Here is a 122,905-nt window from a genome sequence, read left to right as displayed (position 1 = left end):
ATTCTTTAGATGCCCATTGAGATTATAAAAATGTGCACACTCTTCAACCTAATATTCATATCGTTATATCTTTTAGCAAAATAAAACATCCTATTTAACAACTAACATTAAAAAGTAATAAAATTCATTAAAATATAAGACATACCACAGTTCTCACAGATGAAGTTCGCATGTCATCCCTTTCTATTGATGGTAATGAATCCAATATATGAATATTATGTTGATGAAGATTTATAACACACAAATACCAATGATCCGGACATGTATCGTGCATCGGGATGTATATCTAAACAAAACACACATTTTAGCATTGATAATTATTTACAACTATGATATGAATCCAACTTCAAATATGTACCTTAATGCAATCATTCATTTCATCCATGTGTTTGATAATATGTGTGAACATCTTGGTAGTAGTTGCCAATTTTCTACCACCATGTAAGATTATTTGCTATGCAAAAAAAAAAAAAAAACATATATATATATATATATATATATATATATATATATATATATATATATATATATATCACAATATTTATTAGGTTTATTTTTTTTCTTTAATAAGAAATATAATGGATGAACATACCGCAAATGTGGTGGGTAAGTAGCATCTGGTAGGCCGTATTCCTTTGAATTTGTTCTCAAAACTATTAAGTTTGCATGCAAATACATTTATGATCTAAAAATGAAACACAAAAAAGTTAACAATGTTAATTATGTAATAGAATTAATAAGAATTGGGTTTATCCTTGTATTACTCACCACATCGAGTAATTCTTGTCTAGGCCCTAAAGTCAAGAAGTCTGCTCGACTTGCATGCTCATATTGAAAATTAACAAGAAGTTCACTGCAAAATATAAGATATTTAATAAGTATAACTTTTAAAACATGACATACATAAAGTATAGTCAAAATAATTGGTTTACACACCTTTTGTCCAATGAAACATCAAACACATAAGCAACAACTAGAGACTCAAGTGTACTCAAGGAATGTGAATCCTCCACGTTCGGCAAAATGGACATGGGGATTATCTATATTGAAAACATCTCTAACAAACATTAGTTATCGTTCACTATATTATTAAGTATTTAAAAAATACTACATCAATGAAGTAACATATTACCTTTAATACCTTTTGTGATCCAACAACTATGCTTGGGAATCTCTTAGGCTTTGGCATCTTATTGGATTGATGAATGTAGGGTGACACCTTGAATTTACTATGCTTGCGTTCCATTGTTGATCGTGTTTTCTTCAATTGACGTGGGAGCACCACCAATGAACTTAGTTGTTCTTCTTGTTTTTCAACATATGGAACATCAACATTAACCTATCATGTATTTGAACATTAGTATATATATATATATATATATATATATATATATATATATATATATATATATATATATATGTATATATAGAACTTTGTAAAAAACTAGGTCTTCATAATATGCAAATACCTTTTCATCGTGACATTGATTGTTGGCAATGGGAGAAACATGTAACTCCATGTCACCACATGAGTCGTTCTCACTCAATCTCTCTTCTACGACAACATTGCTCATAGGAAAAAACAAACGTTTCAATTCCATATATTTTTCTTCAAATTCTTTAAAAGTTGATTCTTTACAACTTTCATCCATATTAGAAACATTTGTTTGTAGCACAAATTTTTTCAACTTCTCAAAAGCTTCCTCCATACCCATCAAACTTTTTTCTTCAACCTAGTAACAAATAAAAATTTCCAATATCATTCCATTAAAAAAAAGTTTGAGATGAATAAACTAATGTATATAAATATAGTATGAAAAAGTACCTTATGCCCTTCTTCTTGTTGTTCATGAACTTTTGCATCTTGTTTATCACCATCTTCTACATTTCTCATATCATTATCTTTATGATTACTTGTTCTCTCATCTTTCTCAACTACCTTCATTTTTTCATCATTTTCATTTTCCGCACCATTATTTTGCTCTATATCCACACTTTGCCCAATTTTTATAATCCATATCGTGACCTATAATTTATCCATAAACTTTATTATAATTGCAACATCACATAAACAATTAAGCTTTTCAGTTAGTAAATGTATCCTACCTTTGGATCATCATAACCTCCAAGTGTTTTGATTTTACGTTTCATCCTAGAAACCTCATCATCTCCCCATTCATTTATACGAGGGCTATATGCATTAAAACGTAAGTTCATACCCTTCTTTGTGGAAATGTGGTCTAGGTAGAAAATCTGCAAGAAATAAATTCCAAAATAATTATAGAGTTGAATATATCACAAATCTATTATTGTTAAAAATATCAAAATATATCAACTTTGTTAAAAGTGTATTACCATTAGAAAAAATAAACATCCAGAAATCCCACTGCTTCGTTTCTTGGATTTAAAGTCGTTTATGCCTCGTACAAGGAAGAAGAAAACTATTTGAGCCCAATTTATCTTCTTTATTGATGCGGTGTCTTGAAGGAGATGGAGGAAGGAAGGCTTGACACTAACTTTCATCGTTGGACATAACAAGGCACCCAAAACAAATAATACAAAATGAATTTTAAATTCATCCCCACATTTCTTTTCTTGCCGTATTTGGTTTTCTAACATCAACAATGACAATTTTCCCTTCCCATCACAATACATGTTGTATAAATCATTCCGTTTACTTGTGCATCTCTCTATATCTACCTCCACTCCCTTAGCCTTCAAGCCCAAAATTAACTCAACATCCATTGGGGATAATTTAATGGAAGTGTTATGCACACTTAATGTGAATGAAAGAGTGTCAAAATTCTCTATCAACCAATGACATAAACTATGATCAAGTTTAGTACATCGCAATCCTAAAATACCTCCAAACCCTATTTCTTGTATGACGGCCTTTTGATTAGGTTGCAAGTGTTGAAGTAGTTTATACACCCGATCAGGCGAACAACGCGTGTGAAGATACGACTGGAAGTCATAATATACATAAGCATATATATTTTAAATTGAAAGAAAATATTATCATAATTTAAAAACATAAATTTCGAATTTCTTCCCTTTGATGCATTTTTTGAGTTTCGACCCTTTTGTTTTATATATTCATGAGGGCATTTTTTAGACTTCTTTAAGAACTCTTTTTTTTCTCCATTTGAAAGGGATTGCCACTTTTTCCCAATCTCTCTTCGCAACTGTAATATTAAATTAGTTAGTTATCATATAGAGTATAAAAGTTGACTAAAAAACATATTATGCAAATATTCATTTCTTTTCTTACATCATGATTTATTATCAATTCCTTGTTATCTTTTTTTCTTACGAGTACTTGTTCTTGACTGCAAAAAACATCACATAAAAATGATTATATTTTCACCATATGAATAAATATCCAAAATGAATTAACTATATATGTATATATATTCTTACAAATAATAAAGCCATGAACCCATAGGAAGTTTTGGGTTTGAAGGGGGATCATTCTCCTCAAATGATTGTTTGCTCCTGTTTAAAACACAACATTATGAATGTAATTTACAACTAATTAAAACTATGTACTATATTCAAATAATTAAGTGACAAATATAAAATCTTACATATTTGGCTTTCTAAGTCAAGATGCAATAAGACTATTCAAAATAAGATAAACTCCTCTTATATTAAGCAACTGTGTAGCCTGCAACATAGTGAGCATACCGATAAGAATTAAGTTTTGAATTTGACAACAATGAGTTTGAAAATATTTGTAACAAAATGGAGTTTTTTTCTAAAAATATTAATCATTATTTAATCATTAGATCGATGAGTTAAACTAATTAAAATAAATTTAAATTATCAAATAAAAATAATTTATTTACTTTAAATCTTTTTTTTTTTTATCTTATCTTTTTTACATAGCATAGCAAAAAGGCATTTTTTAAAATTATATCAATTAATTTATAATTTTTTTAAATATAATAATGTCCAAATGTTTTAAGCTCTTTTATTATTCTTTTCATCTCCTTAGAATCTTGTTTCATTGTATGGTTTAGTCGCATTTTGTAATTTCCAAATTTCATTACAAGTCCTCTAAGCTTCGTAGCTGAAAGTCCACCATACTTTTCTTTTAACACTTCCCACATTTCATGAGAAGTTTGATATACCTCATACTCAATCATAAGATCATTTTGCATACAACTTAACAACGTTATGTGAGCTAAAGAATTTTTTTGTGAGAGATGCCACATCAACAAGATAAATATACATGTCATGTCTGACATATCAAATTATTTACATGTTATGTACAAAACATAAAAAAAAAAATGTAATAAATAGAAGGAAAACTAATCTTCTCCCTTGAAACTAAAAGAAACAATGTTAGGATTATACACAGTGTCTTCTATAACTCTAGAAGTTGTTTTCAATAACCATAACCCTCTAAGATTTTTATGCCTACTAGAATTTGAAAATCTTGCATTTCGCAAGTTAGGAGAAATAGAAAGCACTGTTGTTCGTCTGATGGCATTCTTCACGAAGCATGTTTCCCAGTGTTCCTTGAAAATAGCTACTAGGTCATCAAAAGACCTATTTGTGAAACCATGAGGCCCTTCTTGAATGAATTCCCATATATTTTCAAGAACTTTTTTTCTCAGGTTCTGTTAATGACATTTGTAGAATATGCATTTTACGGTTTGACTCTAAGATATATTCCTCTTCGAAACGTTTGAACATATTAACCACATGATCCACATGTTCATTTGTAGAATGGTTAGAGTCCCTCTTTTAGTTCAAGATTGTATCCAAACGTGGCCAAGGTCCACTACCCCTTAGTACTTTCCTAGTTCTCCTCAATCGTACCATTTTGCACCTGACCAAAAGAATTTAATTTAATTTTAATGAGTAACATATACTCATACTTTAATTAAATATTTGAACAAATGAAATTTTAATTAGAAACACACAATTATAAAAACAAAATGTCTTTTATTGTCCCTCAAATTTTTATTATTATTTTATGCACAAGTCAACATTCATAATTTCAAATAAACAATATAACACTAATAAATGGTATTTTATATCATATCAAGGTACTTTATTTGAGATTTAGGTTCGAATCCATGTTGCATTATTATTTCTAACACTAAAAGGTTCAAAAGTCTAAAATTTTATTACATTTTAAATGAAAATTAAAATTAATTTATATAAAATATTTTATTTGAGATTTAGGTTCAAATCCATGTTGCATTATTATTTCTAACACTAAAAGATTCAAAAGTTTAGAATTTTATTATATTTTAAATGAAAAATAAAATTAATTTATATAAAATATTTTATTTGAGATTTATGTTCAAATCCATGTTGCATTATTATTTCTAACACTCAAAAATCTAGAATTTTATTATATTTTAAATGAAAAATAAAATTAATTTATATAAAATATTTTATTTGATATTTAATTTCTAAAATTTTATTAAAAATATGTGATAACATTTTTTTTATTAACATTAATGTATTTAAATAATTAAAATTATTAATAATTTATCTTATTAAATTAATTTTAATTCATAAAATATCGGTAATAAAATTCGAAAGTTCAATTTATATAAAATATTTTATTTGAGATTTAGGTTTAAATCCATGTTGTATTATTATTTCTAACACTCAAAAGTTTAAAATTTTATTATATTTTAAATGAAAAATAAAATTAATTTATATAAAATATTTTATTTGATATTTAATTTCTAAAACTTTATTAAAAATGTGTGATAACAAAATTTTCTATTAACATTAATGTATTTAAATAATTAAAATTATTAATAATTTATCTTATCAAATTAATTTTAATTCATAAAATATCAGTAATAAAATTCGAAAGTTCAATGGTAAAGATTTAATCAAAATGTAAATGGATAATTACTAATGGTAATGATTTAAACAAAATATAAATGGATAATTACTAATGGTAATGATTTAATCAAAATATAAATGGATAATTATTAATTATTTATATACAAAGATAAATTCCTAAAATGCCCTATTTTAACTGTCTCTCGCACTCGGGGCTGGGCGTCAAGAAGGCCTCTTCTCTCTCCAGACCGAGAATCCCTAAAAAGCCTCCAGACCAAGAATGCCTAAAAAGGCTCCAGCTCCAGCCACTCTCAATCCTCGCAGGTACTAATCTAATCATGTTATCATTTTTTGTTTTCAATACCCATTTGATTCTCAACAAAATCCATCCCCCATTTTTGGATCTGTTTGAGGGGTTTTTTTGCTTTTGTGCCATTCGATTTAAATTTCATGAACCCTAAATCCACGATTTTTTAGCCAGGTTGAAAAACACAACCTTTGCCTGCAAATCATGACCAGATTACCAAATAGTATCTTTTGTTTTTTTAAAAAAAATTGGACAGATTTTGTATTCTTGTGAGTGGCCTGGACCGGTAGGAAATATAGGGAAATTTCCCAAAAAAAATTGGTAAAAATACCAAAATTTTACTGATATTTTTTAATCGATCAAAATATCATGTTTGTGCGTGGCTTGGACTGGTAGGAAATATAGGGAAATTTTCCAAAAACTCGGTAAAAATATAGTCTTTCTCAGAAATATTGCCGGAAATTTTTGACATTTCAATCACTACCATATAACATAAGATGAGTGAAGTACCTGTTCTGGGAGAGTAGGTAGAGTTGCCTGCAGGGGGGTTCTTTTCTTGCTGATTTCTCCTCTCTCTGATTTCTCCTTCAAAATCCCCACTCAGCTCACTCTCTCTGTAAATATTCATTTCACCCGAAAATTTCATCTCCACACCCTCAAATTCCTGAAGCTTAACTCTCTAAAATCTGAGAAAGCTGTAATGCCCATCAAACTAATAGCTCATCTCTCCGAAAATAGACGTCAAGTGTAATACCCATCAGATAAATTTTTGTCTTTAGACAAGATTAAGCAAGATAGAAGCGGGAAAGCAGGTGACCAGCAACTTGCTTTTATTTTTTTATATATTTTTAAATTTTTTTAAAATACATAAACCAATTGGACGGTCCAAATTGAACCATTTTCATCCAATGGTCAAGATTGTTTTTTGGGTAGGTACCGAAGTGGTACTATAGAATTTTCCTATATATATAAGTGAAAATGAATGTTTCTTCTTCTTGAGGTTGAAAAGGTGCACGTATTGCACACTTGTTTCTATAGTACACATAGACTGAATCTCGGGTGTAGAGAGAGAATTATTGAATTCTGATTTTCATATCATCACGGATTGAGTTTAGTACGAAAATGACTTTTTATGACATTAATTAAGATAAACATTTCATTTATTACTATTTAATATATGCTTTAATGTCTACATGTGATCTAATATCGTTTAAAATTTCATCAATTGGTATCAGATCTCTGTGTGAGGTTTGTTTGGTCTCATAAGGGTGTTTGTTTTGCCTTATAATCCCGTGGTACACAACGAGGACGTTGTGTGGGAGTGTTTATAACATCTCACATTATAATATGGGGGAAAGTTTTTGGCGTTATATAAGTATGGACTCCTCATAACCTCGTAAACGCATTTTAGAGTCGTAAGAACCTCTTTGGGTTCAAAATGGACAATATCTACATGATTAGGAGCGGGTTATTATAAATGTTATATTAATTGATGAAATTGTAAACGATATAAGATCACGTAAACATTAAAGCATGCATTAAATGACAATAAATAAATATTTACATTGATTAATATCATGAAAAGTCATTTTCGTGCTTTACTGGTATCTAAGAATATGCTTAGTCCGTGATGGTATGAAAATGCGGGTTCAATGAGTTCTTTCCTTTCTACACTCAATTTTCAGCTCAAGAAGATATTATGCATTATTTGGATCACTTGACTTAATGGGTCAATCAAGTAAATTAGAGTGAGTCCATAAAAAATCAAGTAACAATATGTGTCTAGCTCTATTATGGACCGTAATGCAAAAATAAAAAAATATTGATTTATGACATTATCACATTAATTATGTAAGTCTACACATAAAAAAATTCAACAATTCTCCTACTTGGATTACATAATCAAACATCACAACATATGCATAATCATAAATCAATGTCCCATAGAATTTCATCAAAACAAATAATCAAAAGTAATCATACATGTTCAATTGTTTGATTCACATGGAAATATACAATAATAACAATCCTTCAAACAATAACATAATATTACAATACCAAAAATGGCTCCCACTAACTTAATACAACCTAAGCTCCCAACAAACCCATTTGAGATACATGTTCATGAAACACAACTATGGGTAAGCCTTTTGTTAGCGGATTTGTCAACATTTTTTGTTGACATGTGCTCAATATCAATAAGAGACTTTGTCACTTTCTCCTTAACAAAATAGAACTTTTACATCAATATGTTTGAAGCGAGAAGTACTCTTAGTGTTCTTAGAGAAAGCAACAGTTGCAGAATTATCACAAAATAATTTCAGCAGTCTAGAAATGGAGTCAACAACTTCCAAAGCTGAAATAAAATTTCTCATCCATATAGCATGACAACAAGCCTCATAACATGCCACATACTCTGTCTCCATGGTTGAGGATGTTGTAAGTGTTTGTTTGACACTTTTTCAATATACAACTCGTCATCACAAAAATATAGTCTGTAATGGATTTCTTATCATCTATGCAATCAGCAAAATCAGCATCACAAAACCTAACTACATTAAGTATGTTGATACGCTGATATGTCAACATTAAGTCCTTAGTTCCTTACAAATACCTAAGAACCTTCTTAGCAGCTTTCCAATGTTGACTCCCAGGATTGCTCAAGTACCTTCCAAACATGCCCACAACAAAAGCAATATCAGGGCGTATACATACTTGAACATACATAAGGTTGTCCACCAAAGATGAATAAGGAATGGTTCTCATTTCCTCTCTCTTATCATCATTTTGAAGACAATGAACCTTCGAAAACTTATCACCCTTCACAATTGGCGCTCTAGTAAAACTACAGTTGTGCATATTGAACCTCTTTAATATCTTTTCATTCTTTGAGACAATTTAAGCACCTCATTAGCCTGTTACGGAGAATCTTTATGCCTAAAACATAAAAAGTCTCACCAAGATCTTTCATGTCAAAATGGGTTGACAACATGTGCTTTGTCTCAATCAACAAGTCATAATCATTTGAAGCAAGTAGTATATCATCAACGTATAAAACAAGAAATATGTAACTACTCCCACTGACCCTCAAATATATGCATATGTCAACTGTATTTTCTTTAAAACCATTTTGGGTGATAATCTTATCAAACTTCAAATACCACTTCCTCGAAGTTATTTCCAGTAAGAGGCTTGATGGTAGATAATTGCAGAATAATTTCAGGATTGTTAGTAGCTGGAAAATAACAAAATTAAACAATTTGCATATTACTACAATATCATGTTATTTGCTAGTTTCCAAAATTTCTCAATTTAACAATAACTTGGAATCTTGAAATTTCACAGTGATAAAAACAACTAATTAAATATCACAACCAAGATGCACTAATTTTATTACTGAAATGGAAAAAGAAAATTAGTACGATTCATAATATATAATTAATTTTCTTCACAAATCTAAACATCCTACCGAGTATTATAATCATCGATAGGACAATTACAATACCCGTATGGACCTTAGTAGTCACAATAATAAAGCAACCAAAAGTGAGAGATAAAATATCTCAACGAAGACAATTTGACACATATAGGATTACGATAGGCAACTACATATATGTTTATTATTGTCATGGTAAACTCAAATGTTCTTTATTGTAATAATAAATTTAAATATTTAACAAAAAGGGCCTAGGACAACATTATTGGTATAAGATTAAAAAAATTATATCATAAAGAACAATAATAATTATTATTATTATTGTGCCAATAAAACCAAATTTAACAAATACATAATTTTTTTTTATGACGTTATGATGATGTCATCATGCACTATTCATCTTCTCCACCGGTGACAACCAAAATTTTTTTTTCTCCAAAAGAACCAGGTTGTGTTCAACCTGGTGGAGAAGATGAACCGTGCATGATGACGTCATCATAACGTCATAAAAAAACTTTTTTTTTTGTTGTCTTGGTATTTTTGGAATTATTATGTATTTGTTAAATTTGTTAAAAAAAGGAAGAAATAAAAAGGAAGCGGGATCGAGCGGCTCCTCTACTACCAAGATAGAGGGTCCTTAAACAAATCTCTTTTATTATTTCCTTAGAAATATATTTTCCTTTATTTCCAAAAAAAAAAACCTTATTTTTCCTTACTAATTCAAGTTTTTAATTTATTTCCATCACTTTAAGTTTCTAATTTTTTAAGCTTTGATATTTAAAATTTGTGATTTTAAATTCCTAATATTAAAATTTATATTTCTAATTTGATGAGTTTAAAAAAAAAAAGAAAAAAAAAGCTTAAAAAAAATAAAGATGTGTGAATTTTAAATTTTATTAAATTTATTTTTTATAATTATTTTTAATCTTAATAACATATAAATTATATATTTATGATATGGTTAGACAAAAGTGTATTTTTTTTTTAAGTCAATGGTCTTAACTTTCTTGAATTAAATTGGAAATAAAAACAGGAAAAATTTTGAGGAATGCTGCAAAGGAAAGGATAAAAAATAAACAAAAAGCATAAAAGACAAAAAAATTGAACAAAATAAATAAATTTTAAGTTAATAAATTATTTTTATATGATATTTTAAATATATTTTTATTTTGTATGATATAAAATTTTAATAATTTAAATATATATAAATTTTAGATTGTTTTAAATATATTTGATTAAAAAAAAATTAGCAGTAACTCATTTACCATCACAACAAGATTTTTGGACTTCTTTGCAAAAGAAAATAAAATTCCAATGTCAAGCGAAGCTGGTTCAATCAATCTGATTTAACATCTAAATGAATTCTAACCTGAACTGAATCAATTCAAATTGACCAATTTGATTCACTTGCTTTTTTAAAATTAAAAAGCCCCAACCCTTGCTAAATGATTGGAAGTCAAATACTGGGAAAAGAAATTTAATTGTTAACCGCCAAAAAAAATGGTGTCTCATGCCCACATTTGTAAGTTTTGGTACGTCATTAATGTCATACTTAAATAATATTAACATTAATAATTATAATTATAATTAATAATAATAGTAACGGGCTTCAGGCCACCTGGTATTAAATTTCTGTGGAGGATAAAATTCAAAGAGAACATGAAAACATTTCAATTCTTCTATAAATATTGGAAAATGTTGTCAGAAGTAATAAGGAATAAGGTAGCAATCAAATGGCCACACCAAAGCTTTATATGAACTAACCAGGGTTACATTATTTTTAGTTTATTTGTTATTTGGGGCATGAGGGGTATGAGGATTTTAGACTGGAAGAAGGAAAGGAGAGGAGCATTTTCCTGAGAAAAATTCTGGGTCAACTTATGATTGTGATTCGGTAACACCGTCCTAACAAAAACTTCATAAGAAGAAGAAATGTCCACCTGCAACTCCAGTGTTGTTATTTCTTAACTGCGAGGTATATACCGGAAATTATTGCCACCCCAGCGATTGCAGCACCCAGAGAGGTGAGGATCTTCACAGCAGAAACAGCCGGGCTATGTGATGGAGGTTCCAGAAGAGACGTAATCTGCAAGAGGGTTACAGACAAAAGTATGAACATTTGAAATATATGCACATTAAGATAAAGGGGCATTCAATCGGGAAAAGTGGAAGAACTGATATTGAATTCAGATGCAGTCAATGTGTTCCTGGAAAGTCAGAAAGTACTTAAAAAAGGAAACAAATACTAAAAAAAATTATTTTTTCATGTTTAATAATATTATAAAAAATATGAAAGAAAATAGAATATAATTAAAATCAGTTAAAAACTTATGCATTTTCAAACTTATGAGTTTGAAGGAGTATATAAAAATAAATTATTGAGTTCAAATTTGTTTTTTATTTTCCTTCAAATTTTCCAGAAACCAAACATAGAATGATGTAAAGAGCAAGAGTTCACCAGAGATCATGTAGCAGTCCTCAGCAAAGGAAATGTTCACTTACCTGAATAGGCTGCTGCCAGTTCTTCTTAATCCCTTGCAGGTGACCCTTTCCAACAACTGCAACTACTGAACTATGCTTAGCAGCAACTCTTAGTAATGTGGACGACATGAACCTGAACATACAAGCATTTTTAAGAAATACTGATAAAATTAATGTGATATAAGCACTCATGAACCAACAAGCAAAGCATGAGAGGAATGAGGACTATGACAAAAAGGCACCCACATGGATTCAATAATTCTTATAGGGTAGTTCTTATAGTTGGCACCTCATTTCACAGCTTTCATCCTTTCAGTTCTCTTGCTGGGTTGGTGGGTAGGTGGGTGGGTGTTGGGAGGTATGTAAGATGGTAGTAACAGTCATTTTGTGGTTTTGCACTGCCAACACCAGACAAGAGGATTGCAAAATGTCTCACCGCCATCATAAATTTTAATTTGGGTTTTTTGTATTCAAGCAGGAGAACAAACAAATGTCATGGTCCTTTCTCACAGGAATTGGTTCATTACCTTCCTTTTCCTTCTCTATATCTTGATTATCAACACTAAGAGATAAAGAAAGACATCGGAAGAAGTAGGTTGTATCAAGGAAGAAAAGATAATTCTAAAGACAAGATTATGGCTTTAGAAGCAAGACAATGATGACATCAAATATAATATACCGAAGAAGAATACTAACTGGTCTCGCTCATGTACAAGGGTCTCCATTAGAGTGGGGAACTCCTTGCTCATCTCCTGAATCACAAGAGTCAACATGTCGACATTGTCCATTTCCTTCATCTGAAGTTATACAAGCCCACATTATAGTCAACTGATATTCAGCAACATGAGATGAACTCTTCTTGTAGAGTTCAAAATGAGGTATCTTTTGGGCAAAAAATCACTCCTGCAAATAAAAAGAGCTTACCATTTTGTTTAGATCCTCTTGACTTGGTAGAAAGAATGCTTGAAAAGTTATAGTGTATAATAGTTTTGCCTTGTGCCAAAGGGGCATTTTTCCCCATGTCCTCCGCAATGTAATCTGCTTCGGTTGAAGGCATACTTTAGTTTGCCCATAATGAAATTTTCAAGCACCGACAACCATGTAAAGAATTTTTTTTTTTTTTGATAAGAACTACATAAAGAAAGTTAAGAAGACATGGCATAGTACTAAGCACTCAAAAACAGCAGGGGAACAATAGAGATAATGCCAATTCAAGACTAAAAAGTTCAGATTGCCATCAAATTTATCACATAATTTCCTATAGCAAATAAGTAATCTGAGGGACAAACATTCAAGAACAATTGTTATAACATTAAAGAACACGTCCAGTGGATAATCCAATGGTGCAAGTCCGGACTCCAACAGGCCACAGGACTGCTATTATGCAGGATGATAAAAGGCCATGCCTTGAAAGTTATTGGCATACAAGAAGATAGTTCTGGTTAAATGTTATTCAAACTGAGGAACAGGGAGTCAACTAGTAATGCATTGTGATGGCAAATCACAAGTATCACCTGGGAGTGAATCCCATGCCCAACCTTTAAGGAGGTCCCCATTGAAAATGCAATGTAATCTATATCCATAAGTCTAGAGCAAAGTGTATCTTACATTTATTGGGCGGTCCCCAAGCATCACCTTGCCACCATACTTCATTGCCTCTTCATATGCCACACGAAACTCAGCACCAGGGAAAACCTCAAGCCTATTAGCAACCTAACATTAAAAAAATGACAAGAAAAAATCACAATTCAAAACTACTTACGACACACACATAAAAACTATTATTCTAGTTTAATAGAAGGAAAAAAGAATAACTGGAGAAAAATAATGTCAAGAACTCATGAGGACCACACCTTGGCAAGAAACCAGCTATAAAGTATTCCCAAGAGATTATGCTGTTTCTTCCACATGTCTATCATTTCACTCATAGTTGGTACCTGATGAACTAAGAATGAGTACACATGCAAGTGAAAACTTGGATATTAATGATTCAAGTAATATAGATGTCCGGTCACACAAGTGCTGTCCAGGAAAAAGGAATCTACATCAACGCTAGTATTTAACATCTTAGGTTATAGATGTAAGTTGGGTTAAAGCAGAAATATGAACAACCAGACAATGAATATCCAGTTAACATTCGGGCTATTCCACTAGAGCTGAAAGATGATCCAGAATGTAATATAGTTCAATCAGATTTTAATATATTTGCTTTATTTACCTATCAAAAAATGTGATATAGTTCAATCAATTACACCAGCAAAATGGAAACATGATCAAGACAATGATAGAAACACAAACCTTTAAACTCTGAGGAGTAAGGACTGCCACTCGACTTGAGCATAGCTCCAAGAAAACAGCCTGTGATCAGTTTATGCACATGAAATGGCAAACTATCAGATGAATCGAACACACGCACACAAAAATAAAATTAAAAATAAAAATAAAATAAACTAAATAAATAAAAGCAGCGAGCTAACTTGCTGACTGATCTACCAATCAATCAAGCTTCAGTGAGTTTCAAAAAGGGAAGCACCTCTGGTTTCAAGTAACTGATTACAGCTTGAACTTCTCTGCATGATTCCTGCAAAGGACCAAGATAAGTACAGCCAGCAGTTTTCTTTGAATTGTGTTGAAGGATAAAACCGGGTTTGGCCAATGATGTGTGATCTCAAAATACAGCCCCAATGGGTCTCCTGAGTTTTATAAAGTCTCATGGAAGAATTTAACAAATAAATAAGGAAGAAAACAAACACATTAATCATTCCAAAGAAGCTACAATAATATTTCATAAAAGGCCAACCAAGAGGGCTTAGTAGTTTTCAAATTGTAAGGAAATATCTCACTCAAAGGAGGGAGGGTTTATTGACAGCTTTCTAGCAAGGGGAAGAGATGGAGAGGGGGTGGAGGTATCCCACATGTTATTTGTGGACGCTACTATCATTTTTTGTGATGCTAGTAAGGAGAACCCTGAATACCTAAGTTGGGTTTTTATGTGGGTTAAGCCTTTGTCAGGGTTAAAGATCAGTGAGTAGTTTTAGGCTGCAAGGTACCTCCCAACCACCTATTTAGGACTTCCATTGGGAGCCCCTTAAAAGTCCTCTAGAGTTTGGGAAGGGATGGAAGGCTTACTCTGGTGAAGAGTACTTTGTCTAGTTTGCTTATTTACTCCATGTCTGTTTTTGTCATCCCAAAGAAGGTAGCTATTAGATTAGAAAAAATTCAATTGTTTGCTCGAAGAAACAAAAAAGGGGGTTAGGGTATCATAAATTTATCCATCTCTAATTTGGGGGTGGGGGGGTGGTTGCAACAAAAGCCGCATTTGGTGAAATGGGTTATCGTTTGCTCGGAGAAACAAAAATGGGGTTAGGGTATCAGAAATTTATCCATCTCTAATGAAACTCTTTTGGGTAAATAGTCTTGGAGATTTATAAGTGAAAGGAATCCTCTCCAAAAAGGGGTAATTTTATGTAAGTATGGGCAAGTTGGGAGAGTTTCAAGAATAGAATAGGTTTTAAGGTTGGGCCTAGGAACACGGTGAAGTTCTAGAAGGACACATGGTGTGGGAACACATTCTTAAGAGATTCGTTTCCAGAGCTCTATTCTATAGCTACCTCAAAAGGTGCTTGGGTGAGTGACCTTTGGGATGATGGTGGTTGGAGTCCTAAGTTTACAAGGCAGTTGCATGATGGGAAACTAGAAGGGATACAGGTCTTTTTTGGGATGTTGTTTGCACACCCCATTTCTTTAGAGACTGACGATGTTATGATATGGTTACCTACAAAGAATGGTACTTTTTCAATTAAGTCCTTCTATTCCTCTTTGGCAAATAGGAGAGCAAAACCATTTCCTTATGGCACAGTATGGAATTCCTAAAGGCCATCGAGAATAAACCTTTTTGCTTAGGAAGCAACTTGGATCAAGATTTTAACTCTAGATCAGCTTAAAAAGAGGGGATGGAGGATTCCTAATGGATGCTGCTTGTGTAAGGAAGGAGAAGAAACAAGCAATCATATTCTCATTCATTGTTCCAAAGCTCGCTTATTATGGCAATTGATTTTTGCGTTTTCTGGTGGGCCAAGTGATGCATTCTTTAGTTAGAGAGGTATTTCTGAGCTAGCACGGGTCTTTTGTTGATAAAAAGAAAAAAAGGCTTGAAAGATTATTCTGTTATGTTTGTTTTGGACCTAATAGAGGGAGAGGAATAGAAGCCCTTTTGAGAATTGTGAAAACATGAACCAAACAATTAAAAATTCTTTTTATATCTTTTTTTATGACTGGGTTAGATTGTACATTGGGGATGGTTCTTTGTCGCTATTAGACTTTGTGGATTGGTTAGGCTCTTTGTAGAGCTCAACTACTGGTTTTTGTATTTTCACGCATCTTTTTAGGTCTTTTGTTTTTCTTTATATACTTCGCGTATACCTCGTTTCTTTTTAATACAATCCTTATTTACCTATCAAAAAAAAAATCTCAAGATAATGTTGCTAGTCCCAACCCTCTAAGGTTAGCTTTCAAATGTTGTACAAATCTTGGACAACTATAGAATGATAAAATATAACAAAGGGACCAACTCAAGACCCAATGCTAGAGGCACATGTATAATGAGCAGCCATAAGCAAACAATTGACCATTTCAGAATGGAACAGAAATTTTGAAGGAAATGCAACTCAGGTTCTCATAATACCATAACAAACATCAAAACCAGAACAAACTAAAGGAAAATAGTAATATATGAAAATATAAGATTCTACCTCATTGCAACTCATAGCAGAAGAACTCCAATGGGTTAAATTGTCGAAATGTTACAATAATGCAAAGTTAAGCCCCTAAAATATTCATTATCTAAGACTCAACCCAGTCACCAGTATAAAAAACTAAGTTCGAACATGACTCACTCCTTTGCCATTCGACCTACAGAATACTAATTCAGATACATACAATTGTTCAGCTTACATAAAGTGAAAATTTTCATTCTTCTGCATCAAAACCAGCATTATCTGCTTTTATTTATTTCAAATTTCTTGCTAAGAAAACAGAGAAAATTGATAATGATGTTATTTTTTTTAATCTAGATGCCAATTTTTCATTTCCCAAAACCAAAAAAATGCAGAATATGTATCCAAGATTTTCTTTCTACTCTTATTTTCCCCATCTCAAGGATCAAACCGAGAATAGTCAACTAATTTCGCTACAATAATTTCCCTAACTCCATCATATTCTTCATTTTTTTTCCAAAACAGAAACAACAGACGTCATATATGTTTTTTTTTTCCCCTTTTATTTTCTTTATTGCCTATGAAAGAAAAATAAAAATTTCCTTTCCATTTTTCTGAATCTCATCTGAAAAGAAAAAATAAAAAATAAAAAGTAAAAAATCCTGTAAGCCGGATACAATTTTCAATTTTTCCCTAACCAAATCACTATGCCACATAGCATTCAAACTTGATTTCCTTGAAATTTTTTTTTTCTTGATTTTCTGACACAGAAAAATAGAGGATGAGAAAAAAAAATTCACTTAACGAAGCCTAACACGATCGTCACCAATTTCTCGGGAAACATAACAGTAGAAAACACAACACTCGAACCTCTCATTTTCTCTCTTCCTCAATTTTCTTCACATCCAAAAAACAAAAAGACGCCGACTCGCCTCCCGTTTTCTCTCCTTCTCAATGTTCGAATTAAACAACAAAAGGGCACAAACTAACCTCCCAATTTCTCTCCTTCTCGTTTTCTACGCATCCAAACAACCGAAAAACAGAGTTACCTGCGAGACATGAGCGGTTCCGACCAAGTAGACATCGCAGGTACCGCCTTCCGCTGAGGACTCGCAAGAAAGCATCACCACACTCCTCGAAAGCTCCTCCGGCAGAACCCTATTCCGATCCGAACCTTCAGCTTCCGCATTCAAAGATGCGACGTCATGTTGACGGTCATCAACCGAAACAAAATCTTCAGGAGAGGTTTCAATATTAGGGTTAGGAATAGGATCGAGATCAGGGTTATCCACGTGAACAAAGTCCTCCGAGGCGATGTTAAGTCCCGGAGACGGGCAGTCGGGTTCCATCGACGCCATTAGTGACTCAGTTCTCCTACAACTCCCAGATAGGCCAGCAACAGTACTTTTGGGGTTTAGCGATTGCGAAAAACAGAAGCGCGGAGTGAGGCCAGGGATATTTCGGGAATGAGAGATGGAGTACGCGCCGGCGACAGGTCTGGCTGGTGGCGTCCGGCTGAGGACAGCGGCCAAGCAACGAAGTGACTCGGGCGAATCGAACTGTCTCACTAGGCAAATCGAGCGAGTCGATCGTATCATGAACGTCTCTCTCTAGTCTCCAAACTCTCCATTACACCACACTAGAAACCATAACTTATAGCTATATGTGTCCACTTGCCACGTGGCAAATAGATCTCACCGTGCCAAATAATATAATTCTAGTTTGAATCAATAATTGTGAAAAACCCAATGTTTTCATAACCGACCTCTCATTGAACCTAAAAAGTTACATGTTCACGATTCATTAGTCGGACCAACAATCAGCGGTTGAACCGGTGACGTCATAAATAATTAAATATATAATTTATAAATTATTAAAATTTAAAATAATTATAAAAATAAAACTAATAATTTATATATTATTTATAAATTAAAATTTTATTTGAAAATCAGAAAACTAGTTTCAAATTATAAATAAATCAAAATTATAACAAAAAAATAACACATTAAATATAAAACATATAATTAAAAAAAAAATTCTCCTTCTAGCTATTGCCACTAGAATGGGGCTTACACCGGGATGGGGGTGGGCAGGGGACCTTACACAAGGAGTGGTCGCAACGGGAGGGGGGGGATTTATAGTTGTCAGTCGCGGGGGAGCTTTCAGTTGGTGCCGCCGAGGAGAGCTGGTGTCGCGGCAGGGGAGGCTCACAGTCGGTGTCAGGGCGCGGTGGGGGCCTTACACGGGGTGGTTGTGGCGAGAGGAGGGGGATTTACAACTGTCGGCCGCGAGGGAGTTTCTAATCAATGCTGCCGAGGGAAGCTAGTGTCGCGGCAGGGAAGGCTCATAGTTTATGTCGGGGCACGGGGGAGCTCAACAACAGCTTCACACTGCAAGGGGTGGGTTGAAGGTTGAAAATAGAAGAAGCATCAAAACGACATCATTTTGACACTTAAAAAAAATAAAAAATGAACTGTCTAATTCGGAAGGAACCGATCGGTTCACCCAGTCAAACCGTCAATTCAACCGATCCCATTCCGGTTCAAGCCCTCTCTAAGCCAATTGACCAGACTGGAACCTTGACCGGTTGGTGGTTGGAACGGTTGGTTCGGTCCAATTTTTAAAACCTAAGAAAAAAAATCTAAATTTGATAAAATAAATTAATATTATTCTTTAAATTTTCTATTTTTCATATTATATTTTTTTTAAATAAAAGATAGATTTTCTTCATAAATTTGTATATATATATATATATATATATATATATATATATATATTAGGTAATTTTGTCTAATTTTTGTGATTTATCCTAAAATATCATGTCTCATTTAATAGAAAATGCATATTTTAAAATATTATTTTCAATTGATACTTTATGTTATATTTATATTAATTTATAAAATAAATAAATAAATAAAAGTTTGCTATTAAAGAATATGGATATTTTTTAATTTATTTTTATACCATAAATTTAATTTTTAATCAAAATTTTTTATTTTGTAAAACAAAATTTTAATAAATTAATAAAAATATGAATTTATTAATTTAATATTAACATATTCCAAATAGGAATAATATTAAAAAAATAATAATAAATAATATATTCTATAACTTATCTTATCTCATAAGTCATAATTGATTGAATATAAATAAAATTTGTTATCATCTTTTTTATTTTATCTCATATATATTTGACTAACCAAACATGATCAAAGGTTTAATTGAAAGAGCTCGAGAAAATAATAAATAAAAGGAAAAAAAAACAAAGGTGGATGATAAAAAATAAAATATAAATAAAAAACTTTAAAATCAACGTTAGGCTCATCTTAGAGTCCGTCTTTTAAAAAGAGTTTTTAATATTTTTTATACTTAAAATTTTTTATAATTCAAGTGTTAGAAATACCAAAAACACTTTCTAGAATCACTTCCCAACGCACTTTTTAGAACTCGTTTGATAGTGATTTTAGGAATCACTTCAAACTTTTTTAACATTTGAAATTTTTTATCATTCAAGTGTTAAAAATATTAGAAACGTTTTCTAAAATCACTACCAAACACACTCTTAATTTTTCAAAAAGATACTAGCTTTTAACTTATTAAAACTAATGTTTCACAAACTCAAATCGAACAAAGTGATGGGAATATAAAAATTTGGGAAAGTTGTGTTTGCAAGCTGCTATATGGAAGATATATGGCTTTGGAAACCCACGTATCTGAAATATGAGATGTGGCTATTAATGGGAAAAATATTATATTTCTCATGCACTATATATTGTTTAGGTTTGCATTTCCAAAATTGCCCTTTAATGTTTCCCTGTCAGCAGCCACTGGTCTCCATGTCAACAAGCAAAAAATTTGAAACTTGAAGTTATCAAATCTGAAACCCACAAAACACCCAACCCGAGAAACATTTGAAAGTTGGGAAACTCTCTCTGTCACTTCCTCTCGTTTTGCCCTAACCCGAGCTCAAAATTTTTTTATTTTCAGAGCTCGTTTGATATACGAAGGTATGCATCCGATCTGTTTATTGACGTCCTAAGCAGGTGATGGATACCCATCTTCCGAAAGCCATCTTCGTCTGATTTTGGCCTAACCCTAAGCATCTTTCGAAAACCTTCATCTTTCGAAAACCCATCTTCGAGGCATATCTTCATATTTCTTCATCAAATGTTGAATTTTTTTAAGGTTTCTAGAAACCGAAGTTGAGCTTCCTCTTGTTGTGAATTAATCAATCACAGATGAGTTTTCCATTTAAGGCTTCGTTTGGTTGTTGAGAAAATATTGGGGTCGAATGTGTTATATTTTGGGGTTTGTTGTATTTTGATTAATGTTCGCATGAATGAAGATGAGGGAAAATTTTGTTTTGGTTAAAGAAATTTTTAGATGGACCCACCTCTTTTTGAATCAGTTTCTTTCTGAATTTAAAGCCACCCAGTTTTCCCATTTGTTTTTTTGGATTTATTTTTTCAATTTATTTTGTTTTTTTTTTTTTTTTTGTTTCTGTTTCGGGGAATATGTTGATATGGATTCTCTTTCTGTTTCTGTTCATATCCATATGAGTTTAGTGTGAAATCAAATCGTGAAGTAGGATTTTGATGTACAGAGAAGGGTCAAGGTAACAAGGTTTGATTTGGGTAATATAGGCATGCAATTATTTGTCATGACTTTATTTTCTATTTGCTTATTTTGTTTGTTTGCATGATTCGAATCGATCCAAAATATGTTAGGTTTTAAATTTTGTCTTTGTTTTTTATTTGTTGCTTTTAAATTTTGATAATGATTCAAATTTAATTCCTATTTCATTATACACTTGTCCTTTTGAGCCTTCTATTTGTTGGATAAGAGGTGGAGATGGGGATTGTATATGATTCCTGTGAGAAAGTGAATACTAATTGATGAAGAAATGAATGATTTTGAAGATAAATAATATTTATTTGTTTCTTATTTTAGCTTATGATGTTCTTTCCAGTTGTGAATTTGATGGGAATTGTGATTTCCATTTTTGTGGCACCGTTTTCCAATTACCATTATGATTGTTAACAAGGAACATCTTCTATTTTCTTGATTCATTAGCTATGTGGAAATGCAATTAAAAAAATTACTAAGATGCACAAATTTCCAATTTGATTGTGCTTAGGATTATCATTGTATTTTTTTGTTTGTTTATAACAATCAGATTTGCGTAAATGACAATATATTAAAGGAAAACAGGTTGATATGAGAACCTGTTAGGTACTTGCTGTTTGAATTTGACAAAATTAATTGATTTGGAAGGTTAATGAAAGTGTTACATGCCTATAACTTAGATTTACTTGTAGTTTTTTGCATGCATATTCTTTTTGTGCTCTGTCTCTTTATTTTTCAGCCCATGTCAGGTGGCTCTTTATATACTTCTTCTCCAGTAGGGTTCAGTCCTTAGGCTCAGGCTCTTCAATTTTAAAAAGAAGGGGGGCGGGAAAGGCCCTGCTTTGACAAGGGCTGCTTGAGTAGGGGATGAAATCATGGTTCTTCTTATTTTTTTTATTTTTTGTTTAATGTTGGATATATTTTTTTCCTTGTATTGTAGTGCAGTGAAGATGGTAGAATGACTAATGTTATTTCAAAACATTTTGTTCTTTGTTTTTCCTTAGAATCTTTTAAATTTGGTTGTGTAAATATGAAATGTTATCATAAAATGTTGTTTCAATGTCTCTTTTGCATTATCATAGTAGTTGTTGTGAGCATAGGCATTCCAAATTCAGCTTCGATTGAAGCCTAATGATGGTAAGTCATTCCTAAAGACACAGAAGACTACATACATTGAAACAAAAACAATCAATCTCACTTTTGCATGCCCTCTAAGAGGGGTTGTTGGTTTATCATATGTATTCATAAGGAAATCAGACAAAAGTAAGAAAAAATTGTAAAGACCCTAATCTATGATTGAAGGTCACAAATATATGTAGAAAAAATTGTAAAGACCCCAATCTATGATTAAAGGTCACAAATATATGTACATTATATATAGAGAGAGAGAATGCATTTTGGTTCTATCATTTGTTTTTAGTTGTATTCCTTATATACTTTGATCATACTTTTGTATCACTATACAATGATTTAGATTTTATTAGATGTTGTCAATGATTCCATACAAAGCTCAATCCATTCCTGATTCCTATTAGGTAGAGAGGGATTTGTACGACAAACTTTGTCCTTCTTTGCTCCCATTTCAGTGGAGGGTAACATGGGTTTAAAATTGTCCATTTGAACTATTTTTTTTTTTATATATATATTGAAATAAGTTTTGTAGTATTTCATAAAAATAGGGGTATTTGGTAAGTTATTTTTTATTTATTTTTTAATTTAAAGATAAAAAAAACTCATTTGAATGCATTGTTTTTTAAAATTATTATTTTTATTTTTATTTTTTTAAAACATTGTAAATAAATTTTATATAATATTAATTAAATTTTAATAAAAAAAATTCAATATATAATATTAATTAAATTTAATAAAATTCTTATTGAAAATAAAATTAGTTTTGTAATTAAACAATAAATAGCCTTTAGTAAAATAGGAATGGTAATATTATATTACAATCACAAAATTATATATATATATATATATATATATATATATATATATATATATATATATATATATTTTATAAAAGTTTTACCATTTTACCCTTTATTATGGAAATATGGATATTGACATCTTCGTAAAAGCATAATTGTTTTTTTTTTAATTAAAAATTAATAACAATGTTTTAAAAATAATCATTATTAATAATATTATTTAAAATGAATTTATTATACTATTTTGCTCTTTATTATAGAAATATGGATATTGACATCTTTGTAAAATAATAATTGATTTTTTTTATTAAAAATTAATAATAATATTATAAAAATAAGAATGATTAATAGTATTATTTAAAATAAATAAATTCAACACAAATATTGTTTGATTTGAAGTTTATTTTTCTAGTGAAAGAAATTATTAAAATATAACTATGTTCATAAATAAATAATAGAATAAATCAATTTTTATCCAAAAATGTATGGTATTAATTGGTTTACAATTTGATTTTTAAATTATTTTTTAAAATTACTTAGACTTGTTAATAAATCAAACGCATTAAATTTTATTTAATTTGAAGCTTTTTTTTTAGTAAAGAAAATTATATATATATATATATATATATATATATATATATATATAGAAAATAAACAATAAAGTTATTAATTTTTGTTCATAGATTTCTTATATTAATTTGATTACTATTTGAGTTTAACTTATTTTTAAAAATTACTGGATCCGTTAAAGAATCCAATGCACAAGCCTTGCTTGATTTAAAGTTTATTTGCCAAATAAATTTTTTTACAGAAATATAATTATATATAAAGAAGAAACTAGTGAAGTCATTCAAAATGAATTTTAATTTATGATTTTTTAAATATTTTTAATTTGTTGAATTCCATGATTTTCTATGTCATTCAAATAAAAAAGTACATTAAATTGATTTTTGAGTTTCAAATTATTTTTAAAAATTAATAATTTGATTTAAATTTTATTTACTTAATAATATGTTTTAGAGAAATTAAGGGAAATTCTAAAAAAAAAAAAAAACATGTGCAATTTTAAATAATATCATATTTTAAAATACAAAGTACTAGTAATGATAAACTACAATTTTTAAAATATAACAAGTAATGTCCAAGATTGAAGGTCCGAGGCTTGGGACAGGTAGAACCCAACTTTAATTAAGGTAGTACCTAAGGTAGATTAAGGTGGTACCTAAGGACTAATAAGGTAGTACCTAAGGTATAATCCTCAAAAAACCAAATGTGAACCACTTGCCCACACAAGAGAATCATATAATGGTATGGTCTAAAGGTCACAAAGGAATGTCTAAGGCTTGGGATATGTAGAACCCAACTTTAACTAAGGTAGTACCTAAGGTAGATTAAAGTAGTACCTAAGGGCTATTAAGGTAGTACTTAGGGTACAATCCTAAAAAAAACCAAAGGTGAACCACTTGACTACAGAAAAGAATCACATAATCGCATGGTCTAAGGGTCACAAAGGAAGGTTCGAAGCTTGGGATAGGTAGAACTCAACTTTAACTAAGGCAGTACCTAAGGTCCCTTAAGGTAGTACATAAGTAGTACCTAAGGGTTATTAAGGTAGTACCTAGGGTACAGTCCTAAAAAAACCAAAGGTGAACCACTTGGCCATAGAAAAAAATCACATAATGGCATGGTCTAAGGGTCACAAAGGAAGGCCTGAGGCTTGGGATAGGTAGAACCCAACTTTAACTAAGTTAGTACCTAAGGTCGCTTAAAGTAGTACCTAAGGTAGATTAAGGTGGTACCTAAGGGTTATTAAGGTAGTACCTAAGGTACAGTCCACAAAAAACCAAAGGTAAACCACTTGACCACAAAAAAAAATCACATAATGGCATGCTCTAAGGCTCACAAAGGAAGGTCCAAGGCTTCGAATAAGTAGTACCCAACTTTAACTAAGGTAGTACCTAAGGTTGGTTAAGGTAGTACCTAAGGTAGATTAAGGTGGTACTTAAGGGCTATTAAGGTAGTACATATGATATAGTCTCCAAAATAACAATGAGACTTACAACCAGATATGTTGTAAGTTCCATTTGGATTCAATACGACTTATGGGTCATATGGTTTTTTGGGAATAATATGGTTCAGGGCCTTGGTACCAAAATAAGCCAACGCTAAGTTCCTAACATACTTGTGAATATAACCGATTGCAGTAATAGACTGTGAAGCATCCAGGCCGACAAGCCTTGCAAAGGAGTCCATGTACCATAATTCCACCAACTTCCCTTCTTGTTTGAAGATTTAAGGAAGATGGGTCTCAGATTTCAAACTCTCAAATATTTTTTTAAGACTTTCCGTTCGGATGGGTCTCAAGTGGGAAGATGAGCATTCCCTTCGGCTCTGCTCTACTGCTATAGAATCACACTCACACCTACGCCTCTTGAAGTCGGCTGGTTACTCAATGTTCTTGCAATCAATTGCCTTGCTTGCTTGCTAATATAGTGGAGAAGAAATAAAGGAAAATTGGGTTAGGCTAAAATAAGAGGATGAAGGTTTGAAGATGGATATCTATCGACTGGTCGGGATGTCAAGACACAGTTCTCCCGTCTTTGGATTTGAAACTAGGTTCAAAATTGGGAATTTCCTGAGATGGGGTTAGGGCAAAATGACCAAAAGTGAGAGAGAGTTTCCCTACATTTGGTTCTCGGATTGGGTTTCTTTATGTTTCAGATTTGAGAATTAGTTCAAGTTTCAAATTGTTCTGCTGACATGGGAAGGATTTGCTGATGACATAGAGAAATTTAGGGGTAATCTGGGAAAAGAAAAAGTAAACAGGACATAGTGCACGTTTTGGATATTATTTTGCCTATTAATAGTTGGATGTCATATTTCATATATTTAGGTTTTCAAAACCATATATTTTCAACATCAGATGCCAAAAACACAAGTTTTCCTAAAAATTTGATGACAAACCAACTATTTTTCTAATATATCTTCAAGAAAGGATATTTTCAAAATCATACAAAAAGTGCCTAAACTAGTCCGACCCCTAATATTTGGTTGTATGAAAAATAAAACCTTCACAAAATTAGAGCCTCAATCTACCAATTCCCAAGGGGGATGACCACAACCGGTTGGCAATGGCTATTAGTAGAGTAACTGCTCAATCAGTTCCAACGTTGATAAACCAGTAGTATGATGGATTGTTCCTTGCTTGATTGTCTAATCAACTAATTGAGTTGGAACTTGTGTATAACGACTAGCTTGAGCAAGAAACAATTATGTAAGGTTCTTAAACTTCATTTATGAATTTTACAACGATTAAATATCATCCATTTTGAGTACATTTATTTAAAATGCTTGCACATCCTTCTTATTTGGGGATGATAGCGGGTGGGTTCGAGATAAGACCTCATCTCATTTATTTAAAATAATTATCATCCTCATTTTATTAAAAAAAAAAAGAACTAAAAGAGGTAAGGCAAGGTGCCATATGGGAGGCAACTTGAGCTAAAATTTTGATGGAGGGAATGGTTGATGCCAAATAGGTGCTGCATGTGCAAAGTTGAAGAGGAAACGAAATATCATTTACTATTGCATTGTCTAAAAGCAAGTACATTGTGGTAGCTGGTTTGCATTTTTTTTTCATATTCGATGAGTGATGCATTCTTCTGTGGGGGGGGGGGGGTGCTTCTAAGTTAGAATGGTGTCCTGGTTAGCCAAAAAAGGAAAAAAGCTTGAAAAGTTGCTCATCTATACATTTTTTGGTTCATTTGGAAGGAATGAAATATGAGAGCTTTTGATGATAGGAAATGCTTAGATCAATCTTTTAAAAGTTTTCTTTTTGTATTTATATTGAGATTGGGTTAGAGTGTACATGAGGATTACATTATTTCTTTGATAGATTTTGTGGATTTGTTATGTTTCTTGTAGGTTGCGGTTGTGTTGTTGCTCCTATCAGTTTTTTTGTATATGTATATATCGTGTATGCCTTTTCATTAATACAATACACGTTTTAATTGTATATATAAAGGTGAATATGCGAATTTCCCATACCTGTCATTTTTAAAGTTTTTTTTTTTAATTTTAAAATTTTAAAAATTTTTGTAATTACATTTAAAATAAATATATTTTATAAATAATTAAAAAAATATTTTAAAAGTATTATTATTATTATTATTATTATTATATATTAAAAATAAATAAATTAAATTAATTTTATAAAAGAAAATTTCAAACTTATCTTTAACCCGTTTATTTAAATTTTAAACTTGTCTCATTAGAAACGACACAGGGTGGGTACCTGAAAAAAACTCATCCCATTACCATCCGTATTCTCACTGCACTCTTGAGGTTTGCAACCTCTTATCATTATATTTAACCTTAAACTAAGTGTTGTAGGAAGGATTGTAAAAGGCTATTAAAACTTCAAATACAAGTGTACGAAGAGTACTGATTGAGAAAATGATTGAATTAGTGGAAAAACCTTAAGTTTGAGAATAAGTTAGAAAAAGTTAGAAAAGGAGGTTGTCGAATTATTATAAACCTTTTATTTGTATTCCTGTATCTATCTTATTTTACTATCTCTTAATTTATAGTAATAACATTCAAAATTATTATTGGAATCAAATTTCTATCATTAATTAAGAGTGCGTTTGGAAGTAATTTTAGAAAACGTTTTCTAATATTTTTAATACTTGAATAATAAAAATTTTCAAGTATTAGAAATATTAAAAGCATTTCCTAGAATTACTACCAAATGGACTCTAAATTTTGGTCTACACCCAATTCATCATTTCCCCAATTTGGTTGTTATACAAAATAATTTACCTTGGACATATAAGTTTTTCTCTTAAAAAGAATATCTCGTACCGAATCGATATCTACCTAACTTTTAATTCCAATCATTCAAAGTATATGGTGAAATCTAAATTATTAAATGATTTTAAATTAACTTAATATATGAAAGTTTTGTTGAACATAAAAGTTTACGCATAGGTTAAAAAATACTTAATAAGAACTCTTCTACCCAAAAAAAGTCCAAATAGATTAATTAGGTTTTAATAAAAAACCTTTTGCTTCCTTTGAGCAAATCCAAACACGCCTTATCTCGTTTTACGGTATATTTTTTTTTTATTAAAATTATCAAAATACATCTCTCTGGACCCCACCTGTACATGATCGAGACTCGTGGGCCGGGCCAGCCTTACCAGTTAATCTGGGCCTGGTCCGGCATTCAAAAGCCCAACCCACAATTCATCTAGTATCTCACGTTTTAAGCTTCTAGGGTTATCATCTTCTCTTCTTCAATCATCAATCCATCATTCATCACCGTTCATCAGGTACCTTTTTTGTTTTCCTCCGATTAGAATTTTGCATTTCGTTCGATTCAACGTCAAAACCTAGGGTTTTCTCAACTTCCAGGAATTTAATGTGTGTGTGTTGTTTCTTTTTCTTTTTTTTTCGATCAGTCAGAGGAATTATTTTCATATTGGAAGTGTTGGTTGAGTTCGTATTTCGTATGAAATTTCACTGCTCGATTCCTTAAAATTGTGGATATTAACAATGGTGGAGCGAAAACTCTACAAAACGAAGCTTTGTGTGCTGTACGAGAGAGGTCACTGTCCGCGTCAGACCTGCTCTTTCGCCCACGGCGATGCCGAGCTTCGAGGATTCTCCGGTTCCTTTAATGGTAACTTGGCTCTTTATTCCAATTCTTTGTTCTTCTTGTTTCCAATACCGAGGATAATTTTGGATCATCGAACAGATTTGAACATGGGAAAGATGAAAATGATGGAAAGCAGTGCTTGGTAGGGTAGGGTAGGGTTAGGTTGATAACTTGCTTAGAAAAGATTGCCAAAATAATGATTCATTTTCTGGAAATATCAAATTGTTTCATTTTGTTGGTAGTTTCATTTTTAGTCCGGTTTCAGAATCTTTGTTTGAAAGGCTTTTTACAATTCTGTCCTGTATTAGTTTTCGTTTTTTCTAGTTTTGGAGACAGAATTTGCTTCTCATTTTCCCTAGTCTCTCACAAACGACAATTCCCTCTACTACAATCTGGCATTGCAAAATGGTGGTGAAGTAATAATTAGCCTGAACTGGGCATCCTTGCTTAATGGTGTGGAAGTTATGGAATTGAATTGTTTCAAGAAAGAATTACCTCTACCAAAGAGCGGTCCATAACTTCGATTCAAGCAGTTTATGTACCTGCAGACATTACCAAACTAGACTCCTACTTTTGCTGCCTTCTTATACTGATCAAGAGAGATGAAGATGAAATTTCGTAGATAGGAAAGTTGAATGCGCTGTCAGCCATGTGCAGCTGCCCTTATCTTTCACTTCTTTTGATTCTTTTTTTTCTTCTTTAACTTTAAAGGTTTTAATTGTTGTTAACTTGTTAGCAGTAAAACAAACTTATTGCTTGAGTCTAGATTCCTGGATATCATAGTGCAATTTAATCAATATTTCAATTTTTTCCTGCTATATAATACTGAACCTGGAGCTCCAAGTGGTTGGTATGCTTTTAGAGTCTCATGGTTTTCAGACTTAATGCTGACAAATGTTTTGGTTATAGAGTCTTGGAGTCCCATATAAAGCAAATTTCCAATACAAGACACACAGAGTACTTTTAAGTGACGAACTGCAGATTGAAAATGTGATTACTGTTAATAATAATTTTGTCTTTCTATGAGCGCATTTGTTTTATTAGTTTTTTAATTGTGTGCATTGATGATTATACAATAATCTTGTATTTTGCATTTTTTTAATCTTCTTTACATTTTATGACCTTTTTTTCCCTCTACAATGAGATAAAACAAATTTTAATTATGTTAATGGATTTCTTAAAATGCGCCAAAGTTTGCTCAGGGAAATCTGTAGTAGAATGAAAAAAAAAAGAAGTATTTACTGAAAACATGTGCAGAAACTTCAAGTTACCATATATAAATCCTTCTCAACACAAGATATACTATCTTATTAGCTCTTTTTTGATCCATCACGAGTTTTTCCATTTATTTTTGGCCTTTCATTTGAAATAATTCTACTTAGAGTAATGTGTGCATTGTATCATTTTGTTTCCTAGTTGATTTTTCATATAACCATCATGTTCTTTTCCCTCATCTGAAATTATCATGGGTCTGGCCCTTTTAGTTAGATAGATTATCTTCACTCACCAATACAGAGGAAAAAGTTGTTTGCAATTATATGACAAATAATGGAATTTATGCGGGGAAGATACTAACTGATTGACTTAGTTATTAACGTATCTTGCTGAGAGAAACCTTGCATTATATCAGTAGTCTAGGTGATTCATTAATCAATAGAAAGTTTGTATTGACTGATAGGTTCAATATCTCTTTCCTCAGGATGGATTGTGCTGGTTGCTTTATTTTAAAGCATATTGTGATATTGTTTATCGGCATTCTTGATCGTGGTTTATTTTAATACATCTATTAATTAGAGATGTTTTAATAGAAAAATTTTATCTGATGGATCAAATTAGGTTTTGTGGAATGTATCGTCGTCCATAAGATTTAGATCACAAGCAGGTTCGGTGAAACATCCAATTGTTTTCTGTAATAAGTCTGCAATCTATATGTTGGTGGAGCATTTGGCATTCACATCATTTATGACTTCTTCTTGAGTGATATTGCGAAGGGATATCTTGCATGGAAAGAACGCAGTTTTTACTGGAGATATATATTCAGAAAAGACTAAATTTATTGCTTGTGGGATCCATTATATATATGTCTTAGTATGGCACCTGGGAGAAATTTCTACTGTACAGACTGCATTATATTTCTTATTGGTCAAGAGGACAGGAATATCGACTATCCTTTATCTGTTGCTTCTATGGTTTTCGAAGGGTTTTCTCAATATTATAAGCTCAAACACAGGCATTTCCAATCTATTCTTTATATGAGGGTGCTATTTTCTATGGCTCCCTTGGATGGCAAGGAGGAACTATTATTAATTATGTTACTCATGTTATCCATGTAATGGTAAGCTTAGCCCCATAATGATTTATGGGCCCTCTGCTTGTTTCAACCTTGAGATATGAATTCATAACCACATTGTCCATCACTACTAGAAAGATTTGTTCTTTTCCTCATTGCAGGTAGGCGGGACTATCGAGATGATGACTTGAGGGATAAGCTAGACAGAAGGCATTCTCCACCACGAAGGTATTCCCCTGGAAGAGGTGCAAGAAGCCGGCCTGTCATTCATGGTTAGAAATGGCATCCTTAAAAGTTCTCTTTTCACCTCACATTGTAATGATAGCCATTTTCTTAACTTTCCTTTTCATTTTGATTGGTTATGAATGAGTTGAGTTTATTCATTGCCACATAATGGTGGGTTTTTAACATTTGATTTTCATTCTCGTCCTATTCTCTTGTCATGGATGTTCGATAACAATGGGTCAATTAAGGGTAATTATAAAGTAATGTTAAACTCGATTTTTATTTATTTTCATGATTTCCTTTTGATCATTCCCTGATTATTCTTTTGGCTTTGATTTGTTCTGTTGGAATTTGTTCGCAGGATATAGTCCATCCAGATCCGTTGGAAAAAAGAGGTACCATGATATAAATTCTTCTTGAGGTTTATATTAAAAATTTGTGACAAATGTTTTGCCTTTGTATTAAAAAACAAGTTGTACTTTGTGTAATGGGTTTAAAGGTTGTTGACCTTTTATAGGCTTCATTCTCCTGCTACTTTGTATGTTGTGCATATATTGAATTAAAATATTGAAATATTTTATGCTGCAGTGATAGAAAACATAGAAGGAAACAACAGTTGGACGGACAAAGTGATTTTTCTGGAAGTTTAAAAATTTCAGATGGAACTGATGATAGACTTAAAGAAGGGAAGCTGGCATCGTCTGGTTCCAAAAATGTTCTTGGGGAACAGGTTTGGATTATTTCATTCTTTTTGAGTGGATGGCTGAAATGTTTTCTATTATGAATTTATTTAGAATGGTTGCTCCTAATTTTATTGACCTTGATATGGCCTGTTCTTTTGTTGGAAACCATATGCAGTTAAAACAAGTTCAGTTAGATATTGACAGACTTGATGATCACAAGAGTCAACTGAAGGTCAGTTTTTTCTCTTTGTAAATACAGTTGCTTATTGGTGACAGCGGGACAACAATTTTGTTCTTTTCCTTCCTTTTTGTTTTGTTTCTCTTTAAATAATGGAAAATATGGCTACATGTCTGTAAGTATGGCATGTATTGTTACGGTCTAAATATACTTTGAATTATCATCTGCTGGAGTCAACTCCCATTGATTATGGATTATAACATGTTAGATAGAGTGGATATCACTTACACCAAATAGTAGGGCAAGATCAGGGTCATGTTGGGATTCCTTTATCCCTTTACATTTTTTTTTCTCTTTCTCTCTCTTTTTTTTTTTTTTTTTTTTTGTGATGGCTGGCGAGTCATGATGCATTTTTGTCTCTCAATGTTATCTCCTCTCTCTCTCTCTCTTTCTCTCCCTCTCTCTCTCCTCCTGTCCTTAATTATTTTAATTTGAACATTGAGACATTTACTGAATCCCTGTTTGTGTTGTTCAAAAGACCTATATGGAAGAGAGGGTCCAAGAAGCAGATAGTCTTACTTCGAGAATTCAGGAGCTTGAATCTCAGTTATATAAGGAGAGAGAGGATTGCAAAAGGTATCATAACTATACGATCAAGATTTTTCAGTTCTTGTGTTTCTCTGAAGTGCTCTTCCTTTATGGGTGATTCCTACCCACTTTTCTCTGGGCTGCTGATGCTTCTAGGATTACTTCAAAAATTAAGAGGTTCGTCAAAGCACATAGTCGTTATTTACGAATACAAGACGACCTGAAGAGGTAATTTCTTTCATATTATTATTGCAATTCCCTTTTCATGCCTTTTTTGCTTAAAACTTAAAAGCATTTATTTTGGTCTGATTCTCCAATGGATGACATGTTCTTCAAGGTTGATAGTTTTGCACAAATCAATATTTATTGGAATATGTAGGTCAGAGGCCAGACTTCTGAAGTTGGGAAGTCAACTAATCTCAGATACTTCTAAACATACCAATGAAGAGGACTCAAGCATTGACATTCTGAGTGATGGAGAGCCCACTGGCAACCATGTAGTGAGTCCTAAGAATGGGCAGCAGATTAAGGCTTCTCCAAGCAAAAAAAGGGCGCACAGTAATTTGGATGCTGCTGAAGGGTCAAAACCAGGTTTACTTAAATTGACATATTTTGTATATTAAGCTTTGTGGTTTAGTTGAAATCTAAAGAAATAGTTTTTTGCCCTGTTATTGTAGATTTTGCTTCTCCCTAGATCCCTGCAAAATATTTGAACTTGGAAAAATGTTAACATTATATGATATGGCAGAGATGTTCTCAAGGCATCTGAAATGACAGCTCCAAAAAAACAAAAACAGAGAAAGGTTGAGGGACCATGACTATTTTGTGTGTTTGTGGAGTTCCTATATAAATGAGATCCATTTCCTGCTATCAATTAGCTCAAAAGGAATTTGGGATTAACTTTTAGATGGTAGACATCAGGCTCAGAGCCTGTCATAAAAATAATCAAAATTTTCAATGGATCAAGCCTTGATCTATAGAGCTGGATTTAAATAGTTGGGATAAGGCTTGCTGGTTCTCCTTCTGGTTCATGCCCAGCATTTTGATACATGCGATAGTGTCTATTCGTGCTGTGTGTACTTCCCTGGTTATGTATTGTTTGGATTCCTGAAATATTTTTAAAGCAAAATTATAAGTCTAATGGTTCTTTTAAGTACCAAATGCTATAATGTTGTAATTCGTTTTTATCTTCCATGCTTGCTTTGGAGTGTGGCAATGATTTTTATTTATTATGAGATGTAGCACCTCAATTTTGTGTCCAGTGATGTTGATACCGTGGTATACCAGGAAAAGTAGCCAAAGGAGAAGGATTTCTGGCAGGAACAACCAGATCAGAGAAGCTTTCTCGGTGGAAGATGCAGCATGCTCAATTAATGCATAAAAAGGAAGCTGAGGTTTTGGACAATGGAAATAGTGGCAGTAAGCCCCTAACAATAGAAGGCAAGCATAAGAGAGGGAAGAATGTTTCTGCTAGCATTCCCTTGGCAGATAAGGTGCCCTTCTTTTTTTTGGTAATTTTTGATTGCTTATTAGAAAACATTAGGTGCAAGGCTGTAAGCATTCATGCAGCTGTAGGCCCTAATTAATTTCAAGCATGTGTTTGGTGCCCAATAAATGTCGCCACAGTATTGTTGCATGGGCACTAGCTGCTGAACATTTTTGCTTTCATAAAGTATGCCACAGGAGGACACCATATTAAAATATGAAATTGCATTGCTAATTCAAAAATGCAATAAAAGGTCAAGGTGTTGGCCTGTGTCCATTATTATTAGATCTTGTAAGTGACAGGTCAAAATGTAACATTTTTAATGGTAGCACATTTTGTTTATAATACTGTAGATTCTATCTGCAGATGAGTACTGTGAAAAGTATCTCAAGCGTCATCAGTAGTGCACATCTCAATTGTTAAACATGGTTAGAACCTGATTAAGTGCCCTGAAAACATCATGCAGTCATCCAAAGGATCTGAGGGGCTTTATTCATTCATTTATTTATTTATTTATCATGGGATCAAAAAATCACATTGTGAAGAAAATTCTCTAATTTCTATGGTCTTGGTTTGCCTAATTAGATATTTGTTAATGGGTAATAAAGTAGGAATGCTAGTAATGAAATTCATCCTTCACATGATGAATGTGCAGTTGAAGGGTTTGGAGTCTGGGCTTGTGTTGCCATCGACCAGCATGGCTGCTCATGCAGTTGATGAAGTTGAGACAGTTGAAACAGAGAAGATCGAGACTGTTGAAACTGCTTCTAGAGAAGTAGATAAAGTTGCTGCATATGAGATCCCAGGCCTGCTATTTCCACCTCCACCGCCGCCTCCTCACCCTCGTAATGCCTATTCACAGGTCCATTCATATTGCTAGCTTATACTTTCTTGGCATTATATGATTCCAGGTACCCAGTTTTAGTTCATACCTAGCTTTGGCTCAAATAATTAAATTTCCAATGGTAGTTTTCAATGCATTATCTGTCTTTTGACCAAAAAAATTGTGCTCTTATGCTGGGCATTGAGTTTAAACTGAAATAACTGTTTGCCTTACTAAATTCAGCATCTGATAATGAGCAAATTGACTTGGCTTGCAGTACAAGGGTGAAGATGAGAATGTGGATGTGGATGGGATCGAGGAGGAGATGGTGGATGTTGATACCATTTGATATATTTAATAATGTTAGCTGAAAAACTGCTCGAATTTCATTTGGCAAGGGAAGTGGGATTACCCAACTCTGTACAAAGTTGTGGGGTAATATGGATTTGTGCTTTTTCAGGAGTTTTATGTCATATTGTTTCTTCAGAATGCTGTTATGTGTCTTGGAAGTAACAAAAATGAGGATTTTGATTGGCAAATAGCGGCTCCTTGTGGCAACATTGACTAGGGTGGACACCAAATTGGCCACCCTTCTCTCCCCCCCTACCCAACCCCTCTTTTTTGTTCATTGAAATTTATGTATTCAATTTGATGAAAAACCGAATTTATTGATTTGGTTTTCAAGTAAAACTATTTTCATTTGGTTTGAATTAAATCTAAATATTATGCATTCTGGTTTTTGGGTTATACAATTTAATGAAAAACCAATATTATAGATTTGGTTTTCAGGTAATCTATTTTCAATTGGTTTGCATTGAATCTAAATATCATGCATTCTCTTATTTAGGTTATCATTTTTCCAAGAAACACGTGGGCTTGATTTTTGCCTAAATCAAATGAATCGAAACAAATTGAATTGAATTTATCTAGTTCAACTCAAATTGGTTCAAGGATTGAATTAAACTGACTCGCGCCCATTCTTTATGACCTCGTACACAGAAGACTTTGGTTCACTTTTATCAATTCATTTCTCTAGGATTTACCTAGTGCCGTTTTCTTGAAGGACAAATCTTTGTCAAGCCCTAAATCCTCAATACAAAATATGAAGAAATCCAAAATATGAAAAGCAGGTACAATTACTACCCTTTTCAGTCTCAACAGAACATCATTTCTCGCTTGTATACTCCGGAAAGCCCCACTACCAACCATGCCATGAGCAGCAGATTAAGGGTTCTCCATGCAGGAAGGTAGAGAATGGCACTGAAATGGCAATTCTAAATATTGATCGGTAACCACCATAACTTTGAATTAGCGAAGGACATGGGACGGCTCAAGATGGATGACATATGACTGCTCACAAAGGAAGGTGGTAGTGACTGCAATGGCTCGCCACTTGCACTTGTCACTGTTGAGAGAGCCATGAAGGGAAAGGCAAAAGTGGAGTTGTGGAGGGAAGCAGTTAGTGAGCTGAGGAAATCTGTACCTTACATCAAAGGGGTAGAGAAAAAGGTGTTCTTGCCATTGAAGTGTAGCTATGATTCATTGCAAGGTAAGAACATAAAGGCCTGTCTTCTGTAAATGAACTTGGACACCGCTGGGTTGCTAGAGGAACAAAACTTGGAGGAAACACTCATTAGAGGGATTGCTTTGATTGAAAACCTCTAGGATTGTTGGATGTTAAAAAATGGAACACAAGCAGGCACTGTGATATTGTACATATGTTGCTATATGATTTGCAGCGTATGAAGTAGGTGTCGTGTTCAATCAGCGAAGGGCTTGGAACATATTCCTGATGACAGAACATGGCAATCTCTTGCTATCTTGTACAATGGAATCATTAGGCTACCGGATCATGCATTGCAATGTTCAAGGCATCAATTTTGCTTCTACAAGCTCATCTTTACCTTGAGAAGGTGCCAGAGGGATTCCCAGAAGGATAGGTGACAAACGGACAGAGTCACAACACATACCCTGCAGCAACTTGATCGGCTCTGAGCACTTCATAGGAATTCCCATCTGTAGGAGGGCTAAAAAGCCTCTGGATACTTGATCTATGAAATGCCCGCCTAAAAGAATTGCCAGAAGGAGTGATATAATAGAGCAATCAACAGCAGTTAAATCCATCGAGAACTCTCCATTTAGGAAACATCACAGAGGGCACTATTTCTAGGTTGTGTAGTTTGGAGCAACTAGACATGTCAAACAGTGGTTACACATGGGATCTGAAAGCATCTGTAGCTCAAGGAACTGCAGCTTTTGAAGAATTAGGATCACTTGAGAACCTACTTAAATCTACGGGCAAAAGTCTTCCCAGAATCTATACCAATCTGAATTCCCTCAATAGTGGTCTTTCCGTCAGGAAGAGGTTTGGAACCCCTCTCTATCTGGTGAGGTAATGAACGACGTCTATCTAATCACATTCATTTCCCTTCATTTATATTTGAAGATTCTTCATGTATAAAATAGAAAAGTTTGATTCAGAGGGAGAGGAAGAGACAAAAATTGGAACAGAAATATCATTTGATTCGTCGATCCTCAAAAAAAGAAATAAGCAAAGTTCCGTCGTTGAGTGACAAATGGGAAATTCATGGAAAGTTACAATCCTCACCGCGTAATAGCGCACCTACCCGTCTTCATCGACGTTGTTTTTTGACCGGAAGACCGGGAGCTAACTATCGATACTTTGGGTTATCTGGACACATACTTTGTGAAATCGAGAGTATCATTTAGTTGACCTGTGCCTGTTTGAACAGCCTCAATTAATCCTGTCTTTCTTTGATAAAAATCAATACGCTCTTTATAAGGTTCCTCCCCCGAATGAAATTCAATAGGATCCAGCTCAGGCCGGCCAGCTTTCAGGGCCTTGAGAAAAAAATATTCTGGCTACTATTGAGTATTGATCATGTTTCATCCAAACCATCTCACTCAATGGGGAGCTGTCATTGATCTTACTTGACCAGTCCATTTTAGTAAATTTCATTGAATTTATTTCAAGCTGGTGTTCCCTTTAATTTCTCATGAATGCATCGTTGCTAATTCTATTATCCCTTGAAGAATGTAAATTCTAAATTTTATCTTTTCCGCATAGGTCCATATTTCATGTTAAATCATATGTTTATTCACATTGTCTGAATCAGAAAAGGGAAAAAAACATCTGATCTTTATCATTAAAATTTTGAGTACCTCTTCACAGAACACAGAATCCTATCAACATTAGCTTGACAAAGTCAACAAGGAAAAGAACGAACAATGAAGGAACTCTCAGGTTACTTAATAGTTTCAGGTTAAATAATGAAACAAAAAGACTGATCATTTGAAGATGCTAATAATTGAAGCACAAGCAGGCCTATGAGCTTCCCAGCAATATTTGATTGTAAACTCTTAGATAGATAGTACCTTAGCCTTATGTAGCAAGACTATTCAAATCCTTAAAAGGTTTTTCTAGTCTCATGGCCTCTTTCAGAAAGTTTCGTTCTGTCCACTTTGTTGTTTTGGTTATGGCTCTTCTTCTAAGCACTTGGGGCACTTGCATCTGAAACCATAATCTGCAAGTAATGCTTGCCTCTCATCAAATGGAAGGTCCTCATCTATATATGAAATGGTAACCTGAAAATTCAAGATAATCTTGAAATGTTAATAGTGTTCGTCTCTGATCTGTGAATGAAACAATGAATCTTTATCCAGATAAGAGATGAAAGAGATATTTCTAGTTTCCCCTTGGTCAACACTTAGCAGTTGTAAAAAATGCCTTAAGTGGACTGGAAGAATCACCTCTTCTTCCTTGCAAATGGGTCTGAGGGCAATTATTGTTGCTTGGCCATCTCTGTCCTGCAATTGAAAATAAATATGAGAAGGCACAGAAATATGAGAATCTAAAGCTTATAGTTCTTAATGATATAAACTACAACCAGTATCACGAATCAATGCATTCAAGCATTATATGCACTTATCTAAATTTATACATGAAGCTAATACTATATTGCTTGATTACTATGGTGTACATTCAAGCAACAATTCATTGAAGATATGGGAGAATTTTAGGAATAATCCCTATGGGTCTTACATGCAACATGTTATGCAATTCATACCCTCAACAGTTCATGTAGTGCTGTAGAGAGTACATCCATGGGTGCCAAACATGAAGAAAATGCAATGATCAGACTAATTTTTACCAAGAATGAAAACAAATGCAAGTTTGCAACTTCTGGTTCATACACACCTCCTCTCTTTTGAATGCTTTTGCATTAGGATAACAGGAATGGTTCATACAACTCTGCAGAGGAAAAAAAGCAGTACCTAATACAAAATTCAAAATATTAGCAACTTAATTCTCAACTTTGTTAAAACCTTAGTTCTTAAGCCCTTGTATTAAGAAGGCAAAATAATGCACATCCAAATAGCCCCACAATAACTCACCCTATAAAAAGAAAGAGAGATTAAATATAAATTTATTGGAAGCTTAAAGCATGAAGAGTTATGCTAGTTGTGAACACATTTTTGGCAAAATCCCAATTGAAATTGAATCTTACCTTGACAAGGAACAGAATAATCATCACCAAGAGCATCCAGAAATTGGCGTGTGATTTCCTCAGCTTTTTTCTGCCATGAAAGTAAAAGCAATGGCAATAAAATTTTCTATTGCGTAAAATGTTTTCCCTTTTTTTTTTTTAAATAAAATAAAATTAAGCATTCTAACCTTTTCAGGGTATGGAAGATCATCAATGTATAAAAAATAATCTTCCACTGGAGATGCTACAACTAAATCACTGCCACATGTAAAAAGCTTAAATTATTGTCTTTTAATAAGCACATGGTATATATATATATGTATATATAAACAAAGAAGGAATGTACAGAAAGAGATACAACAAACGTGCACCAGAGTACACAGCAAGTGTACAAAGGGTGCCAAGCAAAAAAGCAAAAAAAGAGGGTCCCAAAACAAACCCTCATCTACTATGAATAAAACCAACCAACAAAATACATCACAGACATAGAAGCCCCATCTATACCATACAATCATGCCTCAAGCAAATTACTATTATATGAAATGACATAATTATGAAGGATTATGTAGTATCACTCTCTGCAAATGTATATTGCAAATTAATAAGAGAAAGGTAGAAGCATTTGCAAATATTACAGAACTTACAGGTTATTTAATTCAAACATGCCAATAATATGCCCATATATTTCGAGGGAGAATACTTCTCAAGAGTCAAGGACTGTAATTCATTAACCAATTAAAAATTTGATAAGCAGCATGACTTGGAAAGAGGATGATCAATTGCTTTAGTACTTGAAAGGATACATGGCTCACATCCCTTGCAAAAGATGGCTTCCTTAAGGAGCTTAAGAGACTGCAAAAATGTAAACTTATTAGGACTAAATATCTAATAATGCAGAATATGGTAGTAAAAAAGATCCATCAAAGAAGTCATATGAAAGGTGGAACGTTTCCTTTAGTATGTAACACCTAATCATGTTAAGAATCTGCTATTTTTTGTAGGCAAATATTAATATATTAACAGCGCCTGCACAAAAGTGTGCACAAAAGCATACATGGTGTAAATATCGGCACCAAAAGGCCAACTAAAGCTGAGGGGTACACAAAAAAGAGCTCCCTCACACTACTTAGAGTTCAATCAATCAATAAAGTTCATCATGGACATCTATGTAAATTCTAATACACTTCAAAAATTTATAGATAAAGGCATGTTGGCATGCTTGATCTATATTTTTGGTATTATCAAATGCTCTCCTATTTCTCTCTTTCCATATGGTCCAAAATAAGTACAAAGAAACAGCTCTCCAAACTTTCTTCCTCTTTTACCCACAAAGGATCCATGCTAGCTCAAGAGGGAATGTCTCATTGAGGACTACATCACCCACTTTGTTCCAAGAAGAAGATTACTCTCGAACGGTGAAGAACATGATCAACCATTTCTTCTTATTCTTTGCACAAATAACAGCTTTTTCAACATCTTCCATCCCCTCCTTTTAAGCTGATCCAACATCAATATCCTTCCCCACATGGCTTTCCAAACAAAAAAGCCAACTTTCAATTGGGCCTAAGGATTCTAAACAATGCTAGAAGAGAAAGTCTCCATTCTTCCATCATATAAGGAGTGAAGAGACTTAACTAAAAAATTGTCATACTTCGAGTTCAACCAAACCATTTTATCTTCTACATCCCTACAAATTGATAGCACTTGCAATCTCCTGAAGAAAGCCTCCACCACATCTAACTTCTAATCATAGATTTGTTTTGTGAAACAAGGATTCTAATAACTTTCCTCTCCTTCCTATTCCCACACCTCGACTACCGATGCATCTTCGACATTAGCTATGACAAACAATATAGGGAAAGTCTCTCTGAGGGGTAAGTCACCATACCATCTACCCTTCCAAAATTTCATTCTCAGTCCATTGTCAACCATAAAACAGATTCTACTATATAAGTTCTCCTACCCACTTCTAATAGCCTTCCACACTGTTAGGCCACCTGTGCACTTCACCTACACTAGGCGTAAGAATAATTCTGGAATTGCAAGCAGTAGCTGACGTGGAAGGAATGATTGCAAATTCTGTTAGAAAGGAGGTGTTGGGTATTTGGTTGAGATTTTCTGTTAGGACCAGAGGGGTGAAGGGAATAAAAGGTGAGGGGGAATTTGGGGGAGAGGGGATGGAAAGAATGATATAGAATTGGGCTTGCCCATTTGGGAGAGAACTAAGCCTCTCGAAAGCTTGGTTATTCCATTTCAGACATTAATACAGAAATACCAGCTATTCCTCTATTTTTTCTCTGCGTTTTCTGGTTAATTTCTTGCTTGTGCGTATCAAATTGGTATCAGAGCGGTAACGAACTTGAGAAAATGGCTAGTAAAAACATGGCTCAGCGTATGGATTCTATGGAGGAGGTAATTGCAGCAGTGCAGGGAGAATTTCGGCGTGAAGTGGGTACGCTAAAGGAGGAGATGCAGAATCTGAATCACAGATTCAAGCAATTCATCAAATTGCAAGAAGACGCTGTACGGGCTGGAGGAATTTCTTCTGGGGGAAATAGGGCAGACAGACCTTTTATGGGGGAGGTTCATGGGTCAGATGGCAGCCCTGGTTCCGCCGGATTTCGCCATGAATCCCGATTTCGGAAGCTCGAGATGCCTCCGTTTGTCGGAACGAATCCGGATGGATGGATTCTCAAGGCAGAGCGATATTTTGCATTTAATCGGCTAACAAATGAAGAGAAACTTGAGGCTGCAATTATGGCTTTTGAAGGTGATGCACTGCTTTGGTATCAGTGGGAAAACAGGAAAAGATCCATCGTTCTTTGGGAAGAGATGAAGATGCTTCTCTTGAAGCAGTTTCGAACAACCCAGGCCGGCACTCTTCACGAGCAATGGTTAGCCCTGGTTCAAGACGGAAGTGTACACGATTATCGCCGGAGATTCATCGAGTTGTCGGCGCCATTAGAGAACATTTCTGATGAAGTAGCTCTGGGTAATTTCATTAATGGGCTGAAACTAGAAATCAGAGTGGAGGTGAGGATTTTGGAACCCAGCAATTTGGGCCGGGCCATGGACTTGGCCCAAAGGATTGAGGAGAAATTGTGGATCACTAAAGCCCACAAACCCTTTAATGGGGTTACAAGAGCAGGAACAGGGACTTCACGGGGCAGTATTGTGCCCTCTGAAACCTCCCGATCAATTTTTAGGGCAAATCCTTCGGAAGCCAAGATCGCCGGGGAAGTGAGGAGACTTTCTGATTCGGAGCTACAAAAGAAACGTGAGAAGGGATTGTGCTTTCGGTGTGATGAAAAATGGGGACCCGGGCATCGCTGCAAGAAGAAAGAACTAAGTGTTCTTCTCATACATGACGCCGATGAAGAAGAATCGAGTCAGATGGACGTTACGGAAGAGGCAGTGGCTGATTTGGAGGCGGTTGAACTTAATCAAGTGGCGGAAGTTTCGCTCAGCTCTGTTGTGGGATTAACTACCCCAAAAACTATGAAATTAAAGGGAATGGTGGGTGAGCAGGAGGTGGTGGTCTTGATCGATCCAGGTGCAACCCATAATTTTATATCTTTAGATTTGGTTAAAAGAATACAGTTGCCTATTGATGACAGTGAGGAATATGGGGTTACTATGGGGACCGGAACTGCTGTCCGTGGGAGAGGATTATGCAGAGGGGTAGCTCTTCATCTACAGGGGATTGATGTTGTAGAAGAATTTTTACCACTAGGGTTGGGAAGTGCTGATGTGATTTTGGGAATCAAATGGCTTGAGACCTTGGGTATGACACATACCAACTGGAAAACTCAAGTAATGAAGTTTAGGCTGGGTAATGAATCTGTTACTCTACGTGGGGATCCTTCACTGGGGAAGACACTAGTGTCTCTAAAGGCTATGATGCGAACCATCAAGCATGAGGGCACTGGAATTTTAGTGGAGTTGAATCAGTTAGAAGGCTTGGGTGAAGAAAAGTCCGATGTGCCACCATTTCTACATCAGATTTTGGCAGATTATGCAGAAGTTTTTGACATGCCCATGGGACTACCCCCTATTAGAGGACATGAACATTCCATTGTACTCAAAGACGACAGCCAACCGATTAGTGTTCGTCCGTATCGCTATCCTCATGCCCAAAAAGACGAAATTGAAAGATTAATCAAGGAAATGCTTGCAGCTGGGATAATCCAAGTCAGTAACAGTCCCTTTTCAAGTCCAGTTCTGCTTGTTAAGAAGAAGGACGGGTCTTGGCGATTTTGTGTGGATTATAGGGCATTGAATAAGGTAACAGTACCAGATAAGTATCCAATTCCAGTAATAGATGAGTTACTAGATGAGTTACACGGTGCAAAAATTTTCTCTAAGTTAGACTTGAAGTCGGGTTATCATCAAATCAGAGTTAGTAGCCAAGATGTTCACAAAACAGCTTTTCGGACTCACGATGGGCATTACGAATTCCTCGTCATGCCCTTTGGGCTCATGAATGCCCCTGCTACTTTCCAATCTTTGATGAATGATGTCTTCCGGCCCTACCTTAGGAAGTTTGTCTGGGTATTTTTCGACGACATCCTGATTTATAGTCCTTCTGAAGAGTCTCACCAGCAGCACCTAAAACAAGCTCTAGAGATTCTGCAAGCTAACCGCCTCTTCGTCAACAAAAAAAAGTGTGAATTCGGGAAAACTGAGGTGGCTTACTTGGGCCATATCATTTCTGGACAGGGGGTAGCAGCAGATCCTAGCAAGATTCAGGCCATGCTCTCTTGGCCAACCCCCACCACTTTGAAAGCTCTAAGGGGATTTTTGGGATTGACAGGGTATTATCGGAAGTTTGTGGCTGGTTATGCCCGCATTGCTTTGCCATTGACTGATCAATTAAAGAAGGATAAATTTGGGTGGAATTCGGAAGCCACTGCAGCCTTTGAAACACTTAAGCAAGCCATGACCTCAGCCCCTGTTTTAGCGTTGCCTGATTTCACCAAACCCTTTATCATAGAGACAGATGCCTCGGATTTGGTTTGGGTGCTGTTCTTCTCCAGGACCAGCAGCCAGTAGCTTATTATAGCCAAGTTCTTGGTTCTCGAGCTCGCCTTAAGTCTATATATGAGAAGGAATTGATGGCCATTGTATTTGCTGTTTTGAGGTGGCGGCCATATCTACGTGGAAGACGGTTCATTGTGAGGACAGATCAGCTGAGTTTGAAGTTCCTTTTGGAGCAGCGAATAGTTGGGGAAGAATACCAAAAGTGGGTTACTAAACTCATGGGGTATGACTTCGATATACAATACCGTAGTGGGGCAAGCAATCGAGTAGCAGATGCTCTCTCCCGTGTATCTGATCAAGTAGAGTGTACTACCTTAGTAGTACCTCAGTGGCAGCATTGGGACACTTTGCGGACAGAATTGGCAGAGGATGATTTTCTGAAGAAATTAAAGGACAACATCACTTCGGGCACTCAGTCTCATGTTGGGTTTACTGTGGAACAAGGGGTATTGTTTTACAAGAATCGTCTCGTTATTCCACGGACATCTAAGCTCATTTCTACTCTAATTGGAGAGTTTCATACCACTCCAGTTGGGGGCCATTCAGGGGAAACAAAAACTTATCACCGCCTTGCAGCTGAGTTATATTGGGTTGGTATGCGTAAGGACATAGCCAAGTTTGTTCGGGAATGCTTGGTTTGTCAGCAACACAAGTATTTGGCCACCACACCTGCTGGGTTCCTGCAGCCCATTCCTCTTCCAGCGCAGGTTTGGGATGAGATCACACTTGATTTCATCGAAGGGCTACCTCGTTCGGAAGGTTTGGATGCAATCTTGGTAGTGGTGGATCGACTTAGTAAATATGCTCATTTTATCGGCTTAAGACACCCATTTACAGCCGTCTCGGTCGCTACCATTTTCACTCGTGAAATTGTGAGGCTTCATGGCATTCCTCAATCCATTATTTCTGATCGGGATAGAGTATTCTTGAGCAATTTCTGGAATGAGTTGTTTAAGTTGCAAGGAACTTCTCTTAAGCGTAGCACTGCCTATCATCCACAAACTGATGGCCAAACGGAGGTTGTTAATCGATGTCTAGAAACTTATTTGCGCTGTTTTGCTTCTGATAAGCCGCGTAGTTGGGCTCGATGGTTGGCTTGGGCTGAATATTGGTACAATACTTCATTTCACTCCTCCACTTGTTGTACCCCTTTCCGTGCTTTGTATGGTCGCGATCCACCCCCTCTCATCCGTTATGAACGAGGCACTGCATTGGTGTCTACTGTAGATCAGCTTTTGGATGATCGAGATGTTGTCTTGGATGATTTGCGCATGCATTTGTTACGGGCGCAACAGCGGATGAAGCTGCAAGCTGATACCAAGCGTCATCATGCAGAATTTCAGGTGGTGACTTAGTTTTTTTGAAGCTGAAACCATATCGGCAGCGTTCTCTTGCGCAGCGAAAGTTCGAAAAATTAGCTGCTCGATATTATGGTCCTTTCAAGGTTCTGCAGCGTATTGGCAAGGTGGCTTATAAGCTGGAGCTTCCCCCAACAGCAGCAATCCATCCTGTTTTCCATGTCTCTCAGTTGCGACCTGCACATGGAGTCTCCTCTTCTTCACCAGTTTTACCTCCACAATTAACTCCTAAACTTGAACTTGTTGTGGAGCCCGATTTATTGCTAGATGTTCGTCCGAAAGCTCAAGGCCAGCCGGGTGAAGTTGAAGTGCTGTTGAAATGGAAGTCTTTGCCAGAATATGAAGCCACTTGGGAAGATTTTCATTTGATTCACCAACAATTTCCTGCTTTCCACCTTGAGGACAAGGTGAAAGTTTGGGGGGGAGGTAATGTTAGGCCACCTGTGCACTTCACCTACACTAGGCGTAAGAATAATTCTGGAATTGCAAGCAGTAGCTGACGTGGAAGGAATGATTGCAAATTCTGTTAGAAAGGAGGTGTTGGGTATTTGGTTGAGATTTTCTGTTAGGACCAGAGGGGTGAAGGGAATAAAAGGTGAGGGGGAATTTGGGGGAGAGGGGATGGAAAGAATGATATAGAATTGGGCTTGCCCATTTGGGAGAGAACTAAGCCTCTCGAAAGCTTGGTTATTCCATTTCAGACATTAATACAGAAATACCAGCTATTCCTCTATTTTTTCTCTGCGTTTTCTGGTTAATTTCTTGCTTGTGCGTATCACACACTCCCACTCCATACCCTTCCCTCACTCCTGAGCCCCATTCCCTCTCCTCCATCCCATACTCCCCCGCAATCACCTTCTTCTAAAAAGAGTCCCTCTTAGTAGTGAATCTCCAATACCATTAACTGAGGAGACCCTTGTTAATGTTAGAGAAACTTCTAATACCCAAGTCATCATTTCTCTTGTCCATACAAACCATTGGCCCATTCACTAAATGCAGTTTTTTTTCACAAAAGCACTCCCCCCCAAAAGAAATTCCTTCGTATTTTTTCCAACCCTAGGCTTACCTTTCTCAAGATTACCAATAAAGACATAAATTACATTAGCAAGCTAGAAAGAATGCTTTTAATTAGAGTTAGCCTTTCACATTTTGATAGATGATGTCATCTCCATATAGCAAGCCATTTCAAATGCATCCCAAAGTTAGAAAGATCTAAAGTGGGCTCCCGATGGAAGACCGAAGTAACAGGTAAGGAGAGTACCCACCCGACAGCCCAAAACCCTAGCTAGGTCCTCCATATTGGCAATGTCCTCCACATTAACAAACCCCTAGATTGAGATCAACTCACTTTTCTCCAAATTGATTTTTAAACTCAAGACTGCCTCAAACGACATGAATTACCAGCACAAATGTTCCATATGCTCTTTACTGACATCACAAAGGATGAGTGTATTATCAACAAATAACAGGTGGGACATCTTAGTTCCTTCACCTCCTCTTTTGTAAATTAAGAATCCCTCCAAGAAACCCCCTTCCTTAGTTTTGTTAAGATATAGGAGGGCCCCTTCATAACCATGATGAACAAGTATGGGCATAGAGGATCTCCCTATCTTAGACCTCTAGTACTCTAAGAGAAAATAGGAGTCCTATTAACCAAAACGGAGAAGCGAACTATAAAGATGTACCACTTATTTGCTTTTTGAAACCATATGTCTAACTCTTTGTTTTGCTAACACATTTGTTGAATGATTTGCCTAAGCAAGGCGCCCAAGAAAAGGAACATCCTAACTCTGAAAAAATATCAATAATTTGGCAAACCATCCATTAAACTTCCCTCCTCTTTCTTTCTTTGTCACACATGATATAACAATAACATAATCAACTTTTACTAGAAAATTGGAGAGACCTAAAAATTGCACCTATTACAACCTTTACAAAAGGGCTAGAATTTCTATCTCAATAGCTAACTTCAACCTACAAGTTTAGAGACTGCTCTATAATCTTTTGATTAGCTTAATCCAAATCATGAAGAATTTCTTTTCTACCCCAAACCGTCTTCTACCTACTTTCACTTCCATTTTTGAAAAAGAGAATTTTTTTAAGGATCTATTATATTATCTAAAATAGCAAGACTCAAAGGGCCCAACTTGTTTATTATGAGTTTGTTATTGAAAAGCAACAACCATAATGATTGGCTATAGTAAGAAAATATGAGTGAGAATGGAGAAGATCACAATAAAATAAATCAAAGATAGGATCCATCACAAGATTCATCTATACTTGTGAAAATACAGATAACCAAGCCATCTGAAGGATATATATTAAATATATTACTAATAAAAGTACAAAGTGTTTTACACTTTTTGTATACCAAAAATATTCTTTGGAAGAGTAGGTATCTTTAAGAATTAAACAATTAGTTTCTTGTATAGAATAAATTTTTTATATTTTCCCATTAAGACATATTCTTTGTAGGGACTTTCCTACTATTATAAAGGAAACATTCTATTTTTTGATAAAAAGCAAACACATGTTCATTACAAAAAATGAAGTTACAAGACAAGGATTTCTCATCCTTCCCTAAATTACATATATATATATATATGTGTGTGTGTGTGTATATATATGAATGTATGTATGATGTAGATATGTAGAAATATATTTGTCAAAGATCGTAGATGATTCACTTATTTTACTCTTCTTCTTTCAAACTTTCTTCCAATTACACTTATAATTTTCACTTGCTAGTTTATTGTCTCTATTTGTGGACGTGAGCATACTGTGGCTTCCAACTTTAAATTTTCAGTTATCTTTCATAATCAATTTTTTTTTTCTCTAAAGTTTCTTATTTTACATTGTTACCATTTTTATGCTTTGAGATTAAATCTGATTTTGGTGTGTGTGTGTTTTAATAGGCATCTAATTTTAGTGTTTTATTGATGTGTATAATTTATAGAGATGACCTGCTTTTTATTTATTTTTTAATTATAGTTATAGCATAAATTATTTATTCCCTCAAAAAACTTGTACTAAACATCTTTTTTGCCTGAAATAGCTACAGAAAATTCTACGTTGACTAAGATCTGATCTGGGAGGATCAAGATACCTTCGAAAGTTAGTTTTGCATGTGCATGTGGTTGTGCTTAACCCAATTGAAAGAGAGAAAAAAAAAGAAAAAAAAAAAAGAATACCATGTGCAATGGTTTATTCTTCCTACTTTAATATTTTAAAACCATTTTCTTATTATTATTTTACCCATTGAGTTATAAATCGAAAACGCACGAGGGATTCAATTTATAAAAAAAATAATATTTATTACTCGTTGTGTTTGATAGATATTTTTTTATAAAAGTAATCATTATTTTGATTTCCAAATATTTTTCTATTTTCAAAATTTATAATGAAAAATTATTTTCTAATTTCTTTTAAAATACCTTTTTATGCAAAATTTTTAACATAAAATTAACTATATATTATTTATAATTCTTTTCAACAGCATAAAATGCAGAGCATATTCTGTTTACTAGTGAGCATTATATGTTCTGCATAGTGCAACTTCAAGGAGCTTGAAAGGGAGAAAGCAAAATAGTTTAAAATCCTATGCTTTAATAAGAAGAGTGCCTTTTTACCAGGCCAAAATGGAGGAAATTGTGCTGCCAACCCCAAACAGTTGGGATGAGAAATTTTGAATAATAGTTGGAACTGAAAAGTCATACTCCCAGCCAAAAAAATAGATAACATGATTTAGATTTATAAATAAGTAACCATTTGTAGTTCAAGGTGTTGATTTAATGTATTCATAAGCTATTAAAATACTCTCTGGACAGACAAGAGCAAATATAATAATTAATTATTTGTAATAGTGTAAGCACAGTAATAGAAGAATGATTGATTAAGAACACACTCAAACAACTTTCTTTATTAGTACATGCAGAATCTAAATGAGAAAGAATTACCGTGAATGCCAGCTCCTTTATTTGTGCTCTAAATGCAGCTTCATCACAACTATGAACATCATCTGGCAATGCAATGCAGTCCCACCACCTGAAGAAGAATGTGCACATGATTCCTGATATGATTCACTAATATAACAAAATTCTGCCAACTATAACTATTCCCGAATCCCAACAGGATATACCGTGACTACATATTTAAAACCTTGTTGATTTTCAATGAACAATGTTGCTACAGGCCACATCCGGCAATATAAATAAGTAAAAGTTTTGTGCCTAGATACTATATGATGAGGTATAAAGTTAATATTGACCTTTTCTTGAATCCCATCGATATTGGTTTCCATGCTTCTAAAAGCAGAGGTAGATCACCATTTTTCAAAACAATGGCTGAAGTGTATTTTTCTTGTTCTTTGAGATGAGCTGTTTTCAATTTCTTGTACCTTAAAATTGTGAAACAAATCACCTGAAGATAGAACCCAAATCAATCTTGTTATTGAATATTGGTGCTGTACTGCAAGTACATAGCAGACATGTCTTACATGCATTACAATAGAACATACCTTGGCAGCCAGGAGGAAAATATCATTTGTTTCTGAAAAGAGAAAGGAGTAAAGAATGAGAAGAAATGTAAAGAAAAAATAAATAAACAATGTTGGCTTGACCAATATGTTCTTGGTGACCATCATGCATATGCTAGAGCCTTACCGTTAGCATGTTGAATAAATTTTGAAAGTGCCTCCCTACATATTGATTCAGACTTCTCTCCAGTACAAAGTAAAGAATGAGATGATTCCCAATCAGCTTCCGCACATAACTTACTACAGAAGTTTGACAATATGATTACAAGTGATTCAAAACATTGTTGATACTTGGAACAGAAGAATAACAACACAAGCTCCTATTATATAAGTGAGATAGGCTACAGTTTGGAACACTCTCATACAAAAAAACAGTTCTGTCCATTAGAAGATCAAGCTTTTCAGCTACATATTAAGGACACTCCGATTGAATCCTCTTGCCATGTTGTGATGTGTAATGGAAATAAATCCTCCTTTTTTTCCTGAGGTAGCCATGCTGGACACTTCATACATAGTTTTGTAGAGTGTGCTAAAGAAACACATCCCACATAAAATGAGAGAAAAAAAAAAGCAACACTCATTTTTTAAGAAATGAACAAAGCATCAGTTATATTTCTACCAAAGATTGTTAAAGTGCGGCATGATTAACAGCAAAATAAATAAATAAATAAACACGAGTTTATATGAAAAAATTTCTTTGCAATGAAGGATGATGAACAGAAAAATAAATAATAATGAACAAACATAGTTTAGATGAGAATTTTTTCTTTGCAATGAAGGACAATACTAGGCTCTCTTACCTACAATAGTAAGCTTCTCCACACCCACCAGAACATGCAATGGCTGAAGGCAAGGGGAATTCTTTTGGGTAAGGCAATGCCAATTCACCATTCATTAGTGATTCCACAACCCCTTTAGGGAGAGGTACTTTATCTTTAGAACTGCTGGAGGCACATTCTCCCAATTCATCATGCTCTTCCATGTAACAATTGTCTTCATCCTCAGATGAATCAACTTGACAATGATCATGTGAATTATGTGAAAAGGTCTCCCTACCACATCCATTACTCGTGGAAACACCTAGACCTTGCAAATAGAGTCTCCTTCCAATTTGAAGTTCTATGGAGCCAATAAAACGGAAACAGAAGCTACACACTAAACAGTTGATCTGAAACATGAAAAAGAAAATTTGGAAAAAGCACAAGCCTTAAGGGAAAAAGAATAAACAGTCTATGAAGACAAAAGAAATGGTAAGTCATATGAACAAGACCTTATTTGAAGAATGTTGAGCACCCACTAGCATTTGGTCCTTTAGGACAAGCTCCCCTTCTCCAAAATCCGAGTCCGCATAGACACCTGAGTTCACCCCATTCATAATGGCTCATCCCAGAATGCAGATAAATCAATAAACAGAGCAACTAAAACAATGTACAAGCCAGCTAATGCTAAGCTAGCTTCACCATCATTAGCACCAGACAAATGAACATCCATTGCTGGTGGCATTGTTCCTAATTCTTCTGAAGGTGTAGTTGCCACAACATTCTCTTCACATATTAAATACAATTGGTTAAGTCAAGTCCCTATATTGTTCTCCAAATCCTTACACAAAATCTGTCTCGTGTACAATAAAATTCATTTTTATCTATCAAATTGATGATGAGGACTTTTCTATAGGGAAATATTTGCAGAAACACATCAAACATCGAATAGTGCAATCCATTGTTTACAAACTGACAACCCAAGTAACTCAACACAGTTCTTGCAAAAAATACATGAGTTTCAATCAAAAAAGTCAAAATCCACATTTTTTCTAAGTAAATTACATCTTCATATATAATCACAACATACCCTTTCCGAATTCTCCATCGTGTTTTACTTTCAAACCGAGATATTGCCTCGTCCTTATAAGATTGTCAAAATATTCCTAAATTCAGAAATTAAATAAAACATAAATGAATAAAATCAGCGATTTTCAACACAGTCAATAAAAACATAAATGGGGATTAGTAAACAGCAACAGAAATACCCACTTTGCAAGTCAATAACCTCTCTGTTTGGTGGCAAAGAAAGCAAAGGAAAACAAAAGAAAACCTTTTGAGTTCTTTACCTCTCCCAAGATGAAACAGTATGAAAAAACCCAATTCAAAAGAGAGAAAAAGTTGCATGAGGCTCACTTGAGTGGAGCATATCGGAAACTGTTGCACTAATGAAAAATCTGATACCTTCCATTTCTCCTGCATTTTTCTGAGGAAACAAACAGAACAGAATAAGTACCTGTAGTTGGTGAGCAGGAGGGGGTTTGAGAAGAGCAGAGATTTCACGGGAAAACTGTGAATCGATGGGGCAGATACTCTCCATTGATGATGAACTTTACTGCACCAGAGCCGCGTCCAATGTGAGAGAAGGTCCATGAAACAGAGGATCCGTGCCCATATATAGGATGGGCCGGGCACGAAAGCAACAGGGTCTTCAATTCAATCATGGGCCGGATATTATGTCGGGGGCCCACTTCAGAGGTGGTTAGATGCCCTAGGGATGACCTTATCATAGCTAAGTTGGGAATTTCAAGAACTGGGCTATGTTTGGTGTCTAAAAATTTTGAGGAAAAATATAAAGCAAGAAAATAGAAAAGAAAAGTAAAAAAAAAATGATTTAAAATTAATAAATTATTATTATTATATTATATTTAAATTTATTTTAACTATTTTATATAAAAATTAAATAGTTTTAATAGATATAAATTTTAAACTAATTTTAATTATATTTAATTTTCTTTTGGTCTAATCAATTTTTTTCTTTTCTTACTATATTGGAAGCAGATTGATTAACTTCTTTATAATTGTTGGGCCTTCAAATACTTGTGGGCTTGTTTGAGGTTTTGGGCCCAAACCACCAATGGTTTATAATCAGTAGCTTTTGCTTTATTTTGGCGCCACATTGATAGATTCATACAGGTCATTTACATCTACCGTTTTGAGAATACAGACCATTCTCTCAAGTCAAATTTTCCCTTCCTACATACTTCTCAACTTATTTTTAGACCATTTTCCAAATTTTCTTCTGGTTTACTTTCATTTTCCCATTATCCAAATGGAGCCTGATGAATACAAATTCAATGAAAAAAGGAGTGAACTGGGATAAAAGTAGATGGGCCTAGTCCTGGAGATCACACCAACAATGAACCTGTTGCAAGCTTTCACACTCATTCATGGAGTTTAAACTAAAATGTTAACATAAATGTGATAACAAGAATTACCAGAAACGGGAAAATATTCATACAGATACAGAGGAGAAGGGTTGAGACACCAAAACCGGGTTTGCGGTAGCATAACTAATTCATCATGAGGCTCTCACAAACAGAAACACTAAAATGGAGAACACCCAAACTATTTGTCATGGTATAATCCCTTTAACTAACATCAATTACAGGCATCAACCACTTTATGAGATTCCACAGTTTGAGAGAAGTTTGAATGTGAGCTAAGTCTATTGCACAGATTCCAAACACAGAGAGCTTCTTCCCCATAAATAGTGGAGAAATACAAGGTGGGTCTGATACCAAAACTGGCAATGATTGGCCAGTAACCAAAAAACATCGAGCTGGACATGAAGGGTAATGATGCATAGGGAGACAGAAATGGGAATTGAAAAATATGTGTGCATCCTTTACTAGCTTCAACATCAAACGCATCCAAAGAACTGTTCCAATGATGGGGCGGTGAAGACGTTAGAGGCAGTTCGTTCAGGTCTGAATGGAGAAATGTGAAGCTGATATTTGATGAATCTCTGTAAGCAATAAAAGAAAACTCAGATGGGAGGCATTGTAACGGGAATTCGTATTAATACTAAGACATAATAAGCATTTGTGTAGAATCGAATCAGTAAAAGATGGTTAAATGTATTAAACAGACAACACACGTATATTATGCAGTAAGTTTTACATAAGAAGAACATGTATTCCAATCATCTGCTGCAGCTCGACTATATAATGTACAATGCATCATACGAGTAATACAATAAACAGACAGTACTTTTCACACATTTATAAATATTAATTTTAAACTTTCATCCTAAGGAAGGAATAAATTGTGGCCCTAGAAGTGCTTTTAGGATCAAAAGAAAGCATCCAGAGGCAGGCTTTCTTTTTCCTTCAATGCTACAGAAAACATTTTCTGTTTTCTGGTATTAGGACTCCAGAACCATTTTTCTCTGTTCATCGTCATAAAATTCCCTTTTTTTGTTAAGTAAAAGCAATAGTATTAAGAATTTGAACTTAGAATTTGGAAGCTGAAATTTAAGCATAAAAGATCTCAAAACACACTTCCAACATTATAATCTGTAGTCTTAGAAAAGTAATTGGGTTTGTTAAACATCTTTTTTTTTTCTTCTTTTGGCTTAAGTTCACAAGTGAAACATCAGAAAGTTTTGAAACATAATGAGATTTGACATTATTTTTTTCCCTTTTTTTGTCCATCGGTGAAATTTGACATATTTTTCAAGACTTTATGCAATAAAATGCCATATTTTGTAATCCAAATACAGAACTCTAGTGCTAATATAAAGTAACAAGTATCTGACAGTTTTTCAAGGAGATGAACATTACTTGTTATGCATCAAACTTTTTGTTTGCACAAATTCCTATTTATTTCGGTCAATTTTAAATTCTTTATGTTATATTTACGAAACAAGATTTGATAGCTACACTGTAGAATGATGACAAGTAATAGGAACATACAGCCAACTGAGAAACAACTTCAGGATTTGTGTCGATATGCCAATCTGGCTCAAGTTGCCGAACAAAGGATGACCGCCCAGTCTCTGTGCTACAAAAGAGAACCTGCAGGAGTTCATGTGAAATAAAAAACTAATAGCATAAATGTGAATGAAATTTCAGAATAGGGAAAAAAATCAAAATGGTACAAACTAATAGCTAAGCTGAATATTAATACACTTTCACAGAAGATTTTATATCTTTTTTTATATATAAGTAATGATGAGATATTATATTATAAACATGCTTCAAAGAACGAGCACAGCAAGGTACACAGGAAGCATACAAAGAGCAAGAAAACAACAAAAAAGCCAAGGACCAACCAAGGCAGGAAAACCAAAAAAACAGCACCCTCTCTTACCAACAGAAATACCAGGGCAATTTCCAATTTCCCTAAATCCAACTAAATCGACAGAAACTTCGGCCAGAGAATAGAAAGTGAAGTTCAATGAACATCATAAATCTTGACCCTTAAGAGGACCTGTGCAACCCTAAATGCTGGTTCAAACCCGATTGAGAAGGTAGAAATTGAAATGAAAATCCCTGTGCCAATGGAAAGGAGAACTACTACAAAAACTAGAAAACACGTAACAGTGCTTCCACCAATTATAAAAGTGGTATATGAGGATGAAATTCTGACTTCTCATTTCCAATTCACCTTCAGCTAAGTACCTCATTCATGCAACAGTTTATGTGCATATTTGTGCTAGATGTTTTGGCCAAACTAAAATAAGTATAGACCCTTGTTTAATGGCAACAGAAACACTTTCATGTCTCACTTGACTGCTAGGAAATCCTAAGGCACAAGGAAAACAGAAAAATCAACTCCAACTTGTGATTGGATTCCAAGTTTCATTTTGTTTTCCATGATTTGCTAGTTTTTCTAATTAGCAAATTTTTCTTTCCTTAGTACATCAAACTGAACTTGGAACCTTTCCTATCCGAACCCAACCCCTTGCCACCTGAGCCAGCGTCACGGGTCCAGTGACTTGATGTGCAGCATGTATTGGTAACTGTCTGTCTTCAATCCTATTCAGGGTTGGGCCAAACCACTCCTGCTTCAATTGCAGCTTTTGTAAAGTATTCTTTAATTTGTTAAGTTTTCTAGCCGTGGCCCACCCATGAGAGGGGTTCTGGAGAATGCTTGAGGGTGGTCAACTCGTTATTACCTTCCAAGAGTCAAAGCCTCCTAGTTTCCTAGGCCACTGCTTCAGCTGAGATCAAAGGGGTAAAAGAAGCCAAATTTGAAGTTTTTTTTTTTTTTTTTTTTTGATAAGCGAAGCCAAATTTGAAGTTAATTGTTTAAGATGCATCTTGCTCCTTCCTAGAAGATCCACCCTTCATGTGTATGAATATGTCCATGCTCTCTTATTTGTGAAGATTAACCCCTCTACTAATACAATTAATTTTTATAATTTCTTTTAAGTTAGGAAGCAGAATACCAAAGATAAGGCATTCTGATTTTTTTTTGATAGGTAAAAGCAAATATATTAAAAGCACAAGAAAAGGCACACTAGGTACACGCAGAGTATAAGGTAATAATAATAATAATAATAATAACAACAATAATAATAAAACTATTGTTATTATTTTGAAGATAAAGAAATAATGGCCTAGTAACAAATAATGACCTAGTAACAACTAAAAAATTTACTGTAGCATCTCCAACAACTTGAGGTGAGAAAATAGTCTTGTTTATACAATAAAAAATGGTGAAATTATATTTCAGAGTGTGCATTTCCATACCTTGTCTTTGACCAAGCCACCAGATGTGAAAACCCCAGCATCTTCTAAAGCCAGAAGCACCTTTCTCTGCATTCAATTGTTTATGATGAATGATGAGGGAAACCATTTCAATATAAATGTAATTAAAAACTATAAATCAGTAAGAAAACACTGTAATCAGACAGACTGCAAAAAGGATGTTACAAAAAGCAGCTAACCATTAACAGCAGCATCAGAAACCTTGTGACTCTACTATGCCAACACAAATAATAGGAAGACCAAGTTGTTTAAGTGAAAAAGCAAGTATCCACAAAGTCCAATAATCACCAAAAAGCCAATGTGAAGACAACTGCAGGAAGATAGGACTTGGTTCATGGGACTCAAAAAAATGTGGAAAAGAGGTTTTGCATTTCTAGAACCTAAATATCCATGAGCTGGAACATAGAAGCCCCATGGAGGAAATAATGCAAAGCTAGATTTCAGTACCTTCCAAGCATCTCATAAAAAAATAGAAGGGCCAATAGATCCATTACTTCAAGTTTTTGTCCAACTTTTAAAAATATATACTGCTATAAAATACATGCTAGCCACATCCCATATGGAGCAAATGCAAAGAAAAAAAGCACAACACTAGATATATGATGCATGCACAGAAAATGTCCAGATCTGTGCACAAACTGCTTGCTCCTCAGCAAACAACAAGAAATAACCCAACACATTAGGCAAAAACAATAACAGTAACTAGAAATCACAAAATAATAAAAGTATATGTGACAAGGTCTGCACGCACTTCACTTTCATCATCCAGAACTCTTTCCATGAGATAAAGATCACAAAACTTTGTTATCTCCAACAACACTTCCAGCACAGAGGATCTCACAGTTGCTTGTTTCTGCCAGAACAAAGTAAGGCACAATGTCAAACTTCTATAGAATGTTGGTTCATGCACAAAGGTCAGTGGAACAAAAATCTCACCGCCTGAAGCTCCTCTGGACTGCTTTCCTCAAGGATTACACCAAGCAACCGGCATGTTACCTAAACAAGCAAAGTCCCAGAATCATAAAATCCATGATACAAAATGGGTGACAAATCAAAAAATTTCTCCCAAGGAGAGTTTATATTTTCTTCTTGCCATTGTACAGAAACCAAGGAAAAAAAAATTCAATTCTTATGCAAGACAAATCAAACTTGCATAATTTCACCAAGTTCTTTTAGAAGGTATAGTACAACAGTATATGATGAACAGGCTATACAATTTTTTTAATTAAATTAATAGCTAAAGCTAGACTAAAGCAAAAATGAAAATAAAACATGGAAGTTATGAGCTATATTCTGTGGCAGTTATTTCTCATAACATGAACTGAAAAGTTGATCATGCATCAAGACTAAGGCTTCATCTGGGATAGCTTCTTGTTTTTGGCTTCAATTGGAAGCTCAAGTTAAAACTACAATTTTTAAAGGGCAATATTGGTATTGTAAAAGTTTTATTAAACATGAAAGAACTTCTTACATAAGCCAAAATAGAGCTTTTACAATATGAAACTTTTTTTAATTCCCATATTAAACACTATTTTAAGCCATAAACTCTTTGAACAAAAATAGCCAAACAAACATAGAAGCTTTTATTGAGTTCAAAAAAGAGCTTTCAACTTCTTAGAAATCAATCCAAACAGGGCCTAAGACGATCATTAGAGAAAATAACCAGCTGCTGAACTTGAGACTGATGATAAAGAAAAGGGTTGTGGTAGCATGGTAAAGACCAATCAAAGATTCACATACAAGCGGACGATCCAAGTTACTAGATTTATCACATTCCATTATAGATTATGATATAATGGTGGAACTGGAACTTACCTGATCTTGATTGTTGAAGTTTAATTGTTTAGTAAATGATATGACCACGATAATTAGTACTATTTTCAAGCAACAGATACTTGATGCTTAACCAACCAAAATCAAGGTAAATGCTACACTCAGGAGATCCACATGGAGAAAGCTTTCAGGTAATCTAAATCAAGTATCATGATAAAAAAGCGCATGCACATCAGATGAACAGAGGGCATGGACCAATTACCTTCCTTCCTTCACTCAATTTCTGCCTAACTATTTGCCCTAAAGTTGGCTGAAAAAGAAAAATAAATACCAAATTGTAAATAAACCAATTCTTTAAAAAGTAATATATGCAAATTTTGGACAAAGATTGATGCTGACCTTTACTGGCTGGAAGAACTCATCGATAACATTCTGTGCTCTTGAGTCCTCTGAAGATGAACACACTCCCGAAGGTGCCAAAGTTGTAGTTGACTGACTACTGACACCAGAACTACTAGGTGCAGGAGCTTGCCGCTTGGGTTGCCTTCTCTGAGGCCCACTCGGTGATCTCAACAATCTCCAGGTAAAAATCATTGCAACAGCAAACCCCGCCAGAGCCCCGACAGATCGTGAATCCTGATACCGATTAAATGAAATGAGAAAACCTAGACTCTAGGAAAGGCACCTCATGGTAAACAAAATTAAGAGTTCTTAGGATCAAAGATGGATAACATTTAAGAGATTGCAGATTGTTCTAACAATTTGAAGAGAGAGAGAGAGAAATTCCATATTTGGTGAAGGTAACACTGGCATTTCATGACTAAGCAATTTTGATAAGGGACAGTCAAGTATGGCAAATACCAATAGCTGCCCCATAGTTTGCATTAAAGATGCTACAAGGGCAATACATGGGTTGCCCTGAGGAAAAAAGTGATGGTCTTTCACATAAGTTCTTAACAGTTGAGAAATTTGATATAAAAAGAATTGGCCATAAACAATATATATAGCCAGCTCCAGGGCTTTGTTTGGTCGAGTTGAGCCAGTGGAACCAATGCGAACTCAAGTTTTAATTTCACTAAAGAGAATGAATTGAAATCCATTACGCCCATCATCTTTAAGCAGCATCCAGGGGCCAATCTTTTGTTTGTTTTCTATTTTCGGTTTATTTTCTTTCTCCCTTCCTTTCTTTCTTTCTTTCTTTCTTTCTTTTCCCATTTTTTTTCCTGCTATATTTGCTAACTGAGAAAATCAGAAAATACAGAGGGAAAACAAAATTAAGTTTAAGCACGTTAAAATTTTCAACGTATATTTCACAAGAAAACCATAAACTTAATTCAATGGAACGGAATATAACACAAACAAATTGGATTAACTTTTCCCTAATTGAGAATTAAAACGAAAGACAACACTAGGTTCCAGTTTCCCTTCTTGTTTTCTTCAGTTTCTAAGCTACCAAACAGAGCATTAGCGTTCCATACAGTACTTTACAATACTATCTGGACTTTACACCCCAAATCAATTCACAACCCAAGCTAGCCCCCAACTCAACAGAACACAAACAAAAAATCAAAGTCAGGTCACAAAAATGAATTTAAAAAAAAAAAAATTCACCTCCTGTTTGGTTCCCGAGAAAAACAAGCAAAACAAAAAATAAGCAAAATAAAACAAAATTCCATTGTTGGGTTCCCAAGAAAACGAAAAACCCACACCAACTCAGCCAAATAATTGCACAAAAACCCAGTATTAAACTGACACTTCTCCATTCCAAATAACAAATACCAGAGAGCTCCAATTTCATTTCCGTTTCTCAGCCACCAAACAGACCCAGATCCAGAAAAAACAGAGAAAAGGGTGAGAGAAAAACCAGGTTTCGGAGAGAGATCGAGAAGAGATTAGACATTTTGACGGTCAAATAAGCCCCGAACTTCTTGATCAGTCGAACCAGCTCTTCTTTTGATGACTCTGCTGCCATGGCTCAATCCCAACACAAAACGACCGTCGCTTTGATAATCCTCAAGCTCTTGGTTCTTCCATGGCTCAATTCTAGAGAGAAATCTTCAATCTTCGATATTAGAAAGAGAGGGGTCTTCGGTCCTCTGCAATTCCCTTTTTTCCCCTTTTTTTTTTTCTTTTCTCCGTCGCGGGGACGAGGGCGGATTGCGTGTGGGTGGATGTATGGAATCTGCAGTGTGGTCAGTTAAGATCAATAAGCAGCAGTGATTCCATTGGTATTGGCAGCGATCCAGTGCGCTTCGATGCATGGAGTCATGGACTACCCAATTAGATCAACGGTTCGTGGATTTTTTGAAATACTCAAAATTAATTACCGAAAAAATTTCACCGTTGAATTATAAACCTCAGAAAAAGCGTTTGATATTACGTTATGTTGAATTACCAAGAAAAAAATGTATTAAAAAAATTAAGAAAAAGGATTTTCTAATATTTGGTTTTACACGAAAAGAAAAATCATAATTATAAGAATAAAATTAATTAAATAAAATTTTATTAATAATTCTAATTTTATTTATATAAAAAATTTATGAATTTTAAAATGGTTGGATTTTAACAGTAAAAAAAATCAATATTTTATATAAAAAATATAGTCATTTTTATTACAATATTTTTCATTTTAATTAACAAATGAGATGTAATACAATTTATCTCATAAGTAAATCGAACATATTTCAATACAAGTTTTTTAAATTGCAATATTTTACTTTTTTTTCAATCTAATATAAAAGATAGAATACCCGTAGTTTAAGTAATATATTCATTTTAAACCCGAGGAAAACCGGAATAGGCTGAGGGATAAAGTGAATTAAACCTTAACATAATTTAATTATGAATTTTTATTTGTGATCAAAATCATTTAAAAAATTGTAATCTAATTTTTAGATTTTTTTTTTTTCAAAAAAGTGTGTTTTTTTTTTTTTTTTCCAAAATCCCTTGACCGGATCATATCTTAAACCCAAAATACAGATGAATCTGAAAGCCAGTTCAATTGAATTTTACAATTGTACAAAATATATGAATCCCACTGATAACTTTCCATTCTCTTTCTACTGTAGATTCTGTCAAAACACAAGGAGTTAATCCGCTCTGTTGCATTACATCCTCATGGAATCAAGAAGAAGAAAAAGAAGAAGAAGGCAATGAAAATGGATCTAAGTCAGTCCACCATTTGAGGTGGTGAAGAAGAAGTTTGGGTATCGTCCACCGATATTTCAGTCACTTCGTCTACCGAATTGGGAACCATGGTTCTCTCCATCCTCTGTCCTGCGCCATTCCACAGCATCTCCTTCTCCAGGTACAAGCAGTAGCTCTCGAACACTCGAGAGCTGACCACCACTCCAAAATCCAACATGAAGAGCAGCTCTAATTCCAGTCTGTTCAGTTCAGCATTGCTCACTCCCCCTACCCGGGCATAGAATGCATTGTTGTAGTGCCTGCAGTGACACAGAATCCAACAAGGTAAAGACCTTGAATTTCAATGAATTCTCCAAATGATCAGAACCCAGAACACAAACAATCTATGGAACAAAACCCACTTTTAGAATTGATGGTAAAAGAGAGGAAAATGCCACAATTTCACAACCCCTCTGATCTCAATGAACTACCCCAAACCCAAACCCTCATTTTGAGCCCATGCCCATCTTCAAAGCTTAAAAATCAGTGAAAAAAGAGTGCAGATATTTTCAATCAAACGCAATTGAAAAAGGAAAAATGTTTGGTTTGCCAGAGGGGTTCTAGGTTATGACAGATAAGCACAAATTTTCAGTTTGCCATATTGGAATTCATCTTTGTTTCTTCATTAACCCCAGTTCACAAAAGGGAAAGGAGAGAGCTTACACATCATCAAGCATCTTGGAGGCAACCATTACGCTGGTGACCAGCAACCTATGAACATTGAGAGATATGACGAGAGAGTCGGGGTGTTTGTGCACCAGCCTATCGATATACACATACCCAACCACAAAACAAGAGGGACTGCAGTTGGTGTACTTGTATATCCTCTCCAAATACTTGGGTATGCTGATGCTTGGGGCTCTCACCCCATGAAAAACGTTCAAGCTCTTCCCCATGAGCCCGATGGACTCACCCACCAGCCCCTCATTTCGAGCCACAAGCCTTTCCATAGCAAAAGCCAGTACAGCTAGGACTCTTGGGGTGGTGGACTCTACTCCGGTCATCTCCGGCCGGATCCGGTGGTCGTTCACATCGTCTGCGACCAACATTTAGGCCATTGGTGGATGAGGCGATGTGGTGGTATTGGGTGGTGAAGTGTGGAGGGGTGAGCGCAAAGTTATCTGGTTCTGACGTCTGAGGTGGCAATGCGAAGTGGGTGCTTGACACGTGTACATTTCTATCTCCTTGGAAAGGAATGTATCGAAGGGTTAGTGGTACCTGTTGGCATTGTGGCGGAAAGCTGCAAAAGGTCATGCTTGGGATGGAATGTTCGGTGCTTTTTGAAGATCTTACGAGTCATTTTGAGTGGGGTTTAGGTCAATTTGAGCCGTTGGATTGGAGTTGGGTGGGGCATGGCAATTTCTAAGTGCTCCATTACACTAGTATCAACCTTGTAACTGACACCTATTTGATGAAATTTTGGAGAAATTTTAGAGATATGATTAAAAGATGGGAAAATTGTGTTTACACTTTGTTATATGGGAAATATATGGTTTTGTCATGTCACCTGGAAGTTGTGCATTTATACTTTGTTTACACCCATATAATTGAAATATGAGATTTGCTTGGTAATAAGAAAAATATTATATGTTTCATGCATTATATACTGTTTATATTTGTATTTTCGAAACTACCCTCTATGTTTCCCTGTCACCAACCATCACCCGTGTCCATGTCACCCGGAAGTTATGCATTTAATAAATATAAAAATCTAAAACTTAAAGTTATCAAATTTGCAACCCACACCCAACCCGATAAACTTTGAAATTTGGGGAAACTCTTTGTCACTTCCTTTCATTTTGCCCTAACCCAATCTGGATTTTCATGGCTCGTTTGATCTGCATTTTCATAACTCTTTGTCTCTTCCTCTCATTTCGTCTCATTTTGACCTAACCCTAGTGTCTCTCTTCACGAGTTGACCACCCAAACCTGATAGTCATCTTCCAAAAACCTTCAACGAAGCCAAAGTTGAGCCATATTGAAGGGTTAGTGGTACCTGTTGGCATTGTGGCGAAAAGCTACAAAAGGTCATGCTTGGGATGAAATGTTCGGTACTTTTTGAAGATCTGGCAGTCATTTTGAGTGGGGTTTAGGTCAATTTGAGCCGTTGGATTGGAGTTGGGTGGGGCATGGCAATTTCTAAGTGCTCCATTACACTAGCATCAACATTGTAACTAACACCCCTTTGATGAAATTTTGGAGAAATTTTAGAAATATGATTAAAAGAAGGGAGAGTTGTGTTTTCACTATGTTAGATGGGAAATATATGGTTTTGGAAACCCATATAACTTAAATATGATATTTGTCTGGTAATGAGAAAAATATTATGTGTTTCATGCACTATATACTGTTTATATTTGCATTTTCGAAATTACCCTTTATGTATCCCTGTCAGCAACCATCACTCGTGTCCATGTCACCCGGAAGTTGTGCGTTTAATAAACACGAAAATCTAAAACTTAAAGTTATCAAATTTGCAACCCACACCTAACCTGATAAACTTTGAAATTTAGGGAAATTCTTTGTCACTTCCTCTCATTTCGTCTCATTTTGGCCTAATCCTAGTGTCTCTCTTCACGAGTTGACCACCTAAACCCGATAGCCATCTTCCGAAAACCTTCAACGAAGCCAAAGTTGAGCCATATCTTTATATTTCTTCATCAAAGGTGGAATATTTTTAAGGTTTCTGGAAACCAAAGTGGAGCTTCCTCTTCCTTTGGATTAATCGCAAGTGAGTTTTCCATTTAAGGATTCGTTTGGCTTGAGAAAATATTGGGCCCAAAAATTGATCAAAGATTGATATATCATGCACATTTAAGCCCAAGACCCAAATAAAGTGTAAAAATTAAGTTGAAGGATATTATCCTTCATTAATTCCTAAAATACCCTTAACCCCTACATAGGCACATAGTGAGTGTAAATTTCATTTTTTTTTTTTTATATTTTGTCATTTTCTATTCTCAATTAAATATTACTCATTTTTAACTTTTTGTTTTCTTTTTCTTTTTTAAAGATATTGAATCTTTTTACTCTTATCATAAGCAAGGATAAAATTTTTTCATATAAAATTTAATGGATAATCAATAAATGAAATTTAATTCTTTTTATTATTTTCATTTAAAAAATAGTACTAAACAAGGTTTTCAATTTTTATTTTTAAAAAATAGTTTTCATTTTTTAATCAAATGTTTTTTCAAAAAGAAAATATAAAAAAATATAAATCATATTACCATTTTTTTAGAAAGTATTTTTTAAAATAGTTTTTGAATGTAATTTTTCTTTACGTATAATTTAAAATAGAAAATAATGTTGATTTTCTATTATCTATAAAAAGAAATTTTGAAAAACAATGAAAAATCCAAATGGTTAAAATAGAATTATTATGCTTGCATGAATAGTAGTGTAATAAAGACCAAAAAAACTTATGTGAAAGGTCAATGGGTATTTTAGTCTTTTGATATCTTATATGCAATTATGTAAATTATATGAACCAAACCTTAATTTTTGGATCCATCTGAACCCAAAACACAAATATATAGAATCGAGGTTGAACATTCATCTTCTTCGAGTTTTTAGTATAAGATGATTTACAGTTAAAAAGAGTAGGTATCTTCGTCAAATCGGATTTCCAAGTTACCCATTTACTCGAGGCTATACTGAGATCGTGTGCTTGTGGGGTTGTACCTTTTGGACTAGTTTAAATTTCGACCCGTTCAAAGGTACAAACAAATAAAACAGAGAAACGCAACAAATTATGGCCAAATTATACGCATGCAGTGTTTTGCAACAAGTATCAATTCAACACTGTAGCATGACCCTCTAGAAATATACCATCCAAAAATTTTAATGGCCAAATGCGTAGACACCAACCCTAAACCCTTCAACTGTTTTGTTAAAAGATCTTAGAAACTCAGGCCTAAGTCCTTGATTTTCAAGGGCTCCATCGGTATACTCCACTTGAGCGGAGACCCGAGTGGAAGGACTAGTGGTGAAGCCAATTGGGTATACGAGGGCTTGCAATGGGAGATAAATCAAGTGAGTGAAATGGTTAGATGATTTAACAAAGCAAAATCGAAACAAGAAAAAATATGTGGGTTTTGTATAGATGTTGTAATCGCCTGTCAACCTGCAACTTCATGTAACATTTAACAAAGAAAATTTGTAAAAGAATCATAAGAAATGGAGAAGAGAGAACGTGATGGCTAGCCCCCCTTTTGGCCAATAAATGGATGGAGGATAGTGATATGAGGACCTCAAAATAATGCTGCAGGCAGCTGCTGCTGCTGCTGCTACCAAAACATGAAGAGTACTTCTATAGGGGTCTATACATTGCGCTCATTAGAGCCAAGTAATTTGTCTTCCTCACTCGTGTCGCTCATGGACAGCTGAATGTTCGACTTGGAGTTCATCTTGTTCCACTCGTTCTCTACTCGGAAGAAAACCCATTGGAAACGTCGAAATATCTCCAAGGCAGTGATTGTGAAGACAGTTAGGTAGTTGTGCCGAAGATGGGCAGACAGCTTGTATGTCCATGTGCATCGCAGGACCAGATTGCTTCCTATCACCCAAAAATATACCTGCAAATCCATTTAATCTGCAGTTATTTTCTTCATGTTCATTACCGACGTCATAAAAACTGAGCTTAAGCCAATTTGGTTACATTAGCATAAGGTGGGACTGGAGAAGTGTTAACCTTCAGTTGACTGGGTCGTTGGGTTCATGGATCATGCCATTTTGGAGTAGCAGGTATGGTGCTTAGTTCAGGAGTTGAACCAACAGGGCAAGGGGTTTTGGTTTAATGTTTCAACCAGAGAGGTCAATTATTGGTCATGGAAAACTTCTCTGGACAAAATGCTAAAATACAATAGACATTGCTTACCCATCTCCTTCCATATAGTAGGTTTGACAAGAGACTTGCTTTGGAGAACTTGAAAATCCGAGTGAAGGCACTGTTGAGTAAAGAAGAAAGGTTTAGACACAAATGGTAAAATAATAATAGATTAAGCTTTAGCGTTGAGTGTGTAGGGCTTGCGGAGAAGCTGCCTCAAAATTACCAGTGAAAAGTGTAGAAATGGGAAATTTCAACATTTCAACATTTGAATGACAGTGGACAGATACGACAACATTCATGCATACCTCAAGTCCCAATCTCGTGTCACATCCCAGTAGAACGAATACAAGGAATTCAGAACACTTGAAAGAAGCCACAGAGGCCGATAAATGCTTGTCCACCTATCAGGGAATACATGATATTTAAGGGCTGAAAGAAAAATGACTGGTACTGCGGTCGAATATTTTAAAGCTGAAACCATAAGCAAATAAAGTTATTATGACATGAAGATATTGAGGTAACAGCAATATATAATCCAAACAATAAAATGAAAGAGTTGAGCAAGATCTTACCATTCAGAAGGGTTGTTTTTTCCCCTGTGTCCTTGTATTGTCGAAGACATTGGAAAAACCGGAAAAGGTAAGGCAAAACAAGAACTAATGGGATTGCAACAGAATGACTGCCACAAACAGAATCAGCTTCAAACCATGCAATGGTGGCAACCTGCATGTGTTTAAGGAAAATCACTTTCAAAATAGAAGCAAAGCATCAACATTCAAGCCAACCCACATGCATAAATACTTCTACCATCCCCACACATAAAGAGAAAATCTGCCTTTGAGTTCATTAACAACGTAGTAAAAGAGGCCAGTGACTTGGGATGGAGCTACCTAAAAAGGGATTTCACCATGTTAATGATTTTTTGCACATTAGAAAATAAGGAGAATAAAAATGAAAAGAAGGAATTTGAAGAGTGCAACAATCAAACTCAAGAAAAACTGGTTCAAAACAAAGAGTTCTATAGGTTTGACCAGGCCCAAAAAAGAAGAGAGTTAAAAACCATAATGCTAGGGATAATTAGAGATAACTAATAAAACGCAAAAGAAACAGCTAGGGGGAGGGGAGGGGAGGGAGAAGAAAAGCTAGAAGCATAAACATAACACTAACCTGTCTATGCAACATTCGACAGACGGATCGTTCCAAATCTGAAAATACCTGCATAAAATTAACAATAACAATACTCAAGGAAAGTACACCAGCAAGTGAATATTATAGATCACACATATTAGTTCTGATCCCTAATTTGCATACGGTATTTAACATTGATCTAGATAAAAGATATTCAGGAAGTTAATAATTTCCACAAAAATTTAGTAATATGGTGGATATGAAAGATACACTCAGTTTTAGAATATTGGACTTTTTTTTTTTTTTTTTGATAACCAAGGAACCTTCCATGGCCAAGCCCTATGGACTCTCCATGGGGAATCAAACTTTAAGGTGCTGACGACGTCCACCACAACCAGCACCGTGTAATCTAAGGCATTCAACCAATAGTAGGAATCAAACCCAAGACCATGCGCTTCTACCACATATCCTGACATTTGCCCCCAACCAACTGGGCAACCAGACAGGCAACATTGGACCATTTTATTAAACAGACGATGATTTTTCTTTTTGCAACAACCTAGCCCCCCTTTAGTTCACCCCAATTAAAATTAAATCTCATTTTTCAAAACTTTTAATTCAAGTCATTATTGCCAAACTAGTGATGCAGCCTTAATGCATTCAATTCCTATGCCATAAAAATTTATATCAATTACAATAATTTGATTTGAAGTCCTACTATCTCCTGTAGGGATGCACCATGGGAGGAAGCTTGAACCATCAATTAGTCATTAGAAAAACACAAATTCAAACATAAATCCGAACGTCATGATATGATGAAACTTTAATTCTTCATAATGTCTGAAAGAACTTACATAAATAAGACATGAATTGACCTAAATAAAGAACTGACCTAGATAGTGCCTAAATGAGCAAACAGGGTTGCATACCTTTGCCATGGATGTCAAAATATCAGCTAAGAAAAAATCAGAAAATGTTATTGCCTGCATTCACCAAAAATAAATAAATAAATAAATAATAACAACAACAAACTATGTTAAAATGCACCATATAAATCATTCTCAAATTTGCAATTATTTCTTGTTGAATTTTGTAGGGCCTGGCAAGAGAATTTAGGAAGCCCATTTAACCAATAAGAAACTTGTTATTTAATCCTTTACTTTAAAAATTTTCAAATTATTACCAAAATGCACATGAATGAAATAGTAGTTATCATATCAAAATAATTAAATCACATGAAAGTCAGTTTAAAAAACGAACTAACCTGTAAAGGCAGAACTATCCGCCAAAGAGTCTTCAACAAGAAGTAGCGAGATGACAGATAGAAAATATCGAAAGGGAATATCAGAACCAGGGCTATGGCAGTGTACAAGAGGACCTGAGGTAGATGACATGAAAGCATCAGTACGATTTAGAAATACCAGCAAAGGGATCACAACAACTAGAGGATGACACTACAGCACGCATATTCCTCAGTAGACAAATGAAGTATTGCAATAATGTGTATGAAATCACACACTATTCATTAACTATGTAGTATAATCTGATATAAAGAAGGGCAACAACCAATATAAAAGAAACCAAATCAGATGATATTAGGAAATAAAATTATAATAATCAAATTTCATCTATAGAAGCTATATAACACACATAAACCTTTATTAGAGCTGTTTCATTCAGTTATTTACACTATTATACAACAGCAAGAACTTTTAACTGATAAAGAAAATTTGGAAGCGGTACAATTTGTAGTCCTTTTTTCAAAGAAAGAAACAAGAAGACAAAACATAACTAATAACTCCACATACTAGGGGAGTAGTAATTTGGGTTATTACTAAACTCCAACTGCTATTCAAGATTTAAGATTTTTTATTGTGGATGATCAGTCAACAAAACTGGCTTAGAACAAAAATAAACTGTACCCAACCCAATGGAAAATATTTAAAAGAATTGCAAATCAGGTGTTCAAGTGAAGGAAAACAAGGCTAGATTCAGACAAGTAATAATCAAGTAAATATAAGCATGAGAGAGGAGGCATCTATTACACTGGTTGGGATGCAGCCAATGATACTTCTCCATGAGAATAAAGATAAAGATATGCAGTCATACTAGTTGGAACAATAATCGTCATCCATGTGGCACACTGCAAACAAGAAGATGAGAACAAGAAGTTACTTTTTGAGCATCGGTACATATGAATATTTCAAAGAAAAAAATTGAACTCGTCATTTAAGAGAAATTAAAAATAGATTCCCTAGAACTAAACTGATCTTTGAGAGGGAAAGAAGAAAACAGAAATTCATGCTATGATGGAAAACTAGCATGCTGCCAGCCCCACCCACCCAAATATGATCAAACTACAACACAAAGCAAGCCATTCCTCTTCCAGCTGGTGCTGCAAACCACTACTCCCCCTTCCCCCTTCACCCCCCAAACGAAAAAATCCAATGGCAATAGGATTAAATGGTACAACAAGTAGTCCTTCAAAGTGGAGAAAAGAAGTTCATAAACTTTGAAATTCTTCCACTCCTTCCAAATTACACCATATAATATAGAAAACAGAGGCTGCTTCCAAGCCACAGCACCAATCAATCAGAATTTCATGTCACCATCCACTAGAAATCGATAGTCATGGATGACAGCAATTCCAATGAATTCTAATAATTTGTTGAATAAGAAATCTTCTCCCTTACTATTTCTCACAACATCTTTGTCTGCTCTTAAAAATATTAAACAATTTTCTGCTCAAACATCATTATCCAATTAACAAGTGCTGCTAAAGAATTTGTTACTACCTTTCTTATTATTAGAAAGGATTTTGATCTCAAATAGCTCTTTGGGAAAAAAACCCATTTCACCCCATAAATATTAACGGCTGAGACAAAATTCAAATGATATTATTGCACAATAAAACTAGGGATATCAAGTGTCTTGTCATTACCAAAAGATACAAAGACTTTGTAAGCAAGAACAATATACTTGCAAAAGTATCAACAAATAGTCTAAAAACTAGCATGTTAATGAATGCGTAACTACTGAGTCAATTCATTAGAAATGTCACTACCTTCCATATTTCTCTCTGAGTAAGATGACTTTGATCAAGCTCAAAAATTTTTGCATAATTGACGCTAGATTGGGCAAAAATCCATAAATTAACTCCCCAAAGCCAAACCATCATGGTCTACAGTATCAAAACCAAAAGAAAATATGTTAAATAAAAGGTAACAAGAAACAAAATTTTTATGCAAGAAAAAAATTTAACTGCTTGTCCAGAAAAAAAAAAAAAAAAAAAAAAAAAAAAAAAAAAAAAACTAACCACAAGAAGGAGAGGATTATAGTACAAAAATGCTTCATATAGAAATAGATCCCGTAAGTCCACACTCATTCTCATAACAGAATCCCATCCAATCTGCAATTTCCAAACATACATAACTAAATAAGAAAATATACAGGCAAAGTTCCAAAAACAACAGTATATTATCAATTGTCATCTACTGAAACGTCCTCACAGCGGTGCAACTAAGAGAATTAGAACTGACCTTGCAACAACTGAAACCCCAGATGAAAAACAATAGTACCTGGACATCAATACAGATTAGGGCCTCAAAGTCAATATATACAATGCTTGGGAAAGAAAATGCAAATAGAAATCTGATGCAACTATAGGATATGACAGCTCAACAACTTCATACTAGCATCTTATGATCAACAGAAAAAAAAGTTCAGCATAGAAACATAGCCCAAGCTTTTGCATGGGAAGTGAGGAATTGATCGAACATCTCTTTCTACATTGGCCATCAACATTGGGGCTTTGGTACAAGCTTTGTAGTCCATCCAAGATAGATTGGGTTCCACCCAAGAGTATAGGTGAGATGATAATTATTGCATTTAGACGTTTGGAGAGTTCCATCAAAGGCAAGACCCTTTGGCAAATCGCTTGCCTCACTATGCTTTGGATTGTGTGGCAAGAGAGAAATGCTAAAATCTTAGAGGAAAAGTGGAGAACGAAAGAGATGTTATGGAATCTACTTCACTTCAATTCCTCTTTGTGAGCCTGTTGTACCGTCATCTTTAGAGGTGTTCCACTCAATGTTATTCAAATTAATTGGTTTTCGGTTTGTAATTCAAAGGGGCTGGCTAACAATGAGAGGAATAGAGTCCAGTTTTGAGGAAATCTGTGTATCCTTAAGTGGTCTATGCCTTTGTGTATAGTTCTTGTATAGTGGACATGTTTAGTCTTATTTTAATCAGTGTTATATATTTTATAGGGAGGATCTCTCATCCTTCTTTTGTACTTTTTTCATAATTATTATATCTTTTGTTTCTAATAAATAAATTTAAAAGTTGCTTAGATGATCATTTGTGTCTCAGATTATTAGATATGGAATCATCTAAATCAAATATGAGAAATTGCACTTACATAAAACATGTGAACTATTCCATTTAAATAGGGTGTGAAAACATATTTTTTTTGATAGGTGGGTGTGAAAACAAAACTCATAGAGGAATAAATCAATCCAAAAGGGAGGGTGAGAAGAAAGGAAGACCAAAATGACCAAGAACTTTTTTTTTACTCGAAACAAGCAATGTATTAATTACGTAGAAAGAGTTCATGCAAGGGATGAGGAATCCTTCCAACAAAATACCAACCTGATCTAAACACTAAAAACCTCTACTATCCAAGGAGATTTGTACAAAAAGATAGATCACAAAAGAATGTACAAGGGAAACCTCTCCTGAAAAAAAACAGCTAGGCTCCTCTCAATGGTGGCCCAACCCTAGTGGTGTACATATCGAAAGCCAACTAAGCTAAATGACATTTAAAGGAATGCCTTTAAAATTGTCAGTACAAGAGGTGCACAAAGAAGTAAAGAAATGAAATAAATTTCTATAAAAAAATGTCTCAGACGTCGTCCATTTATCCTCAAAGATCATAGCATTTCTCTCTCACCACACCATCCAAATCAAAATGACCAAGAACTTTCAATGGGTAGAGACATTCAAAATAAAATATGAACTTTAGTTAGAGTTGAGATTGATCAAACTTCTCTCCTAAGCAAACAAGAAGTTACACTGGGTTCCAAGTCCTTAATCCCTTCAATGATTCATAAAATTTGTTATTTCATCCTTGACAACAAATATATCATGCACAATACATTCCATCCTCCTTTATAATACTACAACTTACAAAAAACTAAGGTCCTTACAGCTCTTAAACTAAAATAGTAAGGCCAAACAATTTGGGTTTATTAGAATCCCCTTTACCAAAGGACCCCAAAAAAACATCAAAAATTTTTTTTTATCAATAAATGAAAGTAGTATTGAAAAGCGCCAAAAAGGGACCCACCAAAGCACACACAAAGTATACAACGATCGCCATAAAGTGCCAAAAAAAGGAAATGATTTAACTTTACACAAGAAAAGGATTCAAACCCCCAAAAAGACATCAAAATTTATTCCCTTTTTTTTTTTTTTTTTTTTTTTGTTCTTCTTTTTTGAAAAGCAAATAGACAATATATTAAACAATCCCTAGAAAAAGGGGTGTGCCCAATGTACGCAAGTAGCAAACAAAAGACAACCAAAAAAAGGGCAAGAAGCAACTTTGCAATACAATCAACAAAAAAACCTATTTATCCAAAATCAAGGCTATTGAAAAAATACAACATTTTTTTATATAAGTAAAAACAATTGTATTAAGAAAGCCTAAAGTACACTTAAAAGCATACACGATGTATACAAGGCAACAAGGCCAAAAAGAAAAGTAAGAGAAAAAAATCACCCCTTTACTTACATCCCAACCAATCAATGAAATAAAAAATGGACAACGATCTACAACCTACACACACCCTAACCCAATCCAAAAACATGTACAAAAAAGACCATAAAATAGTTTGATATACTAGTTCAATATTTTCAAAGACTCTTTTGTTTCTCTCCTTCCATAAGGTCTAAAATAAACATAAAGGGGTTATATTCCACGCCTTTTTTCTTTTCTTTCCAACAAAGGAGCCATTCCAACTAAGTATGATTTCCTTGATAGAATTGGGCATAATCCACTAAACACCAAAAAGAGCAAAAATAAGGTGCCAAATCATAGCTGCCTTGGGACAGTGAATAAGCACATGATTTGTTGATTCTTCTTCCACTTTACACAAAAAGCATAGTCTTGGTAAAATCCAACCCCTCCTTTTTTTAGTTGATCCATAGTTAGAATTCTCCCCCAAATAGATTCTCAAGCAAAAAAGTTGACCCTCTTCGGAACCCAAGGGTTCCAAACTATGCTTGAAGGGAACTCTCTACCATTGCAAGAAACTAGGGATGGGTAAAAGGACTTAATTGTAAATAGGCCTTTCTTCGAAACCCATCAAGACATGACATCCTCATTATCCCTTCTAAGCACTTGTCCATATAACCTTTTGAAAAAAACTTCCACCTCTTTCATTTCCCAATCATTGTTAAGTCTTGTGAATACAAGGTTCCAAGTACCCACTTCCCCAAATCGATCCCACAATTGAGCTACCCAAGAGCTACCCAAGAATCTTTGGAGGAGACAAGAGAGCACAAGCTTGGAAAAGCCTCTTCTAAGGAATCCTCTCCACGCCACCTATCCTTCCAAAACCGCACTCTTCTACCATTCCCCACCTTAAAAACCACCCTTTTGCTAAACTCCATCCACTCATTCCTAATTGTCTTCCAAAGCCCCACTCCATAGCCTTCCCTTGAAGCACCAGAACATCAACCTCCCTCTTCCTCTCCATATTTCCCTACAAACACTTGTTTCCATAAAGGCTCGTTCTCATAAGCAAATCTCCAACACCATTTTCCAAGAAGAGCCTCATTCACCATAGATAGATTTCTGATACCTAAGCTCCCATACTTTTTCTCCATGTAGACAATAGACCAATTCACTAAATGCAACCTACTTTAGGAAACTCATCCCCTCCAAAGGAAATCTCTCTGAATCTTCTCCAACCTTAAGCTCACCTTGCAAGGAATGAAAACGACATAAAGTAGATTGGGAGGCTAGAGAGTGCTCTTTACCAAAGTCAACCTCCCTCCTTTGGACAAGTACTTTCTCTTCCACAAAGCGAGCCATTTCCGAAATCTCTCTTCCACTACATCCCAAACATGTGGGGATTTAAAAGCAGCTCCCAAAGGAAGAGCCAAATAACAAGAGGGAAGAAAGCCCACTTTACAACCCAGCACCCTAGCCAAGTTCTCAAAATTAAGAACCACCCCCATTGGAATCAACTTGCTTTTGTGAAGATTGATTTTTAACCTGGACACCACTTCAAACCACATGAAAGCCCAACTCAAGACCTCCACATGCTTCTTACTTGCATCACAAAAAACTAAGGTATCATCAACAAATAAAACATGAGACATTGTCACGCCCTTGCCTTATCTCTAACTAGCCATGAAACCCTCAAGATAGCCTCCTTGTAAAGCCCTCTTCAATATACAAGACAACGCCTCCATATCCAAAATGAAAAGGAAAGGAGAAAGAGAATCTCCTTGTCTTAGGCCTCTAGAACTTTGGAAAAAGCTTAATGGGGAACCATTAAACAAGATTGAGAAACAAGCTAAAGAAATACACCACCTCATCCAACTAACCCACTTAGCCCCAAACCTCATCTTTTCCATGATTGCTAATAAGAAACATCAATTTACATGATCATACGCCTTTTCATTATTCATCTTGCAAATAATACCACCCTTTGCACTTTTTAGTCTTGCATTTAAGACCTCATTTGCTATAAGGACAACATCTAAAATTTGCTTACCTTCATCAAAGGCATGTTGGGAATTCGGAATCACTTTCCCCACCATTCTTTTCAATATATTTTCCAAAACTTTAACTAAAAGCTTGTAAAGGCTCCCCACCAAGCTTATAGGACGAAATCCTTCAAATCATTTGTTCCCCATTTCTTAGGTATGAGAACAATAAAGGTGAAATTTAAACTTCTCTCGAAATGGCCCAAATCATGAAATTCAACAACAAAGCCCATTACTTCATATTTAACTATGTCCCAACAAAATTCCCAAAGAGCCAAAGTGAACCCATCAGGTCCAAGGGCTTTATCCCCACTCAAACTAGAGAGTGCAATTTGGATCTCTTCCTTAAAAAAAGCCTTCTCAAGGAGCCCCGCATCAACATTATCCAAAGAGAAGAATGACAATCTAGAAATGCTTAGTCCCCAATCCCCTATCTCTAACAAAATACCTTGGAATGCATTAACCACCTCCTCCTTTATCTCAGTCTCCTTAGTCAACTTCCTACCATCCACTGTAATAGAAGATAAAAAATTCCTTCTTCTCCGGGCTTTAGGAACTTTGAGTTTTTATCACCTTCTTTCAACCACAATTCCCTTGACTTTTGCCCCTAAGAGAACTCTTCCATGTCTGCCGACTTGCTCAAGTCCTCCACCGTGCATCTTATAGCCTCAAAATCCTCTAACGAGAGACCAACCAATGTCTCTTTCTTTGGTGTCCCAGAAACCAATTCGACTGAGAGCGATGTTTTTAATCAAGGAGACATTCCCTATCACCTCTCCATTCCAAACTTTCAAATCCCACTTTAGAGCCTTTAATTTACTAGCAATAATGTAACTGCAAGATCCCCTGAAATTATAGCTTGTCCACAAATTCTTAACCAAGTCTTCGAACCCCTCCACTTTCAGCCACATATTTTTGAAGTGAAAAAGGGTTTTTTTTGCCTCTAATCCCTCTTCCATCTAGCATTTTAAGAGCATGATCAAAAGTGAATTTAGGCAACAAACTCTGAGAAAGGCCGCAAAAGTGACTCCCAATCTTTTGAGACTAAAAAGCGACTAAGTCTAGAACTTGACTTGTTATTTAAACCGCCACACCAAGTATAGGAGCCCCCAGTTAAAGGCAAATTCCTTAACTATAACTCGTTAATTACCTCTGAAAAATGTCTCATTGTCGTAGACATTCTCAGACAGTTTTTCCTTTTGTTGGGCAAACTAGCCACATTAAAATCACCACCAACGCACCAAGGATCATTCCACAATCCCCTAATATCCCCAAGTTCACACCATAGGGCTTCTCTCTCAAACTTACTGATAGGCCCATAAACACCAGAAAACACCCAAATGAAATTGTTATCACAATTTTTGAACCAACACGAGATAGAATACTCCCCTCTTTCCATCTCCAGAAGTTCCAACACTCTACAATCCTAGAATACTAAAATACCCCCTGCCTGCCCTCTAGAGTTCACACTACCCCATTTCACAATCTTCCTGATCCCAAGCTTCTCACTACCAAATCCGACATGAGCTTGCATTTTGTCTCTTGCAAACAAACTAGGTCTGCCCTTTGCAATCTTAGAAAGGCCTTCACTACCTTCCTCTTATCCTTATCATTTATTCCCCTGACATTCCAAGAGAGTATTCTAATTAACATCAACACATCTCGAATACTCCCCAACATCTTTCCCACTCCTTTTCCTTGAACCTGAAAGGGAAAAACCTGAACCTAGTACTCATACCATTTTTAGTGTGAATAGTTGTCTTGATATTGCAATCATCTTATCATCTTCTAATGGTCACAAACTTACCCTAAAAGACTATTTCACCCCTAAGGTGCTCAATACTACATCCATTATCCCATATTTGGCTTCGATGATCCTCCTGCACATATTATCACGTTCATAGGCAAACTTTCACAACCATTTGCTTAGTAAGGCCTGATTAAAACCTTCAACCTGCTAATTCCCAAGCCACCATACTTCTTACCCTTGCCAACGATCCTCCAACTCACAAGATGAATTTTCCTTCTAGGTGGCTACCCCACAAATAATCTCTTTGAATTTTTTCCAATTCAATTCTCACTCTCCTAGAATTGAAAAAGGGACACGGATTTAATTGGAATGCTTGATAGGGTAATGTTTAAAAGTGTTAATCACTCCCTTTTGGGAGATATTGCTTATTCTGAGACACCAGTCTTTTTTTTTAATCCCTTAACCACTAATTCCCACACAACTCAGGAATATGAATTGCTGGCAAAGGCCAAACAAAGATACAAGGCAATGAAGCTTCCAAGCTTGCATCCAAATAGACAAGCCAATCTGTCTTCTCCCACCTCCTCCCCCACAAGAGCCATCTCACTTTTCTGCTGGTTTACTTTCAACCTTAAAACAAGCTCAATACAAACAACAACTTATATACAATACTTAAACTTATCCACACTATCTTCACGAATGTCATTTGCAAACAATAAATAGGAAATATTCATCCTTGCTCCCCCCTCTACCCTCTACCTTAAATCCTCTTTGCTCTACTTTCATGATGAGGCAAATGAGGGCTTCCATAATTAGCACAAGGAAAAGAGGATCACCCTATCACAACCTTCTAAAACTTTGGGAAAAATTGTGGGGGGTAACATTTACTAGGACTAACATTTTGCACATTTATGTCCACTTTCTCCATTTATGATCAAAACCTGTCTTTCGCATAGTCGACATCACAATTAATTCTTACATCAAAAAACAACCTCAAGTTCCAAATGAATTGGGGGGGTCTGCACATCAAAATTCAGGTCCACAATCGATACTCCTCTATGAAGGACTACTCGGCTCCCACGCATAGGCAAAGGGAAAACACAACCTGAGATCTCTAACAATGTTATGGATGTTGTCTCTTATATTATATTTTAGTGGGCTAGAAACATTTAGCAATTGGCACAATGTAATATTTAGTGCCCCCTATTGGATGTCAATTCCCAAAACATTAAAAATTAAAATTGAGAGATAGTTATAGGTAATGTTTTCAAAATTGGACCAATGATTGAACCGGAAAATTTACCAATTCATAATTCACTAGTCAGACCGCATTCGAATAGGTGGTCGAACCGGTGGTTGGACCATGGTCGAACAAGTGATGTCATAAATAATAATTTATATATTATATAAAATTTTAAATAATTATAAGAAATTAAAATTATATATAATTAAAAATTTTAATAATATTTCATTTTTATATTTGACATATCAAATTAAACGATGAAGAGAAATATAAATATATTAATATTTTAAATTTTATTAAATAGAACATATATAATATTTAAATATAAAGATATATTTAAAATGAAAAAAAATTATAATATTTAATTTTATTTGCATGTCTTTTGTATTTCATTATTTTGAAATTATTATATTAATTAAAATTTTATTATTTTATAATTACATTATATAATTATTATAAAAATAAATGTGAAAGGGCTTTATACAATAAAATTTTGAAAAAAAATATTAATTATGTTATATATTTTGATTTGCAAATATAATACAATGAAAAAACTTCATAACTTAATGGTTAAGCTTCAATTTTTACACTTGAAGGTCCCAAACTCAAGCTCTCCAACGTGTGAAATTTTTTTCTTCTCACTAACTAATCCCACATTGGAAATGGATCAAAAATGTGTAAGGATTGTGGGGTATAAAAAACATGCAAGAATCATCGACTTGCAAGACCAAAAGCTTATTGGCCTTTATGACAAATAGGCTGGATGGGCTCCATATGGAGTGATTTGGTTCCCTTAGGAAAAGTTGTCATTTTGGTACAAAATGTATCAAACCATTTCTTTGGCTTAAAAAAAAAAAAACCTGTTTGATTTGTTAAGAACCACCCGGTTTGGGCGGTTCACCGGTTCAACCGTCAGTTTGTCCGGTTCACACGATTCAATGGCCAAACAATTTTTTGAGTGGACCAGACCAGTTTGGTCGTTGATCGATGATTGGACCGGTCGGTCTGATCCAGTTTAAAACGTTTGTTATAGGATGATATATAAATAAATGTCCTCATATAGGATACCTCAACACGAAAGACTACAAGGGAAGAACGGAAAATTAGTACAAGCTTTAAAGGCTAATAATATGAGCTATTGTTGTTTCATACTTTCCACCGAAATGTAGCCTATTAAAGAAAAGGAGGGACATAAATTTGACAGTGCAAAAGTAAAAACCAACATAATTGTAGCACATTTTCCTAACAATGTCATAAAGGAACATTGATTTATATTCTATCAAAATTTGTCAACACATGCATCCAGTGCCAAGTATCAGCACAAAAATAATTAAAAAATATGTTTGATCCATAAGATTGACTCATTTGATTTAGTACTACCAGTTGATAAGTATCCAATGAACAAAACTATATATAATAAGTTGAAGAATAACTTATAAAGATTAGAAATGAAACCTTAAATCTCCATAAGAAAATAGGGGATGGCATTATTGCAGCAGCACTTAATGGTGCACTTGCACCCTTCATTTCATCTACCTCTACTGAATGCAAGAAACCTTCTTCAGCACCACTCCCTAGCTCACCTGAACCTAAACAATAGCCATAATATAAGGTGAAAATATGATCAACAACAAAGGAAAAATGTAATAACTAAATATTAATAGCTTGAAAGCTAAGAATCATCTTGTACCAGGATCAGAGAAAACAGGTCGGCTTCCAGACTTCCGTAGGTGAGGACTATTGGTAGGAACATTTGCAACAGCTCCAAACATAGATGAAGATGGCAGGTAGAAAAAGGTTTAAATCAATTAGCCAATTAACCCAATACTTATAACCTGCAACAAGAGAAATTACAGAGAATATAAAAAGATACCTCAGAGCAACTGTATTTGCCTTGATATTGAAAAACAAAATGGAGCAAGATACATTGTTTAGATCCTTTATTCTACTTAATTGTATTCGCAAAGTAGTATATTCCTTTTATCAAGATTACTTATATTACATCATCTTTTCAGTTTATAATGTTTTGATACTGCATAAATATTCTCTTTATCAGAGATGCTATCACAAATTCTCTTCGTAACTTTTTATCTTGCTGGACCACACAGTCTAATTCAATCCATCAACCAGCCCTGAACAGTTCCATGGATGACCTGGTTTGTTGACATAGATTGGATTGCCTGAGGAATCAACCAATGATCAAACTAACCTTCAATTGGTTCTCATTTTCTCAACTAAATGCACAAAAACACTAATAAGATGACCCAACAAATCCAGGTCAACCATTCCCATTCTACACCAACCCAAGCAGCAAGCAAGAAGGGCTGTTTCAAATTTGTCTCTACAGGCCATGTTGAGTATATCACCAGGAGAGATTTGCACAGCCAAACCCAATTTGTATCCTTAAAGGTTTGTTCAGTTTGGCACTATGATTAGAATTTTCTTACAAGTCAACAAGCAAAATTAAATGCCCACGTGAAGGGTACTTTCACTCGAGCCCAAATCATCAAACAACATTCTATGGCCAACCTTGTGGTTTCTCTCCCTTCTTGTTATTCCTTAAAACATTCTCAATTCTTCACTTACAAACTCATTTGCGTTTACAGTTTAACTCCCATGGTAGACTTACTGCAACCATTAATTGCATCCTACCGCATATTTCCCACATAAATCCTAAAGAAATATTATCACACCATCTCCTTTCCAGTGAAAAATAATGAAGATTTCGCCTTTGCTTGAAGAAACCTCTATAATATTGTTTTAGACCCTAGATTAATACTAAAGACCCAAAATCTCAAACCCCATCAAAATCCTCAAAACCAAAAACACCCATCAATGACCAACTCCATAAAAAGAGGGGATCTACCAAAAAAAAAAAAAAAGTCCTACAACACAAATGTATACACAAAGGATAAACAACCCAGTGGCATTGTGAAAGGAATGCAGAAAGAAATCTATTACAGACAATTGAAAGAGAAAAATACCAAAAATCAAACAAGTGATCGAAAGAGAGAGATAAGTGAATGGATCTACGAAACCCAGATCAGATCAGAGGAAACTTACCAAGAAATTAAAGGGTTTTGAGCACTGGCTAATGGGGTCTACGAAATCTGTCATGGGAATGCGAACCTTGTCCGGGTTCGCTGGATCTCCACCACGGTCGTGCGGGGTTTTGGCGTGAGAGCTAAGGAGAGGCACGTTGAAGTTGGATATGGGGAGGACAAATTTGTATGTATTGAGTTAGGGGAAGGGTATTTTGGGAATTAAAAGGTATTTTATAAATTTTCCTGGCATTTTCTGAACTTTTGTACTGGGTTGGGTTCAGAAATCAGAGGAATGGGCCCCTTCTACCCAAAAACTAAAGTTTATAAAAATCTAAAAACTAGAAAATAATTAAATAATTAAATAAATGTTATAAATATACAAATAAATGTATTTACCCTTATGTCCCATTCACCTCCATTTATTTTTCATTTAAATTTTATTTATGATCTAATTAAATGAAATACCAATTAATACAACTTTTAAAAACAAGCAAAATGAAAAAAATATATATTATTATTTAAAATTTATATAAAAATATAAATTAAAAAAAAAAATAAAAAAACCAATGAAAAAGAGTAGAAAAGCTATAGATCCCATGTATAATTATGGCCCATGGATGTTGTATTGGAGAAGTGTGGCCACATTGACCATACCAAAAATGAAAACAGATGAAAGGAATAAGTGGACATTTGGGTGGAGTCCAATTTCAAAAATGGTTCTAGACCTAAATTATTTGGGTCAAACTAACATGATGTGTTTCTTATATTTCCTCCTTTTTTTTTGGATGGAAGCCTAATTTTTAAAAAGTCAAAGTGGAAGTTAGTGGTGTCAAACTTATTTGGATGTAACCCTAGTACCATATTTTCACCATATTTATTTTAACTTCTTTTTTTAAAAAAAAAAAAAAAAAGCACTTAATAAAAGGGGAAAATCAAGATACCATGAAATTCACGGTAATATGACCATGATATATTTTTTATTATAGTGCTTATATAATATTTCACAACAATTTTCTTCCAACTTAAATATCTAAATTTAAAAAATATATATATATATAATAAATATATATTTGATAAAACTTAATACTTATTAACTTAAGTTGATTTTAAATTAAATTCTAATTAAATTATTGACTTAAAACTTATTACTTAATTCTTATTTTTAAATATTGATGTTGTTTGATAAAATTTATTCTAGATTATTAAATAGACATATTTATTCTCATAAATTATAATTAGAGTAAATAAAATTGAATAACAATGAAAGTTGTGAAGTAACAAAAAAGATTTTAGAGATAATAAGGGTAAATGAAGATAAAAAAATAAAATAAAATACGGACTTAAAAATAAATTAATTGTTTTTATTATTACTTAAAATTATTTTTTTCTTTAAATCATAACATTACGTTATTTTATCAAACATACTTAATTTACTTAATGATTTAAATTAAATTATTAAATCATTTTAAGTCATTAAATTAGTTTTCTACACACCCACTTAATCTTATAAATAATCTTTTTTGAGTTACAATCCTAATGTTATGTTTCATCATAAACATCTACAAATTCTTTTGAAAACTTTACAGATGTAAAAACCATGAGGTCAGAGAGACCGAAAAGTAAGAATCCATCATCAAAATAAAAGTAAGTAAGAATCCATCAACGTAACAAATGTTATCCGTTAAAACTTACTCCCTAGCACCAACATTAGTCTTCACGTCTAGGATACAAGAAATATGAATATCTTTCATGAACCCAAAAATGATAATCACAAAGATCTTATAGTGTTAATATTAAGGAAAAACTAATGGCATTTTTTCTAAAATTTGCATCTTCCAATCCGGTTCATATCATTGAGCCGTTATTGCTTTGGATCGGGACCGAACCGTTCAAACCGGCGATCCAACCACCAGATCGGACGAACCGTCTAGTTCCTAGTGAATCGGACCACTATTATTTTGGACCACAACAATGGCTTGGCTTGCTCTATTGGGCCCAATCGGCCCAACTCCCTTTTCCATGGCTTACATATCAAGCCTTGTTTCAACTTTGTCTTTATTATGCCCATGGATGAAAGTTTCCATTTTTTTTCGCCGAAATTTCGGGTTTCAGTGGCCGGCGATACAAAGAGGGGCGCGAAATGCCGATGGGAGAAATTTCGCCAAATTTCGGTTAAAAGCGGCGAAAAATCGCCGAAAAATCAGCTGCAGGCGAAAAAGCGGCGAAATCTTCAAAAACCCAGTCGCTGCAATTTATCGGCGAAATTTCGGTTTGTATCGCCGATTTTGTACCGATTTCTCGGGAAATTTCCCGATATTTCCCACCAGTCCAGCCCGCGCACAGGATACAAATCTGTCCAATTTTTTTTTAAAAAAACATAAGATGTAATTTGGTAATCTGATCATGATTTGCAGGCAAAGGTTGTGTTTTTCAGCCTGGCTCAAAAATCGTGGATTTAGGGTTCGTGAAATGTAAATCCAATGGCACAAAAGCAAAGCGACCCCTAGAACAGATCCAGAAAACACAGGGAGAAAAAAAAGAAAAAAAACAATTTTTTTGGTTTTCCTTGGGGGTTTTGCATGGATTTTCTCGGAAATCAAACGAGGATGAATTTTCCCGGAAATCGAATGGGGGATGGATTTTCTTGGGAATCAAACGGGGGTTGCAAAAAAAATAATAATAATAATAACATGATTAGATTAGTACCTGCGAGGATTGAGAGTGGAAGAGGAAAATAGGGCCTTTTTAGGGATTCTCTCGTCTGGAGGGCAACTCCAGAAGAGGGCTTCTTGATGCCCCAGCGAGACAAGTGAGTGGCCCTTTTATTTTTTATCTTTATTTTGATTGAACCACTACCATTGAAATTTCCGTTTTTATAGATGATATTTTATAAATTAAAATTAATTTAATAAAATAAATTATTAATAATTTTAATTATTTGAATAAATTAATGTTAATAGAAAAAGTTGTTACCACGTATTTTTAATAAAATTTTAAAAATTAAATCTCAAATAAAATATTTTATACAAATTAATTTAATTTTTTATTTAAAATATAATAAAACATGTTTTAATAAAAATATTTTAAAATTTTTTAAATAAATATTGTCTTTAACAAGATGGACTCCCTTCATTTAAAAATACGATGAAATCACATTAATCTTCATTTTTATATCAAAAATTATTTCAATGTCATATGTATTATATTTATGTATAAATTATTTTTATTCAATAAATCAAATATTTCTTAATTCAATTCTAAATTTATAGACTTCCAAAATTCATATTTATTATTCTTAAAATTCAAATATTGAATCTAGCGGATATATCTCTATCTATCAATGTTTTTTGTTTTTTATCATATCTATGTTAATTACACTTACTAGATAACTTTAAAATGTGTATTCTTATTTATTTTATCATTTTTTGGAGTTTTTCAAAGCATTCCTATGAAATTTAAATAATTTTTGCTTCATTGATATTTGTGAAAAAATATCCACCGATATTTTTATAAAATTGAAATACCGATATATCCGTAATTACCAATATTTTCATTCTTATTTATACCTCATAAAAAATCCACAACCTTTTGAATATTTTGATAATGTATTACATGATAAAAACTGATTTTTTTTTTTTTTAATAATCATATGCAAAGTGATGGTGAAGGGATTCTTTAGATTTCTTTTTAAAATAAAAAGTAACAAAATATCTTATTACAGATATTTTTATCCTTATTTATACCCCTTAAAAAATCCACAACCTTTTGAATATTTTGATAATGTATGATAAAAAATGATTTTTATTTTGATAATGTATTATATGATAAAAAATGATTTTTTTTTTAATAATCATATGCAAAGTGATTGTGAAGCTATTCTTTAGATTTCTAATAAAAAAAAAGTAACAAAATATTTTATTTTTGTAATGAAACCGTTCGAAACATTAGGAAGTACTTCTAACTCATCTCAAAATCACTCTCACCCATCTCAAAGTAGTTGACTAATTGATCAAAGTGGTTGATTGATTTATCTTGACGATGTTTATTAATTAAACAAGTGGATTAATTAAGTAATCAATTGAGCAACCGTTTAATTATTTGACAAATATTAATAGCTAGTATTTGGTCAATCGATTGAGCGAAAAAATATACCTAATAGTTAGTTCTTTAACAAAATGATATAGATATGACACTTAGAACTTTTTTTTTTAAATATGAATAACTTAAAAATCATTATTATATTTAGTTGAATTTTTTTTTCAAGTATTTAATATGCATCAAATCCAAATTTACATTTTTTTTATTGCACCAAAGTCTAAGCCCATTTTATTTATATGCCTACTCTAAAAAAGAATATCATTAATCTAAATTTAAATTTGTGAAAATGCGCAAAGAGTTTAAACGCTTTGTTAAAACTTGTAAAGGTATGAAGATATCGCCAAGAAATTGCAGAGGTCTCTTGGTATAAGGGAATTCAAGGGTATGAATTGAAGTCTTCGTTAAATTATCGAGTCTTTGTTTGATTCCCCAAAAAATATTAAAAAAAATTATACTGATAAATTTTGAGTCTTCATCAAATTCTCAAAGAAATAGTGAAAATTTCTCAAATTCTCAAAGTTTTTAAAGGCGTGAAGATTTTATCATTACAGTCAGCATGGTGATATGGTACAAACCATATAATAACAGTCCTAAATTTTTCGATAAATATCGTAGTATAAATTATACTCTAATTGTTTTTATTACCCGAAGTAACCGCAGGATACCGTAAGAGCAGAGGATCTTGTGGTTGATAAGATGCCAACTCATCATGCGGTGATGCCAAATCAGCCGCGTTCTCCACCAGAAAAACAACAAATTCCCACAGAAGAACTCCACGTGGGAGTCGAAGATCCGAAAAAGCGAATCCACTTACGCTGGGCGCAGCCGACCTATACCAAAACCTACCCAGATCTTCGCATCATTTACAATACTGCCATCGCCCACACGATGACCGAGTAAAAGACTGACCTGTACGAAACTATCCGTACATGTACTTTTTAGCCACGTGGCATAGACCAATACTTGAATAAATACTAGACGACGCGAAGTCCCTCGTGATTACCTCTGTTTTTTTCTTTCTTTTTTTTTTTATTTTTTTTCTCACTTTCCGTATTCTTGATTCCAATAAGTTTTGTCTCATTCCTTAAATAAATTTCGGTAAATAAAATTTGTTTCTGAACCTTGACCTATGAATTATCCATTTCTGATTGCCTGATCGATCAGATTAGAGTGACCAGTGGGCGGGAATCAGGCAGTCTTAGATGAGTACGTGCAATTTTCCACTGTTCTTATACCTATTTGTATCTGTCATGTAGTTGATAATATTAGTTATGCAGCGAGTTTTTGCAGAATTTTGATCTGGGTATTTGATTTTTTCTTGGGTTTTGATTGTTTATGATTGATTTGTTTGTGGGATATGCTTTGAATTTGTGTAGGACAGATTGAGGAGCGAAGAAAAAGCCGAATTCCCCCCACAGATTATATGGAACCTATCTGTGAGTTTTGTGGCGTGGTGAGGGCAGTAGTTTACTGCAAGTCGGATGCTGCTAGACTTTGCTTACATTGTGACAACTCTGTTCACTCTGCTAATGCTCTGTCGCGCAGGCATCTGCGTTCCCTGCTATGTGATAAATGCAATTTGCAGCCTGGAATATACCGGTGTATGGATGAGAAATTGTGTATATGTCAAGCTTGTGACTGGATTGGCAATGGCTGCTCAGCCCCGGGACATAGACTCCAGTCATTGCAGTTCTATATGGGTTGTCCTTCTTTGTCTGATTTCTCAAGGCTTTGGTCTTCAGTTCTTGATTTGCCCAGTGCCACCGGTCTTAAGGCTGGATGGGGTTCAATGAATTCAGTGGCTGTGGATGAGAATTGTGTGAGCCAGTGCTTAGAGCCTACAGACAATGAAGGCTCCCTTGTCTTGGGGTGCAACAAGTTGAATGAACAAAAGCCCTGGGTGGGTGCATCTTCCTCAATGCCTGGTGCATACTCCTCAATGCCACCTGATCGGAAGTTCACTTCATCATACTGTAAAGACCAAACACCTTTCTTGCCAGATGAGTCGAATCCATCAAAGGTTATTTCTTTTATTTTCTCACTACTGATCAACCAATCTCAATCTCAGGTCGGTTGTTTGATTCATGTCTCCTGTGTTTTTAGTTGGGTGTTGAAGATTTTTGGTCTATATGCTCCTCATGCTGTAGGGTTGTTCCAATTTCAAGGATCTTGGGCTTAATGAAGGTGGTGATCTCTGTCAGGGCATCAACATGGATGATGTTGCAGTGAACTTTGAGAACAGTGACGAGATGATCGGTTCCTCACAAGGTCATTCTACATGCCGATATGACAATGCAGGAATGGACAGCCGATTAATGGATAAAAACTTATCAGTTACTGAATCTAATGGCCCCGTAGAAAATGCTTTAGAGGTTCTTTCACATTCTCATCCCATTCACTATCTCAGCACATTAAATCTTTCTGCTGCAGCAGTAGCCTTGATTATCAGCATGAATTATATCTGGTTTTATAAAGAGTTGCCCGGTGTTCAGCATTCATAATTGCATTTCACATCAAGTGTTTGATAGACTGCAAAACTGCTAGGGTAGCATATTCTTCTCCCGTTCTGCAATTCTGTACCATGTGTGTGCCCTTTCTTCTTAATACATTGAGGACTTATTGAACTTACATTCTGATATTTTGATTATCAAGTTACAGGAAATTTAACTTTTGATTTCGTTTTGGGAGCTAATCATATAAAACTTGTATGTGTATGACTATTACTTTTATGAAAATCAATAGGCTTCGTCACTGAGGCAACACGACTGCAATGCTTTTCCATCCTCTTGTGCTGCTGGGTCAGCTAATGTGATCGAGGCTATGAGTGGTAGTGTCGGCTGCATGCTTGTGAACCCTAGTTGCAGCAGAAAGATGGGACTAGGATTTCCTGGTGGGCAAGTTCATGCGAGTGTATCACTTTCACTATCCAATGTCACTGGTGAAAGTAGTGCAGCTGATTATCAAGATTGTGGACTTTCACCAGCATTTCTGGCTGGTGAATCACCATGGGCATCGAATTTGGATGCTCATTGCCCACAAGCAAGGGACAAAGCTAAGATGAGATACAATGAGAAAAAGAAAACACGAACGTATGTTGTTCAACTCTGAACACATGGAATATGCTATCTGCATGTAAGGACATTGAGCATGATCTATAGAACTCCTGCAATGATGCTTGATGAATGGCTTCAGAAATTATATGACAAAGGCTAAAGTTGATCTTTCTTAAAAGAAAAAAGAAGTTAAATATATGTTAATGATCGTTTTCTTGAGGTTTTCACTTCCATTTAAAATAAAGGAAATTAGTTAACTTTCTTTAAACACACAGAAAACTTCTCTCAAGTATCATGGATTCCTCATGGAGATCGTGATGTTTATTTCTTAAGGTTTCGATTATTACCTACTTCTAACAGATTTTGCTCATTTACGATTATGATTTGTAGCTTTGGCAAACAAATCAGATATGCTTCTCGTAAAGCCAGAGCTGATACTAGAAAACGTGTGAGAGGCAGATTTGTTAAGGCGGGTGAAGCATATGACTATGACCCTCTTACATCAACAAGCAACTGATTCAGCTCATCGTACATTGCAACACAAGGCTCAATTGAATGGGTAATAAACTCACCATCTGAAAACACTTACATATCATTTTCCTTGCTTTTGAATGATTGACTCAAGGTATCAAATCTCTTCTTGCAATTTTGATCTGTCTAATCCATTGCAAGAGATAATCATGAAATTCTTTGAATGTCTGCAGAAAAATGACTTTTGTCAGTGACTGGTAATTGCTCATGCAGTTAATGCGTTGTTTGCTCATGATAACATGATATATGGTAGTAGATCCTCTGTTATCTCTTGACTTCTAGAATGTGTACCTTGCTCTTCTCTTTGCAGGTCTAAACTTTCTTGCCTGATTTAGAAACGGATTGCAGAAACCAGATTCAACCTCTTTTTTCTTTCTCACATTCCAAAGCCTCAGCTATCATTTGATATAACAGTGTATCCCATGCATTCTCATGGGTAATATTACTTTGACCAACTGAATTGGTATTGCTCAATTGATGTCATCAAGATACAATTGACTAATTATTTTTTCTTGCCAATTTTTTTTTTTTTTTTTAATTCTGCAGCTGGATGAGTTTTCATTCAGGAGATGCACTTGGTGAAGGAACAAGTCCTCACAATGAGCAGTTTGCTTCTTCGATCATTCCTCTTCTGAAGATGTCCATTTGCTTCTGCCTCCCATCTCCACCACTTGAGATGGATGATGTCCTTTGCTAGTCAGTTTTGGCCATGTTAGGTGAACTTATTTTGTCCGATAGTTTCCATTCCATGAAACAAGCTTTGACTGCCACAACAGTTGTGCAATGAAAGCAAGGAACCTCTAATTTCTTGAATTTTATAAAATATCCTTTTTGCTTTCACAACTTGCACAGCTTTATCTTTGTATACATTTTTCATTCATATGCTGCTTAAGACAAATCTATCTTCTTCATTCCTGTCTCTATCCTGCAACTGAATTTGACTTAGTCGCCTAATCCCATTTTTTTTTCCTCTATGGAGTAAAGTTCTTTCAGATACAGAGTTTGAACATGCAGATATTAATTTATACGAATCTGATAATGACTTTAGCTAAGACTTACCTGCAGGGAAATTATATAGTAAAGGATGGGTTTGGTTTGTTTTGGATGCAGAGGGAGCAGTCTAGGGACTGCCCAACCTGTGATCATCTTAGGAAGAAGGGTAACATAGGAATAGGATCATCTTGATTTTAGGCAGCAATAACTGATCTTTTGGTACTTTGGTGAGAGCACCCAAACCCAGATTTATGTGTAACCAACACGTTTGGGAAACCATCATGATGATTTCTACCATGGACCACAAGTTGAGAACATCTGATATGGACTTGGACACGCTTCACATGTTGGAAGAAACTTCACATCTTCACGTCTCTCCTTCTGACACAATGCCATTTCCAGCAATACAACGTCACTCGCCTTGAGCACTAGGTCCACGTGGATCCTTCCGCCCAAGGGTGTCTCTGGACATTCCATGAAATCGAATGATTCACATCCAGAATAGGAAAGAAAGAAGCTTGAAGCATTACCTAGCAATGGTGTCATATTAGTTTGAGGCTTCATGAAATGACAGTGCTTTATGATTTGTAGGATGGCTGCTGTCTTTACTTACATGGCCCCTTATGATGATAGATCTGAAAGTGGGTGAGCCATGCTTGCCTGTGGATCATCCAAACAAGATGTTACCTACAAAGAACAGTCTCTTTGTCATTATTATCTGCATAATGATCTGCAGATTAGTCCTTGTCGCCTAAGAGTCCAGATTTCTTAGTTCTTATATCGTTAAGCACATCAAATTCTCCAAGATGGTAGATTGAAGGCTAATATGTGAAAGAGAACAAGGCTGTAGAAGTTGATTCTAGCTGATGAAAGACTCAAGATTACACAGAATGATAAATTCAAGAAATTATCTTTCTTGTTTCAACATCTAGTGTTCTGACTGCGTATGGCTTTTTCTTTTCTGTTTTCAGGATTTCAAGCTAGTTTTCCCTTGAATATGCAGATGTTACTGATGATAAAGCACATGACATTAATTCCCCTATATTTTTAATACCTCAGAGGAACAAACTCTCCAACAATTTGTCTTAACTACATCTAATCACATAAGACTCAAAGAAACAGAAAAGGCATCTTCAGTGTTCTTGGGCACTTGGACTCATCGCTTGAGTTACACCAGCTTCGCTCTGTCCAGCTAATCATGGTTGGCAGCGCCACCTCATGTGAAGATCCTATGAGGTATCGCTGTGTAAGATTTTGACATGTACTGCAGAGCAAGCATCGAATGTGCCTGAACGCCAAAAAGTTAGCTCCATGAACCCACCTATCACATTTTTGGCATAAAAATGCATCATCTGCTTGACAATACAGCAGTGCCCTGGAGCTGCAGAGCTCACAGGACACCAGCCCACCACCACCATCGCCTGAACCAGCCTCCTTGAGGACCTCGGACTTGGCAAAACGGCCTTGCTTTCCATCTTCTCTGCCTCTACACATCTTTAGGAGTTCTAGAGGACATAACTGGAAGGTTGGATAGAAAGAGCTATATATAAGAATGTTGGTATGACTGCTAACTCTCACATGCACTTCATGTGGATGGATACCGTCCCAAAATTTCAACATGACAGCATTGCCACTACATAACAAAATGGTCACTGTCTTCCTCACTTTCTTCAGCTCCCTTCAGGTATTTCCCTTGTGCCAAAAGCACCATTACAAACTTGTAACTCACGCATTACTTTCTCCGCCCTTTTCATTCCATGGTGGGGAAAGCTTGATAAGTTCATTATCATTCAAAACCATGTCTCCCCGTTAATGGGTTTTGATGTTTTTGGACTGTTGCCTCAAGTAATACATGATTAATCTTTAAGCTTTATGAGATGCTTGAGGGGAAGAGGTGAACCATGATTTGTTGCTGAGTGGTTACCAAGTCAAATTGGATACAGATGATGGACAGTTGTATGGCCTAGAATTAAAGCCCATTGTCTAGGGACCCACCATCTCCTCATAGAGTCCTCTACATGTAGAACAATTGGGTTGGGACTGATTTGACTTATTGTGCAGAAGCTTTGATGCCCATTACTTTTGGACCCTCATTTCACGGAGGGTACGTGTAGCCATCAAATGGAAGGGTTGTCCTTGTCCACACACATTTATGCGTTTAGACACAAGCCCACTTGTATGGTTCAAACTCATTGCCTCCTCCCTCCAACCCTTACGTGCCACCCATTTTGAACTTGTGACTTACAATAACCGAAGAAGAAGAATCCAGCCCTTGACTAGTAAGAATTTTCACATTTCTTACATCCAACTTAGTGGAATGATAATAGTTTTTGGATTATTTACTTATTTTTCTTGCTAAGTGTGAGCAAAAGAAAGCTGAATATTTAAATTCTTTGAATTACTGAATATTTATTTCTCTGTGTATTATGTTCATGTGCATTTGAAACGAGACTAAACTTTTGGGTCAAGGTTGTTCGATGTTGTTTAATAGTCTTAGACCCTATTTGGTAATTATTTTTAAAACATTTATTAGAAGACAAATGAAAATAATTAAAAAATATTATTTGAAAATATCTTATTTTCTATTTTTTAAAACAAAAAAATTATTTTTTCTTTTCTAATTGTCAAACGTATTTTCCTATTATTTTGTTTTGAAGAACAAAAAAATGTTTTAAAAAATAGTTGTTAAACAAAGCTAAGTAATTTAATTTTTTTAGTTACTATTTTTTATTTCCCATATTTATTAAGCTTATTTTTAAGTAATTTGATAAAAACTATTATCTGAATCGAAAGTTTTAGCTCATAAAAAGATGACTTGATTGTGTCACGCAAAATGTGTGATAACTAGAAAAAGAGTGAAAAGAGTCACGTGCCAAGGTGGGAACATATTCTAGGGTAGCCCACAAAGCATCCTTTGGTATTGAATGGCTCTAAGGGTGCCCACCATGCCAACTTTGGTCTATAATTGAATTATAGGTGTCATTTACCATATGTTCTCTATCACACATGTATATGTCACTTGATAAAGATATGGAAGTGAGGATTAGGATTTTCATGGTTCCATATTAAAGTTTGAAGGGCCCATCCCCAAATGCCCACCAAGGTGGCATTGGGCATTGTCAATGAATGACTTGGCTAGGTACTTGTTTGATAGATATGTCAATTTGGTTCACTAATGAAAGATGGACATTGATTTTCAACCATACAAAAAGATATGAATCAATTAAGCTCAGTACAACAACAACAACATGGAGAATGGATTTTGTGGAGAATATGTCCACCCACCAATCATCCCCTCTCAACCCTATCCCCATTATTTAAATATTTTTTTATTTCATTTCTATAAAAGTATATAATTGAGGATTGATTAGGAAGTTTTCCATATTAGCTCTACTTTGTCTCCTTGTAATAACCTTTCAAAAGAATAAAAACTATATGCTGCATATCCCATCATAGCCACAACTTTAGATTCAAACCTTTAAGCTTATAGAAAATTATGAACCTTTAAGCTTATATAATTAAAATCTATTTAGAGAACTTTTCATATAGAAAATAAAACTTATAGCTTAAAGTTATAGAGCTATGTAAGTATTATAATAAAAAAAATGATCCAGGACTAAAAGTAATGAAAATACAAAAATTAATGTCATAGCAAAAAATTTTGTCAAATTGATCATTTACCGTAGTTAGAAGCAATGCAATTACTAATTAATTATTTCTATAATTTGATTATTGTCGGTTAATATCATGAAATTTTTGTGTAGTTTTCATATCGTGTCAAACTTTATCAAACTTGAATTTGTTGCTCTTGATATTCTAGGAAGAAATTATTTATCTTATATACTTGATGTCGGGATTCATTAGATATTTTGAATCTTGGGTCAATAATTAAGAAAGAGAATAATGCATCCTTATGGGATACATAAAGACATTGATATCTCCTTCACCATTATGTCGAGGAAGGATTCAAAAGTAAATATCTCACGGTGAAGGACCATTTTGTCATCTAGAATAATTTGAAAAAAAACTATAACTATTAAAGGACCATTATCCTCCAAAAACCTCATAATGATTGGACTCATTTAAGACTTAAGATTTCAAATCTATCAACAAATATACTCCCACCTTAATTAAAATTAGCTCCTAGTTAAAGTTATGAGAAAAAAGGTTAATGAAGAAGATATGTTGGAAAAAAATGTTCACTACTTTTGCACTCTTGCAATAGCAATATCGAGAGTGTTGCAGTTAGCTCCTAGTTAAAGTTATGTCTTTCGGTGGTTAAGTAAAGTAATGGACTTTATTGAAAAATAACCAATGTTGTTCAACTACTTTTGTCTCATTTCTTAAAGCAAACACCATCATATTTCATGGATGTGGACATGAACGAGGACATGGTCATAACTATGCAAGGAATAAGTCATAGTACCACGAAGGTTATAATCATTCTTGGAATAGACAAAAGAAACCCTAACAAAACACATCATAAAAAGGAAAGATGTTCAAAATGTGGGATGAGAGTGCACTAGTTGCATACTTGGTTGACCATTGAAAAACCCTAATTAGGGCAAATGAAAAGAGATTGAAATAAACTTCATTAATGACAATGGAATTATGGACATGCTTAGATGTCATGGATTTCTTTGATGACCTGGATAGAAAAATTGATAATGAGAATATCTACTATGATTAAGTGTCATGTCTATCGTTTATCGTTTATCGTTTTACTTTTATTTATTTTATACTATGTTATATAGACACACATTATCTTTAAATCTACTTCTTGAGTTTGTTTTCATATTTATGTGATCATCTATATGTTTAAATATTTTTCTTTGTTATACTTAGAGATAGATGAATCATTCTGAAGACTTGGATGAATTTTACAAAATCTAATAAAGATGCATGTCGCATTAATCGTGTCACAACATATTCTATTATTTGAGATAAGAAATACTTCTCAAACTTAATAATAATCCAAACTAATGTACATTGTATCAAGTTCTATGAACTTGATCCACGGCTCTAAGCCATTATGTTGCCTAGAGAATCATATGATTAATACCTAAGTTTTTGTGACTTAAACGTATTTTTGTTTTGATATAAACTTGATCATACAAGATCATCAATGATGCATTATATCATAATCAATTATCAACGCAACTTTCATTAAACCTACAAAAATGAATTAATCCAATAATCCAACCTATGTTTACACCTAAAAAAGTGGGTAGGGTTTGAATTACGTGTCGGTCTATTTTAATCCAAACATATATTTTTTTTCTTTTATTTTTTTCCCCTTATCGTACTTTCCTTATTTCATCTCAACTTTCCTTGTCTTATCATTTTCGCCGAATTTTCTCCATCCATATTTCACTTCAGCTTTCTTTTTCTTATCATCTTTATAAGACTGACATTTGAATAGAATAAAACAAATTACGTGTCAAAAGGAAGCACGTGGAGGGTGGGAAAAAGAATGACGTGGAAGACTTAAAATGATAAGTTTTTGAAAGAAACAACCATCACATGATAACAATTTATTTCTCCATGTTTGGTAGAGTGAAAGAAAAAATCAACCTAAAACTACAAGGAAGATGTTGAGATTATGATGTGGGGATGAATTTGGATTCTTGATATTCGTAATGATTTTTCAATAAAATATACAAATACAATAATTGTGAATATTTTTGAAAAAATATTGTCAATTGATGATATTTTTATAAGGTATCAATCAAAATTTTCGTGGAGATTTTTTAAAGAATTTAAAATTTTAGTATTTAGTTGAAGTTATTTTTCTAAAAAATAATTTTTCATTTGACTTTCATAAGCATTGTAAATTTAAAAATAATTTTTTAATCATTATTTTTTACAAAATGCTATTTTAGAAAAAATGAATTTCCTTATACAAAATGTTTTTTTTTTCCACCACTCAATACTTAAAAGCTTCGTATATAGGTGTTTTTTTAATTTTCTCTTAATTTTTTATTGGAAAAATAAATTTCAAATCAAGCAAATACGTAAGGCTTGCTGATTTTTATAAATAATTTGGAATTAAAAAAACTAATATAATTAATACTAAAAATAAATTAAAAAACCAATTAAATTAATACTAAAATTTTATGAACAAAAATTATCTAGAAATCCTTTATTGGTTTCTCTTAGCACACAACCTTATTATTATTATTATTATTTTTTATTTTTATTATATAAATAAACTCAAAATCAAACAAAACTTAATACATTGAATTACTGAGATTTAATAATTTTTAAAAATAATTTCAAACTTAAATACAAAATCAATTAATATTAGAAATACATGAAAAAAATTAGTTTGTAATGACTATTTGTTTGTTCATTACACATAATTATCTATGTATATACATATTAATTCTCATAAAAAAAACTTAATACGTTAAATTTGTTAATTTTAAAAATTAATTACAAAGTCAAAATTTTGATTAAATTAATACTAAAAATTTAGAAATCAAGATCAGTCTAAAATGATTGTTATTTCTCTTTTAAATATAATTATAATTTTATGAATTTTCTCGTTAAGCAAGTCAACTTCAAATCAAATCAGGCTTATTATATAATTTTTTTTAATAAATTTAATAATTATTAAAAATAATTTAAAAGTGAATAATAGACTCATTCACTAGAAAACGATAGACTCTCATTGAACATAGTCTTTCTCTTTGATTTCAAAAAACATGCCCCAGTTAAGAAAATGTTTTTGCATTTTGAAAAAGGAGAAAAATAAAGAAGAAATTTATTAAATTGTGAGGTAATAAAGTCTAATTTTAATTTTTTTTCTTTTATTCTTCTATAAATTTTGAGATTTGAGATTATTTAACAATAATTTGGTTTCAAAATGGTACTATAAAAAAAAAATTAATTTGAAAAATTAAAGGGTTTAAAAACTTTACTTTAAAATACTATATATATATATATATATTTTAAAATACAAAACGGTCGCTGCTGTATTTTCTGTTTGGTTCCTGGGAAATCCATTACGATTTACGACCCTGCTTTCCCCTCTCTAAAATCGGAAACAATTTCATTCTCTCCATAAAGCAAAGAGAATGGTATGAATCAAGCCCACCCATGATCCCATCAACCCTTAAAACCCTCCTCCTCCTCTCCTTCGCCCTCATCCTCTACCTCCTCCTCCACGTGCCGCCACCTTACCTCCCCCAGTCACTGCTCTCCACCCCCCACGAGGCGGCGCCGCTGCCCACATCCTCCCACCATCTCCTTTTCTCAATCGCCTCCTCTGCCGGCTCCCTCAGCCGCCGTGCCCCCTACCTCCGCCTCTGGTCGAATTCCGCCCGCGCCATCCTCTTCCTCGACTCGCCGCCACCCCCTGATCCCTCCTTCGCCGCGCTCCCGCCGATCGTCCTCTCCGGAGATACCTCCCACTTCCCCTACACCTTCCGCCGTGGCCTCCCTTCCGCCGTCCGCGTCGCGCGGATTGTCAAGGAGGCCGTCGACCGCAACGAGTCCGACATCCGGTGGTTCGTCTTCGGCGACGATGACACGGTCTTCTTCGTCGATAATTTAGTAAGAACGCTGTCGAAGTACGATCACGATCAATGGTTCTACGTTGGGAGTAGCTCGGAGAGTTACGAGCAGAATGAATCGAACTCGTTTGATATGGCGTTCGGTGGTGGTGGCTTTGCATTGAGCCATTCGCTTGCTAGGGCTTTGGCTGGGGTTTTTGATTCTTGTCTTATGAGGTACCCGCATTTGTTCGGAAGTGATGCTAGGATTTTTTCATGCTTGGCAGAGCTGGGTGTCGGGTTAACGCATGAACCGGGATTTCATCAGGTGAAATCTTGGGTTCCTCCATTTTCATTTTGATTAATTTCTTCTATATACAACCTTAATTGTGAATTGATTGATGTGTTTTTAATGATTAAATATTAGGAATAATCAGAACAGACAATGATTTTATTGAAAGCAATCTTAAAGTTAGTGCATTAAGAATCAATTGAAAATGGTAGTATACTTTTAGTGAATTCATATTCAGACGTATTCCCTTCTGCGAACTGAGGATACTGTTTTAATCGTAGTAATGTTTTTTTTTTAGAATTTTCAGTCGGCATTGTTATTAGAAAGCCACTTTAATACCTGCAAGTTCCATTAAATTTGTTCAGTGGAATTGAAATTGATGAGCTACTTCTAAAAGGCTCTATCATTAGAATTTAATAACTCTTTCAGTTAGGATTATTATAGTTGTCTAAGATAGTTGAGAAACCCGAAATATGCTTTTCTTCATGTGACAATATCACAAGTGTATTGCACCCTGGTGACGTTTGAATATCAAATACTGTTGCTATAAGTTGCTTGTGTTATGCCTAGACTTTTGCATCACTCAAGAGATATGCTGCCTTGCATGTCTGTATTGACAAGGAAGCACTGAGCTCAGGAGCTAGTGACTTTTGTGAATGAGTCAATTGGGTGTTTCTTTGTCTCTTTCCTCTTTTGCCTCCTGCCTGAACTTGATGTTATGATATCTCTGGCTTCTTAAATTGATCATCACTGATCAGCTTATACAAGCAAGCAGCAAGTAGAATGGAAAATTCTTTTGGATTGGTTGTTCAAGTAACATTTTTTATTAGCTGAATGGCTTGTTTTGGATTTTGTTTGGTTGAATAGCCCGATCAAATGTTCTAATCATGATATGTATTGCATGTCAATTTTGTCCAGTTAATGGATGTTATTTCTGTTTCTCTTTTTGTTACCAGGTTGATATTCGCGGAAATTTGTTTGGGATGCTGTCTGCACATCCATTATCACCTTTGGTGTCCCTTCACCATTTGGATAGTGTGGATCCAATCTTCCCTAACAGGAACAGGACTCAAGCTTTGGAACATCTTTTCGAAGCTGTAAATATTGATCCTGCCAGGATTTTGCAGCAAACCATCTGTTATGACCGTTTGAGTTCATTGACTATTTCAGTTGCATGGGGTTTTTCTATTCAGGTGTTTGAAGGCAATCTACTTCTTCCAGATCTCCTTCCATTGCAGAGAACTTTTACACCATGGAGGAGAGGTAGGAATATTAGCTTGAGTCGCTATATGTTTAACACGAGAGAGTATCCAAAAGATCCATGTAAAAGGCCTGTTGTTTTCTTTCTTCAAAGTATTGGTTCTAACCATGATGGGGTCTGGAGTAACTACACCAGGCATGCCGTTGGAAACTGTGGGCAAACTGGTGCTATAAAGAACTTGGAGCAGATTAGGGTGTTGTCACAGAAGCTAGAGCTCAATATTGAACAGGTACTACTAAACTGGTTTATATATAGCCCTTGAGGCCTGGCTGGGATGGGGATGCTGTAGGCTCCATGTTAAAATTGAAGTGGGGGTAAAAAAGAAAAAAAAAAGGTGTACTCAAAAAAAAAAAAAAACTGGTTTATATATACATATTCTGAATTCAGAGGTCTGTTATTTCTTGCATCGTTCATATTCTTGTAATTGGAGACTTCGCTTTCTAATTTTTCTTTATTTTAGATGAAGGCTCCTCGTCGTCAGTGCTGCAGCATTTTTCCTCAATTCAATAAATCAATGGTTCTTAGCATTAGACAATGTGGAGTAGATGAACTAATTTCCATGCATTTATAGAGACTCCTTGGACATTTCTGCTCTTGAGGAAAAGCATTCTGTTGTACAATACAAACTTTGAAGCACTTTGGTCTCCTTATTTAAATTTCAGGTGCGCGTCAAAAAAGTAATTTCATGTTTCTTAAAAGAATACAGAGTGTTCTTCTATTACAAGGAATGCATTTTATACTTCATTTTGAAGTTGCTTACATTAATTCAGTTTTACACTGCTGCTTTTTGTTAAGATAGTTGCAAAAGTCATGTCCAATCATTCATTGTTGAGTTGGGGACCTGGGGTTTCTTTTTATTATGTAAAATATTTTAAATTGGTCAACTATAATTACTATATAAGCTGTTTGAATATAATGCTCTGTAGTTACATAATATTTACATGATGGAAAGTTGGTGGTTGTACATCCTTTCCTTTATCTTGTGGTATTCATCTTTGGTCCAGGAAAGTGAAAGGGATCTAAAAATCTTAGGGTGGTATGAACTAAACATGTTGGCCTACTTGCTTGTAATTAGCATAAACAATAAAATATATACTCCTTTTTGAACCAGAAGACTCAAGTCGGCAGTTGCATTGATCAACTTATCAGCCTCAAAGATTTTGAATGCTTGTAAAAAATGCAATTTTGGTACTGGCTGGCACAACAAAAAGAAAGAGGAGATAAATTAGATGTCTCCTTGTTAAGTCTCTTGTTACACTTTTTTTTTTCTTTTTTTCTTTTTGATAAGTAAAAGTGGTTGTATTAAGTCTCCTGTTACACTTACCATATTGCTAATTGCTAAATAGTAACATGGGCTAGTACAAGACTGATTACATATTTCTAGGATTTTAAATTCCATTTTTCAGGAAAAGGTAGTAGAAAATTTGTTTTTACTGTCACATCTGATGATTAAAAAATATACCATAGCTTTGTGCATCTGTAACACTATGGTGATTGCAATGCCAGATACTACAAAGTAGGCTGTGCAGAGAATTAGAATGCCGTGCTTACCATCGTGGCTCAAACTCATTGCGGCATGAGGTTCAAAGTATTGGCCAAGTCTGGTATGACTTAGCCAAGTTGTATCTGCCTTGGCCCTTTCTGCAAAGAGTCCAATATTAGATAACATCCTAGACATAGACTTGGCCTTTAATTGGTTGAATTTGGTTGGCTAGATCAAGATTCTGATTTGAATTAGTTGAATCGCCCAAGTCATTGAGATATTCCCAAGTTAAATTGAGACTTTTTTTTTCTTTTTGCTTTCAAATCAGAACAAAACAACCACAATAAAGAAATCTCTGAAAAAACAGAGATTCTCTCAATAGGAAAAACATCATGACCAATGACTACCCATGATGAAGGAGAAAGAAGAAAACAAATGATCAATTCAACCTCTGACTGAGTTCTAGAGGTCTATAAAAATAGGAAATGGGTTGAGGACATTTCATCACTAACCTGACAACGATTGATGGATGGAGTGCAACGCTTTGGTGTTGTTGTGGTGAGAGACACCTAATTCCACCATCAATGACAAGGTCGACAATTAATGCATGCTGTTCTCTCCTCTATCTTTCAGTGCTTCTGGTCTTCGTGTGCCCTTCTCCTCTGTCTCTCTGTCTCTGTCTCTGTCTGTCTGTCTGTCTGTCTCTCTATGCTTCTGGTCTTCATGGGTGTGTCCTTGGTGGTGTTTGGGAATTGGGAATTTACAGCAGATTTAGTAATTGGTAATGTATTATTTTAAATAGTAATAGTTTATTATTTTATATGTGTGGTATGAATTGAATCAGATTAGATTAGGGGATATATTATTTTACTTGGTGTATTATTTTATATGTTAATGGTTCATGACTTGAATCAGATTTATTATATATTATTTTATATGGTATCAGTGTAATGTATTATTTTATATGCTAGTGGTGTATTACATATTTGAAATAAAATAATTTTTAGTTGTTACCATTATCGTAAATAAACCTATCAAAAAGAAAAAAACATTGTCGTAAATAACTTTCTGCACATACTTTTTATAACCGCTTTAGATAATGTTAAATGTTTAATAAACTTGTTTTATTAGTTTTTTAAGCTTATTGAATTGTACTTATTTTTCTAATAGTTTTCATAGTTTTTTGAAACTTTTTAACTATTGTATTTTGTATAACGCTTAATGCCAGACTAAGGTGCAAGATTGAAATGTCTTGTGACCCTTCTAGTCAATGACCAAGACGGAGACTGTGAACCATGTTGTGACATGTTTATAATCAAATAGAAGACACTGTAGTTTTTTTTCTCTTTCCGTTATTCTTCTTCTAACTTTGTTTGTGCTTGCAAGAAGACATTATTTATGTGGTACTTAAAGCAGCATGACATTATCTGAGGATTTCTTGTCGGATTCATGCCTTGCCATTTGATGGTTGACTCAAAATTCCTCTTCCTTTCAGGAAAAAGGAAGTTGCTTTAAAGATGTCGAAAAAGACAGGCTTCAAGGAAGGAAACTATCCGTGCAGTCTTCTACCAGCTAAGGTTTTTGGTGAAGAATTAGGATTACTGTTTTGTCTAATAAAAACTCATACCAATGGCCTCGTTACCGGATGACTATACCAAAAGAAGAGACTTGAAGAGATTATCATAGAGGAATTGATAATATAGCTAACACAAATTATGAAAACTTGATATCAATTACAGAGTCCTTTTATGTATTCATTCTGTTGTGCACTTGTGCAACTTTGTGAACTTATAGCAAACTGATTACAGTTGATTGATTGATTGATTTATTTATTTGTTTGTTTTGTGAAATTCATTTCTTACGACTGTATTCAGTTTTATATATATCTTGGAAAATCAATAAATTTATAGTGTTTCTCTTCTTGCTTGTTCGAGCCTTACCCAAGAAGATCAATTACGCTGGAATTTCAGAGCAGGGCAGTTAAGCTTGGGCCCAGTCTCTGTTTGTCTGGCAGGAAAAACCCATGACGGGAAAATCCCATGGTACTTTACCCACTTCTTGAGTTCCTCAGTACAATTCAACCTGCTTAGGAGTGTCTTATGAACCAGGCAAGTTTCTGAACGCATCAAAGTTCGGGGGTTTAACACTCACACAATGTAAACTTCTGAGCAATTCTCACATGAGTGGCAAAATTTGACATGATTTGATAACGAGATTCAAATATGACATGTTTTTTGTGGGTTTCCGTTGAGTATGATAGAGTTTGAGTTAAATTTGTATTGATTTGTATAACTTAGTTAAACATGTTGTTTTTGGATCAATCCATTTAACACGAATTTGACTTGAAAGATTTATTCAATAATTGTATTGATTAATTTGATTATAGTCATAATTTATTTAATTCATATTTGACTCATTTAAAATTTGATTTTACATAAATAGGTGAATTGAGCCCTAAGGATATTAGGCTAGGAGGTTAATTATATTAAATTAAATAAGATTATCATTTAATAATTAGATCGGTTGTATGATGTGTTATTCATTTAATAATTATTTTTTCGTGTCGTGTTTTGGTTACCTATGTAATTAATGGAGTGTTTGAATTTAGACATGATACAAAGTAATGCACCAACACTAGTTGCCACCCCTATTTTCTCCAACCTAATCACCCTATCAGCCATCCTTTGGCTCTTCACCAATTATGGCGTCAAAAAGTATGGTCAGTCCAAATTTATTTCAGTTGAATGCAGAAGACACGGTGCGTTGGGTTTTTTAATTCTTGTGTCCGCATTCTGATTCAGCACCCACCATTTGCTTTCAGATTCCGAAACTTGCACAGAGGATAAGCAACAAAGTCTTATTATATGTGAAGCCGCAAATGGTGGACCAAAAACCAATAGCACTACACAGACTTGGCTGCTTTGCCATTCTAAAAGCCATGACATGGCGAAGAACCAGTTGACTAGGTATCGTTCGACCCGCTTTCCCCGTCCCATATGGCCTTCCACCAAGCATATAGAGACGGGTTTCAAAACTATGCCACAACTCAACTTCCACTTTACCCAATTGGTCAGCTGAGAGTTTCCCATTTTCAAATGACTCCCACCAAACCAATTGACCACTATCCTTTTAATGCTGTGTGAGTCATCATCAAGAATTGACCTCTTCAAATCTTTGTTTGCAGGTGAGCCGCACAAAGTGTAGATATGTGAATCACAAGAAGATGGGTGGACTTTTTGTGCTGAATGAAACTTCCCATGTTAACTTCTTCTCCATATGCAGAATTAACTAACGCATGAACATCAGAAACCAGTGCTTTTTGGCTTAGGCAGCGGATGATGGCGCTGCTGAGTATATATTCGAACTTGTCGGTACTTGATCAAGAACATGAGGCTTCAAATCATTAATCTTCTCTGAACCCATTAATCCTCTGCCAGTTGAAATGCAGTCCTCCAAAGCATTGTTCTCTTCTTGCTTCATAAACATCTTTCTGATCTCGTCTTCCTTCTGTACTATCTACCTACTTGTGTTGCTTTACCTCATCCATGCTTCTGAGGTCACCAACATACCGGTCTCATCACAGGGTGTCTCTGCGCCTACTTCTCTTGAGCATCTTGTTTTTGGGATTGCTTCAAACCAGGATTCATGGCTGGAGAAGAAGAACTATGTCAAGCATTGGTGGAAGCCCCAGCAAATGAGGGGATGTGTGTTTGTTGACAGCATGCCAGGCAATGAAAGCTCCTACAATGACAGTAGCTCTCTTCCTCCAGTATGCATATCTGAGGACACTTCACGGTTTCGCTACACCTACAGGCATGGCCTTCCGTCGGCTATTCGTGTGGCACGCGTTGTATCAGAGACTGTGGCACTTAATCATTCTGGTGTCCGGTGGTTTGTGTTTGGGGATGATGACACTATTTTCTTTCCGGAGAATTTGGTGAAGACTCTCTCCAAGTATGATCATGAGCTATGGTACTACATAGGCACCAACTCAGAGATTTATGAGCAGAATCGACTGTTCTCCTTTGATATGGCTTTTGGAGGAGCAGGCTTTGCTATAAGTTACCCTCTTGCAAAAGTTCTGGCCAAGGTTTTTGATTCATGCTTGGAGCGGTATCCCCATCTTTATGGAAGTGATTCCAGGGTATATACTTGCTTGACAGAGCTTGGTGTAGGGCTGACACGCGAGCCTGGTTTCCATCAGGTACTAATTTGCCAACTTGATGCATATATTTACAGATTGTTGCCTGGTTTTCCCTTAATTTTGAGCATTTACTTGTACTTGAGTTGTGACCAGGTTGATGTTAGGGGTGATACATTTGGTTTGCTGGCTGCACATCCACTAGCACCCTTGGTTTCTTTCCATCACTTGGATCACATTGATCCCATCTTCCCCAACATGACAGCAAACCAGGCTATAGAGCATTTGTTTGAAGCTGTAAAAGTCGATTCTGAGAGGGTTTTGCAGCAAACAGTCTGCTATGATAGATGGTTTTCATGGACTATCTCAGTGTCATGGGGGTATGCTGTTCAGGTGTTTGAGAGCCATCAGTTTCTGCCGGATGTTCTTCGTGCGCCCAAGACTTTTAGGCAGTGGAAAAAGGGGAGTGTGTTAACAGGATCATACACTTTCAACACAAGAGAACTTCACATAGACCTTTGTCGAAGACCCACCATTTTCTTTATGGATAGTGTTTCTTCTGGTAGAGATGGAATTGAGAGTAGTTACAGGCGAGATACCTCTGATAACTGCACCTTACACATGGCTTCACCAAAGAGACTTGAAGAGATCAAAGTGTTTTCACATAAGCTAGACCTTAAAATCAAACAGGTAATAAGATTTGTGGTTCTAAGATTCAGATTTGGTTCACTGCATTCAAAATTGTAAACAACACTGATGAGAGTTTCTTTTGTATTCAGCTGCAGGCGCCAAGGCGGCATTGCTGTGATGTGTTACCTTCTTCACAAGGCAATGTGTTGGAACTTACCATTAGAGAATGCAAAGAAGAAGAACTTATCCACATCCATTGATGGTAAACCTTAAATGAAGATGATAACTACAACTATAGGTAGATATTTCCACAACCTGGCAATTCAATTTAGCCTCATGCTCAATGCAAAACTAATGTGAAGGCATCGACACTAATAAGATAAGATCACAGATCACAGATGGGTGTTACATTTTTTGTTATAGAAGAGGCTTAGGGAAGATCATTGCACAAGGCCAATAGGCTCATTGTGAAGAACTTTGATGCAACTTCAACTAAGCTCAAGGTATTCTGTAAGGAAACCTGCGGTCGATTCAAATAGTTTTCATGGAAATGCTCTCCATTATGTATATGCACTTCTCATCTGCAACTCCTAATGGTGGAATCTACCTTATCTTATAAAACATACTGATTCAAAGTCATTTTCATTTACTTTCTTGATCAGTTTTCTCAGCCACCAAACAGAGGGTTAAAATAGGCTTCTCATGTGTCTTTTCTATTAGGTGTAGTGATGAAAGAACTGAAGCTGTTTCTGAATTTGGAGGTATTAAAAGATCAACGATGAACCCTAAATAACATTGTATGGCCAGCAGGGAAACAAAAACAATGTTATTGTGCCATGTTGTGGAAGAATAAAAATATAATTAATTTAAACATACAAACAGTTTTTTCCTGCGAAGAAAGAACTCCAAGAGAATAATAATTTCCTTCCTTTCGTGTTGACAACATGTCTCTGAAGAGAGGAAGTACCATGCCCTTAATGGAGACTTGATTCAAATGGATCCATGCATGAGATTTCTCTGCATCTGCAACTTGTTGGCTCTATGATCTTACTATTTTGACAATAAGACCAGAAGCTGACTAGCTGAGTGCTGTTTCATTTTTGGGTATGGGTACTTCAATCAGATTGATACTCTGGGAGAATTCAGAAACCACACTTGTGGGGTATGCCAGTCAGTGCCTGCAATTAAGAGGACTTATTGTTCAATGAGCATAGATTACCTTGTCATGTTTATGCATATAGGCACTTTCAATCAACTCTATTATCAGCGTTTACTACCCGAACAATCAACATCTTATAGTCATAATACCACCAGTAAGCAGTGAGGCTGTATTCTTTGTATACTTCATATAAAATTCAGGATCCTATTCGAATTCTATGAGTCATAAAAGGCTGCTTGTTTTTCCCTTTTTTTTTTCCTGGTTGGAAGAAGAAATCAAGCTAGCAGAGGCTGCCTCCTCTGTGCCTTGACCTATCTGCTAAAAGAAACTGCAGCACAAAATTAGAATTTCTTTACACTTGTTTCAGAATGACTCCGTCAAGAATTTATATGTTCCTGTTCTGTCCAGAAGCAATTCTTTTGAACCAAGCCAATATACCTTGATCTGCCAGGTTCAGCTGTTAAGCTGCACATATCCACTCTATGTGATAAAGATGCCGATTTGTTTTTCGCCCCACAATGAGATGGAGAATTTGTCATGGACTTGGAACAATGGCTAGAGCATTGATGTTTCCTTTGGATTGGCCAAGGCCTAGTTGACTAAGTGGTTGCTTTCACACCATCCACTGGGGTCCCATTATGTTAGACATCAAAGACCAGAAACCATGTTTTATTATTATAAACTCAGATCACAACTCCATTACTTAATACTACTTCCCCAATAGACTAGCCATCTAAAGACAAAAAGCTTGAAGACAATGGTTCCTTGGCTTGGCGTTATGGAAACCAAGTTGTATTTCTTTTTCTTCTTCTTCTTCTTTGCTTTTATTTGCCTCAGCAGTGCATTCCCTACTTATCTAAAAGCAGTTTGTCCAACCACAGACCTGTATTCTCCAAACAGCACCTACCAAGGCAACCTCCAACACCTTCTCTCTTCTTTATACAGTAAAGCAAAATATGGAACTGGATTCTTTAATACTTCATATGGGAGTTTTCCTGATATGGTCTATGGCAGTTTCCTATGTAGAGGAGATGTTAGTGCAGATGTTTGCCTAGATTGTGTGGAAACAGCATCACGAGAAATCATAATACGTTGTCCAAACCAGAAGGGGGCCATCACTTGGTATGATGAATGTCAGCTTCATTATTCAAGCCAATCATTTTTCTCTGTGGTTGCAGACCACCCCATGTTTTCCTTACATAACGAAGACAATATCTCAAATCCAGATCAGTTTAGTAGGGTTCTGAATGAAGCAATGACAAGCCTAGTGTCGCAGGTTGCTTTTGATCCTTCAAGGCACCTGTTTGCTACAAAAGAAGTAAATATTACTGCGTATCAAACTTTGTATGTCCTGGGGCAATGTACTCTGGACTTGTCTGGCAGTAGTTGCTATAGCTGCCTTCTTAATTCTGTGGCTTATCTTCCTACTTGCTGTGATGGGAAGATAGGGGGAAGGGTTCTTCGAGCAAGCTGTAATGTAAGGTATGAGCTGTACTTATTCTATACAAGATCTGCCATTGCACCAACTCCTTCAGCCATTCCTCATCCAACAGTCAGAACTACTGATGAAGGTAAGTAGCTGATCTACTGATTTACTGGACTTCACAGAAGGCGAATGTTCATATTCTTTAGTTCAAAATTGTATCATCATATTTGGTTTTCCAAACTGTTGGTTACTGTTATAATAGAATTCACAAGTTAGTTCAGCTATGCCATGGCTACTGATAGTTTCCTTGTTGTATCCTCTGGATTCAGGGAAGGATGGTCTTTCATTTTCAACAACTCTTGCTATTGTTGTGCCGACAGCTTTAGCTGTGGTGGTGATCCTCTCACTGTGTTATATTTTGCTAACAAGAAAGGCAATAAAGAAGGAAAATCATGGTAAGAAAGCTATTATTAGGCTCTGTTCGTTGTTATCTTGTCATGCTGGGATTGTAGATTCTTGACCATAGCGCTTTCAGCTTAAAGTTTTGAGTTCTGTTATATGTGCACAGTTGGAAATGAATCTCAGCCTGTTGGGTCCTTGCAATTTGACTTGGATACTATTAGAGCAGCCACAGATAACTTCGCAGATGCAAATAAAATAGATGAAGGTGGATATGGTACAGTTTACAAGGTAAGAAGCTGATACTCAAGCCATAAGGCTATTGAGGTGAACTTTGGTTATTTGTAGAGTTTATTGAAGAGGATTCTAACTCTTCTTGTGACATCTTCTAAGGGCATACTTTCAAATGGAGAAGAAATTTCTGTCAAAAGGCTCTTAGGAGATTCAGGTGAAATTGCAGAAGCATTCAAGAAAGAGGTTTTTCTCATGGCAAAGCTTCAACACAGAAACCTTCAGAGACTTTTGGGATTTTGCTCAGGAGGAGGAGAAAGGATGCTCATCTATGAGTTTGTCTCCAATGACTGCCTGGATTCCTTACTATTCGGTTTGTCCTGTCACACTTTTAACATTCATTCTTAGGTTCTCAGGTTGAAGTTTATCTGGTTTGGTCTGCAGACCCAGAAAATAGAGCACAGTTGGATTGGCCAATGCGCCTCAAGATCATTGAAGGCATTGCTCGAGGACTTCTTTACCTACATGATGATGCACCACTCAGGATCATTCATTGTGATCTTAAAGTTTCCAATATACTGCTAGATGGGAAGATGAATGCCAAAATTTCAAACTTTGGCATGGCAATAGGTTGGGTAGATGACCAGACCCTAGTGAACCCTCATAGAATTGCAGGAACATAGTAAGATTTCTAGCCTTAAATCATTGGGAACATCATCAATAGTGTCATTTGTGCAAAAAGAACATGCATAGTCTTTTCCTTTTTTCATTTTTTTTGGGCATGAGCACATCACTTACAATGATTTTGACATTAACTTTCATGAACTTGATGATCATTTGCAGTGGTCACTTTGCTCCAGAGTGTGTGATGCATGGTCAATTCTCATCTCAATCAGATGTGTATAGCTTTGGCGTATTGCTTCTGGAAATTGTGAGTGGCAACAGAAATGAATGTTCTAATCAACCAGAGAATGCAGAAAACCTTTTAAGTAATGTGAGTATGGGAGCCTTGATGTAACTCACTTTATTCCTTCATAAGTATTTGCCTTGAGATTGTGTAGCAAAATGCAATAAAAGAAGTTGAAGTTCCTAAGGATATTGCAGGCTTGGAGATACTGGAATGAAGGGCAGGCAATGGAGCTGATTGATCCGACTCTTAGCCAATGCTGTCAAAATACCGAAGTAATGAAATATATCCACATTGGAGTACTATGTGTTCAGGAGGATGCAGCAGACAGACCTTCAATGGCATCAGTGGTTCTCATGCTTAGTGGTGATCCTTCTACTCTTCCGATGCCTCGGTTACTGCCACCTTCTGTTCCTCATAGAGCAGAGCCACAGAGGACAGCTGGTGAACTTGAGCCATCAGCAAGGGAATTGGGTGAATACAATGCAGAAATCATTTCTATAGATGAAGTCACATTTTCAGAGTTGAGTCCTAGATAATGTAACTCTTGGCAAACAACTTCTTTTCAGTATCAAATTATTGTCAAACTCATTAGGTAATTCTGTCTTGCTTTCAAATATGATATTCAAAGTATGCCATTGATGGCCTACATTATAATATCTCGGATGCTATATACTTTCCTCAATCTGGTTGGAAAATTATTATGTTGATTTAGAAGTAGTCTTCAATAATGACCAACACAATCTTGCATATCAATGGTAGGCCATGGCTACCGTTACTCATTTATTGGTCCAGATACTATGCCTCCCACCCCCATCCAGTTGGGTCAGCATTTCCAATTTTCTCAGCAGTCAAACTGGATTAGAAGAAACTTAGAAAATAATCCGCTTTCCCTATCACCCATCAGGCGCAGCCCATGAATGGCACTGTGTGTGGAACTATAGGTGGATGGTAGTTGTGTAGTTAACTGTTAGGGTGATATTCCTGAAATGCAGAAAAGGAGCGAAGGAGATTTGATGGTTTTTACAAGGGAACGAGTTTCTAAGACATTGATATTGAAGTGTGATTCAAACAAGACGAGAACTGAGAAGGGGTTAATGAATTTAAATTGTTTATGATGTGGTTATGTAGGGAATACATAGGGATGGATGAGAAATAGCTGTGAAGAGGCTGTCCAAAATTATTTAGGTGTTAACTCATCGCTGTTAGGATTTTACTTAGAAGCACGAGGGGCTGAAAGCAGGTTTGGTATAAATTGAATGTGATACTCCACATAGCCTATGAAGAAGTTCTTGACACTTCAAAAGAAGCTAGTTTTTTCTGGGGCTCATGCTCAAGGCAACTATCTGGGGTGACTCGCGTATCAGACTATTGTGCAGTCATTACAAATCTCAAATCTCAAATCATCAGAGATGTCTGTTACACTAATGGTTTCTTGTTCCATGTATACTGCAGAAGAGGCATTCAAAAGGGCATAGCATAAGCCACAGGGCCAAGCCACTGTAAAGGATTTGGTATTATTAGAGTATCCATGCCTAGGCCCACTGTGAAGAAACTTGAACACTGCAACTCCAACTAAGCTAACAGAGTATGTGCTCATTGCAAATAGAGAAAATGAGACAAAAGGGAACTGGAGATTTTGAATCAAATGGATCCATGATATGGCTTTCCATCTGCAACTTGTGAGCTCAAAAGTTGGAACATGAGTGTCTGCATTTTCTGTATAGGGACTTTAATCAGATTGTTGTACAAGGAGTTAACTTTGAACATGATGGTATGATGCAGGCTTCAGAGACCTCACAGAAGTTGAAAAATTCTTGACACTGACACTGATGAGGGACGCCCATGGTTAGTGCCTGCAAGTAGGAGGATTTGTCAATGAATGACTGGAGACCATCTGCACATGATTCGAAGTATCTACCATTCCACATAATTTCCTGATTATAAAATGATCAAATTGCCATGCTTTTTTGAATTGACTGCATTAGAGGCAGCCTCGTCTTTGAATTGACCATCGTATCAGGGGGTGCTTATGTTACCAAAACATCAGCCAAGCCCATCAGTCAAAGAAGCAGCAGGACAAAATTACTAGTTGTATATGTGATCGGTTGCTTTTTTGTCGTTTATGGGATCAAAACGAAATTTATAACTTAATTCACTATTCTAGAGCAGTTTGTATCCGATCAAAAAGTAGTTTTAGTACAAACTATTGTAGTGTAATGGTTTTTAGGTGTCGTATACTATAATTGATTATTCTTGGTAATTAAGGCTTGAATGAGAGGAGAAGAAATGATTGTGATCAAGTGAAATTAATTTGAAAATTCATGATGAAAAATCAATTTAACAATGGTCTCAAATTGAGAAGAACAATAAAATGTGAAATAGAAAAAAATTAATAGGAAATGAAATTCTCGGAGTTAGGATTTTCTAGAAATCAATTTCCATGGTGAATAGATGTTGAGACCTAATTTTCATCAAGTTAGATTGAAAACTTAAATTTTTATCAAGTTAGATTGAAAACCTAAATTTTCATCTAAACCAATTTTTGATTTAACTTTAGGTCTAGATCTAATTTCTCTTCAAATTAGGTCATTTAATCCAAGAGATCAATTCAAATAATATATTCAATTCATTTTAAATTATCTTCTAATGATTCACACAATGCAACTATTCAATCTCATCAAATCGAACTTTAAGAATTTAATGAATCTACCTAGTTTGTATTATAGTAATCATCCAAGATAATTTGAAGATAAAAATCCTCAAAATTTAATTAATCAATCAATTGGATCAAATTACCTTTGCAATTCAAACTCATTTCTCTAATTCACAATAGATCTTGCTTCTAGATCCTCCTTCCTCTGAGAAAAACGAGATTTAGCCACTCATGCTTGGAGATTTGGTCTCACAAGGCATGTTTGGCTAGCGAGAAAATGAGGGAAAATAGATAATTCTATTGAGAAAGAAAATTTGAAAAATTCTACAATTAGAAATGTCCAAAAAGTTTTTTTCATGAGAAAATTAAGTTTCTATTTATAGGCCAAGGTCAAGTGGACACTTGACATCATTTAGGAGGTCTTCCGGAAGCTTCTTCATTAAGAAATCTGGAGTTTAGTAATAAAATGACCATTTCGTATGAGATCCAACAATTTCACATAATAAAAAATGCAATAACAACAATTTACATCTTCTTGGAGCATTTCGCATGACTGTGCGAAATTTTCGCATGATCATGCGAAATTTTCGCATGATCATGCGAAATCAGCTTTGAAATTCCCCTTGGCTTGCAACATAAATCCACCTTTTGGTCCATTTCGCATGATCATGCGAAATAAAAATATTTAATTTTTAAACTCCTTTTTGTCATTTCTTTCATTTCTTTCTTTTGAATCCACCTCAACCACCTCCAAATCAGCTCAAAATCTTGGTCCAAGTGCATTAATTCTTCCCCATCATCCACATTATTTGTCCTCCTCAATTCCATTTCTCTTTTGTCACTCAATGCTTCAAAAATCACTTTGAAATATCTCCAAAACTTCACAAAAACCATTAGTATCTCTTGCAAGGGTAACAATGTATTACTTGGGCATATTAGGCATAATTACTACTCAAAAGAATTCATGAGAATTATTATTTAAAATGTGTTGTTTTTGAGTAGTAATCTTGTCCAACCCCAAACCTGTACACTCCAAACAACACCTACCAACACAACCTTGACCACCTTCTTTCTTCTCTATACAAAAATGCAACATATGGAACTGGATTCTATAATGCCTCATATAGCAGTTATCCTGATACAGTCTATGGCAGTTTCATGTGTAGAGGAGATGTTATAGCAGATGTTTGCCTGGATTGTTTGGAAACAACAACTCGGGAAATCAGACTACGTTGTTCTAAACAGAAAGGGGTCATTACTTGGTATGATGAGTGTCAGCTATGCTACTCAAACCGATCATTTTTCTCCATTGTGGATGAAGGGATGTTTTCATTCTACAATGGAGAGTATATATTGAACTCAGTCCGGTTTAATAAAGTTCTCAATAAGATAATGATAAGCTTAGTGTCTCTGGTGGCTTTTGATCCTTCAAGGCACATGTTTGGTACAAAAGAAGCTAATATTAGCACATACCAAACTTTGTATTGCCTAGCTCAATGTACTCTGGACTTGTCCAGTAGAAGTTGCAGTAGCTGCCTCGCGGATTATGTGGCTTACCTTCATACTTGCTGTGGTTGGAAGAAGGGGGGGGGGGGGGGGGGGGGGAAGGGTTCTTCAAGCTAGCTGCAATGTCATTTATGAGCTGTACCATTTCTATACAATGCCGGTTGTGACAACAACTCCTTCCCCTGCCTACTGATGAAGGTAAGTTATTTGATTTATAGATTTGCTAAACTTCTTAAACATGGATGGTCAAATTGATTGGTTCTTGATTTGAAGTCAAGGGGTTGTACTTATTCTCATGTTGGGGCTGCCATATATTTTTCTATAATTGATTAATAGAACATGGGGCCTAGAGCACTTGCAAATTGATAGTTGTTTGACAACAGACCAAGTCTATCTTTGTTGAAGAAATGACATTTTATATATCTTATTGTTGGAAAACCGAAACTGATATGGAAAGAAATAACTTTGTAAAGCTGTAAATTAGCTATTAGTTGTCAATATTTGTATTTTTAGGAAAGTAATTGTTAGGAGTTATTCTTTCCTTTTAATCAGTGATTTAGTTTCCTAATTTGAAGGATTTGTATATACTGTAAACTCTATAAAAGAATAATCTCAATGAAAGAAAATAATTCCTATGAAACACTATTCTTCAAGTTGGTATTAGAGCTAGCAATTTGCTTGCCAAAATCCTCCTCCTTCCCCTCTTTCAATCCTTGTTCTCTCTGAAACCATGTCGAATATTTCAAACAAGTCCACTACTGTTCCTCAACCTTCTCTGAACAATCCCATCATCACTGATTCTCCAAAAATCAATCCTACCACCTCAGAATCTCACTATGTCCAAATCACCATGATTCACTTGAATGGTGACAACTTTCTGAGATGGTCTCAACCATTTCAGATGTACATCAAAGGACGTGGAAAGATGGGCTACCTGACGGGTGAAAAGAAGGCTCCTGTAGTGGATGATCCGAACTATGTTATATGGGATGCTGAGAATTCCATGGTGATGACATGACTTGTGAATTCTATGGAAGAAGACATTAGCTCTAATTATATGTGCTATCCAACAACACAAGAGCTTTGGGAGAATGTAAATAAGATTTATTTTGATTTAGGGAATCAATCACAGATCTTTGAATTAACCCTCAAACTTGGTGAGATACGACAAGGGGAGGACAACCTCACAAAGTACTTCAACTCCTTGAAGCGGATCTGGCAAGACTTTGACTTCTTCAACACCTATGAGTGGAAATTTGCTGAGGATGGACGTCATCATAAGAAAACCATGGAAGACAATCGGATCTTCAAGTTCTTGACTGGCCTTAATGTCGAGTTTGATGAGGTAAGGGGGAGAATCATTGGAAGACAACCCCTGCCTTCAATTGGTGAAGTTTTTTCAAAAGTTAGAAGAGAAAAGAGTCGAAGGAATGTGATGCTGGGCAAGAAGGGACCTAGAGTTGCTATTGAAGGTTCAGCCTTGGTTACCACGGGTGGAGGCTATAATGAAGCTGCAGCGTTTCAGCGCAAATCAGATGAAAGACCACGGGTTTGGTGTGATTTTTGCAACAAACCTTGCCATACTTGTGAGAATTGTTGGAAAATCCATGGAAAACCTGCAAATTGGAAAGGAAAAACAGGTGACAAACCAAGCCTTGCCATTATTCCTACTGCTAATGAGGCTGAGACCAGCCCCTTCACCACTGAGCAAATGAAGCATTTTCTTGCACTACTGAAATCCAACTTGACATCCAGTACTTCTAGTGTTTCTTTGGCACACACAGATAATGAATTATATGCTGTATCTTGTCGTTTTAAATCTACTCCATGGATAATCGATTCTGGAGTATCTGACCACATGACCAATTCCTTAAACATGTTTGAATCCTATTCACCGTGTCTTGGAAATAAAAAGGTTCGGATAGCTAATGGTAATTTCTCACCTATTGCAGGAAAATGTCTAATAAAAATCTCTGAGGGAATAGATCTTAAATCTGTTCTCCATGTTCCTAAACTTACTTGTAATATCTTGTTTGTTAGCAAATTATCTAGAGATTCTAATTATTATGTTATCTTCTATGAATTCCATTGTATTTTTTAGGACCAGAGCTTGGGGAAGACGATTGGCAGTGCTAGGATGATCAATGGTCTCTATTATTTTGAGGATAATTTACCTAGTAATAAAATTGCTCAAGGACTAAGTAGTATTAGTTCTCTTTCTGTTCGTGATCAAATAATAGTTTGGCATTGCAGATTAGGCCATCCTAGTTTCTCTTATTTAAAACATTTATTTCCAGTGTTATTTCAAAAGGTTGATCCTTTATCATTTCAATGTGAAAGTTGTTTATTGGCAAAGAGCCAACGAAAAACTTACATTCCAAAACCCTACTATGGATCAAAACCATTTTATCTTTTTCACAGTGATGTTTGGGGACCTTCAAAAGTAACCACAATTTTAGGAAAAAAATGGTTTGTGACCTTTATAGACGACCATACACGTCTTTGTTAGGTATATTTAATGAAGGAAAAATCCGAAGTCGAAAGGGTTTTTAAAGAATTTTACAGAATGATTGAAAACCAATTTCAAACAAAAATCAGTATTTTGAGATCTGATAATGGGACTGAGTACTTTAATAAAGTTTTGGAAACCTTTTCAAACGAGAAAGGAATTTTACATCAATCCTCGTGTTCTGATACCCCTGAACAGAATGGAATAGCTGAACGTAAAAATAAACACTTATTAGAAGTAGCACGAGCTATGATGTTTTACATGAATATTCCAAAATTCTTATGGAGGGATGCCATACTAACTGCTTCATATCTAATCAACAGGATGCCTACAAAAGTTTTGCAGTATACCACTCCTTTGGAGTGCTTGAAAAAGGTATTTTCATAATCTCGAATTAATTCTGAATTACCCTTGAAAATATTTGGTTGCACTGCATATGTACACACTCCAAAAATGTTAAGATTTAAGTTAGACCCAAGAGTAGAAAAATGTGTTTTTGTAGGATATACTCCTAATAAAAAGGGTTACAAATGTTTTAATCCCCTTACAAAACGTTTTTACACAACTATGGATGTTTCTTTTATGGAAAATGTCCTATATTTTACCAAAAATTTACTTTAGGGGGAGAAATTAGTGGAACCAAATTTTTGGGAAATTGTTGAACCTTTTCCTAGTGTAATTCTTGATATCTTTCTTGAAAAAGAAAATAAGGAAACTAAGGCTACTGAATCCGAATCTGAAATTGGTATGTCAGAAGAAGAAATACTACAAATGAAAAAAAATAGAAATAATCTTGAGCCTGTGGTTTATTCAAGGGAAAAAGTCCCTGGAAGAAGTAAAGACCAGCCGATCATCCCAGCATATGGTCAACCGAAAGCCTTGGGCAATGACTCTCTAAATGTCTCAGGTAACCCTCTTTCTATTCCTACTCCTATACATGCTTCTTCTTCTTCTGTTACTGATCTAAGTTTACCATCACACTTTGGTCCAAGTCCAGAAATATCTGCACCCGAACTTGGTTTAGGATTAGCCCCAGTTGTTCCTACATAGGACTTTGACCTTGATCTCCCTATTGCTCTTAGAAAAGGAACCCGAGCTTGCACTAAACATCCCATTGCCAAATGTATCTCCTATAGTAACCTTTTTGACAACTATAGAGCATTCACTACAAATATTTCAAAACTTGTGGTACCTAGAAATATTTAAGAAGCACTAGATGAACCGAGTTGGAAATTGACAGTGTTTGAGGAAATGAATGCCTTAAAAGAATGACACTTAGGAGGTTGTAGATTTACCAAGGGAAAAAAAAGTTGTAGGGTGCAAATGGGTGTTTACAATAAAGAGTAAAGTAGATGGAAGTGTTGAGAGATACAAAGCCAGACTTGTGGCAAAAGGTTTTACTCAAACCTATGGGATAGACTACCAAGAGACTTTCGCCCCCGTAGCTAAAATAAACTCGATTAGAGTTTTGTTGTCCCTTGCAGTAAATTCCAATTGGCCCTTACACCAATTGGATGTTAAAAAATGCCTTTCTTAATGGAGACCTAGAGGAGGAAGTGTTCATGAGTCCTCCACCAGGTTTTGAAGAAAGTTTTGGAGTTGAGAAAGTGTGCAAATTGAAGAAGTCCTTATACGGACTTAAGTAGTCGCCTAGAGCTTGGTTTGAGCGCTTTGGCAAAGTAATAAAGCATTATGGATATACTCAAAGTCAAATTTATCACACGATGTTCTACAAACATTCAAATGAAGGTAAAGTAGCCATCTTAATTGTGTATGTTGACGATATTGTGTTAACTAGGGATGATTGCAATGAACTAGAGAAGTTGAAGGGGAAACTTGCTAAGGAATTTGAGATTAAGGACCTGAGGGTATTAAAATACTTTCTTGGGATGGAATTTGCTAGGTCCAAAAAAGGTATCTTTGTAAATCAACGGAAGTATGTTCTTGATCTTCTTGATGAGACAAGTATGTTAGGATGTAAGCCTGCTGAAACACCTATAGAGTCGAATGTAAAACTACAGCCTACAAAAGCCAAGAATGTGAAGGACCGGGATCGTTATCAGAGACTTGTTGGGAGATTGATTTACCTATCCCATACACGCCCTGACATAGCATTCTCAATGAGTATGGTTAGTCAGTTTATGCATGCGCCTGGACCAGAGCATTTTGAAGCTGTTTACAGGATTCTAAGGTATCTAAAGGAGACACCAGGTAGAGGTCTTCTGTTGAAGTCATGAGGACACCTACAAATTGAAACCTACACCAATACAGACTGGCCTGGAAGCATAGTGGATCGAAGGTCCACTTTTGGGTACTGTTCATTTGTAAGTGGCAACTTGGTTACGTGGCGAAGTAAAAACAGAACGTGGTTGCTAGAAGCAGTGCTGAGGCTGAGTTTAGAGCTGTAACTCATGGTATTTGTGAGATTATATGGATAAAAAGATTACTGGAAGAGTTAAAGATGACAAGTTCATCTCCTATGAAGTTGTATTGTGATAACAAGGCAACAATTTCAGTAGCTCACAATCCGGTTCTCCATGACCGCACCAAACATGTGGAAGTGGACAAACATTTCATTAAAGAGAAGATAGACAACAGTTTGGTTTGTATGACCTATATCCCTACTGAGGAACAAGTGGCTGATGTCTTCACCAAAGGACTACATAAGTGGCAATTCGATTTTCTAGTTGGCAAGCTGGCTATGGAAGATATCTTTAAGCCAACTTGAGGGGGAGTGTTGGAAAATCGAAACTGATATGGAAAGAAATAACTTTGTAAAGTTGTAAATTAGCTATTAGTTGTCAATCTTTGTATTTTTAGGAAAGTAATTGTTAGGAGTTATTCTTTCCTTTTAATAAGTGATTTAGTTTCCTAATTTGAAGGATTTGTATATGCTGTAAATTCTATAAAAAGAATAATCTCAATGAAAGAAAATAATTCCCGTGAAACCCTATTCTTCAAGTCTTATTCTTACTTAAATGTTTTATTTTTGTTCTTCTGGATGTCAAGAAATGGAGGTAAATGGGGAAAAAACTGTAGGATTTTGCAACTACTGGTTTACCATTACATCCCAAACAGTTCTCCACAGTTTTCTTTTTCTTTCCCTCCATACATATATGGGAATTGAAGTTTTATTCCTGGGTGAAACATACACAAACAATTTTATCACTTTGTCCTCTGAATTCAGGAAAGGATGGACTCCCAATTCCGACAATTCTTGCCATTGTTCTACCATCAGCTTTTACCATAATGGTGCTCCTCACACTTGGTTATTTTTTTCTAACCAGAAAAGGGAGAAGAGGAAAATCATGGTGAGGAATTAGGTACTTGAACCTTTCTTTTTGTTAACTTGTCATCTTGGGATTGTTAGATGCTTGGCCTCAATGTTTTCAGCTTAGACTTTTGAGTTCTGTCACTTGTGTGTAGTTCAAAATGAGCCTCAGCCTGCTGATTCCTTTCGATTTGATTTGGGTACTATTAGATCAGCCATGGACAAATTCTCTGATACGAACAAACTAGATGAAGGTGGATATGGTGATGTTTACAAGGTAACAAACTAATACTCAACCATAAAGTTCTAAATGTGGATTTTAATGGTTTCTGGCAATATGTTCTAGGGCATACTTTCTAATGGATTAGAAATAGCTGTCGAAAGGCTGAATTCAGGAGAAACTGCAGAAGCATTCAAGAATGAGGCTTTGCTCATTTCAAGGCTTCAAATAGAAACCTTCTGAGACTTTTGGGCTTTTGCTCAGAAGAAGAGAAGATACTCATCTATGAGTTTATGCCCAACAAAAGCTTAGATTCCTTTCTATATGGTTTGTTCTATCATACCACTTAAGATTGTTTCATAACTATGAACCTTTTTTCGTATTTAATCTTAGCTATGTTTTCAGTTTTATGTTTATCTGGATTGGTTTTAAAGATTCAGAAAAGAAAGCACAGTTGAATTGGCCAAGACGGCACGAGATCATTAGAGGCATTGCTCGAGGACTTCTTTACCTACATGAAGATGCACCATTCGGGATCATTCATTGAGACCTTAAAGCTTCCAATATATGGTTAGATGGGAAAATGAATGCCAAAATTTCAAATTTTACAGCAAACTCTCATAGAGCTGCAGGAACCTAGTAAGATTTGTTTCCTAAAAGGCATTGGTGCCACCATTAGCAGTAACTAAGTTTTCCTCTTCAGTTTTTGAACATGAAACGACCATTTACTAAGAACTTGATGAGCATTTTGCAGTGGCAATATGGCTCCAGAGTGTGTGATGCATGGCCAATTGTCGCCCCGATCAGATGTATATTGCTTTGGAATTTTACTTGTGGAAATTGTGAGTGGCATGAGAAATGAATGTTCAAATCAACCAGAGTATGCAGGGGACCTTGTAAGGAATGCGAGTATGAAGTCTTGATGTAACTCTATTTAGATTTTATTAAAAGAAGTTGAATTATAACAAGGAATTATTGCAGGCTTGGAGATATTGGAATGAAAGGCAGACAATGGAGCTGATTGATCCGGTTGTTAGGGAATATGTCCTATTACTGAAGTGATGAGATGTATACACATTGGATTGTTATGTGTTCAAGAGGATCCAGCAGACAGACCTATAACGGCATTGGTAGTCATCATGCTTAGCAGTGATTCTCCCACTCTTCCATTGCCACAGCCACTGCCACTGCCACTGCCACCTTCTGTTGCTCATGGAGCAGAGCCACAGAAGACAGCAGTTGAACTTGATGCACCAACAATGGGATCGGTTGAATCTAATGGTCATTACAGAGTTCCACCCCACCAGTCATCAGAAGAGCCTCAATCCCCAGGGTCAGAATCAGAGTAGTCCATGAGAAATTCACTGTTGTCACCCATAAAATGAAGAGCCCATTTTTAGGGAGAAACTTCTTGCAGTTATTTGATCATGTAGCTCTGTAGGGCCCTTGCTGTTACAACCTTCACAGTATACACATTCATTAGAAAAATATTGCAGGTTATTGCAATATTGTCTTCATTAGCAGGCCGGCCAATGATCCAAGGCTATTCTAGAAAAGATTTATTTTTTAAGGAGAAACCTGAGGGGAAATTTTCCAGGTCTTTTCCCTAAATATAAAAATGTAGTAACTTGTTTTACCAAATTACCGTTATATGCTGCTTCTGTGATGTTCCCCAGAGGATTGTCTACAGAAAATTGGGTGAGTCATTGGGAGAGAAAGCTTTGGACTTACATCAGTCAGCACATTTGGATTCTATGGCTGAATTTGAATGAATCTCTTAAAAGAAAAACAAAAAATAAATAAAGAAGAATGAAGGTTGGCCAAATTGAACAAGGATGCTTCCTACCCTCCTTACAAGTTTGAACTTCATCCTTGGTGGATACCAAGAATGAAAGCTACATACTTTGCTTTCTCACTTCACATCAACTTGGAGGATCTTGATGAAATCTAGCTTATTCAGCTGATAAGGGAAGCAAAATTTATCAATGCTGTCAAGAGACCAGCTCTCGGAACTCGTTCTTCACCTTTTGCTGCTACAGCCTCTTCACCAAATAATTTTCTTTCCTACTGTTTATGATGCAGCCTCTTTCATCATGTGCTTTTCCTCTGCTCCTATTTTCACGTCTTCTTCCTCTTCACTTTCTAGCAAAAGCCCAAGCCCAAGTTCATGTTTTCTGCAATAATCCTACTAATTACACTTCTGGAAGTGTATTTCAGAGAAACCTAAACCTTGTCCTCTCTTCATTTGCTGCCAGTGCTTCTATATCAGACTTCAACATGACTACCGTTGGTCAAGACCCTGATACAGTTTATGGTCTCATACAGTGTAGAAGTGATGTCTCTAAGGAATAGTGCCAAACTTGTGCAACTACCTCAGCCATAAAGATCATCCAACTTTGTCCTAACCAAAAGGCAGCTTTCATATATTAATATTATGATTACTGATTATTACGGTATTCTTTCTGGCGCTTCTTCTTGTCTGTCACTAGACTTACAAGATCAATACAAGACTTGAAGCAAATCAATACAAGATCCTTACTGATTAACAAATTTTGAACCCTGGGAGAAGCTAACAAATTAGTAGATTATAAGGTAAAGAAAGGTGGGAGACTTTTATTTTTGTGTAAACTATTGAAGTATGACAAGTTCAAGATTTGTTTTCATAGCCTAAAGATCAGGATAATCCGGGTTG

At 35.0% G+C, this 122,905-nt stretch overlaps 11 protein-coding genes and 1 long non-coding RNA gene across 22 annotated transcripts; 5 read left to right on the top strand and 7 right to left on the bottom strand.

Annotated features, from left to right (window-relative positions):
* Positions 1-11,216: 11,216 nt before the first annotated feature.
* LOC117926920 (traB domain-containing protein) lies at positions 11,217-18,390 on the bottom strand. Its single transcript, XM_034846241.1, has 9 exons — positions 17,806-18,390; positions 14,575-14,622; positions 14,340-14,399; positions 13,895-13,978; positions 13,650-13,754; positions 12,966-13,079; positions 12,738-12,838; positions 12,063-12,174; positions 11,217-11,646 (listed from the first exon to the last, which is right to left on the bottom strand). Exons 1-9 carry the CDS (start codon positions 18,352-18,354, stop codon positions 11,518-11,520), a joined length of 1,302 nt encoding a protein of 433 aa, XP_034702132.1. The 5' UTR covers positions 18,355-18,390; the 3' UTR covers positions 11,217-11,517.
* Positions 18,391-28,570: 10,180 nt separating this feature from the next.
* Positions 28,571-35,975, top strand: LOC117927215 (zinc finger CCCH domain-containing protein 13). 2 transcript variants are annotated; one of them, XM_034846664.1, is made up of 12 exons: positions 28,571-28,646; positions 28,776-28,996; positions 31,424-31,534; positions 31,849-31,882; positions 32,076-32,217; positions 32,346-32,402; positions 32,887-32,984; positions 33,093-33,164; positions 33,316-33,527; positions 34,224-34,429; positions 35,078-35,284; positions 35,523-35,975. In XM_034846664.1, the coding sequence occupies exons 2-12, from the start codon at positions 28,870-28,872 to the stop codon at positions 35,592-35,594; spliced, it is 1,338 nt and encodes a 445-aa protein (XP_034702555.1). In that variant the 5' UTR covers positions 28,571-28,646; positions 28,776-28,869; the 3' UTR covers positions 35,595-35,975. The 2 variants fall into 2 exon arrangements, with proteins under 2 accessions (XP_034702555.1, XP_034702556.1); XM_034846665.1 differs by having other exon boundaries at positions 35,078-35,333.
* A 2,411-nt stretch (positions 35,976-38,386) lies between these two features.
* On the bottom strand, positions 38,387-53,088 carry LOC117927213 (histone-lysine N-methyltransferase ATXR2). Of its 4 annotated transcripts, XM_034846662.1 has the most exons (16): positions 52,860-52,953; positions 52,716-52,735; positions 52,534-52,609; positions 51,956-52,041; positions 51,486-51,853; positions 50,813-50,925; positions 50,668-50,699; positions 50,419-50,570; positions 50,108-50,195; positions 40,557-40,605; positions 40,398-40,452; positions 39,942-40,011; positions 39,775-39,844; positions 39,465-39,541; positions 39,017-39,073; positions 38,387-38,851 (listed from the first exon to the last, which is right to left on the bottom strand). In XM_034846662.1, exons 1-16 carry the CDS (start codon positions 52,912-52,914, stop codon positions 38,741-38,743), a joined length of 1,479 nt encoding a protein of 492 aa, XP_034702553.1. In that variant the 5' UTR covers positions 52,915-52,953; the 3' UTR covers positions 38,387-38,740. The 4 variants fall into 4 exon arrangements, with proteins under 4 accessions (XP_034702553.1, XP_034702552.1, XP_034702554.1 ...); XM_034846661.1 differs by lacking the exons at positions 52,716-52,735; positions 52,860-52,953 and adding an exon at positions 52,960-53,088; XM_034846663.1 differs by lacking the exon at positions 52,716-52,735.
* An 806-nt stretch (positions 53,089-53,894) lies between these two features.
* LOC117926750 (peroxisome biogenesis protein 22) lies at positions 53,895-61,137 on the bottom strand. The gene is made up of 8 exons (XM_034846033.1): positions 60,858-61,137; positions 59,393-59,629; positions 59,256-59,303; positions 58,157-58,216; positions 57,972-58,073; positions 57,203-57,268; positions 55,421-55,522; positions 53,895-54,471 (listed from the first exon to the last, which is right to left on the bottom strand). Exons 1-8 carry the CDS (start codon positions 60,963-60,965, stop codon positions 54,367-54,369), a joined length of 828 nt encoding a protein of 275 aa, XP_034701924.1. The 5' UTR covers positions 60,966-61,137; the 3' UTR covers positions 53,895-54,366.
* Positions 61,138-61,967: 830 nt separating this feature from the next.
* LOC117926399 (cyclin-U1-1) lies at positions 61,968-63,296 on the bottom strand. The gene is made up of 2 exons (XM_034845487.1): positions 62,843-63,296; positions 61,968-62,439 (listed from the first exon to the last, which is right to left on the bottom strand). The coding sequence occupies exons 1-2, from the start codon at positions 63,226-63,228 to the stop codon at positions 62,163-62,165; spliced, it is 663 nt and encodes a 220-aa protein (XP_034701378.1). The 5' UTR covers positions 63,229-63,296; the 3' UTR covers positions 61,968-62,162.
* A 2,954-nt stretch (positions 63,297-66,250) lies between these two features.
* Positions 66,251-82,131, bottom strand: LOC117927021 (SPX and EXS domain-containing protein 1-like). Of its 3 annotated transcripts, none has more exons than XM_034846384.1 (14): positions 81,971-82,131; positions 80,598-80,742; positions 80,363-80,496; positions 71,678-71,716; positions 71,455-71,547; positions 71,203-71,319; positions 70,186-70,281; positions 69,403-69,516; positions 69,068-69,121; positions 68,178-68,225; positions 67,583-67,733; positions 67,316-67,481; positions 67,059-67,131; positions 66,251-66,756 (listed from the first exon to the last, which is right to left on the bottom strand). In XM_034846384.1, the coding sequence occupies exons 2-14, from the start codon at positions 80,677-80,679 to the stop codon at positions 66,502-66,504; spliced, it is 1,422 nt and encodes a 473-aa protein (XP_034702275.1). In that variant the 5' UTR covers positions 80,680-80,742; positions 81,971-82,131; the 3' UTR covers positions 66,251-66,501. The 3 variants fall into 3 exon arrangements, with proteins under 3 accessions (XP_034702275.1, XP_034702276.1, XP_034702277.1); XM_034846385.1 differs by having other exon boundaries at positions 67,059-67,128; XM_034846386.1 differs by having other exon boundaries at positions 80,598-80,669.
* Positions 82,132-83,701: 1,570 nt separating this feature from the next.
* LOC117927140 lies at positions 83,702-84,687 on the bottom strand. The gene is made up of 2 exons (XR_004653298.1): positions 84,658-84,687; positions 83,702-84,303 (listed from the first exon to the last, which is right to left on the bottom strand). It is a non-coding gene; the product is annotated as an uncharacterized LOC117927140 (long non-coding RNA).
* A 2,379-nt stretch (positions 84,688-87,066) lies between these two features.
* On the top strand, positions 87,067-90,476 carry LOC117926231 (putative zinc finger protein CONSTANS-LIKE 11). 4 transcript variants are annotated; one of them, XM_034845307.1, is made up of 7 exons: positions 87,067-87,255; positions 87,431-88,069; positions 88,197-88,421; positions 88,792-89,138; positions 89,493-89,661; positions 89,944-90,069; positions 90,180-90,476. In XM_034845307.1, the coding sequence occupies exons 2-5, from the start codon at positions 87,473-87,475 to the stop codon at positions 89,617-89,619; spliced, it is 1,296 nt and encodes a 431-aa protein (XP_034701198.1). In that variant the 5' UTR covers positions 87,067-87,255; positions 87,431-87,472; the 3' UTR covers positions 89,620-89,661; positions 89,944-90,069; positions 90,180-90,476. The 4 variants fall into 4 exon arrangements, with proteins under 4 accessions (XP_034701198.1, XP_034701199.1, XP_034701197.1 ...); XM_034845308.1 differs by having other exon boundaries at positions 87,426-88,069; positions 88,251-88,421; XM_034845306.1 differs by having other exon boundaries at positions 87,426-88,069.
* Positions 90,477-91,736: 1,260 nt separating this feature from the next.
* On the bottom strand, positions 91,737-92,120 carry LOC117926034 (B-box domain protein 30). The gene has a single exon (XM_034845124.1). The coding sequence runs from the start codon at positions 92,118-92,120 to the stop codon at positions 91,737-91,739; it is 384 nt and encodes a 127-aa protein (XP_034701015.1).
* Positions 92,121-97,604: 5,484 nt separating this feature from the next.
* Positions 97,605-103,350, top strand: LOC117926924. Of its 2 annotated transcripts, XR_004653249.1 has the most exons (4): positions 97,605-98,450; positions 99,371-99,904; positions 100,136-100,337; positions 102,654-103,350. XR_004653249.1 is itself a non-coding variant. In XM_034846245.1 (3 exons), exons 1-3 carry the CDS (start codon positions 97,728-97,730, stop codon positions 100,244-100,246), a joined length of 1,368 nt encoding a protein of 455 aa, XP_034702136.1. In that variant the 5' UTR covers positions 97,605-97,727; the 3' UTR covers positions 100,247-100,338. The 2 variants fall into 2 exon arrangements, 1 of the variants encoding a protein (XP_034702136.1); XM_034846245.1 differs by lacking the exon at positions 102,654-103,350 and having other exon boundaries at positions 100,136-100,338.
* Positions 103,351-103,694: 344 nt separating this feature from the next.
* Positions 103,695-106,578, top strand: LOC117926923. Its single transcript, XM_034846244.1, has 4 exons — positions 103,695-104,124; positions 104,343-105,362; positions 105,456-105,989; positions 106,079-106,578. Exons 2-4 carry the CDS (start codon positions 104,601-104,603, stop codon positions 106,187-106,189), a joined length of 1,407 nt encoding a protein of 468 aa, XP_034702135.1. The 5' UTR covers positions 103,695-104,124; positions 104,343-104,600; the 3' UTR covers positions 106,190-106,578.
* Positions 106,579-107,506: 928 nt separating this feature from the next.
* On the top strand, positions 107,507-110,724 carry LOC117927142 (cysteine-rich receptor-like protein kinase 10). The gene is made up of 7 exons (XM_034846558.1): positions 107,507-108,659; positions 108,844-108,969; positions 109,083-109,204; positions 109,307-109,517; positions 109,589-109,826; positions 109,988-110,138; positions 110,249-110,724. The coding sequence occupies exons 1-7, from the start codon at positions 107,846-107,848 to the stop codon at positions 110,588-110,590; spliced, it is 2,004 nt and encodes a 667-aa protein (XP_034702449.1). The 5' UTR covers positions 107,507-107,845; the 3' UTR covers positions 110,591-110,724.
* The last annotated feature ends 12,181 nt before the right edge of the window (positions 110,725-122,905 follow it).

The sequence above is a fragment of the Vitis riparia genome, chromosome 12 (genome assembly GCF_004353265.1).
Source record: "Vitis riparia cultivar Riparia Gloire de Montpellier isolate 1030 chromosome 12, EGFV_Vit.rip_1.0, whole genome shotgun sequence".
NCBI classification, from domain to species: Eukaryota; Viridiplantae; Streptophyta; class Magnoliopsida; order Vitales; family Vitaceae; genus Vitis; species Vitis riparia.
This window is presented reverse-complemented; position numbering and strand designations above follow the sequence as displayed.

Excerpts from the sequence above, each read along its gene's own strand:
- LOC117926920 (XM_034846241.1), bottom strand. The coding sequence starts at position 18,354 with ATGATACGATCGACTCGCTCGATTTGCCTAGTGAGACAGTTCGATTCG. Across the intron at positions 12,175-12,737 it reads CTTGTACATGAGCGAGACCA|GTTCATGTCGTCCACATTAC; the intron begins GTTAGTATTCTT and ends TTGTATGTTCAG. Across the intron at positions 11,647-12,062 it reads ACTGGCAGCAGCCTATTCAG|ATTACGTCTCTTCTGGAACC; the intron begins GTAAGTGAACAT and ends ACCCTCTTGCAG.
- LOC117927215 (XM_034846664.1), top strand. The coding sequence starts at position 28,870 with ATGGTGGAGCGAAAACTCTACAAAACGAAGCTTTGTGTGCTGTACGAG. Across the intron at positions 33,165-33,315 it reads ATACAAGACGACCTGAAGAG|GTCAGAGGCCAGACTTCTGA; the intron begins GTAATTTCTTTC and ends TGGAATATGTAG. Across the intron at positions 35,285-35,522 it reads CTCGTAATGCCTATTCACAG|TACAAGGGTGAAGATGAGAA; the intron begins GTCCATTCATAT and ends CTTGGCTTGCAG.
- LOC117927213 (XM_034846660.1), bottom strand. The coding sequence starts at position 52,850 with ATGCAACTTTTTCTCTCTTTTGAATTGGGTTTTTTCATACTGTTTCAT. Across the intron at positions 50,926-51,485 it reads GGAGAAGCTTACTATTGTAG|TAAGTTATGTGCGGAAGCTG; the intron begins GTAAGAGAGCCT and ends AAACTTCTGTAG. Across the intron at positions 39,074-39,464 it reads AAGCATTCAAAAGAGAGGAG|GACAGAGATGGCCAAGCAAC; the intron begins GTGTGTATGAAC and ends TTTCAATTGCAG.
- LOC117926750 (XM_034846033.1), bottom strand. The coding sequence starts at position 60,965 with ATGGCAGCAGAGTCATCAAAAGAAGAGCTGGTTCGACTGATCAAGAAG. Across the intron at positions 58,217-59,255 it reads AATTGAGTGAAGGAAGGAAG|GTAACATGCCGGTTGCTTGG; the intron begins GTAATTGGTCCA and ends TTGCTTGTTTAG. Across the intron at positions 57,269-57,971 it reads TTCTGGATGATGAAAGTGAA|AGAAAGGTGCTTCTGGCTTT; the intron begins GTGCGTGCAGAC and ends AATTGAATGCAG.
- LOC117926399 (XM_034845487.1), bottom strand. The coding sequence starts at position 63,228 with ATGTTGGTCGCAGACGATGTGAACGACCACCGGATCCGGCCGGAGATG. Across the intron at positions 62,440-62,842 it reads TCCAAGATGCTTGATGATGT|GCACTACAACAATGCATTCT; the intron begins GTAAGCTCTCTC and ends GTGTCACTGCAG.
- LOC117927021 (XM_034846384.1), bottom strand. The coding sequence starts at position 80,679 with ATGTTTGGAGCTGTTGCAAATGTTCCTACCAATAGTCCTCACCTACGG. Across the intron at positions 80,497-80,597 it reads ACCTGTTTTCTCTGATCCTG|GTTCAGGTGAGCTAGGGAGT; the intron begins GTACAAGATGAT and ends GCTATTGTTTAG. Across the intron at positions 69,122-69,402 it reads GGATAGTTCTGCCTTTACAG|GCAATAACATTTTCTGATTT; the intron begins GTTAGTTCGTTT and ends TGGTGAATGCAG.
- LOC117926231 (XM_034845306.1), top strand. Across the intron at positions 88,422-88,791 it reads CCGTAGAAAATGCTTTAGAG|GCTTCGTCACTGAGGCAACA; the intron begins GTTCTTTCACAT and ends GAAAATCAATAG. Across the intron at positions 89,139-89,492 it reads GAGAAAAAGAAAACACGAAC|CTTTGGCAAACAAATCAGAT; the intron begins GTATGTTGTTCA and ends TATGATTTGTAG.
- LOC117926034 (XM_034845124.1), bottom strand. The coding sequence starts at position 92,120 with ATGTGTAGAGGCAGAGAAGATGGAAAGCAAGGCCGTTTTGCCAAGTCC.
- LOC117926924 (XM_034846245.1), top strand. The coding sequence starts at position 97,728 with ATGATCCCATCAACCCTTAAAACCCTCCTCCTCCTCTCCTTCGCCCTC. Across the intron at positions 98,451-99,370 it reads ATGAACCGGGATTTCATCAG|GTTGATATTCGCGGAAATTT; the intron begins GTGAAATCTTGG and ends TTTTGTTACCAG. Across the intron at positions 99,905-100,135 it reads TAGAGCTCAATATTGAACAG|ATGAAGGCTCCTCGTCGTCA; the intron begins GTACTACTAAAC and ends TCTTTATTTTAG.
- LOC117926923 (XM_034846244.1), top strand. The coding sequence starts at position 104,601 with ATGCAGTCCTCCAAAGCATTGTTCTCTTCTTGCTTCATAAACATCTTT. Across the intron at positions 105,363-105,455 it reads GCGAGCCTGGTTTCCATCAG|GTTGATGTTAGGGGTGATAC; the intron begins GTACTAATTTGC and ends AGTTGTGACCAG. Across the intron at positions 105,990-106,078 it reads TAGACCTTAAAATCAAACAG|CTGCAGGCGCCAAGGCGGCA; the intron begins GTAATAAGATTT and ends TTTTGTATTCAG.
- LOC117927142 (XM_034846558.1), top strand. The coding sequence starts at position 107,846 with ATGGTTCCTTGGCTTGGCGTTATGGAAACCAAGTTGTATTTCTTTTTC. Across the intron at positions 109,518-109,588 it reads CCTGGATTCCTTACTATTCG|ACCCAGAAAATAGAGCACAG; the intron begins GTTTGTCCTGTC and ends TTTGGTCTGCAG. Across the intron at positions 109,827-109,987 it reads CATAGAATTGCAGGAACATA|TGGTCACTTTGCTCCAGAGT; the intron begins GTAAGATTTCTA and ends GATCATTTGCAG.